We start from the raw sequence: 144179 nt of genomic DNA, 5'->3' as shown, positions 1-144179 counted from the left end.
GATTCTCTATACAGCAACAAGCTGTCTGTGCTGTTTTGGCTGAAAATCGCAAGAAGTGGCACCTGATGCCAAAAAACTCAGACGTGACAACCCTGGAAGCTATCAGAGAGGTCCTTGGCCCACTAAGCAGCTTCACAGATGCATTGAGTGGAGACAAGGACCCCACACTGTCTGTCCTCTTTGCTGCCCCTGAAATGCAGAATATTTTCCTGTCTGACGTTGAAGGATGGAGAGCGCATTCTTTCACATGATATGAAAGACAAAATAAGAACAGACTTCACAGCAAGATATGAAAGGAGACTGCTGGACAACACTGCGTCATTCCTTAACCCAAGATTTAAGGGCATTTCCGTTACCAATGAGGAAGAGGTGAAGGCAATACTGATGCAGAAATGTGATGAAGCTCCACAGCAGGTCGAAGTAGCAGAGCAGCAGCGACAGGAAGATCAAGGAGGGGCAAAAAAAAAAAGAAAAACAGATCTGAAAAGCCTGCTGTCAACCATCAAGTTTGAGAAAAGGGAGGAGGCAGGTGGGGCTGAGGGCAGTGTGGTTCACATCCCGTGCTGACCAACTTGCATGTGAATTTTTGTTGTACAAACAAATGAAAGAGATAAGTGCTTCTGAAGACCCTCTCACCTGGTGGAAGAACCATGCAACCATCCTGCCAATTCTTGCACATTTTGCCAGAAAGTACCTGTGCATTCCAGCCTCAAGCTGCACTTCAGAATGAGTGTTCAGCGCATCAGGATTCATCTGCAGTCCTAGACGCGTGAGGCTGACTAAGGAGAACAATGACAGGTTTGTTTAAGAGGCCAATAACCTTAAATTGGCCAAAGAATTGTCAAGATAATAACATGTTCTGGTTTTCATATGTCCATGTTCTGTGACTAATCTTTTTATTTTTTTAACAGCTGCATAATAATTTTGTTGTTGTTGTAACAAGTTAAGTAGCTATAAAGCTCTGCAGCTTTGACAAAAATCTATATATTTATTTGGACTTTTTAAATTTAAGTTTTTTAACGAATAAAAAGAAATCATTTCAAGGGGTAGAGATGGTCGCAGTCATCAGACGGGGCGGCCAGAGTTGGTTGCTATCGTCGGATGGGCACTCACTCATCACCCTCACCCGCTACAAAGCAGCTAACATTGAAAATTAGCAGCGCTGTGCCACCGTTCCATTGTCTGGGGAGAACCCTGCATATATACATTTTTACATACATAGGGCTGGACGATATTGGAAAAAACTTAGATTGCGATTTTTTTAACCCTGCGATATATATAGCGATGTGAAAAAAAACAGGAATTTTCATCAGATGACTTAATGGTACTTTGTTATGCTGCACTGCTGCTATCTTGTGGACAATTTCACCTGCACTGATCTTACCTCTTTTTGTCAATGTTATGAGTATGGCCTCTGTCTGTGTTTAAGAGATATTCTTATTGTTATCTTTCATTGCTTGCTTTTATTGTTTCATTCTATCATGTGCAAACATGAATTGAATGACAATAAACAAAACTTTTAACTGTTTGAGCTCTCCATCTTAAAATGGAACATTCTAGCTTCATAATTACATTAAGTAACTAACAATGAGTGATAAACGGGTTACTCAACGACTGAAATCTGTTTTTTGTTTTGGACGACAGTCAGATCTGGCTTTGCATTCGTCGTACTGAGGTGTGTGGCAGAGTTCTGCATGGGTTCGGGTACCCGCGGGTGACACGCACAGTTAGGATGAAACAGGTGAAAAATAATGTACTATGTTCGACAGGGGTGCGGATCGGGTCAGACACCTGGAGAGTGCGGATCAGGTTTTGTGATTGCCATTTTTAAGGCGTCAGGTGCAAAAGAAAATTAAAAATCATTATTAGCTACACATCTACAAAAATATGCCTGCATTTCAAAATGATAATCATATGAGCTCATTTATGCGTGGTTGCGCCCTCCCAAAACTCCCATTCCCCTTGCTGGCTTACTTTTATTTTTAAAACTTGCGTCCGTCAAAGTTTCCTTTGGGTGCGGGTCAGGCGTGGGTATCAATTTATAGCGTGTCAGCTCAGGTGCGGAATGTAATTTGTGCTACTGTTAAAAAAAACGGGTCGGATGCAGTTTTAAGTATGGCGGGTACTGGCGGGTGCGGGTTTGCAAAATAAGACCCGTGCAGGACTCTGCTGAGTGGTACTGACGTAAATGGTCAAACAAATTGGTTGTGTTACCTCTGGTTGTGGCACAGAACCCATGTTTGGTCAATATCATCCTTATTGTAGCCAAAATAATTCCAGATAACTGACGTTGCTTTTTTTTTTGGCACAAAGTCTTCATTTGCATGATTTTCTCTTTCTTTTTTTTTTGCTCATTTTTCAATGTTGTTACCCGCGACTCACTCCATGTGCAGGGGCGGTGTGCTTCGGCATGCTGAATTAGAACTAATGTGACTGGTGGATCGCTGCGCATGCAGAGTCTGCATGCACAGTGTGTGTCAGGTTCCTTTGAAATTAGATGAGTTCATTTGCCTCCTACATCGCAGGCCCTAATGACGATGCGCAAATGATAGATCATGCAGCTCTAATATATACATATATACACATATATGTATACATATACATACATATATACATACATATATAAATATACATATATATATATCAGTGTTTCCCTTATATTGACAAGACTGTGGCAGCCCGCCATAGTCTAATTATAATGTGTGAAAAATTATTTCCGCCTTTCCAATGCATACCGACGTTTCAGTCAGTCTCTTTTGTTTGCATTACTTTTAATGACTAATTCAGGACTGTATTAGTAAAAAAAATAATAATAATAATAATATGAAGCTGTTTTCGAACCTGGAGCAATGCACTTCACGCCTTCAGAGGCTCATCCACTCGTGCACACACACGGTGACAGATGGTGGGTCTGTGTGCCGCTCCGAAGCAGCTATGAATTAGTTAGAAAATGACAAAAATGTCACCTATGACTGACTGTTACGGTGAGTTGAACAGTATCAGAAACATCTAGTTTGTTATTGTATATTCACAAAAAATCGGACTGCATGTAAAATCGTTGGCATAGATAAATCCAGAGTTAGAGAAAGGAAAAATTTTACCATCATCTTCCACCGCAGTCCTTGATGTTAACTGATGGATATTTAGCTTGATAATTAGCTAGAGGATCCAACCCATTTTCCGAAAGTAGCACAAATTACATTCCACACCCAAGCCGACCCGCCATAAATTGTTACCAACGCCCGACCCGCACCCGAAGGAAAATTAAATGGACGCAATTTTTAAAAATGAAAGTAAGCCAGCGTGGGGAATGGGAGTTCTGGGAGGGTGCAAACACACATGAATGAGCTCATATGAATTTGAAATGCAGGCATATTTTTGTAGATGTGTCGCTAATAATGATTTTTGTGATGCCTGACAACGATTTATGTGACGCCTTGAAAATGGCAATCGCAATACCTGACCCACGCTCACCAGGTGTCCAACCTGATCTGCACCTGTGTCTGACACAGTACATTATTCCCATGTATACACATATATATATGGATATATGTATGTATATACAGTCGTCCTCAAAATTATTCATACCCTTGTTAATTTTGTGATTTTTTTATTTTTGCGATGAAACTAATGCATTTTTGTCACGTTTGTTTATGAATTATATGTGACCAACAAGTGAAAGAACGACAGCAATACACAATTCAAGAAACTCTTAAATTCATGGGTATTTTATTGTCGGATTACCAAAAAATGCCATGTTCAAAATTATTCATACCCCTGGCAATATCTCAACAAAAATGTCCCAAATGTGTTCATCTTTGTCCCAAAGTTATTTCATGATGTCTCATTGGAATGAATACCTTTTTTGTTGACCAAATGTTAAACAAGGTTAAAAAAATAGCATCTTTCCAGAAGAGTATAAATAGTGGGAAAGTGTTCAGGTCATTGTTAATCTCTGGTCATCATGGTAAAGAAGAAGGAGCTCAGTGAGGACCTGCGTCAGCATCTTGTGCAGGCCCACAGTGAAGGAAAGGGTTACAAGGCCATTTCCAAGCAGTATGGTGTCCCTGTCTCAACCGTCCAGAGCATCATCAACAAGCACAAGAGGTTCAACACTGTCAAAAACCTCAGTGGGCGTGGCCGAAAGTGTAAGGTGTCCCCCAAACTTGCCAGGAGAATCTGCCGAGAGGTCAACACCAACCCACGGACCACAACCAAGGCCCTAATTCAAACCCTTGAGCAGACAGGGACAAAGGTGTCACGGTCCACCATTGAGCGAGTTTTGCACAGAGGAGGTCTCCATGGACGTAAACCTCGGAAGACGCCGCTGCTCAGGAAAAAACATCTGGTAGCTCGCCTGGCCTTTTGTAGAGGTCATCTGAAGCAAGATCCCAGCTTTTGGTCAACCATCCTGTGGTCTGATGAGACAAAACTGGAGTTATTTGGCCATATGGATACCCAGTATGTCTGGAGGAAGAAAGGAGAAGCCTATAGACCAAAGAACACTGTGCCCACTGTCAAGTATGGTGGTGGAAGCATAATGCTGTGGGGATGTTTCTCTTCCAGTGGCACAGGCAATCTCGTCAAGGTCCAAGGTATCATGAAAAAGGAGGATTATATCAGGATACTTGATGAAAATGTCAAGGAATCTGCTGAAAAACTCAAGCTTGGCCAAAACTGGATGTACCAGCAAGACAATGATCCTAAACACACCGCCAAGGTAGTCAAGAAATGGTTCAAGGACAATGACATCAGTGTCCTGGAATGGCCAAGTCAAAGTCCTGACCTCAATCCAATTGAGAATTTGTGGCATCACTTGAAGACCAGAGTGATGGCGAGGAAACCAACCAACCTGACCCAGCTTGAGGCATTCGCCAAGGAAGAGTGGGCCAACATCCCACAGGAGACGTGCAAGAAGCTTGTGGACACGAACAAGAATCGTCTGGAAGCAGTCATAAAGAATAAAGGCTATGCCATTGACTATTAAATAAAGACGATGGACTAGGGTATGAATAATTTTGAACATGGCATTTTTTTTGGACTCCGTTAATAAAATACCCCAGAAATGATTTTTTAAAATTATTTTATATTGTTGTCATTCTTTCAATTGTTGGTCACATGAAGCTAAAACACAAATTTGAAAACAAGCATTTATTTCATCACTAAATGAAAAAATCACAAGAATCAGCAAGGGTATGAATAATTTTGAGGACGACTGTATATGTGTGTGTATTAGAGCTGTGTTGAAAAAATCGATTTTCAGATTCTGAATCGATTTGCATATTAATTCCTCATAATCGATTCGTGCGTCCGAAAATTGATTTTTAAAAATAAGTTTAAAACTTTTAAACTTAGCTAACAAGCGAGCTAATTACCTAGCCTTCTGGCGAGGTAGCTAGCAGACCAGGCTAGCCAGCTAAGCTAGTTTGACAGCTCTGGGGCTGAACAATCGGCGGAGAATGTTTTTCTCTTAAATTATTATACATCAACGTACCTATCGTCCCAACCTAGCTTGGCCACCACCGTGTTTACATCATTTTACAACTTCATTGAGTGTAGAAATGCTAAAGGTTACCCTCCGGTATGATTGTTATGACACTTGTAGCTAGGTTACACTTAACGTTAACGTTACAGTATCTCTACTGTAAAAGTCGGTTGTTAAACCTACGACCACACCACATGTCTCTGTCACCTCACAGACAAATTGTCATTTTTTTCTTGCGCTCCACACTGCTTGTCAAGTACAACTAGTTACTCAGACAACATAAACTCAGACTGAGGTATCAAAATGTCTGACTTTAAACGAGAGATACTAAGCAGCGATTTCAAACAGCCACAGCTGCGACTACGATTTGCATATTAATTCCTCATAATCGATTCGTGCGTCCGAAAATCGATTTTTAAAAATAAGTTCAAAAGTTTTAAACTTATTTTTAAAAATCAATTTTCAGACGCACGAATCGATTATGAGGAATTAATATGCAAATCGATTCAGAATCTGAAAATCGATTTTTTCAACACAGCTCTAGTGTGTATATATGTATTTATGTGTGTATATCCTCTTGACACCCACCCACCCGCCAATGGGCAATTTCAGATAAGTGACTGTATGTCTACACCATGCAGTGACGTATCCTGCTTCAACTTTCATCATTACGTAAGAATCGACTGAGGCCTAAAAAAAAAAATTTTGTTTGGGTCCGGTTTCCGACCGACCCTGTCAATTCATGTGCGACCCAAATTATTTTATGAGCTTGATACGGTTATGAGACAGTTCAACACCCACACTTTTTCTGCAGTTTTTCCGTGGTTTTGCACAAATGGCTCACTAGGGCGAGATGACAGCCCAAAACAATATACCGTTCTTTACAAACTGAAAATGGTTTCAATCAACAGGCTCTCTCCAGCAACAAAGCCACTGCACGTCAGTTTAGGCCACATCGGGCAGTGTGTCCCAGGCTAATTCGGTGGAAATGTCAGGAATCGCTCCTTCTTTTAAATGAAATTTTAGGTGACCGGAGAGCAGTCTCTGAGCGGAGCTGTCTGGTATAACTTTAAGCGATGGAGCCCACGTCAGCGGGGAGCGGAAATTCTCGCGGCTCAGCTCCGCTCACATGCTCTGGACACCGGCACAGATCCACAAAGACGCCTCACTGAGCGCCTCAGGCCCGCAGCTGCGATAAGTTGCCAGCAGCTCTGCCCCGTGAACTGATAAGAGTCAATGGAGTGAAATTTATAAAGCTCCTTCTACAAAGTTAATGTCTCATTTACACATTCACACTCATATGGATATATTCAGGGAACAGATAGGAAACAAAAACAACGTCTGTTTCTGTCGGCAGTGAAGTGATTAACTCCATGACAGAACATTATAAAATGATAATGTATATAACAACATTTAATGGTAAAATAAAAGTAAAGTTGCAGTACGCTTCTGTCATAAATATGCACCATATATATAGTTTATTATTATTATTATTAATAATAATAATAATAATAATAATAATAATACTGTTATTATTACTATTACTACTACTACTATTCTTCTGAATATTCTTGACTTTGAATGGGAGCAGCTGTACCACTACAATTTCTCACTGTGGATCAAGTATTTCTGTTTCTGATTCATATATTATGCAGTCAGTTGTCCATATTTAAAATTAAACTAAATAAACCAAGACAGATGTCCCATTTACATGTTAGGGTGTGGTTATTATAGACACAGATTCAATATTTAAGTGTTATTTATCATCACAGTAACAGCGTTACATACCCCCCACCCCCATTTAAAAAAAAAAACAAAAAAAAACACCACCACCACATCCATCTCCCGTACTTTTGAAAAGCTTGCTACACCCCTGCTGTAGATCTACCCTGGCTCTGAGTGCTTCGGAATTGCTACAACGCTAACCTATGGGGACAATCGTTTTAACCACTTTTTGAGAATCATTCCAAGACCTATCGAACGTGAGTTGGTTCCTAAACAAGACACCACAGTGCGTGTTTAACTCAAATAGCGTGGAAAAGCCGTATAAAGTTTATATTTCCGCAGGCAGCCACTCACCTCTGTTTATTTCTGGGGGTGGGGTAATGTACTGTGTCACACACGGATACCGGTCGGGTGGGACACCCGGAGAGCGTCAGGTTTTGCGATTGCCATTTTTGAGGCGTCACATGCAAAAAAATCATTATTAGCTACACATTTTTTTTTTTTTAAATCAAAATGATAAGCATTTATATTTCAGAGAGCTGAAACAATTACTTGTGTATTAATCGAGATGGGCCTATGTACTCATGGTGTTTTTTCCTGTTGTTCCCAATGAGAAACGAGCGCCTGCAGCAGCAGTCAGCTGCCTGAGAAAAGGTAGAGCTAGGGATGAGTACAGAAACCCAGTATTAAAGGGGCCCTGGGGTTAAATTTAGAAGGACCATAGTAACATTCTGTTCTGTTCTGTTCTGCTAATGGTACTGAAAAAGTTACAGCTTTCACCTTTGGTGGATTTAAACTATTCCTAATCCTGAATAGAGGTCTGTGTTGTCCGTCACTTCACAAACATGCCAGCACAGACGGAAACACACACAGCCTGCTCTGAGTGGAAATGGCAGAGAGCCAAACCTTCAAAAGTGTGGTTATACTTCACAAGAAGCCATACAGACAATGTTGTTGCCACAAGTGCAACATGTTAGCAGGATACAGTCTCACATAGTTCAAAGCCAAACTCTCCTTGAGAGACGCTCCAGTCCAAGTTACATCCAGCAATTAGGTTACTAATTTATCTATTTTCTGAAACAACAGCTTGGGCGATACTTTCACTATTTCAGACAGAATTCATGAACGCATAGCTAAATATTCAGCCAACTAAAAGTAATAGTCATTAACTAAGGATGTAACAGTTACCGGTGTCACGGTAAACCATGGTAAAATTGTCTAGATTGTCTAAAAGTGTCTAGATAGAGATAAGAGCCAAATTAGAGTATTCATAATTAATTTAACAATATTCATTTTTGTTTTGATCTAAAAAAAATATCCAACCTGTTTCTCATTAAAGTGATGTGATCCAAATTGTGAGTTTTGTGATCTCTTGGTTGCACCCTTAGTAATAAGTAACAACGACAGTAACAATTAATAATGACATTTTCTATTAATTTCTTTCACAGAGAGGGTCTGCTGGCCAATCAAGTGCTACTGCGCCATCACAAAAAGCCAATGACCTAAATGCAGCCATTTCTCTCTTCATTGCTAAGGATATGATGCCATTCCAAATTGTGGAAAGGCCTGGCTTTTTGAGGCTGATGAAGACTGCTGTGTCTCATTACAAAGTTCCGTCACAGATTTTGTTTTCCAAGACTGAAATCCCCAAACTCTACAAAGCTGATGTATGCAAGTTTACATTAAAATGTAATTTATTTTACATTTATTCTATTACAATATTATAGAGTCACTGACACTGGATTGATAGACATGGCTGTGAGGACATATTAAAAAAGGTTATTATTCTTTTTTTGTTGTTGTTGATTCAGTTCTTAATTGTGAAACTGTTTTGTCTTAAATATGTAACGAGCACCTGTCCGAGGTGATAACATTCACCATATCTTTGTCTCTTATGCATCTGGGCTCACACCCTCATCTGCATGTCCTGATGACAAATAAAACACAACCAGATAGTTAACCTGATGATCAGCGTCCACCATAACATATTACTGACACAGTGACAAGACGCGCGTGTGCTGTCATTTCTCTCAGCGCTGCTGAGCGCACAGCCATGTAGACACAAAGCTGATCGACAAATATTACATCAATTGATTGTTTGAGTTACATTATTTTTGAGGGAAGAAAATGTAACCACATTTTCTTCCCTCAAAAATAATGTAACTGTAACTCCAGCTTTGAGTTCGGAAATGGTTCACATTAAAAAGTTAAGGGGAACTTAGACATGATAATAAGCATTGAGCTGTTAAACCGAATTTTAAAAATTCAATTATGTTATGTAATTGTTTGATCATCAGTATTTGTACTTAACATGATAATTAACGCCGAGATAATAGAGCACCCTAGCGTTAACTTCACGTTGAGCTGTGTTTTTTGTCCAAAATACGACATGTCACTGTAAATGTTCATAGCTTTACGGCGCACAGAGCAACGGGCATTTTCAGTGAAATCCATTATTATAGCACTTAACAGGGACAGCGGAACTATACTCAGTTGTATAAAAATACAAGCAGGTGTCGTTTCATGTAACGCTCGGTGCAGTGAGCGAACAAGGGATCTGTTTTTGACTGTCTGCTCACAGTTAAATTAGCGTTAGCTTTAAGGCTAACAACCACAAAGCAAACGATTTGATCTGAAAATGTACATTCCTACCGGACAGTGCCCTATCCTCGCAGCTAATCAACTCCGGGTGTCTCTATCGATCAGTGTACTCTTGACAAGTTTCTATTACATGTTGTTATACTGACAGAAGTACGTCATAATCTGTGTTTTTCTTTTAGCCTACCCGAAACTCCTCATTGTCCGCCATCTTGTTGTTCCGATCATCCCGCCCAGTCTGACTACTTCCAGGTGACGCCACAGCTGGCTGGCCAGCGGCTTCTACTTCTTCTTCAGTGTATTTTACTAGCAGCATGCATCCTAAATGTTGCAGTACTGCCACCTTTTGGAGTAATCTAACCTCGTACACTATAGATGTATATTTACGCCTCAGTGAGTGGGTTGGCCTAAGGAGAGAGAGTGGCGACAACATAAGTTAAAAACGCTGGTGGATCACATGGTCCACGTGGCCTCCAAAAGTTCTCGGAAGTGCTTAACGGGCAATAAAAAACACTAGGAAAACCACGAGAATCGGTAATTAATGGTCGATAAATGCTTTGCTTTGCAACTTATATACTTGTGTTAATTGATTCGAACTCTGTTATGTTTACTAAACTTGTAAAGCAATAAATTCGTAATATTTTCTGTTGGTTTTTTTATTTACTTTATGACTTGAGTGAGGCAGACAGTCTAACAGACAAGTCTGGACTCACAGCAGCATAATGATAACTGTTCTAATTGGAAATCCATGGCAAATGAATTACATTTTTATTTGAATTCATTGCAAATAAATGGAATTCTATCACTATTTGTTAACTATTGTTACTTAGCAATATATATGAACTTGTGCTAATTACTTTGAACTCTTAACTTTGCTAAACCTGTACAGTTATTGACAGCAATAAAATCGTAATATTATCTTCTTTTTTTTTTAAACTTCAGACTTGAGTGTGGCAGACTAACAAGTGACTAAGTGATTTGCCAATTGACTGCAGAATAAGTCCTCCCTCATGGAGCTTCCAAACGCAGTGGGTGTGTTGGAGAAGGAAGCTCTGCCACTCTCCAGCAGGCTTCCATCATGCTGTGGAGTAAAAGAAAAGATCATCAGGAGATTTATTAGGTTGAAGTTGCGGATTGAAGCCAAAAAAAAAAGGAAAGGAAAAAAACAACACTTAAAAGATGGCCATCCTGGAGGCAAGAGCCAAACCAAAAAAGTGAAAAAGAACAGTGTCCTAAGTTTAACATCAAGCAACCCCAAAACAGCTGCCCCTCCACCTACCTGTATCAGACAAACATCGCTGTTCCACCAACTACCAGAACCCAGCTACCAAGTGTCTGCTGTGCTGCGGTGCATTATATTCATCAGTGTTACTGATATTTTGTCCTCTCCATTAAAATACTTGAAGGCAAAATATAAGCAACAATTGTTGAGATAATGCAGTCCAGCCCAGCACCACCGCCCACTCTGACCTCAACATATATATCATAAAGTAGTAGGTTCCCAAATATGTGCAAGATGATATCACCTGTTAGTGACATTTGTTTAGTATGACTGCTTGAAAAACATCAAATTCATTATGTGTTTTCAGTCTCGCTATTGTCTACTCAGCACTCCTGGCCTGCAGCATGCTAAATAAAGTTGTGAAATGGCATCACTGCACCTATATTCAAATATCAAAACAGAACTGACAGCCCTAATATAGTAGGCTATTGTATAATTGTATGGGCTGCAATATTTCACAAAATAGCTCTCTTAAGCTAGAAACATACTGACAATGGTACTGAGTCAGTGCAATGCGGTGGTGAGAGACATTATGAGTTCAGTTCATAATTAAAGTTCTCATATCATAAGCTTCACCCGTCAATCCGCAGCCTCAGTGATATTAAATTGATGTTTAACTACAATCACACTACCTACACAATAACCTTGCTACTAGTATAAATTGACAGTGCTTGATTAAGCTGTATTTAGAGAAGAGAATTTACAATTTAGCCTGTTGCATGTGTTGCTATCATTATACAGTATGCTAGTTTAAACTTTTATCTGTTAATATTCTCTGAATCTTCTAATCTAGACTGGGACAGTCCGCCAACATACTTAATTACTCATGCCAATTTAATTCTTATGCACTAATTATATGAAAATGTCATTCTTTAAACATTTTACCTTGATCAAGTGTTGCTCCAACCGTCTGCTCCATAAGAATTACATTGAGCGGAAGTTAGCGAAAGCTAACTCCCAGGAACCATGCTCCGCCATTGCTGTGAAAAAACTGAACCATTGCAGTAAACAAAGGTGGCGCCACTCTCTCTCTGAAGGACTCTAGGTTGGCCCATTGCTGCGATATGTTGACTTTGCCGCTATCATGGATGTGGCTGCTCTGCCCTGTGAACTAATACAAGTCAATGGACTGAACTTTATAAAGCCCCCTTCTACAACATGCCATAAATTATTGCCTCTCATTGAACATTCACACACGTACGGATATAGTCAGGAAACAGATAGGAGCCAAAAACAATGCCTGTAACATTCTCTGATGATTATTAACTTTAACTATTCCTTATATGTTTGGTATACAGGTAGGCACCAAACCCACGGTTGTATTTTTCTAATGTTTTTGAGTGTTTACAGCTGTCAATGTAGTGCAGATCTCTCTGCGCACATAAATTATTTCGTGTCACGTGCGCAAATTTCAACTGCCGCACACACTTGGCTTTTATAGACTTTACACCAAGGTTTACGATATTGGATTAGTTGACCATGAAACCTCCAGAATCAACTACTGCAACAGTATCCTCTATGGCACACCTTCCAAAACTCTAAATAAACTACAGTACATCCAAAACTCCGCTGCACGTCTGCTTACCCATACCCCCACCCATGATCACATCACTCCTGTCCTCCAGAACCTCCACTGGCTTCCAGTTCCACAGCGTATTCAGTTTAAAATCCTCTTCTTCACCCACAAAGCCCTCCATTAACCAGGCCTCTTACTACCTCACTGACTTGCTCCATTGCCACAATCCACCCCGCAGCCTCCGCTCATCTGATGCAAACCTCCTGACTCCACCTCCCAGGACCAAGCACCGAACCTGGGGACAGAGCCTTCTCTGCAGCTGCCCCCACCCTCTGGAACTCTCTCCCCAAACACATCCGTGACTGTACTGACCCTCAAACATTCAAATCACGGACAAAAACACACCTTTTTAAAATGGCTTTTAAAGTTTAGCTCAGTCTAATGTACTTTTAGTGTACTCTTTTCTATTGTTTTGCTGATTTGATGTTCGTCTTCTGTACAGTGTCTGAGTATTTAGAAAAGCTTTTAAATAAAATGTATTATTATTTATTATTATTAAACCATCCGCGTGCAAGTTAAGCCACCAACATACGTGATGCCACTCAGCCAGTCAAATAAAGTCAAATAATTCTGGCGCTTTCTAAGAGAAGTAAAGTAGACAGCAAAAACCAAGCATTCAATATGGAATGGACCAATGCATACGTGTTCATTCTTCCTGCAGATAACACAAAACCAGTGTGTCTCATATATTCAGAGACTGTGGCACTAATTAAAAGTGGCAATGTGAAACACCACTATGAGGCAAATCACAAAGCTTTTGAACAATCGTACCCACCCAAGTCTGAACTGAGGTCCCAGAAAATTTGCAGTCTCAGAGCCCAGTATGAAAAACCCACTAGGATTTTAACCCATTCTTTCACTGCCCAACAATGTGCTCATCAATGTTCCCTCAGAGTTACTTGGATTTTAGGTCAACACAAAAAGCCCTTTATAGATGGAGGAGTTGTCAAGGACTACATGAGTGCAATAGCAGAAACATTATTTGAGGGTAAACAAAAAGAAGAGCTTTGTGACAAAATAAAGCAAATACCTCTCTCTGCATCAACAGCCACAAAGAAAAGTGAAATATTAGCCCAGGATGTGTTAGCCCAGCTGGATGAAGCCATTCATAAGGCACCATGTGTAAGCTTGGCTGTAGATGAGTCCACTGATATGTCTGACAATGCCCTGTTGTTGGATTATGCAAGGCTCTTCAACAAAGACAAGAAAGAGTTCTGTGAAGACATATTAGGTGTAACTTCCCCTCAGACCAATACAAGAGGAGAGGACACCTACCTGGCCATTAAGGAGATGTTAACAAAGCGAGGAATAGAGCAAAACCAAGTGGTTTCAATAACCACAGATGGAGCCCCTGCCATGCTAGGGAGAAAGAAAGGAGCTGTGGCAAGAATGAAAGAGGACAATCTTGAGCTAATCTCTTACCATTGCATTATTCATCAATCTCTCCTATGCTCCACCCTGTCAGATGAGCATGCTGAGGTGATGAACACAATGATGAAAATGATAAAAAAAATTCCCAGGGCATCCTCTTCTTTTCAGCATCAAATGCTCAGGGAATTCCTCAAAGAAGTTGATGCAAGCGCTGATGATCTTTTGCTTCACAACAATGTAAGATGGCTCAGCAAAGGTAGGGTGTTGGAGCGATTTTGGTCCATCAGAAGGGAATTAGCAGCTTTCTTAGCAGAGCTGAGAAGTCAGAAAGCAACACACTTTTCTCTTTTTTTAAAGGATAAGAAAAAGATGGATAATATGGCCGTTTTGGTTGATGTCACTTCACACCTGAATGAGCTGAATACGAAGCTACAGGGCAAGGACAATTCAATTTGTGAACTGATGACAGCTGTCCATTCCTTTCAGAGGAAATTTGAGGTGTTCAAAGAAGACCTGCAGGGAGACTGTGTACATTTCCCAGCAGTACGGGAACAGGTTAACGGACAGAGAGATGTGTCTTCTTTTTTTGACTTTGTTGATTGAGAACTTCAGCAAACATTTTGACAGCATCAGCTCACCATGTTCATTCAGAACCCATTTCTAATCGCTGATGTCAGAGGATTCACAAAGGAAGTCACACAGCAATTCAAGCAGGCAAATGCTGGGCTTCTTCAGATGCAACTGGTTGATCTCCAAGCAGATGTGGTCCTGAAAGAGCAGTTTGGAAGAACTGACCCTGCCACTTTCTGGCTCCAAATGGTCTCTGAGACAGCTTTACCAGGTCTGCGGCAGCTTTCCCCACAATGAACTTGATCAAAACTAAATATTGTTCCAGGCTCACCAATGAGCACCTGCACATGTGTATGAGAATGGCCCTGACATCATTCCAGCCCGGATTTTAAAATCCTGGCAGAACATGCTAGAGCTCAATTCTCTCACTGAACAACAGAAAGTGGGGAAGACACGAGAAACTGTAAAACTAAAACTGTTAAGATGTTTTGAGATCTATATGTTGTAAAGTTGGTTGAGACTGTGAAGTTCAAATTTAGACGGAATGAGATGTAATGTGTGTGAAGTGCATGCATATGTAAGAGGGTGAGAGCTAGAGTGTGTGTGTGTGTGTGTGTGTGTGTGTGTGTGTGTGTGTGTGTGTCTGTCTGTCTGTCTGTCTGTCTGTCTGTCTGTCTGTCTGTCTGTGGTGTCATGAAGGATTCATTTGCACATTCATTTCACATGTAGGAAGACATGAAAAGCTGTTAAACTGAAACTGATAAGATGTTTTGAGATCTATATGTTGTCAAATTGGTTGAGACTATTACGTGAAAGATGTGAAAGTTACAGACGAATGGAGACTCAAGCTGCTGCTACACTTCATTTTATTTTATTACGAAATTAAGCACTTTATTTTAAGATGCACAATTTAAATATCATTTTAAAATGCAGCCCTTCTTTAACTTGATAATAAAAGATTGTTAATAGGTTACAGTGCTATATCTAAAGTAGTGTATTATAAATGTTTTAATTTTAAAAATACATTTTGTTAAAATATTTTTAACTTGTATTTGTGAGAGTTGATAGATAGATCGATAGATCGATAGATAGATAGATAGATAGATAGATAGATAGATAGATAGATAGATAGATAGATAGATAGATAGATATACTCTGTACATAACATAAATAGAAAGCAATATATACATAGTGTATATATACAGTGCAAAATATACTATAATAATATATACAACAAAACAGTGGAGAGATCAGAGTTTTCTGTCAGGCAGAGGTGAAAGACTTATTGTGTAAGGTAATGGCTTGTGGCAGGAAAGATTTTCTGTTTTTACGACAGCAAAGCTGAAGCAGCCTTTTGGAGAAGGTGCTCCACTGTCTGACCAGTGTGAGTTGGAGAGGGTGGAGAGGATTATCAATGATGGATAACACTTTTTTCAGTGTCCTCCTCTCCACCACAGCCCCCAGAGTGTCCTGTTGACAGCCAATCACAAAGCCAGATTGAGTTTGTTGGTGTCGCTTGCTACGATGCTGCTCCCCCAACAAACCACAGCAAAGAAAAGTACACTGGCCACCACAGACTGATAAAAGTTGATAAATGTTTGATTTGAACTTTGTATTTTTGCTTTGCTACTTTGTCTCGTCCTTGGTTGCTACTTTGTTTTTCGTCGCCATTTGTCTGGTCTTGATTTTTGTGAACAGCTTTTAAATAAAAGTTCTTCTTATGTTCCCCTGATCTTGCCTCCTGTGTAACTGCATTTGGGTCCACCTCCCCTTCCATAATCTTCCCTTTTTACCCCAACCTGACAATCTCTCTGGTCTTGCTGATGTTCAGCTGAAGGTGATTCTGTCCAGTCCACTCCACAAAGTTGTCCACCAGTGCCCTGTGCTCCTCCTGTGCCTCACTTAAACACCCAACAACAGCTGAGTCGTCAGAAAACTTCTGAAGGTGACACGACCCAGTGTTGTACTGAAAGTCAGTGGTACATAAGGTGAACAGTAAAGGAGACAGCACAGTCCCTTGTGGAGCTCCTGTATCACTAACCACCACATCAGACAGAACACTACCCATGCGGACAAACTGTGGCCTGCCTGTGAGGTAGTCCGTAATCCAGGAGATCATTGTGTCGTCGACACCCATCACCCACAGTTTCTCCCCCAGTAGCAGTGGCTGAATGGTGTTAAGTACCCCACACACAGCCCAGACTCAAACCAATAGCCAACTGCCTATATCCGACCACTCTGTTGCCTCTTGTCTGACCCGTTCGGCAGAAAAGTTGCATTGAACACACCGCTTCGACATGCTGCCAGCTCCACAGTAGCGTGTATGTTCTACACTTGCACAAGTTGCAATAAGTGGGTGGCGCTAGTGTATAAAAAAGACGGTGGACGAGAGGTTTATGCACGCAACTCTCTTTACTTTCTATTAAAATGAAACTGAACTATTTCAGCCAAAACAGCTGCATACTATACATGCAGCAAGGTATTATCAAACAAACACAGATTAATTTGTCCTGAACGGACATAACAGCTAGTCTCCTGCCAGGACTCCAAAACATGAAAAAAGCAAATGGAGTGCATAGAAAAACAAAGCACACTCAGTATTCCACCCCTCCCACACACCACGTTGATTCGCTCGCACACCGCCAATCAGAATGGCCATTCAGCTGGCACACAACCAATCAGAGAATCCAATGGCTGAGATGTCCGACGGCCCACCTCCTCAGACTTCGCATGTTGAATTGAAGCAGACAACGTCTGCGTGGCTCCGAAAGCTTCCAGCACAGCTGAACACACCAAACATATTTGTTCCCAACCTCGTCTGAGTGTTCAGCTCATTTGCCCTCTCCAGGCTGCCTGATGACTGACTGCCACTCACCTTACACCCAGTGATCTGCTTCATTCCAGTTCACACATACCTCACATTGTTCTGCAGGAGTTTGGCCTCCAGCTTCCTCCTGTAGGTGTCTTTACAGGTCCTCGGCATATCCCTGAGTTCATGTTGCACTCTTCTCAGTTCTTCCCTGTCTCTAGACCTAAACACCCTCTTCTTGTTGTTAAGAAGGGCTTTCAATAATCCACGGCTTATTGTTAGGGAAGCAGCATACAGTCTGGGTTGGCATGGTGGTGTGTTCACGGAACCTGATGTATTCCGTGTTCCAGTCAGTCATGTTGTCGAGACCCTCTCCATGTGGCTCAACGAGTGCATCCCAGTCTGTCGAATCAAAGCAGTCTTGTAGTGCGTCAGCAGCCTCCTGAGTCCACCTCCTCATGCTCCTAGTGTGGACAGGCTGCCGCTGAACATGAGGGACATACTTAGGGGTCAGCAGGACCAGGTTGTGGTCAGATTTGCAAGGGGGGCTGTGGGATTTGCATACAAAATGAATATAAATATATTTAATACAGGGGTCACCAACCTTTTTGAAACTGAGAGCTACTTCATGGGTACTGAGTCATACGAAGGGCTACCAGTTTGATTCACTCTTCTGAAATAACAAATTTGCTCACTTTGTCTTTAGTTATATATGATTAGTAATGATTCTCATCTATGTAAAGTCACTGATCACATTAATGATTTCTCACACTAATTATCAACAATGACTTAACAAGGTGGGAAACAGATAATATCAATATTCAATGTGTGTGTGTGTGTGCGTGTGTACAGTTTTTCTTAAAAAGTTTGTGTGTGTACACTCGTATAATAACCTTTTGAGTGTACATAATAAATAATAAAACATAATAATAAAACTGAAAATGCAAATAAAATAAGAACAAATTAAATTAAAAAACTATAATAACCCTGACAGACTAATTCACTACATTCTTAATGATTTCAGTTGCTCTGTGAATGTCAATAAATTGAGTTATTTTTTAAAGTAATTTGTGGACTTTATTTTTCCCTACTTTTTGTACTTCGTGTAGATCTTACATTTTGTTCAAAATGGTCTTAAAAAGGTATATTATTTCTGCTGGCTCACAGAGAGAATAAAAAAGAATGGGAATTCAGTCATTCAGAGTCAAAGTTGTGACATGTGTAGACATCAGCCCCAGGTGTGCAATCTTTATGTGCCCAGGACTTGCACATCCAGCACTGCAGCCACACTTCTCAGTTGCAACCATCCCTATGTTATCAGTCATGACAAAAAACCATGTGCTAGCTAGCCACATTGACACTGACACATTTAAACCATGTCATTTAAATAGTCAACAAAACAGTGTTTCAAACTAGGTAGATTTGGATTAATTCATACAAAGGATCAGGACAGTATGACAAAAATACAGCTCATGAGAAAAGCTACTTTCATACATACAATTTTGTCTTGATAGAAGCAGGACCAGATGCTCAATATGTCCTCTCTCTTCTTGGTGGGCAGAGGGTCTAACTGAGCATGGCAGTGTGAGTGTCACTCTAGCATGTTTCTGATTGGAGAAATAAGGCTTGCTGCAACCGTCCCTTGTTGCCGTCCCCAGTCTCCCCTACTTTCAAACATTAAGAGAAATATCCTCAAGACAGCGACATGGCCACAAATATTACAGAGAACCAGCTCATCTCCATGGTAGAGGGTCAGGGTGACCTGGAGTTTTTGAATCCCCGGTATGCCCTACCATCTCGGTATTACATTACATTTCTTCCACTTTCGAGTTGCCAGTATGCGCACTAGTTTCGTTGGTCTCATACAGCAGAGCATGTAAAACAGGCAATCGAGGAGATGATAAAAGTCTCTTTATATCTCTGTATATATGTGTGTGCGTGTGTGCGCGCGCGTGTGTGTATGTATGTGTGTGTATATATGTACATGTTTTATGAATGAAGAATACATCGCAGAGCAGTTGAACTGGATTGTCTTAGACTGCACAAGTGCGCCTTATGGCATGGGTGATGAGTCTATGTATATTAGTAACTGTAATGAGTATATAGTTAATGATGCTGTACATCAGGAGAACTGAAGAGTAAGGACCAAAGATCTTAAAGCTCAGGAGTGATGATGACAAGGATGTTACATGTCTCTTGTGAATGATGGTAGCTGGGGTCTGATAGTTGGTGGAATGGTGATGTTTGCCTGATACAGGTTGATGGAGGGGCAGTGATGCTGGCTATGTCCTAAAACACTTTCAGCTATTCTGGGGTTGCTTGATGTTGAACCTACGCCACTGTTCTGTGTTCTCTGTTTTTCATTAAAAAAAAAAAATCTTAAACTTCCCAGTGGTGTGGTATTTGAATGTGTGCGAAAGTGCAAATGCATTGTTTGAATATGATTACCTCCAATATTTTTTTTGTTATTAAATCTTTGTAGGTGGTTAAATTGCTCCTTCTGACTTTAGCCACCCATGCTTTTCTTCTATCTCTCTCTTTGGGGGAGCCATACATGTGCACGCATTACTCCAAGCAATTGGAGCATCTCCATGAAGCAAAGCACACCATGGTGAAGATTATATTCAAGGACAACATAGCAGAAAGGACACACAAACGGCTTGACCTGCTGATACTGTTTTTAAGGAATTCATTGTGGTATAAAGTGCACTGAGAAAAGCAAGACGGTATGTGATTTATTATGCATCTGTGAGTATGTTTGGGATAAGTAAGAATAGTTAACAAATAGTGATAGAATTCCATTTACTTGCAATGAATTCAAATCCAAATGTAATTTTTTTGCCCATCGATTCCTATTAGAACACATCATATCATCCTCTGATATCATCATCATGTTATCATCATCATAATGCTGTTGTGAGTCCAGACTCATTGTGCAGTCAATTGGAAAATCATTGTCAGTCACCTGTTAGTCTGCCTCCCTCAAGTCTGAAAGTTAAAGAAAAAAAAAGAAGAAAATTTTACCATTTTATTGCTGTCAGTGACTGTACAGGCTTGGTAAAGATAACAGTGTTCAAAGCACTTAACACAAGCTCATATATATTGATAAGAATAGTTAACAAATAGTGATAGAATTCCATTTATTTACAATGAATTCAAATCAGAATTTAATTTATTTCCAGCCTTGGTCTCCGCCTCCAAAGTGTCAAAAGTCCTTGCTTTGAGTGAGCAGAGCTTCACCGCGTGCAAGTACAGGGAAGAGAGAGAGTGAGAGCTCAGGAGTGAGCCAGCGCGCGTAAAGCAGCCACACCAGAGCCGGCCCTAGGCATGGGCAGTATAGGCAAATGCCAGGGGCGCCCTAATCCGCGGGGGGCGCCGAAAACGGGGGGAGGAAAAAAAAATTACCAGTGCCATTTCTACTATTATTTTGAAATATTCTATAAGCCCACAGCAACATAACGTCATAGCAAAGATTATTAAATAACGGAGAGGCCTTTTCTCTGGGTTCCTGACTGGTCAGGACTCAGAGTAATAGAGTAAACAGAGAGGCAACACTCCCATAGTCCTCCATTGTAAAAAATGGCAGCGCTTTTTACCGCCTACTTCCGGGTTATGGAGCTTGGATTAGTTCCAAACACTCATTTTGGCCTTAGACCTCATTCACTTACATTGCTGCGTGTTGATTAGTTGCTGAAATATCGACCTCTTTCGAGTTGTCAAAAGTCTATATCATATCAGAGGCACTTTGTGATGTTTGTACAGGTCTTCATTTGTATATGCACAGCGTAAATCTATATTTTATCTTGGTTGTTACACCCAATTTTCAAACATCGCCTGCTAGCTAGTTAGCTAGCATGACTTTGCCAGCTGTGAATGTACCGGTAATGTAAGAGTCCGGTAACGAATCGCTAGCAACTAATATTAATGATGTTGGGTAACTAACAAGCAGGATTTACATGTATTATCAAGAGGTTTCATTTATTTTGGCTTTTATGTGTTGAACCTCACCGTGTCAGCCATCGTTAGTCAGTTATGTGTGTGATACATGACTAGTTGTAGCTGCTAGCACTAGTAGAAATAAGGGGGCATTTGTGATAAATATCTCATTTAATATTAATTGAATTTTGGGACATAGTAACTTTTCATTATCTGAGGTGTTGTTGGCTGTACTTAATCTTTTTATACTGTTCCACGTTCAATTTAACATCGTCACTCTCTTTTGTGTAGGCTACTGCGCTTTATTTTAAGCGGGCGCTGTTTTTTTTTTATTTGGTTCTTCATGGATGCTTGCTTAAGTTACTTGGCTGTTACAGCTACCCTTGCTTTTATTCTGTGCACTAACCCAGAGCCACAGAGAAAAATCTTAAACGCTCTGCACTTACCGATAGACTCAAACATACAAGCATAAAAAAGTTTTTATTCTGTTATAGTTTTGATAACATGTGTATGGCTTAATCTTAAATATTATAGTATTATTCTTAGTCTGAACATTATCATGTTTCACGTTGTGGTCCTGGGAGTGGCCACTTTCATCAGAAGAAGTAAGCTACCTGCTAGGTGAATGCTGAACGGACCACAGCAGACCTCTTAGTGCTACCACAAAGGTAAGCTAATGGCTGAATCAGAATCAATAAGCCAAATTACGGGAATCAATAATATGGCCCAGCTGTGCTTAAGTGAAAATCATAAGATGAATGATATGGAAAAGAAAGTTTAAACATGAACACTAAGCTTTTCCCTCCAAAAATGTAAAACTTATTTAAGTAATACACAGCTTTTTGTTGTCACCCTACCTCTCAGAATGTAAAACTGATATTAACAAAAATGCAGTAATGCAATAACAGCTGAAAAAGTACTTGGGTGTGTGTTTTTTTTTTTAAATATTTACTGTTCAGTAATGCAATCGCTGCTGTCTGTCCCATAAAAGAACATGACAGCCAGCGTGTGTTTTGGAACTATTGGGACTTACATGAACCATGTGACTGCCCTGGCAGCGACATCAAAGAGTGTCACAACTCTTTCTCTCTATGGCACTGGTTATACTGTACCTGCCCTGTGTAAGCAGGCGGTTGAGAGACGAGCTGCCTAAAGCTGACCGGACCAAGACCCAAGAGAGATTTATTGATACTGTAGCGGAATCATGTCCCAAAGACTGAAGCCATACGGCGCCCAATGAAGGAAAAGAAGGAAAGAAGAGGAAGACGTGAAGAAGATACAGGTACAATAACTTCAATGTGATGAAGCGAATGGAAATTAATAGTTTAATGCATCATAGTTACCGTTGTTGGAGCAGAGTGTTAGCTTGCTAGCTTACTTTGGACGATAGCAGCATTGTTTAATAATCAATAAATAGCTGAGTCTACGTGTGTTAATGCTACTCCACCTTAAATTTATCAGGGACATTTGGAAAGTTAATGTTAGGCCCGTTCAGGTGATATTTTACACGTGTCTTTCCTGCTTGTATGTAAGTTAAAATGCTAGTAGTTTTCCATTCCCTTTGTAATAAGGTTGTTGTAAGCCTTTGGTTTATTGTGTCACAGTTTATGATTGTTAAAGTTTACATCAGTGTTAAAGTGCAGTTAAAGTGTATTCTACCTCAGCACAGCAGAGTGACACAGCATCAGGACTAAAGGCTGCACCAATAGACCCTGCTGACTGGCCATCTCTTGTAACTGAGATGAGAGTTAGTTTACAGAGGACCATTTCAAATTGAAGCTGCAAGTAGCACTGAATGGGCCCTCGCAGTCCACACACCTCAGGGCATGCTGCTGTCGGGGTATGTTCAAGCAACACCTTCCACTCAGGAAGTCGTTCATTTATAATTCGGTGGCCTGCTATTGCCGGTATGAAATAATGTACACTGAAGTCAGAAAAACTGTGAACTGCTGCATGATTCCCCGGACAAAGACTGAGTCGATGATCCGCTTCTGGAGCTGGCTGAAGAGAATGTCCACACAAGGCATGATGCCATAAAATAATTTCAGTAAGAAGCTGAAATTATCACCGTCCAGTAGCTTCACAAACCCTCCAGCTTCCCGTGGTAAGCTCAAACTACCCTGATGGTTTCAAAACACTGGATGATGTCACCTGTTCAGGATGTAGAAGTCTGACCTTACTGTGCTTGGTCTTGGGAGTCTGTGTACCACCACTCTATCAAGCACACTGGTTCTCTTGGGAGATGTTGAAAAAACTCCAGAGACTCCAGCCAGGTCAGAGAAAAACTGATTAAGTAATGGGATGTGAGATGTCACCTGTTGCATGATGAAAGCTGAAGAGGAAGAAAGATGAACATTAAAAAAGCTGAAAAGGCAGAAAAGCTGAGAAGTAAGATGGCTGAAAGAACTTAAAAAGGTGAACAGTTTCAATGGCTGGTCATATGCTGGAGCAGTAGCAGAGCCAAAGTGGAAATGTCTTCATAAGAAAGAATGGGAAAAATGCCTCCCAAACTCCTGCAATTTTTGAAAGAAATGTAATGGTTGTTGGCACAATATTCATATACTGAGTCACAGGAGACATTGCTGAACTTTGTGATGCTTTTTTTATTTGTGTAGAGTGAAAAATGAGGGTGGCAAAGTGACAGACAAAACAGGTACTGTCTGATCTCCTCCAGAAATTTAGGCTCAAAATTAACCTTGGGGCTTATGGGGAGCTGCTGGAGTGCTTGTCGCTCTAGGACTTCTACAGCCAAAAGTGTAAGTCCTACATCTGAAATAAAACCATCAGCTGAAAGCCAACAAGATGTCCTACCTTTCTATGTATATAGTGTCTATGTGAAGTAAAAGATGTGGGATCCAAATCAAGCTGAAGAGAATTTTTTTGTCCAGTTCTTCCAGCTGCTCTACACTCTAGTGATGATGTCACGCCCTCTAGCTCACGCACGACACAACCATTATAAAATCAGAAGACAGCCTGAAAATCCTTAAAACTAAAACTGTGGTGATTTGAAAACTGTAGAAGATTTGTAAAACCTGAATGCATGTCCAACAGTTCAAAGTCTTCTGATTCTTTAAAAGTTGGAATGGTGTCTTTAGCTCAAAGCATGAGGGACAAGGAGAGATTGAAAGTCGATGAGTTTTGAAGAGGATTTGAAGATTTTCCATTCACAATAATTAGACTGCGACCAGAGCGCCACCTATTGGCCAATTTACACCAAATTTACGGACTATCAAAACACATGCAATGTTTGGTGCAAATCGGTCAAATTTCCAAGGAGTAGTTCGAAAAGTACGTTTTTCATTTGTCGCGATTTTGCAAATGGAAAGTTCCACCAAAAATGGGCATGGCCTACACTACACAATTCAACTCAACTCAGGGAACATATAGATACAACGCTGAACAATGAACTAAATATTATGTGGGATTTATGAGCGAAAAAATGCTTTTGCATTGAAAATACTGCCACCTGCTGGTCATTTTTGGTATGTGAGTCACAGGGGCCATTCTATAGCACCTCTATGAATTTATGGTGCAGGCACAGTGCCAAATATTAAATTAGATGGCCACCAGAGCACCAGACCTAGTAAACCCTTCATCAGATGTTCTCAGGAGGGCACTGACAATAAATGTACTAGGTTTCGTGTTAATCTGATGAACCGTTGTGGAGATATAAAAGACATCAATTTAAAGAGTGCCACCTTGTTGTCATCACCTAAAATTTTGCACAGGGCCTCTGGGGCTCAAAATAGTAACCTGACTTTCATGTCATTAGACCTGACCAATGTGGAAATATGAAACACTTCCTGTTTTGAACCAAATCTGAAAGAAGTTGTTATTTAATAACTTTAAAATTAACTGTCCAATTAAAACTTTTTTGATAACTTTTTGTCAGAATCCGTCGATGCTGTGTGCCACGTTTTGTGCAAATCGGTGAAATCGCCTGGGCGGACTTTGAAAAAGATTTTTAGACATTTTGCAACGTAGCGAAAAAAAACAGTGACGAAATGGGCGTGGCCTATACCATGAGACTCTGCACAATTCACTGAATGGCTGTATATAAGGAATGTGCAGCAAAGTATATGGGAGTTAGTAGCCAAAATGCAATTTCCTTAATAACAGCGCCACCTAGTGGTGGAAATTCAGGACGACAATAGATTATACAATTTTTCACCAGGTGTGATTTATATTCCAAGTTTGGTGAGTTTTGGGGTACGTTCAGGCGGTGAAAAATGCGATCATTTCAGAAAAAGAAAAATAATCATTTGAAATACAATAGGGCCCTTGCAGGCGTTAAGTTCAAATAAGTGCGCAAAGCAGTGCATGTGACACGAGATAATTTAGCGCTCGCGCGACTCAAATATAAAGCCATATAAATCTGACATCTGTGGGAATCAAAGCACCAACGTTTACATGTAACTAATGATAACTATCATGGAGACAAAAAAATAACAAAGTCAAAGTCAAGATAAGAAACTGGCAGTGAACCTATTTTCTTTTCTTTTAGCACTAAAGTGATATACTACATGACAGAACATTATAAAATATGATACAATAACATTTAATGGTAAAAAAAAAAAAAGAAGAAAAAAAGTTGCAGTAGGCTGCTATTACAGTTGTCCATATTTAAAGTCTGTGTGTGAGTCTGTGTTATGAGTTTGTCACACCACAGAAACACGTGTCATTGACAACTGAGCCAAATTTGAAAGATTAAAAAAATCTCTAAGTATGTAAAATTAGGTCTCAAAATTATTGAAAAACAAGCACTTCTTTCTGCTGTGACACACCTGGGGGGTGTCGGTTAGAGGAGCTGGAACCATGCCCACGTGCAGGAGGGGAGCCCCCTCCGTGTACTTACTTTCCATACTTCTTTCATACAGTTACTAGTCTGATAGTTACTTTATCATCACAAGCTTCCCAATGACTCCGTCTGCCCAATTTTTATCAGTTGTGAGGGATAATATTAGCTGTGGAGTAGCATTAGTTATGAAATAACCGAATCATGTATGTTGCATATGCACAGAAAATGATAAGTCACATGTTGACTCCGTCTGAGCTAGTTGCTCCTGTCACTCTCCCGGTGGCGGGCACATAATGCCGGTGGACATGATGGTGGCACCCGCTGTCGGCGCAATGGAGAGGGTCGGTGGCAGGCACATATTGCCGGTGTCCGTGATGGAGGCACCCACTGTCGGCGCGATAGAGAGGGCCGGTGGCCGGCACATAATGCCAGTGGCCGTGATGGAGGGACCCGCTGTCGGCATGACGGAGAGGGCACATAATACCGGCTGTGGTGATGGTGGCTCCCGCTGTCTGCGGGACAGGAGGATGCTAGCCGGGGACGGAGAGGGTCAGTTCGGCCCCACTGACCAGCATCAACGGACTCTTAAGAAATCCAGACTTTACCCGGTGACAGTTGCTGCAACCATCGGGGTAAAGTGGACACTGCAGAGACGGGTATTGGTGGTGATTTTGAACTCTCCACAGTAGCTCCTCTTGACAAAATTGATCCACCGTTTCCTTATGTTGTAGTCCCTACGAAACTTAAATAAGCTAATAGCGCCATTACCCTGCACACTGTGGCATCCAGGGAAGATGCACGTGCGACGTGGAGGAGACACAACTAACCATGTCCACTGGTTGACCGGTTAGCTGCAAGCTATAGTAAGAGATGGTATCCGAGACTGTAGAGTGAGCAGAAAACCACCAATGCTAATGTGTGCTGAACTTATACCGCTTCCGCAGCAGGGTCGGGTTTATGCTAATCATAGCTGCATTACATAAGGCGGTTATGATTTCTGACCTGCCCATTAAATCCTGAACACAGAAATTTTGAAAGCCTAACTCCACAATTAAATTCTAAATAGTTGAAAGGCTTTTTACATGTTTTAAAGAAATACATTCATGAACTATTTCATGTGTTTAGAAGAAAATGGCTGAATTTGCTTTACACAGACTTGACACTGTCTTGAGTTGACAGTAGAGTAGGGTAGAGAGATCTACCACGATCTGGTTATAATAGACACAGATTCATTCTAGATTTCGTTCCTTCGTTCGTCACAGTCCAGTCGCTGTGTTGTTCACTGTTTAGTTATCAGAGCGGTGAGGAGAACCAAGAGCCAGTTAATCATATGCTGAATCTAGGACACTGTCGTCGAATTTTCCATCGTAACCGTTTCCATGAAAACAAGCCATTTTATTTCATTCGTAGCTCAACGTTCTCATTCCTTCACTGATTGCTCTCCTGGCGTTCTCGTTCAACTAGTCTCTCACTTGAGGTGCTCCTCTGTTTGACAAGAGTGATGTGGAGAGGGTGAGAGCCATGCTGCAGTATCGCACGCAACTTCATGTTATTTCAATTAGGTCACCCGGATAGACCCAAGTTGTGAACGTTTGAGCCATATATCATTGCGATTAGACGGCTCTCTCTCTCTCTCTCTCTCTCTCTCTCTCTCTCTTTCTCACACACACACACACACACACAAACACACACACACACACACAGCGCTTCTCAACACACAGATTCAAAATGATGCACATCTTGGAACCACGGCAAAAGTGACAAATTATAGTCCTAATAATTGCATGAATGCTTTAAGTATAGACGTCTGGCATTGCAAATAGCAGACGCATGGATTAAAGCAAAAAAAAAAAAATCTTTTTACTGAAATGTTTTTTCGAGCTGTAGCCAAGTCATATTCCCAATTTGTAATTTGTGAAACATGTTACAGGGCATGTTACTTGACAGGTTCCAAAAAAACGTAAGATTTACAGGCTCACCCCACACCATGTTCTCTAATGCAGACATCAAGTTTAAATATTTGACCAATAGTGTTTTACAGGGGTAGGAGCTGAACAGCTGTTCTGTCATGTCATGTCATTATCCGTAATCGCTTATCCCTTTCCATGGGGTCGCGGGGTGTTGCTGCTGGAGCCAATCCCAGCCTTGTCTCAGGGCGAGGGCAGGGTGCTCCCTGGATAAGTCGCCAGCTCATCGCAGGGCCACAGCTGTTCTGTTCATACTTAAAATGTTTTTGTCTTTTCAATGTAACTTTCAATCTATGAAATCAAACTGTGCCCCTTTTTTGCCAAGCCTCTCTCAAGTTTTACTCTTTCAAAAAATCAACCATCTACAGAACTTGTCAGTATGCTATGTTTCTTATTCTTCTCATCATCATTATCATTAATTATTATTATTATTAATAATATTGTTTAAAGTGAGCCTCTTATCGTTTAATGGAAAAATACATCAAACAAACAGCAACTTTTGCAGCCTTGTCCGTCTGATGGGGAATTATCACCTTTCTGTCATCACTAACATCCTGTTAATAATCAAAGTATGTAGAGTGTGACAATCTGTCAGTAAAATCAGCCAACACTTGTTCTCCTACGTTCTACATTGATCTCATAAGTTACCTCTGTGAAATTTGAATGACTGAAATCTGTCGTAGCGATGGTGAACTTTAATCCATACAGACACACACACACACACACACACACACACACACACACACACACACACACACACACACACACACACACACACACACAATTAGCAGACAGCGCTGCTTCTCTCTTCTCTTATAAAGGCACGTTTACATAAACTGAATTACTGGGTTAGTCCAACTATGATCGGATCTTTAAGATACATGTATACACCTTAGTCTGACTAAAATAGGACCAGATTAGATTTTCATAATCCCAGATTATTCGATTGATAGTCGCACTACTCCTGCATGTATATGTTCCAGCGGATCTGATTGGATTTTTGCATTCTGCGCAGGCGCGAGATTTGACCCAGTTGAAATGGGCACAGCGCCAACTAGCGTACCATTGTGTGACATGCTCCGGCCCAATAATCCGATTTTCTCACTGGCATGTATACTCGGATAATCGCAGTTGTCTGATTGAGTGGCATAGTCGAACTATGGCTGTAATCCACCTAAGCTGTGCATGTAAACACACTGAGTGGTGGCTGGAGACAGTCAACAGGAGAACCAGCAGGGGCCAGGGCTGCAGTGTCAAACCTATCGAAGAACAGATTTAACTCATTGGCCCTAGCCACACTACCATCAGCTCTAATGCTAGTTGGTCTGAAACCAGTGATGGTCCTCATACCACTCCAGGCCTCCCTCATGTTATTCTGCTGGACTTTCCTCTCCAGCTTCCTTCTGTAGCTGTCCTTAGCCTCTTTGATCTTTGCATTCAGGTCCCTCTGAATGTCCCCGAGCTCCTCCCTGTTGCCACCTCTGAAAGCCCTCTTCTTCTGGTTGAGAATGGCTTTGATGTCTTTAGTTACCCAAGGCTTTTTGTTTGGGTAACAACGCACAGTCCTTCCTGGGACAATGCCGTCCACACAGAAATTAATGTAGTCCATAATGCACTCAGTAAGCCCATCAGTGTCCTCTCCATGAGCCACACAGAGTCTATTCCAGTCAGTCACCTCAAAAAAGCCCTGCAGTGCCTCATAGCAGTGCTCTGACCATGTCCTCACTAGAGGCACATAGCAGGGGGTGAGGAGCACCAAGTTGTGATCTGATCGAGCACCAAGTTGTGATCTGATTGTCAATGTTGGACCGTCAATGTACGGTCCAACATTTAATGAGACCTCTATGTATAAATGTCATACATTACCTACACACTCTGATATGCTTTATACTCTGGTTCCATTTAAAATCAAACTCTCGCCAAAAAGCAACCTAGGCTTTATTTGTGAATGTATATGAGTCAGACCTTAGTGTAAAAGCATAATTACGATGAAAGAGGCACTTTTAAGATTTACTGTAGTTTTGTTTTCGGGCAAGCTCATTTTCAATGGAGTGCTGGGCCACTCTTATGCTAGCATCAAAATCTTTGAAACATGAAACTTTGCTCGTATTATCACCAGGGTTTCTACACATGAAGATAAGCATTGAGAACATTGTTTGTGTACACAGTTAAAATAACTAAAATAAGTTTTTTTTAACAACTCACATTAGCAGCTGTATCTTCGGTGTCAATCCCTGAGCGCGACCTAACAAGAAGGAGAGTAATGGTGGACCGCTCATCAAGCCTTCCTGTAAAGGTTGCACTCGGGGATCGACAATGGCACATTTATATGACAATGTGCCATTGTCATATAAACGACTTCTCTTTTCTTGGTTGATACAAAAGATTTCAAAGATCAAAAAGTCACCAGGAGTCTTCAAGGCTGAGTGCAGTAGGACTTTATTTGCCGGCAAAAAAGAACGGGATCAGTCACAGATAAAATCCATGAAAAAAAAAAAAAACTGACCCGAGGCTCAAAGCCCCAAAGCCTCTTTTAAATACAGAAAAGTGGGTGTGTCCGTTCGGACAACATGGCTTCAACCAATCACTATTCTGCTTAATTTCTGCTGACACCATATTTTCTTATGGAAAAACACCATATTTTCTTATGGAAAATCCCCATACCTCTAGTGGAATAACACAATATTACTTTATGCACTTGCGCGAAGATTGCCGTACATGCAGAACTGCATGTCGACCAGTTGCTCTTCGCCTTGCTTTGGTTTTTTTTAAGAAGGTGCTCTCCCTGTGTCCTTATCACTGGCTCTTAGAAACTCTGGCCTTCAGGCCTTCAGTTAACTCCCTTTCTTTATGCATCCCATTATATCTGATCACTCCTTGCACTGTATTTTTAAACTTAATGAAAATATTACATATCTGGTTATATGATGTTATTCTTAGATTTGTGGTTACATTTTCACACTTGACATTATCTGACTATAGCAGCTTTAATCAGCAGATGCACTTTTCAGTCAGCTGGTGCCCAGTAGTATGTTTCAGCAACCCTTTTACACTTGTTACCCTTTGTTTCTTACTTTTATCACTATAAAACTTACTATCAGTTACCATTAGTCACTCTTTACTAACTTTGGTTATTTTATACTGACCACTATCTACTTACTATGGTTATTTTACACTACATTTCCCCCCTTTGTGACTTGTAATCACATCAACACTCACAATGTGATGGCTCTGTAATTATGCATTATTGATATAGTGATCCATCCCATCAGTGCGCCGATGGCAGTACCAGTGGTTCTGGTAATGCCTGCTGTTGTGCCATCTTCCGTGGGTATGGTTCTCGTCATGCTCAATCTTGTATTCGGATCCATACTCCAGTAACGGGGGTGCTAGGCACTATTAGGTGTTTGTATTTTGCTAATTGGGAATAAGGTTTCCAGGAAAATAGTACCAACTTGTAGTTGGCCCTTAGCATTACAAGTTTAACATTACCAGTTAAGTTTCAGTGCTCATACATGTCTCATACTCCTAGTGCTCAATGCTTCAGTGTTTATTATAACGTACGTAATATAGCTGTACATTTGTTATTACTCTAGTGCTTGGCAGACAAGGTCACAAACAAGAACATCAGACAAGAAATACATAATATAGTAGTACTTCTTTTGGTGCTGTCAACAGTGACATAGTGCGCTCTTCAGTGTACGCTGTGACGTCCTCTTAAAGTCCATTGGTGTGGCAGCGTTTTGGTGGATTGAACCCTATCAGTTCTCTATGGCTGTAGGATATCATGGGCAGAAGTGGGAATGTCACCATGCATTATGAGTGGCACCTGCCACTCTGCATCAATAGTGGATGAGAATCAATGCAGGATGGGATTTCGCATTGTGATGTCAGTCATGACCCAGTCCACTGGGGCGTGGGTGTTGGTGCTACTATAGGGTCCGCTGATCTAGAGTCCCAAAGCCGGTGGTAGTATGGGTGGTAGTTGCCAGCTGTTTGCCATCCTTGTTGGTCCTGGTCCCAAAAGCCCGGACTCCTGGGGGTGGAATGCCCAGTCACAAACCCTGATCGGTCAGAGAGGCATGCTCAGTCGACATTGCGGTTCTGGTGTTGGTTGTGGTGGCAAGGCTGGCTTAGGAGATCCTGGCTTGGCCCTGAGTTTGGATATGAAGGGTTCTGCCACATGTTTTATCTGATTGGATGAAACGAGAGAGTGGTTTTACTTTAAAATGCCAATCATTGGTGTAACTGGAGTAGTCCTTTTGGCACCAATACACTACTGTACCTATCTGGATATAGGGTCTGTCTGCCTGTTGCCTGTACCTCTCTACACACTGGGCTGATAGTCTTTCTATCTCTGCCTTACAATGCTTCTGTAGGGCCATAGGGTGTACTAAATAATATGTCTGGCCCAAGATTTACAGAGTATACAACTACTTTCCCTTTTTTGTCTAGAGGCATGCACACATCATTGTCTTCTGACTCACTGCTGATACCCCTATGGCTAATGCACATTCTGTCCATTGGTTCTGCTTTGTTTTTAGCATTGGTTCCAGATTAATCAAGAAGGTACATATTAATATCCATCCTATCAATCTAAGTGCCCTTACTGTCCACTTCCTTATCCTTTTCCTCCTAATGCTTATTTCTCTCTCACTCATCTGTAGCTTATTAATAAATTGTGAGTGAGTCCACATTTGGGGATACTGTTCTGATGATTCTGCTCTTTTAATTTCTGGTCTGTGACTTGGTCCTTGCTTGACCCTTGCTCTCTCTCTTTTGTGTCCTGCTTTTCTGTCGTGTCATTATCTTGACTCTCTGGGCTGTTGCCTTGATTTAGCCTGGGTGCTAACAATGTACTACTTGCGGGGCTGCTTCAGTCCCTTTTTGTCTCTCAATCAGTCTCTGTGATAGCCTTGCTGCATGTGGGGAGGCGTCGCCTTCCCCGTGGCTTTCTTCCTGCGGTGTTGAAGACTGGCTATCTTCCAGTTGGGTGGCGTTGCCATCCCTTTCTGGTTCATGTTGTTTTCTTGTTGGCTTTCTGGCTTGACAACAGTGGTTTAAATGGAACCAAACGTTCTTACCTTCAACTTTGAGCGCAGTTGGGGCAGCTAGGGTAACTTTAAAAGGACCTTGTCATCGAGGCTGGTCCCACTTTCGTTTGAACACCTTAACGTAGACCCAGTCTCCTGGTATGATTCTTTGTTGTGTGTCTGGGATGTCTGCGTCTCTGTCCTTGGTAGCACTTTTCACCTGTTGAAATATAACTTTGTGTATTTGCGTTAGGTGTCGCAGGTAATTTGTTAGTTCTTTTTCACACTGCTCAAGTGGCAGTCCATTATAGGGACCTCTCAAATAGGGGACCAGCATCAGTCTCCCAGTCATCATTTCATGTGGTGTTAGGTGTGTTAGTCTGTTAGCTTGTGTTTGCATAGACATAAGCGCTAGTGGAAGAGCATTCATCCACTTAAACTTGTATTCGCTGTCTGCCATGATTTTGGCCAGCTTTGCTTTCAATGTTCCATTAGCACGTTCTACTGCACCTTGTGACTGTCGATGATATACACACCCAAACTTCTGTTTGATTCCCAACATTTTCATTGCCAGTCTCATCATATCTGCAACATAAGACGGCTCGTTATCAGAACTTATGCAATCTGGTAAACCAAACCGCAGGAACACTTCTTTGCATAAGAATTTTGCAGCTGATCTGCAATCTGGGCCCTTTGTTGGGACTGCTTCCACCCATCTGCTGAACCTGTCAACAACAACCAAAATGTATCTAAATCCTCTCACTCGCTCTGTCATGTCTATGTGGTCCACCATCAGGTGGCGAAATGGTCCATTTGGCAGTGGGATATGTGCAGCTGGTGCTGAAAAGGCTTTCCTCACATTATGGTGTGCACAAATATCACATTCTGCTAAAGTTTTATCTACTGTTTTTGCCAAAAATGGTGCCCACCAAACAGTTTGAAGCTGCCTGATCACCTCCCCCCTTGCGCAATGGTCAGAGCCATGCGCACCACAAATGGTGATTTTTAGCAGACTTGCAGGCAGCACAAAGTGTTCATGCCTGCTACGCCATAAACCTTTCTGGGGGCCTTCTTGATTGGTTTCAATAGCACCACTTTTCAACCACACTTATTGTTCGTATATGCCAGCCACGTTCTGGGATGCTATTAAGGATGATAAAGAGGTGAGTGGTTCACTGTCTTTGGCCACCAACAGTGGTCCGACACATAAGCTGGTTACGGCTTGTTTAGTTGCCTCATTGGCCAGGTTATTGCCTTTGGCTATTAGGGAACTGCTCTTTTGGTGTGCCGCACCCTTGATAATAGCTAATGCAGCTGGTAGATGAATGGCTTCGAGCAGTCTTAAGATGGCTTCCCCACGCATTACTGGTGTGCCATCTGCTCTGAGGAAACCTCTCTGTTTCCAGATATTTCCATGTATGTGGCACACTGCGTATGCATACTGTGAGTCCATGTATATATTTAACCATTTGCCTTCTGCCAACTTGCTTGCTGCAGCTGAAGTTTTCATTTCTGCAAGCTGTACTGAGCATGGTTGGGCAAGCTTGATCATTTGGACTGAAGTAAAAGTATCATCTGGCAGCAACTGTACGATTGCGTAACCTGCATTGTTGCTTGTCACATCTCTGAAGCAGGACCCATCTACAAACAAAGTAAGATCTGCTGTTATTGGTTGATTATGCATACCTTCACGCGGTTTCAGAAACACATTCGAGGCTTGAAGGCAGTCATGTGGCATTCCATCTATTGGTGTCGTCATCCGTGTTGCAGGATTAACTGTATTGCAACGCTGGGTGTTCAGTTTTGGTGCTGAGAGCACAACTTCATAACCTGTTTTCCTGGCTTGTGTTAGTACAAACCTAGAACTGGTGAGGAGGGCACGTATCTGGTGGGGCGTATACAGGATGGTTTGGTGTCCCACAGTCACTGTTGAGGCTAAAATCAAAAGCTGCAAGTCCCTGGCAATAGTGAGGCAGACCAGCCTCAAATGTTATAACTTGGAACTAACTTGGTGCTGTAGTATATTAAAGGTTGCTTACCAGTTGTCAAACCCCACCCTCTCTGCAACATATTTAATTATTTATTTATTAATCTAGGTTAAACGAGGCAGCATGCAGAACATGAACAGTTAGAGAGCACATAATTATATCAGCTATGGTGATAACTTTTTGGTAGCTGCTACAGCCCTTTGACAATTTCACTATAGCGCTCTCTGTGGTGGAAAGTTGTTTTAATTAATGATCTATTAAGAGCTATTCGCCACCATGGGGCTAAGTAAGGGTTTCTTAAATAAAGCACCCCACTTCGGAAATGGTGTCGTATTTTCAATTTTTTTCATCTTTAAGGGACATCTAAGGGATATGTCTGGAAGGCCTAAAAAAAAACATAAAATAAAAATAAAATAATAATAAGAAAATAAATAATTTTAAAAAATGCTTAATCCATGGACAACAATAACCTGCTAGATCCAATAAGGCAATCGTATGTTTTCATTCCTAGTTCTGGAACAAATGGATTGGAGAGGAAAACTCCATGGCATCCACATCCATGAACAAAGTTTACCATTGATAGTGAAAGCAGCCCTGAACCATGAGTCAGGGTAAACAGGAATGCTAGAATATGCATACCTTAAATCAATAACTAAAAACTCACAGTCTGATAGATTTTTTACACTAGTGTCACGACATCTGCTGGATGTTGAACAGCTTCTCTTATGATCCTAAAGTATTTTAATGATCTCCACCCCCCTTTTGGTTTCTCTTCAGGCAAGATGGGGAGGGTACATGGTGAGGGACAAAGTGAGGGAGTCAACAATGGCACCTTAATTTATGTTTGACTAAATGACAGAAGCAATGACTTCAACAGCCCCAGGACTGGGTGAATATTTTCTTTTACCTAGTCTAAAAGTTGATTTTGACTGGATGATAACAGAATTTGCATCTTTTATATTTCCAAAAATCAAACTTGCTTAGAGACCTAAAGCTATCAAATACTGACAAAAAGTAATGCTTAGTCTTTAACAGTCAATCAGTGTTTCTGTCTTTGTGTGTGTGTGCATGTGTGTGTGCGTTTGTGAGTGTGTCCGTGCATGTGTGTGTGTCTCATCATTATTCGTGTCTAATTGTGCTCTTGTTTATGTGCTGCTCAAAGCTCTGACCTCTGACCTCTGCTGTCTCCTTTGGCTGTGTCAAGGGGGAATCCTGGAGAATAATCAGACGCCTTTAGGTGGTGCACGTGGTCAGGATTCCTCTGGATCACTTCCTTCTTGCTGATTAAGCTCAGGGTTCCCATAACTTTCCCTCTGGAGCATCGGCCTTCTGGTCAGTGCTGTTGCACTTTCCTCGACAATTCGATGCGGACCCAGTGTCCTTTTCCTCTGGCTGGTCTGCTGAGACTGCCATCTTTGTCCAGGACTCTGTGGCCCACCTATCTCCAGTCTTTGTTTCAGGTGATTCCTCTGTAGCCTCCGTTCATTTGGCTGATATGGCCTGTGCACAAAACACCTCTGGACCTCGGAGACAGTCTGCTTCCATGTTTGCCTCAGCACTGGGTTAGGGAACATCGTGCCCCCTGTGATCTCGACTCCACACCCAGTAGTCAGTAGAAGCTGCTTGTGTAAAAGAGAAAGGGTTTTTTGGAGAAGCAAGGTTAATGTGTGACTCCTTTTAGAAGATGAAAAGAGGGCTGAAAAGTCAGGGTGTATTGGTTTCCCTCCCTTCTCCTCAGTCATCCTGGGATACCTGACCTCATGTGGAGAAGGGGTTGTCGAAGGTTGAAGGTGTGGAGACAGCATGGAGGAGGTCCATTCCTAATTCTGGCCCTACATTCTTGTTTCTCCGTATTTTTCTTACTCAAACTCACTTTTCCCATTACTGTTTCAGTCCCACTACTGATTTTTGAAAAACCTGTCAGTCTACCTATTTCTTCCCTACTTTCCTTTTACCTTTTCTTCCAACATACTCTACACCTTATTAAACATTCTGTGCTTAATGTGATGTTCACTTGAAACACCCCACAGGTGACACAGTGCCAAAGTTGAGCATCCTCAACCACATTATTTCCCATTTGTCTGCCATTGTTTCAGCAGAGCCTGTAAGAGGGTTAGATAGAGCTTCTAATTTCCCACTTTTGTTCCTCATGTTTTCAGTGACTCACTGGGACAGATGTGCTTAAACTTCCAATGGGCTTATCATTCACACAGACTTCACAATCACTCTGATCTTCCCATACAAGTGTATGGTTGGATCTCATCAAAGCACACAATAACTTTGGGTAACTTGTTCAGCCAGGTGGTTTGTGTGACACATTTGTTCTGAGCAACGCACCCCTGTAGTATACAGGCTGTATACTAGTCACTGAATGCCACCACAAAGTTTATTCTTTATATTTATTTCATATATATATTCACTCATACGCCCATTTTATTGTAGTGGGGCCTTATATAATACTATAATGTATCATATTGTTACAGTATCTCATATTGGATCATATTATTATCGCATTGGATTATATGCAATTATATTATTATATTACCTGTTATCAGGTTTCCACAAATCACTCCTATTCAATTTCTTACTCATCTTTAAGGGGTATCTAGAACTCTTTTGTGAGGTGGAGAGTTGCTAATTCTCCGAAGAATTTTAGACTCAGTGTGATGAATCAGATCCCTTTAACACATTCTGTATGGAGGGAAGGTCCAGAGCGTTCTCTCCGGTCTCCACTCCAGTCATGACCCCCTGATGTTTAATTAGGACAGTAAATGTCATCTTATCTACCTTCCTGTTGCCCCTCATGTAGAGACAAATGCCCCACATATGACTTTCTGACACACCAAAAGGGGAGTCTCTTCTCCTCCTCTCACATCCCAGTCATATTCTTTACAGTACATTGATTACTGAATTGAAAAGTATGTATTACCAACTTTGGTCAAATGCCACGACTTTTGACTAATATCTTGTTCCGTTTGCTAATGTCCAATCCTCTCCTCATCAAAATATGTTCGTTCAAGCCAAAAATGAGTTCTGACACCTTTGTTTCTTTGTCTTCCTCAGTGGCGTGATAATCGTTATTATTTCATTTTCATTTTTATGCTTGTATCTGTGTTATCACTCACCACCTTATCCTAAGCCACTTAACTTATTTTCATTTGTTATTCTATTTTGCCTATACTTATCAATTATTTGTATTACACTTATTACACTCACATCACATGATGATGATGATTGTTGTTGTTGTTGTTGTTGTTGTTGTTGTTGTTGTTGTTGTTGTTATCACAATAACAACTATCCTATTATTATAATGATTATTATATTGTTATTAATGTAGTTTATACATTTTCAGTTTTTGTTGATGTCAATAAGGTGATAATTCTACCTTGTTTATTACTGAGGTCATAGTGGGTGATTGCGGAGTATTAGAGTGCATTATATTAGCTGGTTTTCCTAATATTTTGTCCACTCCATTAACATACAAAAACTTTAAGTGGAATTATCACTTTTCCGACAATGTCAAAACTGAAAAAGTTTAAGCATTGTAAAAGCAAAAGTTATAGCAGCTGTTATATTGGATTGAATTTGATTGCACATGTGTATCTAATTAAGTGGCTGGTGACTATATATGCATAAAGTCAAGCTAGAATATTACTAATATTTTCTTCACATTATCTTCACTTTTCTAAATACTACCAGGCACTCATATTTTCATGTACTAACACTGCTGGTCTGCTTGCCCTCAGAGACACCTCTCAACAGCAGCAGGAAGTAGTGATAGGAACCACCAGACCAAGAAGGGCCATGGGAGAAAAGCAGAAGCAGAAGTTGTCGAGGGAGATCTGCAACACAATCCTGGCTCACGCCAAACAAAGGTTCTCCTTCAGCGACCATCTTTTGAGTGCCACACTGCTACAGGCAGAGATGTTTGAGCAGCACTGCCATACATTTCCTGTTGAGGCTCTGAATGCCACTGTAAGGGCATATCCCATGCTGAACAAGGGAAAGCTCAGGAGAGAACTGTCTCTCATCTTTGAGAATCCAGAATTCAAGGGCTGCTGTGGTGCTCTGGCACAGTACCAGGTTCTGCAGAGATACAACCCCTAGGAGACATTTTCTGAAACTGTTGCGCTTTTGAACGTTCTTATTACCATTCCCATTACAACGGCTGGAGCTGAGCAGTGTTTCTCAATGCTGAAGAGAATCAAGACGTTCCTGCGCAATGCACTGGCCATGCTCTTCATTTGAGAGGGAGATAGTAAGGAACATGGCTGATTTCAACGAAAGGGTTATTGATCACTTTGCTGCTTTGAAAGAGAGACAAGCAAAATTTCAATACAAGTAATGTAGAGTAGTTACTCTCATTCTTGGTCTCTGTCTTTCTCTCCGGCACACACACAAAATCTATTAACTGTTGATATTGGTTTTTAATAGTTATTTTTTCATTCAGATGCTGCTCTCAGGCAATATGTTTATCTGTTTTCTTTTTTGGTTCATGTTCACTTTTGCAAATCTACACAATTGGCCAGGGAGTATATTTGTATTTATAGTGCGCTGTTGAATGTGTGCACTTTCATTTACGCTTATATATTATAATAATTATGACAATTAAGCTGCACAAAATCTTTAAAATGTTGTTACTGATATAGCAATCTGTGCATTTACTGAATTTACTGTCTGTTTGTGCAATGTTGAGATATTTGAATGCACTACCCCTTGATTCTGATTTATATAATCTGTGTAATTTTAAAAAATACTTTAAAGAACTGTAAATAAATTGTTAATGTTTTGACTCATATGTATTCCCCTTTGTAATCAGTGGTAAAGCAAGTGTATCCATCCATGTTTAAAGATATTTGAAGGTAAACTGATTCACAGTTTATCTCTCTGTTGATCTTCATTTGTAGAGCCAAGATCGTTTTATTTGTTGAACACTCCTGGATGTAACGTTTCCCTGTAGCAGTTACGATTGGTATTGCTATGTAAGTTGACCAGAAAATAACAAGATGTGGCAATTGTCTTCCTTCCTAATAATTTTCCCATTGAATGGGTCACCTTAGTCATCAACAGAACAGTTGCCCCCCCCCCCCCCCCCCGATAAATTTGTCTGGAGCCGCCACTGCTCGAACTTCACATGAAAATGTTACGTTAATTAATTTAGTACAGCTAAACTTTCTTTACATTTCAGTGGGAGATTTAGTAGATTTTAATAATCCACTTAATATCGATCCCTTTTCTAGTTTCTGGTTACTTCACACTACTTGTTCTAAACAAATTGGTGAAACTCATTTGACATTACAGAATAAAATTTAATTCACGGCCACAAGATACCATTGTGAAATGCTTTTCACACATAAATGCATTAGGATTAATTATGGATATCTTTGCAGTTTAAAAAACTAAGCAGGGCATTTTACATTGTTACAATATTCTGGATTTAACAGACTTCCTGAAAATAATCACTGATGTGAAGCAATGTCACACGTACGCAAAAGATGGAATCCAAAAATGTGTCAATTTGCCCCAAAAAATACTGAACAGCTGATATAGAAAGTTAACTTTACTTTGAGAATCAAAGTCATAACTCACAGTCCTTTTAACTAAGTTGGAATGTTTAAGTCTTGCTCTGCAATGTCTGTTAAAAGCACCAGAAAAAAGAATAGTGTAAGTTGCTGTCAAACTATGAACCAACTGTATACTTATGACATGAAGTCATGTGGATTTGTAATATATTAGTAGAATTGCATTAATAAGTTCATATCCACTTGATTTGTGTCAAATTGTTTTTCAGAACATGCTGATAGTTGACACTGGTTTTGCTTAATAAGCCAGGTGCATTTAACATCCAATCGACTACCAGACAGTGAAGCCAAACGGTTAGCCATCTTTATTATGAAACAATATTGGGACCAGATCAAACAGTTGTTACATGGTGTTTTATTTGGCCACTGCAGTCCCTTTCCATGTCCTGACACATCCCTGGACAGCCAGCCCTCTCCCAGCTGCCTTCAGGGTGCATATTTGTAGGACTGCCTCAAGGAACTGAGCTTCATTCCATCTGAGTGCATCCTTCTCCAGATTCTCCCTCCTCTCCCCTGACAATTAAGTCCCTTTCAGTTGGGTAGCTGACAGTTGATCTGCTGCTGGGATATGTCTGCGGGATGATCCATTTCTAGTCTGACTGGTGGTTATACTGGGCTGCAGGAAACATGCCTGTAGGATTCAAATCAACCAAAGAAGTTCTTGCCTAATATTCTCAATCAGGTGTGAATCAAAACAATTTCAAGTGGAGAAATCAAAATACCATTCAGGAAAAGAAAATTAAAATAGCCGTATGTCATGTAGGAAACTGTTTTAACAGTGAGGTCTGAGACGACAACTCATCTGTCAAAGACCCAACAAAATAACAACTGAGAAAATGTGGGGCTGCTGTTCAATTTATTTTTGGGGGCCTGCTGATGATAACTACATGATGGAAACCAATCATTTTTATCTAAACACTCAAGAATGGTCTATAGCATTTGCAGCAATAACATTGTTTCACTGAGTCAGTTACAATCTGGTTACAAACTAGGGGTGGATTGGGGAAGGAGATATGAGAGGACAGTGTACAGTGCAAGTCTAGAAGCAGTGGAGGTGAGAGAGGAAGACATACCACTCAGCACAAACCTCCAGGTTCTACCTGTAGCTTCTCCTCTATCATATTTGTTTTAGCTAAAAAGATTGTTGATGATGGGGCAAAAGGAAAACAAAACCTAATAAACCAGTCTCCTTGCTCTGTAAAAAATACTCCAGAAAAAAAATAACTAAGTGAGATCTGTTTAACACAAGGGTTGTTTATATAGAGGAAAAGCCAGCAGAAAATTAAAACATCACTCTGAGTGTATCCTGTAGTTTCCATAGTATTTCCTTTTCCTTTTTTCACATTAAGAAAAGAGTAAAAAGTTATAAATGGTCTGGGGGAATCATGGCTGAGGGTAAAGAGGAAGAAGAGAGGGAGGAAGCTGTCTGATCCACAGAGAGTCCTGGAAGGGGAGGGAGACTAAGGCTGCTTGAGCCTCCTGCCTGGCTTCAGCTTGGTGGCTCCTGGGCTACAGGGTGTGTGTGTGTGTGTGTGTGTGTGTGTGTGTGTGTGTGTGTGTGGGGGGGGTGGGGGGGGGGGGGGGGGGGGGGGGGGGGGGAGTTCTGTATTTGATTGGGTATGTGAGATAGAAGGAGAGGAGGAAAAAGAGACAGAGAGAGGGCTATACGCTTGTTGAGTGATCAGTCCATTGGCCTTTTTTCGCCATGTTTCTTTGTAAACTCTTCAGCGTTCTTCAAGAATTTTTTACGGTCTTTTGAGTACTCTTCTGCTAGGTCAGCCCTCAGGGGATGCTCCGGCTGGGGGTCGTTCACCAATGCAATGAGGGACTGAATTACTGTAAGACACACAGCCAGAGAAATCAAGTTAAATATGGACAACACTGTTCCTGACAAAACTATGACCTCTAGTTATACAATGGTATGTGCTTGCAGAAAGAGCAGCAACTGGTGCAAAACTAGCACTAACACCTTTAACACATTTAACTTAACTTCAAGACCACGCTAGTGGTTTTGCACATAAGCCTAGTTAATCCCTAGAGCTTACAACTTCCGTTGTGGTCAACCATCCACCAATTAATGTGTGTGATTCTGTAATTTTTGCTGTCATCTTTCCTCCAGTATTTTCTGATAACATGCTGCATTCAACTTGCCATCAATTTTGACCAATTTCCCTGTGCTTTTGTGGCTCATCCCCAAAACATCAGAAATCCACCTTCGTGATTCACATTAGGAACGGTGTTCTTTTCATCATAGGCCTTGTTGACCCATTCACAATTGGTTCATGGCCAAAAAATTTTGGTCTCATCACTCCAAATAACTTTCAGAAATTTTGAGGCTTGTTTCTGTGCTGTTTGACGTGGCTTTCTTCTGGCGACTCTTCAAGTGCCTCTTTATTGTGCATCTTGAAACAGCCACACCACTTTTTTCAGAGAGCGCTGTATGTCAGCTGAAGTTATTTGTGGGTATTTCTTTGCATCCCAAACAATTTTCCTGGCAACTGCAGCAAAAATGTTTGTTGGTCTACTTGCCTGGTTTCAACAGAGTTTGAACACTGCTGACTGGCATTCTCAGTTCCTTGGATATCTTTTTATATCCTTCTCCTGCTTTATAAAGTTCAACTACCCTCTACCGCGGATCCTTATAATATTTTTTTTCCTCCCCCATGGCTTGGAGTCCAGCAAGGTCAGCACAACGCTGGATGAAACATGCAGGGGTCTGTCAGGAGCCCAGAAACTCACTGATTACAGGTCAACAGATCACAGTTGGCTTTAGTAGCCATTAAAACGTGTGTATCAACTGTATGTATACTTTTGATCCAGGTCATCAGAATCAGTATTCCTTTATTGTCCCACAATGGCGAAATTTGTTTACCACAGCAGCTTAAGGACAGAATATTACAAAGAACAATAACAGCAAAAAATAAACAATATAATTAAAAAGGTAACATGACATTGTACAAAATTAACAGCAGTGAATCTTAATTTACAAATAAATAATAATAAATAAATATGGGCATTAAGAAACTTGACCAGATCGTGCAAACCAGAATAATAATAAAATAATTACTACTATTACTATCATTATTTCTATTATTATTACTACTACTACTACTACTACTACTACTACTACTACTACTATCATAAATCATTATCATTATTATTGCCATTATTATTATAATATTATTAATGTTATATATTATTATATCTGTTATTGTTATTAATAATATGTATACTATAATTATAATAACTGTAATTATTATAATTAATAATAATTAAAGCTGCTAGCAGTGTACCAGCCCTCGCAGTTCACGCGCATTGAGGCATGCTGTTGTCATGGCATGCTGCCGTTGGACATGTTCACACAACACCTTCCGCTGAGGAAGCCATTCCTTTATAATTTGGTGTCCTGGTCCCACTGGTATCAAATAATGTACGCTGAAGTGCTAGCAAAGGGCAGCTAACTGCTACTGAGACACAGGCTACTGAGCTAACTCAAACTCACACAACATATTTCCATCTAAAATAACACAAACTACAATTGTGATCAAATTATCGATAACTACAAGCAGAAACAACTTACATTTCCTCAAGAATGCACACATCATTAGAGAAACACACAAAGTCCATGCAGCTTCACAGGGTGTGCTCACTGACTGGTCTTCTGCATTTCAGTGTCACTGAGCATGTCCTGACTTGTTCACTGCTAGTTGTCTTTGCACCAGTAGTGGGTGCTGTTGCACCTTTACCTGTAAGGGCTTTCTTACAATTTCTGTGGCTGCACACATGCTGGAGCAGTAGCAGAGGCAAAGTAGAAAATGTCCCCATAAGAATGAATGGGAAAACGCCTCCCAAACTCCTGCCATTTTTGCAAAAAATGTAATGGGTATCGCTACATTATTTATATGTTGAGTAACAGGAGACATTCCTGAACTCTGATGTCGTTTGTTTCTGTAGAGTGAAAAATGAGGGCACCAGAGCGAGAGACAAAACAGGTACCGTCTGCTCTCCTCCAGAAATTTAGGCACAAAATTAACATTGGGGCTTATGGGGGAGTTGCTTGAGTGCTTGTCGCTGCAGGGCTTCAACAGCCAAAGTGTGTAAGTACTACATCTGAAATAAGACCATCAGCTGAAAGCCAACAAGATTTGTTACATTTCTGTGTACATATTGTCTATGTGAAGTAAAAGATGTGGGATCCAAATTAAGCTGAAGAGAATTTTTTCTCAACTGTATGTATACTTTTGGTCCACAGATGCTTGGCACACAGCTGACAAAAAGCTATTAAAAGACTTGTATTACTCCAAAGAATGCTCAAGTTATTAAATAACAACTTCCTGTAGATTTCGTTATAAACAGGAAGTGTTGCATATCCCTACATTGGTGTGTCAGAATAACATGAAACTCAGGTTCCTACTTCCCTACTAAGGCTCTGTGCAAAATTTTGGGCAATGACGACCAGGTGGCACTCTTTAAATTGAAGTATTTTATATCTCCACAGTGGTACGTCAGATTAACACGAAACTTGGTAAAATTGTTGCCAATGCCCTCCTGAAGACAGCTGACAAAGGGTTTACCAATCTGCCACTAGGTGGCGTTCTGGTGGCAGTCTCATTTAATATTTGGCACTGTGCCTACACCACAACACTTATGGAAATGAAATTCATAAGGGTGGTCTAAAATGGCCCCTGTAACTCACACACCAAAAATGACCAGCAGGTGGCGCCATGTTCCACGCAAAAGCATTTTTGGCCCATAACTCCCACACAATGTGTCGCACATTGTTAAACCAGTCACTGCAAGCTCAGGATAGATTAAAGATGAAGCCAACACACCTGGAAGCACGTTTGAGACATAATAACATACGCATTTATGGCATCTCAGAGGGTGCTGAGGAAAATGACATCCAGCAATTTATTGACAATATTATCAAAAAAGAGCTGCAGCCACTCGCTGAAGTTGAACTTGGAATACAATGGTGTCACATCAAAGAGCGTTTGGCCCTAAACCCCTGGAAGAGGCAAAGCCCAGGTCGGTGATCGTATATATTTTCTGGAGTTTAAAACCAAAGAGCTGGTGCTGCATTCTGCATGGAAGAGGAGGGAGATCTACTATGGCGACAGGAGGATTTATTATGACCATGACTATCCAACAGAAATGCTGGGGGAAAAAAAACGTATGTGCAGATTATGAGACTTCTCCGGGAAAATAAAATGTGGTTTCAGACACCGCCACCAGCCAAGTTATGAGTCTTCCTCGACAGTGGACCGGTAACGTATGGGAGCACAGCGGAGGATTTGATGAAGAGGGGCTTCCCGCTTGAGCATGAGAGCACTACTGAATCTGGACTCTAGGAGACAGTATGGAAAAAGCCTGGCAGCATCCAGTGAAGACAGCCAGCACCCAGTCCCACCAAGAGAGGATTTAGGGAAAGGGAGAAACTGCATGTAACATTCTGGCAGGAGACATATCTCAACCGAACTGAATACGAAAAGTTAAAAAAAATATGGTTTCAGAAATACATTTTACTGAAGTAATAAGAATGTGAGAAAAAGAGGGGTAGCAATATTGATTCCTAATAAAGTGAATTTCCAAATGGTTTCTGAACTCTGTGACAAAGAAGGTTGGTATGTATTTGTTAAGGGGTTCCTTAAACAGAGAGACAGTTAATGTGTATATACCACCTGACCAGGATAATTCCTGTATCAGAGAAATTTTTTATTTGATTGCTTCTGAAGCCACTGGGCTTTTAATATGTGGAAACTGGAATACCCAGGTACATTCTAAGCTAGACTCCTGTAACATAATAAAGAGACCTGCTCCCAACACTAGAGTAATTAAGACTATGTTGACAGAGCTCGGGATGATTGATGTATGGAGGGAGCTCCACCCAACAGATAGACAGTACACATTTTATTCTGCAAGTCACAGGGTGCATTGAAGAATTGACTTTTTTTTTTTTTTTTTTTTTTTTACATATAACTCAAACAGGCACAGACTCAGGGAATGCACTTTAGGTATTCAAGATGTCTTTGACCATTTGCCTGTTTATCTAACCCTGCACCTAAACAATAAAAAGGAAAAAACATGTTTTGGCGACTTAATACAAGTATCTTAAATGATAACACATAACTATGTACAAAAGGAATTTAAGGACTACATAGATAATAACATTAATGTGGAAGTATCGGCAAGTGTTTTGTGGGACTCTGCTAAATCAGTGATCAGAGGAAAGCTTATTGTCTACACATCATATAAGAAAAAGGAAAGAGATAAAAAGCTAACTGATTTACAAAAAATCTCAAAGTATTAGAGAGGGAACATATTGAAGGGAAGGATCCCTATACTAAATAAAATCAACACCATCAAAATGGAATTTAATGGCCTCTATGAGGAGCAATTGGAGAAAAAAGCAGAGATACAATGAGAATGGCCTTAGGGCCCTAAAACTCCTGGAATGGACGCTAAGGAAGCAACAGGCAGAGCGCTCCATATTTGAAATTGGAGACCCTAGAACTAAAAAAGTGTGCCACAAATTTGAGGACATACAACATATTTTTGAAAGCTAGTACAGAGAACTATTTGGCCGAATGGTATAAGGCTTTTAAAGAGCAAATAGTACCTATACATTTGGACTGTTTTAACCACACCCTTAAAGAAGGTGACCCACCAAGAACATGGAGGGAAGCAATGATTTCAGTTATTCCTAAAGAGGGGAAGGATGTAAAAGAGTGTAGTGCCTATAGACCAATTTCTGTATTGACGATTGATTATACGCATCAATACTGGCTAAAAGATTAGAACATATACTGGCATGCTGCTGCAACTCAAATTATACAGCAAAATGAAAGGGTTTGGAAATTTCACAATTAGATATAGCGCTACAATCTATACTGGGTAGTAAAATACCATATGAGCAGTACTCTAGTGACCTGAATCAACGGTCTAAAATTTGTCTTCGAATTTGGTTTAAGGAATGCAAATCACCATTACTTGAAAGACAGTCTAAACTGCTGAGATGGGTTGCTTTTGACCCTGAATTCTAGCTTGCAAGGATTGATGGGATTAAACATTGGTATAGTAGGGTGATAACTTCTCACTGCTCAATTTCAACAAAGGAAGAATCTGATAGTTTTCCGAAAATTTTGGATATATATATGGGTTAGAAAAATTGGAATTGGATTGCGAAAAAGATTCTGGAACTGTCAGAGAAAAAGAATGGTTGAATATATGCTCTGTGCAGTCAGCTTCCACTAGTTCTGGTCTTTGGAGAGACTTCTGCTGGTTAGATATTTCATAACCCCTAAACTAAAATGTGTGCAGACAGAGGAGACAGTCAATGAACTATGTTGGAGGAACTGTGGTGAATAGCTGGCGGACCATTTTCATACATTTTGGAGCTGTCGAGCTATTCAGTCATACTGGCAGTCATACTAGAGATAATACGGGTAATACAGAATATCTTTGGTGATGAAATTTACTGCTCTTTCTCTACAATCTATTTGGGCAATATTGCACCCCATTTACTGGTGCAAGACAAATACCTTTTAAAAATATTATTGGCAGCCTGCAAGAAAGCTGTAACCCAGAAAGTGGTTGCAGGCCACACCTCCAGAGACGGACTGGATTGATATTGTGACTAATGTTCAAAATATGGAAAGGGTGACCTTTTCGCTAAGTCTAAGGATGTTTAAGTATTTGCAATACTGGGAAAAATGGATTGTGTTTGTGACCACAAGAGATGCTCACTGAGCCATTACTTAATGAACTGACTTGTATCTCTATCAGTATAATGTCTGTATGAATATGAATGTGCAGGTGACCAACTGTTCTACAGTGCTCAGCTCATAAATGAGTACACCCCCTTTGAAAAGTAGTATTTTAAACAATATCTCAATGCACATAAAAACAATTTCCAAAATGTTGACAAGACTAAGTTTTATATAACATCTGTTTAACTTGTACTATGCAAGTAAGGTTAATAATATAACTCAGAGAACAAAATTTTCAGTTTTACTCAGATTAGGGTGATGCAAAAATGAGTACACCCCACTTAAAGTCTCTGGAACAAGGCTAAATTTTAGACTACAAATGTCTAATTTAACAATAACAACCATAGGTGAGTCTAATTATTCATTAAACAGGTGTCCAGCAGACAGTTGACTATGAAAGGGTGTAAAAAAAAACCTTCCCATTTCATGTTGTTAGCAATGGCACCACATGTCTCAAGAGAAGACCTGAGAAAGAAAATAATTTCTTTACACTGCAAAGGTAAAGGCTACAAGAAGATCAGCAAAGCTTTACTTATAAGTCACAATACTCTAGCAAAAGTGGTACAAAAACTTAAAAAAGATAGAACTGCAACCATCTCACATAGACGTCCAGGTCATCTACGGAAGTTAACACCTTGACAGGAGCGTCTGATGAGAAGTGTCGAAGAAAATCGGCATGCAAGTTCACTGCAGTTATCCAAGGAAGTAGAAAGCCAAACTGGAGTGACTATTCCCATGACACAATACGGCGTACACTGCAGAGGAATGGCATGAATGAAAAAAACGCCTGCCTAGAGTTTGACAGGGCCCATGCTGACAAAGATGAAGACTACTGGGACTCTATACTTTGGAGTGATGAGACCAAGATAAATGTTTTCGGAACTGATGGCTTCAAAACTGTATGGCGTCACAATGGTGAGGAATACAAAGAAAAATGCATGGTGCCTACAGTGAAACATGGTGGTGGCAGTGTCCTTATGTGGGGTTGCATGAGTGTTGCTGGTGTCGGGGAGTTGTGTTTCATTGATGGCATCATGAATTTACAGATGTATTGCTCTATACTGAAAGAATAGATGCTACCATCACTCCTTGCCCTTGGTCGTCATACACTTTTCCAACAAAACAATAATCCTAAACACACATCTAAGGCCACTGTTGGATTTTTGAAGAAGAACAGGGTGAAAGTGATTCAGTGGCCAAGTATGTCTCCTGATCTGAATGCAACTGAACACCTATGGGGAATTCTGAAGAGACAAGTTGAGCATCACTCTCCATCCAGCATCCAGTCTCTAAAAGAGATAAATCTTGAAGAATGGAAAAAGATTGATGTAGCAAAATGTTTCCAGTTCGTTCATTCCATGCCTAGAAGACTTGGTGCTGTCATTAAATATTATGGAGGCCATACAAAGTACTAGATTTAGTAGTTTTTGTTGTGGGGTGTACTCATTTTTGCATCGCCCTTGCTTGAGTAAAACTGAAAAATGTGTAATCTAAGTTATGTTATTGGCCTTACTTTCATATTATAAGTTTAACAGATGTTATATTAAACATATATATTCAACATTTCGGAAATTGTTGTGTTCATTGAGATATTGTTTGAAATAGTACTTTTCAAAGGGGGTGTACTCATTTACGGTGAGCACTTATGTCTTTCTGTGTCTTGTATGTTGTTCATATTCTTTCTATAAAAATAAAGTACAAAAAAAAAAAACCTCTGTTTAAGAGTCTGTAGGGTAACACAGTGGTAGGCCCCTCATTATTTGTTCTTCATACAGATTACAGGGAGTTGTTCTGACTTCAGCATACATTATTTAATACCAGTGGGAGCAGGCCACCAAGTTATAAAGGAACGGCTTCCTCAACGGAAGGTGTTGCATGAACAAGCCTGACAGCAGCATGCCCCGACACACGTGGACTGAGGGCCCATTCATCGCTGCTTGCAGCTTTAATAATAATAACAATTATTATTATTATTATTGTTATTATTAATAATAATAATAATTCTGTGAGTTTTGTATAGATGTATTGCATAGTACAGAGCGCAGAGTGAGGTGTATTGGGAGCAGTGCCAGTACAGTGACAGCAGCAGGAAGGAAGGAACTGCGATACCTCTCCTTCACACACTTGGGGTTTATCAGTCTGTTGCTGAAGGAGCTGCACAGTGCTGTGAAATTGACCTGCAGGGGGTTTTACTCCTGCACCAGCAGCAATTACAGACTGTCCATCATCCTGCTCTCTCACACCACCTGCACTTTGTCAAGAGGGCATCACAAGTTGGAGCTGGCCTTCTTGATAAGTTTATCAAGTCTCCTCCTGTCTGCTGCTGAGATGCTGCTGCTTCAGTAGACTACTCCATAGAAAATGGCTGATGCCACCACAGAATCCTAGAAATCAGTCAGGAGTGCCCCCTGCCCTCAAAGGACCTGAGCTTCCTCAGCAGATGTAGTCTGTTCTGACTTTTCTTATATGTTGCTGCAGTGTGATCTGTCCAGTCCAGTTTATTGTTCATGTGAACTCCCAGGTACTTATAAGATGTCGTCATCTCAATGTCCGTTCCTTGGGTGTTCACCTGTGTGCAGGGTCTTCTGTGCCTGTGGAAATCCACCAGCATTTCTTTGGTCTTCCCAGCGTTGAGCTGGAGATGGATCTGCTGGCACCAGTTCACAAAGTCCTTCTCTGTAGGCTCTGTCGTCCTGACAATAGCAGAGTTGTCAGAGAACTTTTGTAGATGATTGGGTTGGTTGATGGTAGAAGTCTGTGGTGTACAACTGGTCCTAAAGAGAGACTGGTGTGGCAAGTCAGTTAGTGACATACTTGTCACTATCACTTGATCCAATGCTTGACAAAGCAGGATCTTCCGGCTCTGCAGGGTCAGAGTTTTTTTATTCTGACATTCTCTTGAATGCACAGGCATCTCACACATTCATCCAAGAAAGACACACACATTCAACTCCACTCCCTTCCTTCCTAGCTGTTTTTAGTTGTTCCATTATCTTGCCTCCATCTTTTCTCAATGACTTGTTCTTCATCTCTAGCCACTGTCCCTTGTTCTTCTTCCTATTTCTTACATCTTTCCACTAGATCAGAATCAGAATCAGAAAAAGCTTTATTGCCAAGTACGATTTTACACATACGAGGAATTTGTCGTGGTGATATTGGTGCGTGCATCAAATAACTATTAAGTGAAAATATAACAAATTAACAATATAACCTATTTAAAGAATAGAAAATATAACAAATTAACAATATAAACTATTTTAAAAAGTAGAAAATATAACTATACAATATAAATATATATACACAATCTATTTTTTGGGTAAAAGGATAAAAGGAGCAGACCAGCTGGCAGTGAACAATTACAAGAAAGATGGACTAGGACGGCACTATGGTGTACAAGATTATCTACTCAGACACACGGAAACCTCACCCTACTGCATCACTAAGAATAAAAGTTTTGCCCAAGGACATCCACGCCTCATCACCAGCTGGAAGAGGGAAGTCAACGAACAAGACTAAACTTAACATAAATAAAAATTGAAAAAACCTTGTGTGTGAACATTTGTGCCCGAGTCGTGTCTAATAGAGTCATTTTTTATGCCTTAAACCAATAAACTACTACTACCAATAAATAACTCTTCATTTTAATTACCGAATACACAAATAAACTTTCCAACTTCAAACAGTGTTCCAGGGACCTTATTTTTCTCTGAGAATAGCTTGTTTAGTCAGTTATTAGAAAATATTTCTGACTTTGTATTAGTACCTCAATAATGTTGTAAATATTAAGATTATAAAGTACTAACAGCAAGCCACAAGTGAGTTTGCCTGCTGGCTGATAAACAGGAGCGAAGATAAATTCACTTTTTAATCCCAAAAGTTGAAACATAATTTCAGAGCTGTCCTCCCATCACAAAATGGCTCCAGAACCTTCCTGACTGATTGTTCTCTAGTTTTGTGTCCTGCTAGTGTCCTTGTCAGTACTGGTAGCATGAGGCGGTACTTGCAGCCCAATCAGGATGCACAGGTAGTACAGTTCCTCCAGGATGGCACATCCATTAGTCCGGTCACAAGAAGGTTTACTGTGTCTCCCAGCACAGTCTCAAGAGCATGAAGCAGATACCTAACCCTAACCCAGAGACTGGCCTTTACACAAGGTGAGCTGGATAGCGAAGAAGGGCATCAACGCAGCAGCAGGACCGGTATGCTTCTTTGAGCGAGGAGTAACAGGAGAGGCACTGCCAGATCCCTACAAAATGACCTGCCGCTGGAGGTCACCAACTGGTGCATGTTTCAGAACAAACTGTCAGAAACAGACTCCATGGGGGTGGCATGGGGGCCTGACGTCCTCTGGTGGAACCTGTGCTAACAGCCTAGCTCCATGCAGCTCAATTAGCATTTGCAAGAGAACACCAGAATTGGCAGGTCCGCCACTGGCGCCCAATTCTCTTCACAGATGGGAGTAGGTTGAACAGCCATGAAAGAGAAACAGACAGACCAAGAGCTCACTGATCCCGGTCTGGGAAGAGTTCCCACAGGACACCACCTGTCAATTCATCATGAGCATGCCCAGACTTTGTCAGGAGTGCATACAGGCATGCAGGGGCCACACACACTACTGAGTCACATTATGAGTTGCCATTGCAAAATTCACGCAAGTTGGATCAGCCTGTGATTTAATTAATTTAATGTATTTTCGCAATGGGCGGGGCTTGGAAATGATTGGCCACAATTCCCACACCTTTTGCCCTATTATCACAAAACTTGGTGGGTAGGTTCACAACTGTACTGGGAATCTGCCTACAAAAGCATGTTGAGCTCAACCTATAGGGGGCACTATAAATGCACAATATGCATATCTCAAAGACCATTGGACGGAATTTCACCAAATTTGGTATGCATGCTCTAGGGGCGAGTATTAACTAATATCTTGAGTGCCAAGTTGATATGTGAAAGTGGGCCTGGCCAATGCGTCATTAACCATCATTGTTTGCGTTTTATTAATTTATGGTGAGCTGGAAGGACCCAGAGACACGAATCTTGGTAAGCTGAGTATAAATGATGTCCAAATGCTGCTCCAAAAATCTGATCCCAATCCGTCAGGGGCGCTTTAACATAGGGTGTAAACTTCAAAAGGCTTTCCAAGGAAAGTCATAAGTGCTACTGACTTGAAATTTTTCATACACGTCCTCCTGATAGTCCTCTACAAAAAAGCCTCTGCATCACAAAAGCCGCTAATTACAGATTTTTTGCTAATTTGCATAACGATGAAAACAGTAAAATGCTTATCATGGGTATGTTTTGCACAGATCTTTGAGGAACATGGTGGCTGATGTCAACTGCGGGGGATGAGGGTCAGGGTGGCTGGTTTGGGGCGAAAGAGGTTGGAACTCGCAGATTTCCGCATGCGGCTATATATTTATATTTATTATGATTTTCAGTGTGATTTTGAATCCTGCCTTCAGGATGTTCATCGGTAAAGATTTGCAATTCGTTCCTCAGGATCTGATGTGTGATTACAGTGTTTCCTTAATAGTTTTGAGCAGTGTACTTTTCCTAGAGCTATTCTTAGTGACTACAGGGGAAATGGATGACTCAAAACATTCCTATAATAAATTACCATATTTTTATGGGTAATCACATCAACAGCGGGTAGTATTGTATAATAAATTAACCACATCTGTAATTTCAAGAAGAATTGAAAGCTTTCTTCAGGAGTTAATAGGACCAGACAGGGTTTATAAAAGGATGAAAAAAGGACTTTTTGCTGATGATATTATAAACAACACATAATTTGTGCGCAACGGATCTAGGATGAGATGGATCTAGATTCGACCATGATTTTCGCTGCCACCGAGGAGACGCGGTGAAAAAAGTAAACATGACGTCTGGAAGCAACTACGACACTATTAGTGTCAGTGAAACAAAACGTTTTGTTTTCTCAAACTTTTATGCAAGTCATGTTACAGAATTGTGAATGACTGAGTACGGAATAATGCCCGATGAGGTGTCCATAATCAGGAATTAATGGACGACACGGAGGCCTAAGAACTGTGCAGATCCGTTGCGCGCTGTAATGACATCAGTTAAAAACCCCTCGTGGGGAGGCACTTATGTGATTAACTGTAAAGGAGATGTGACTGGCTGCAGACGACCCCCTTGTAGAAAAAACGAATTTGTGAATTGGAGTCGTGCATTTATCCCATTATGAGACTGTTCTGGCTCCATAAATCGGGACCTGTTCAGATATTTTTAATGATCTAGAAATTAAGAGAGGGATTCAGCAGATGGTAATAAGGTGCTTGAAATGTTTACTGCTCCATACACACACTAAGAATCTGTACTGTAGTTTACAAAAATGAAATAAGAGAAACTCCCCCAATGTAAAATTGAAATGGGAACAGGAAATTATTAAACCGTCAAGAGTGATTGAAATTCTATTTGTAGCACCCAACAGTCTTCCACTAGCTCGAAAAGACGGAAAGAATTCAGATGGAAGAATTTATTGTGATTCAGACACTTGAAGAGATTTTACTGAGTCTGATACCCAGAGACATAATTCCAAAGAATTAATCTGAACAATTCATGATGTATAATATAAATGACTATCAAAACATAGGGGTGGACATAACATTTTCGAACACCCTTCACATATGAAATTGAACTTGAAAACAGTATTTTCAAAACCCTTGACCTCAAAAGTGGATACTACATTGAACACTACAATGAAAAAAAAAATGCATGCTTTGCGAAGCAAGCACGATGACAGTAAATATAACAGAAAAACATCATGATATAAATTGGTTGGTGTGCTGCCCTCTCCTGGCACACAACACAAGTCCTCCACTAATGTTGGCTGTATTTTAATAACCATTGGTAAATTTAGAGTTTGACCCCTTGCAAATGCGGGTCATTTACATTTAGGCATTTAGCAGACCCCTCTGTCCAAAATAACTTACAGTAATTCATACAAACATAACGGTGGCTGCCATGCAAGGTGACGACCAGCAGTTTGGGGTTCTGTATCTTGCACAAGGACACTTAGACATGCAGACCAAGGCAAACGAACCAGCAACCTCCCGATAACAAGACACTGGCTCTGCCACCTGAGCCACAGCCACCCCAATGTGGTTGAGTATTGAAGCTGCAGAGTAGCTGATTGAGTTATGATGAAGTCAGCAGTTCTAAATTAATTTGAACTTTACATCTAAGACAGACTAAAAGGAGACCAGTTGAAAAGCCACTCAGCCTGACACTCTGCCCCCATCCCCAGGTGCAGGGGTGTCAGTGTAAAAGCTAATTGGTGTGATCATCTCCTAGATCTGCAAGCCTGACCTTCAGAAAAGATTGTCAGTTTTCTTTTAATTCGATGTTCCTTTTTCTAGTGTCTGTAAATAAATCTTTTGTATACATAGATGGATATATCGTATGTCCTAAACATGACTGCCTTTACCAGCATTCTTCATATTAATTTACAATGTATATCACTTACTCATTTCTTGGTAATATCCGTAACTGCTACAATTGCACTGTTAATAGTGTAAAACATTATTTTTATATACTATGTATATGAGAGTTCTATTTTGCATTTCTTACTTCTTTATTGCACGGTTTATTCTTTTAATATTATTATTGTCCATTACAATACCCTGTCCTTTGGCTGCTGTGATGAAAACATTTCCCAATTTGCTGGACAAATAAAGGAAATTCTGATTCTGATACAGTTCAACCTAAAAACAGACTTTTAATAGACCCCTTTTACAGCAGACAATTTGATTCATCAAAACAATAAAAGCACAGGTGAAATTTGTAACAGTAATGATGAATTCATAAAGCACTGATGCGTTGCCTCTTCCTCTGTCCCCACAACCCCCCTCAGGTTTAACAAAACACTCTTCCAGGGTTTATCAGATTGATGTATATTGATCATTAAGGGAAAAGTGCTAGATTCACAGGAATTCCTCTTAACATAATGATTAATAGAATTCACATTTTAACATTTTAAGCATCCCTCCACAAAGTAATCTATTGTGTTACTGAATATGCTTTAACATCTTTGCCTGTTTACACTGGTCGAAAACCCCACAACTCTTTGTTTAGCGTCTAATCTGTAATTTAGTTCACTGTGTTTTGTTGTGTCTGGTTTCCTCAGTAGTTTAGCTAAGAAATGTTGGTCCATGAGGTACTTGTTCAAGTTTTCTGTGATTTTAATGGCAGTCTCTGAAAGCATTCCAATTCTGCTTTTCTTAACCTAAATTATAGTTTGTTTCCCCAGTATTAATATGCACGCTGTCAACAAGAGGTTTTGTCGGTGTTATCTTGCAGACTGTAAAACACAATCACAGGTTGCATTATTCAAAGTCTGTCATAACCCGTATGAATGGCATATTTATATTCGAGCAAAAATTTGCCCTAAGACTGACTTTAACGTCCCAAAAAAAGTCACTACAAAAAAGTCCTGCAGGCATAGTTGTGTGCTGATTATGTTAGGGCTAGGTATTGTTAAGAACCTCACAATTCAATTTCGATTCTTTAGTTCACAATTCAATATCAATTCGATTCAATGTTGATTTAAATGCTTCGACATCGATTCAGTAATAAGTAGTAATAAACAAATAATTCATTAGAGTACCTTGATAATTTTCTAATTAAAAAGTAATCTTAAATTATAAATCTTTCCTCCAGGAAGTTCTAGTTCAAACAGAAATGTAAACAAAGGCACACAATATATTTAGATATAATATAGTGCAACCATAGTTAAGCTGAGAAAGTGCCATTGTTTCTGGGACTGCATGGTACATTTTTGTCTGACATAAACATAGACATGACTGCGGACCATCTGCCCTCTGGCTCTGCCCTCAGTGCTACCCACGGGTGCAGGGTGCAGCGGCCAGGGTGAGACCGGCTGCACTGGAAGTTTACAGTCTCCGAAAGAGCGGTGTGTCAGGCATCAAATACCCGCCTCGGCAGCTACGATGGTGTTTCCGCGGCGCATCACCCTCGAGCGAGGTTGCGAGCGAAATGCTTCCAGCGGCTGGAGGCGGGGGCCGAGAAGCATCCGGTGTGGAACAGCGGGTGGTTGGGGGCTGCTGCTTGCCGGAATCGATTCAGAGGATTTTGCGAAAACATACATTGCAATGCATTGATGAATCCATATTTTCACCCACCCCTAGATTATATCCATATAGAGATGATCTGATTTCCCTGAATTCAGTTAATTCATTTAAATTTCACTATTACAGATAAGGCTGGGTATGAAACATTCATACATTTAAATACAAGATATATTATATATCTAGTATAGATATAAATATTTCTGATATACAACAAACACTGAAATTCAGCAATGCATGGTTCAGAGATTTATTTTGAAAAAAGCAGCCTACGCCATTAAAAAAGGTATTAGTACTGTTTTGGTACTGCCATTAAAGCTTGCATCATCGTTTTAACTGAATAATCTAAACCAAAGCCATGTTCTTTGCATGGGCTTGTAATGTGAGATCAAACCATAATGTGATTATGTAGCATCAGTTTACCTGCAGAGGCAGGTATCACTAACACACCCACCTTGGTCAGTTTTGGTGGCAGGCTTCCAGTTCTCTGCACTGATCACAGGCAAGCACACCTGGCCCTTCTCATCAATGTTGGGGTGATAGATTTTTGTCTTGAATGTGATCTTGGGAGGCTTGAAAGGGTACTCAGTCGGGAAAATGATTTCAATCCTGAATGCACCTTTGTCATAAGGAGGATTGTCCTGGAAGTGGTCAAAAGAGGTTTGTCAAGGAAACTGTGAGGCAAAAAATATCACAGCAGTTAAACAAGGAACACTTACAGGAACAATGAGCCCTTGCCATGACAACAGGTTTGATTCCTCAACTTGAATGTTTCTGAAGTTTTTCATTCCAGACTTGCGAATCTCCTCAAGTTCCTGAGAGAAACAACATACAATGTATATTAGAGAAGTGAAAAATGTCATGAAAAGAGGTCATATCCTGAGTATGTGTTGTACAGGAGTGAAACAGAAAAAAAACAATACTGACTCAAGAACTCTTTTTCAGTACACGTGCTGCTGTTTTGCATTATTTCCATTTCAGAGTTTCAGAATCATTTGACTTGTTGAATGATGAATAGTAAATGTATAGAGTAGTGCTTATAATATGGCTAAAGGGGAGGTGGTAAAGCTCTTGCTTATTATGGAATGTCTTGCAATGTCATACTACCAAATTTTGAGCCAACAGTTAGACACAAGCATAGTCAAACATGCAGGTGCACATATATACACGAACGTTGCCAATGCACTGTACAATTATGTACAGTAATGACCAGAGTCACACAGATTATGAGTTATGTTTGAATGGAGTGATAAACCTCAACACAAATGAAGATATATACTTGGGCCCCTAAAGAGCTGCGACAAAAAACAACAAAAAAATATGATTGGTTCCAGGTCTAGAACCCGGCTCCAAACATCTCTCTAATAGCAGAAGGACATGAATCCCATCAGCTAGGACTAATGGTGAAATGCTCCCCTGGAAGTAAATTTTGAATATTTCATATTTAAAAGCATCAATCTGATGCCTTTTCAGAGAAAAATCAAGCAGAATTACAAGACAGTATGAATGTATAATAAAGTATCTATCTATCTATCTATACATGGTCACATTATGCTGTATGAGAAATGAGACTGACAACTTCTCTCATGAAATGCGCAACACATCTTTAATAGCGCAATCTGCCACAGAATGAAAAAAGCAAGAGTGTGTTTTGACAAGATGAATATGGGTTTTGAAGAAGTTGCTGTCTCTCTGCTTGTAAGAAAGGTGCTGGCTACAGTGTGTTGATGCTATGACCTGCACCTTCTTCCTGTGCACTTCTGTTTGACAGTGTGCCTGCAGTGCGTGACTGCCCTTGTTTGCATAGTTCTAACCTAAAGGATTAGCACCCTTCTAATATTGTGCCGGTTTTTAAAATAGTTTATATTGTTAATTTGTTATATTTTCTATTCTTTAAATAGTTTATATTGTTAATTTGTTATATTTTCACTTATTAGTTATTTGATGCATGCACCAATATCACCACAACAAATTCCTCGTATGTGTAACATCGTACTTGGCAATAAAGCTTTTCTGATTCTGATTTCTGATTCTGATTATTATTTTTTGTTGTCTGCCACTTGAGCTCAAATTCCTGTGAGCTGGAATGGGCCAGAAACATGAAACTTGGCTCAATGACTGGAAATGATGTGCATCAACTTTAATTAAAATGTAAGCCCAGTCAACCAGATGGTGGCGCTGTAATTAAGGATTGAAAATGCATTTTTGGGAAGGCCACGCCCCTCACACCGTAAGTCTGATTGACTTGAATTTTGACACACAAGTCCAGCTCAATGTGCTCTACAAAAAAGGCAATTGGACCAGAAAGCTCCGCCTACCAAGATTTTTTGCTAATGTGCATAATGTGAAAAACAGTAAAATGAATAGAACTTTTGAAAGATTGACTCTAGCAACACCAAATTTGCTATACAGCTTTGGGGGGTGAAAACACAAATTTCTCTTATAAATGAGCCAGATTGGTCAAAAAACATGGCCGCCACGGACCAATGTATTTTTGTAAGGGGTGGGGCTTAGAAATGACTGGCCATAACTCCCACACCCTTTGCCCTATTATCACAAATCTGCCTACCAAAGCATGTTGAGCTCAACCTATGGGGGGCTATAAATGCCATTAGCATGTAGCTGAAAAAACAATTTGGAGAAATCTGGGGCTTATCATGGGTATGTTTTGCACAGATCTTTAAGGAACATGGTGGCCGATGTCATCTGCTGCGGGGGATGAGGGGAGTTTTAAAACCAGGAAACAGCAGTCAGTCCATCACTTCATCGTCAATGTCAAGATGAGCAACTGGACAGCCACTGAGATCCGGGAGATGCTAGCATCTCCTTGGTCTCTTTGGCTGTCTTCAGTGTCTGCTTGTTGTTGTAGTGGCAACCTACGAACCGTCACTACTTTCAAATTAAAAGCCACCCGCTAAGAACCCAGTTCTACACTCCAATGGGGTACAATGTAAAGCTCTTATTTTGAAGACAAATTTTTTGTCTTTCTGACAGGGAATGCAATGTGTTTAATGATTTTCCTGAACACATCTGCTAGATGGAAACTGAAAATGAGTTGTAGGAGATTTTACAAAAGTTTTCATCGAATTCAAGGTTCCCCTCAGGCGCGCACATGTTCGCAGTTCATTCTCTGGTATTTCTCCATGCCCCCCCTCAAAATATTTTCTCATCAGATGTACACGATTCACGTAGGTCACGTACTTTGGTTCCAAAACAGCGAATTTCGCCGAAAGGTGAGTGATTTTCATGCCTAACTCCACTGTAGAGGCTGAATCCCCACTCGTCCCTAATCCACACACATTCCTCTCAAACATCCCTCCTGACACAAAGTGATATACAGTGATTTATGTTCTGCATTTTTCAGCGGGCCACTGCATCCAGTGTTAATTTTGACAGCAAATTCTGATTTAGTCTTTTGAATAACACACCATTTAGTTTTAGCCATATTTTAGTCCTCTGAAATCTTTCTTAGTCGACTAAATATCATAAGAGTTGTAGCTATCTGTCTGTCTCTCTCCCTCCTTTGGCTTATAACTCCCATAGAGTATATTGCACAGTCAAAAACCTTATATCCATGTGTTTCCTGAATTATGCTTAATCTAGTAGGCCACGCACATTTCCACCTACCGTTTTTTTCCACAAATTTGCGAAACCTACTTTTTCGAATTCCTCCCAGGTAATTTCACTGATTTGCACCAAAATTTGCACATGGCATCTGTGGACACTCATGACAAAAAGTTATCAAAACAATGTTGATATTACAAACAGTTCTCAAGTTAAATAACATTTCGATCAAAACAGGAAGTGTTGTCTATCTCCACATTGGTGTGTCAATTACATGAAACTCAGATTACTACTTCCTTATGATCCCCTGAGGCTCTGTGCAAAATTTGGGGTGATGACCACTAGGTGGCGCTCTTTAAATTTTACTATTTTACGTCTCCTCATCGGTTGGTTGGATTAACACAAAACTCATATGCTAAAAAATGAACAGCAGGTGGCACTATTACCAACACAAAAGCGTTTATGGCAAATATCTCCTACATAATATGTCGAACCCTTATAGCTACGTGTTACCTTAATTCAGCTGAGTTGTGTGGTGTAGGACTCGCCCACTTTTGTGGTTTATTTCCTTTCACAAAATCGTAAGATTTGACCTGTTTGCATTACGCTTTGCATGTAGCATCTAAAAATGTAATGGTTACAGGTGTGACGGTTGAGGAAGAAAATACACATTTGGAGTGACGGAGCCCTTTGACCTCCAGACCTCAAATGGTGATTCCTGTCTGTCTCCTATCCCTTAATCAAAAGATACCTAGGGCCAATTTGATCACTAAGTTAAATGCAATCAAACTAATGTAATCAGCTGTGACGAGCTAATCACACTCTCCATAGCCCCCCCACCCTTTGTATTCCCATTGACTGAACAAGCCATTTTGTCTCCTTTGCTCTTACTGTATAAAATGCTGTTGTTTCATTTGGTCTGGGTCCACTCACCGGCTCAGACCCCCTCTGTGCCTGTGGGTTCACCAGTTTACCGGTATTCTTTGAATAAACACATTACCACAGGAAACTGCTCTACAGGACCTGAATGATTTCTTCAACACAGTAAACCATGGTAAAATTCCCGACGGTAAAAGGTTACCATTAAGTTTTAATTACCATGGTTACCATACCATGACCGCTGCGGTCTATAACCACAGTGTGGAAAACTCGAGAGATACTTTATCCAAGTCTCACTACGCACGTGCAGCGTGCACCTCTTATGTAGTGAAGAAGACATGGCCGAGGGAGGACGTGATAGTAGCGGCCTTCAAGGCATTTTTCCACCTTCAAAGAAAGCAAATCTTAAGTCTTGGCGTATTTTGGTTATTATAAGAAGCTCAGGGACAGCTGGCCGAGGATGGCAGCCCTATCTGCTGGAGCTGTAAGAAGAAAGTTGTTATGAGCGGCGGCAACACATCCAATTTGCGCGACCATCACCCTCAGCTGTTCAGCGAATGCAATGTAAGCTAACCTCAAGCTCAGGTGCACGATGTCTGTGTATGTCGAGTTTTCTCTGTCTAATTTGCTGCTGTCACTAATGTAAACTGACCAGATGGTGGTATAACTGAACAAAGCTGATCCAAGATTTGGCACGTTATCTGAACCAGTTATTAACTGCAAGTTTCATTTTTTAAAGTCAACCTAATAATTCTCCAAATATTGATGCAGAGCTGCAGGGAGGGTGATTTGAGAAAAACATGTACTGGGTGGACTGAGTTAGTGAATGCAAACTGACTGAGGTTACTGACTCTCATCTGAGGTCCATTCACCGGAGCAGCGTCTACCTGTGGCTCAGCAGCCATTTGACTAATCGATTGACCAAGTCCATTGACAAAAGACGTGTAGGCAGACAGAGAGACAGACAGCCAATTTAAAAAAGTAGCAGAAATACATAAAATGGCGAATAAAAAAAAAAACAGGAACACACCGGCCCAACCCTTGGGACGTCTGAAGCCTTTGGGGTGACTCGGACGAGGTTGGGAACAAATATGTTCGGTGTGTTCAGCTTCATTGAAAGCTTTCAGAGCCATGCATGATTCAACACGCAAAGTCTGAAGAGGTTGGCTGTCGCGGTCTCAGCCATTGGATTCTCTGATTGGTGGTGTGCTAGCGAACTAGTGCGGTGTGGGAGGGGCAGAATACTGTGTGCGCTTCCGTCATTCCCTGTTCTCATGTTTTGGAGTACTGGCACGAGACTAGCTGTTATGTCAATTCAGGACGAATTAATCTGTGATTGTTTGGTAATGCCTTGCTGTATGTTTAGTCTGCAGCTGGTTTTGTCTGAAATAGTTAAGTTTTGTTTTGATCGAAAGTAAAGAGAGCTCCGTGTAAAAACCTCTCGTCCAACGTCTTTTTTTATACACTACCACCACTCGCTTATTGCATCTCGTGCAAGCTCAGAATGTACACTACTGTGGAGCTGGCAGCACGTCGAAGTGGTGTGTTCAATGCAACTTTTCAACAGGGTCAGACAAGAGGCAACAGAGTGGTCGGATAAAGGCAGTTGGCTGTTGGTTTGAGTCTGGGCGGTGTGTGGGGGCCTTAACAAGTGTCTAGATAGAAATTAGAGCCAAAATAGAGTATTCATAATCAATTTACCAGGATTCTCCCCAGAAATTTTTAGTATAGTGGTGCCGTTTTCAAATTTCACCATCAGCGATGTGGAGGTGGGGTGCCCGCCACATTCGGGGGAGGAAGCTCTAGCATGTTGACTGTTTTAAGTACCAATGGAGGTCATTTCCTGCAACTTCAACCTTCAGTCTTCTCTCAGTCTTACAGAGACATCTTATTCATCAAATGAAAATAGAAAATAAACACACTTATTTGAAAGTATAGCATACTTGCCAACATTGGGTTGTGAAAAATAGGGAGATTTTTTCATCTGTGTTTTGGCCCAAGTAACAAGGTTCCTTCGCCAGGTGTGTTTTGTCATAATTTCTTGCCTTGTAATTTAAACCACACATGTCCAAAATTCTTAGAACACAATGTTTCCCCTAAATTTTTTTATAGCAGCTGTGCTCTGAGTTGATAACCCAGCAACACTAGGGGGGTCTAGGGGCATGCCCCCCCCTGGGAGAAAATACCCTTTAAATCTCACCTACTGGTGAGATTTTTTTGGGGAAAAAAAAAAAAAATTCAGAATTTCAGAATCAGAATCTAAGACATGAGACAAAATAGTGTAGAAGCTGACATTGCTGCTTGAAAATATGTTAACCTCTTGAATGTTAGAGAATTTTTTTACCATTATTTTCATAAGTCAGTGGGCCACATGACATGGAAGCTAATGAGAAAAATAATCATAATTTCTGCATATTAATATTCATATAAACTAGATGAAGCACTAAAATACAGTATAAAGAGCTGTGTCTCATTCATCCAGTTTACTAATACAATCTGCTGCTGGTTTGGAGTCACTGGACCACATGACATGAAAGATATTGAAAAATACTGCAATTATTTTGTATTAATATATTTTTGCCAAGTCATTTAATGATGGTCCCTAAATCAGTCTCCAGCGATTCAGCGCGAGGCTCTGGAAGGTGAGCTAACCATCCTCCTGCTGCTCACACTGGATGAACCTCTATAAAGTCGCAGCTGGACCTGAGTGAATATCTGAGGGTGTAGTGCTTTCACTGTGTGCAGCTTAAATTTGCCATTCGCCCGTAATATTACACCTACAAAAATCATGTCATCATCAAAATCAAATGTCATTATGTTTACCAATACCTGACCCGTGCCTTGCGTAGTTATTCCACAGTCTGGGGAGAACCCTGCTTTAACAATAATCCTTTTTGTTTTGATTTAAAAAATTATCCAACCTGTTTCTCACAAAAGTTATATGACCTAAATTGTGAGTTTTGGAATCTGTTGGTTGCACCCTTAGTATTAATTAACAGTAATAATTAATAATGACATGACAATTTCCCTCAGGATAAGTAAAGTTTTCTTGAATCTTGAATCTATTAATTTTTTTGCTGGCCAATCGCTTGCTGCTGCCACTACATCTCATTCTACCTCTGTAACGCAGACATTAAAGGACATGTTTCAAAAAACAGGCTGTCTCATCACAAAAAGTCAATGACCTATTATGCACAGTTTTGATACATTCTTTTAACTTGGTTAATGTTGATTTTGCAGTGTTTTTTTAAGGTTTTGGATTTGGACTGTTTAATATTTAATAAATCTATTTAAATGTTATTCCTGGTGAAAATGTTTCAATTTATCACTGTATCAATGTTTTTTTCAAAACATGGAGGAGATGCCCCTCGCCGTCAGGCGGGGAACGGACGGACGCTCGCTCGTCACCCTCACCCGCTACAAAGCAGCTAACATTGTAAGTGAGTATAGAGGCACTGAGCTAGCAGTATAGCAGCGCAGCACCTCTGTTCCATCGTCTGGGGAGAACACTGATACTGTTAAATCCCTAGTAGCATCTGTGGAAACCCCTGAGAAAAAAGTTTTCCAAACAGTTGTGATAGTCCAATTAACAGCCAAAATACATTTCTTGCACATTATGGTCAATACAGACGGTCTTGCATATCTTCACCAAATACAGTCCGATTACCACAACACTTTTGCTAATTGTGTTCTATGGCCCAATGACAGTTTGTGCAAAATTTGGTGCAAATCGGCTAATAGGTAGCTAAATACAGGGAGTTACTCTGACTTACAGTGTATATTATTTAATACCAGCAGGAGCAGGCCACTTAAGTATAAAGGAAGAACTTCCTCATTTCGATCTGGACTAAACTTCACATGTTTTATAACAGTCCAGCCCTGAACACAAAGGCCAATACACAGTCGTAGTCAAAGCACCAAATGTTGGACACAGGAAATGACATTTAACCCCTTCCTGCGCTGTCCGAAACACGGACAGTTAAGAGACAATACATTATGAAATTTTTCGGCAGGTGTGACACATATTCCAAGTTTGGTGAGTTTTGGGGTATGTTCAGGCAGTGAAAAATGTGATCATTTGGGACAAAAAAGTCATCATTCGAAAAACAATAGGGACCTTGCAGGTGGAGACCTGCTCGGGCCCTAATAATCCCCATCAGTAGATAGCAGACCCCGTCTGACTCTCACACACAAGGAGGGATGCTGCTGACTTGAGAGTTCACTCAAGACTGTTGGGAACGCTGACAGTCACTGTGATTTTTTTCAATACTAGTTTCTAGAGACAGTAACTACAACAACACAATAATGGATGGTAACAAAGACATGGTGAGCGAAAGGGTTTTGCTCTGAATCACGTCACATCATCACCGCCATTCAACTGCAGGAGCTGCCTTGGTCTGCTGCTGGGGACAGACAACTTTTTTTGGGGCAGAAAAGTAAGACTGACAGGACGACAGTGATTTTTTCCATGTGTAATTGTGGTATTTTTATCCTTGTATAAGTTGCCAAAGACATTATCAGTCACCAAATTTCTCTGATGTGATGAGTGAAGGAGCCTTTTAGTTTTAGTTGTCAGACTGTGAACTTTCAGCTCAACAGAGCCTTGATCCGCGCCTCCGGCTTTCCTATTGACACAGACACCTTCTTGCCTCTGATACTATCTCCACGGTTAAACTGTCCCCTCTCTCTGCATTTGTAACTTTCACATACAGTGCGTTTACATGCACAGCTTAGTGAGATTACAGCCATAGTTCGACTATGCCACTCAATCAGACAAATGCAGTTATCCGAGTATTCATGCCGGTGAGAAAATCGGATTATTGAGCCAGAGCATGTCATACCCCGGTACGCTAGGTGGCGCTGCACCCATTTCAACTAGTGGTAACACAAACACCTCCGGCTGACCTCTTTACATCACCAGCCTTCTCGGCATTCAAGAAAGATGGCGTCCGAAGAGCGCGACGAAGTTACATCTTTGTACACTTCGTATATGGTGTACATGATAATTACACAAACTAGATGCACGACGACACTCTTTCTTGCAATGATTTCGGAGGAAAGACACCGCCGCCACCATCCATTTACTTCTGGCTCACGGCCCCGGGGAAAAATCTCGCGCCTGCACAGAACGCAAAAATCCGATCTGATCTGCTGGAACATATACATGCAGGAGTAATGCGACTATCAAACGAATAATCTGGGTGCTTTAATTCGACTACGAGAAATCTGATCAGGTCCGATTTTAGTTAGACTAAGGTGTATACATGCATCTTAAAGATCCAATCATAGTCAGACTGACTCAGTAATTCGGTTTTCTTAAGTGTCATGTAAACGCACTGACAGATAGCAATGCGGAGAATCAGCACATGATTCCCGCACTGAAAGGGCAGCGTGAATGCGGCTTATGATAATCTGGTCATGGGTCATCTCTCACCCACGACCAGTGACCATCTCACTCCCGCCTTCTCTCCATGCGGAAAGCGGGGCAGCATGGGTTGTGTGGGTAAAGTAACAAAGGCTTCTAATAATAAGCGTACATATTAAGGAAGTGAAGCCACTGATTGATAGAACATTTTGTTTGTTGCTTTAATTTGTTTTTGTTTTTCCGTGGTATTGATTGTGGCAGCCATGGCAAATGTTACAGGCAGAAATACTACTCCTGATGTTTTACACATGATATACTTTTAAGATGCACTGTCTCCGAAAATGTTTGCAAAATACAACTAAACTATTGTTATCTGGAGTCATGGATGAAAAAAAATATATCCTTGTTTGAGGCTATGTAACTGTCAAAGAGAATGTGTTTTTATTAAAACTTTGTTTTAGGAGACTCTGGCGAATGCTGGGAAGAAGTTTGACCTAAAGTTAATTCTTTACAACAAAAAACAAGATTGTCTCTTCACCCTCTTTAGTCCACTAGTACTGCAAGATTTTCATTTCAAAATTGCAATAACAAACAAGACTCAGTGACAAAACTGAGAGCGGAGAACATGCAGTACATTCAGAGGGACTAAATTATTAGCGTTGCTGTCTGAAAAAAGTCTTCCACTATTACATTTGGAGTGTAAAAATTACCTGCATATTCGAAATAAGGATGCAATTCCCCACTGACCTGTTAGCTGAATCACATTTAACATTTTCACTGAAAATATAAAACAGTTGAAACAGAAGGGAACAACCAAAAGCACATAACCTCGTGGATAATAGTATCTGATGACAATGTCCAGGCTAAATATGGCCCATGGCAACAACGACTCTCAAAAGGTTCCTTTTATTTAATATCTCTAGATTTGTCTTAACATGAATCGCTCGTGAAAGCAAGCTACATTCAAAAGGATATTAATGCTAGCAGTCAGTGGGGTTTATTGTCCACATCAGCGCTGTAGTTGATTGTAGAAAAATATTTTTTTTAAAATTGAATAACGTGATTTCAAAATGTACATGGTGCAAATGCCAGGCTCACATGGTTTAAGTTTGAACGGACGTGTTATTTCTATCTAAGTAAAATTAGCTATTCGTTTATTGAGATAAGTAAACAACTTCCTTTGCATCCACCGGCGCTTTTGATACCGTTAGTTATGTTAGATATCAACATCAGGTGGACCAATCCCCACAGAAACGGAAAGTAAACGCGGGGGGCTGTACGATATAGGCGTTTGGCTCCACATGAGGGGTGCCTCTCCGCTCGCTGGATAGATAACTAGCAAGCTATCTCAAGCAAGCAAGCGAGCTAGCTAGCTAGCTAGCTAGCAGAAACGCAGCTACGGTCTGCTCGTGAGTTGGCTAGCGATATAGCAAACGCCTTTAGCCGTGGAAATTCGCTTACGGTCGTATGTTGGCCACATCATAAACTTGCTCCATCGGCAATGTGACCCAAAGCTGCATGAAAACTAATGCTAACTGACACACGATCAGTTCATTGGTCCCCTTCGGAAGGCTGACTTTCAATTATCTGGCCTAATTTACCGGTGCTTAGCTGCCTAACGGTAATATTTGGTCGACTCGGTTAGGTGGCCAGCAGTGACCTCTCTCTTTTATTAAGTTTACAGCTAAAAACAGACGACATGTTATCTTCACACAACAGTGTAATCTTAAAGCATTAACGCGAAGGACGACTGAGCCAACTATGTTCCAATGTAGCTTAACAAGTGCACACATTACAAATTAAAAGAAAATAACGGAATCGGGAGATTTACCTTGGCCAGCCTCCTGCTCGCCGCCATCTTGAAACTACTGTGTATTCCCAGAATACACAGCGCGTCGAATATGGATCTGTGGCCGTACTCATAAAGCGTCCCAATCATAGATCCCAGTACTGTGAGCTGCTCCTAGTGAATAAATACAACAGTCTTTTAGGAATGATTTGTTCCTTAAAATGAAGTCAAGGTGTGAAGATACAATTTCACTAAGTGCGTTAGCCCTTAAGAGATATAGTGAGGAGTTGTAAGAAGTAGGGAGGAGTGAGGTCAAGACAAAAAGGAAGAACAAACACTGACCAAATGCTTGATGGCAGTGAGTTAATGAAACACTGAGGTTTAGATAGTCCAGGAGAAACGTTTGTTGTTGGTCTCATAAGAGATCCGTTCACATATCCAGCCCAACACAATAGCGCTGCATCTTCATCACATAGTGAATAAAAAAAATCTGCTTTTATAAAATACAGGTGCTGTCTTTTGGGTTTGCTTTGGACTTCACAGATGGACGAACCCTGCTGTGAAGAATGCAGGAAGACACTGTAATGTTGCATAAACCCCCCTTCATTTCACTTATTTGGCAGCAAATTACACACATCAGTTCAAAAAGTGTTACTATATACTCTGGATATTTAGCTTGCACTTGTAGCAACAAGTTGTTAGTATTATGGTATCGTTAAGCTTCTTACACCAGTACTCATCTCCCAACGGGGGTATACACTGCAGTATAAGCCTACTGTATGTCCTACTCATTTGTGCAGCAGAAACAATATCAGTATACAATCTATTATATATAGATCCAAGATGGTAACATGGATGGCTGCCTCACTCCGCAGTACTTAAAAGTGAAACTCTCGCCAAAAAGCAGCCTAGGCTTTAATTGTGAATGCATATGAGTCAAACCTTCGTGTAAAAGCATAATTACAATGAAAGAGGCACTTTTAAGATTTATTGTAGTTTCGTTTTCGGGCAAGTTCATTTTCAGTGGAGTGCTGGGATCGAGTGAATTTGATTGATTTCATCAAAATTGCTATTTTTAAAACACTAAGAAGGCTCGACACAACATGAAACTTTGCTCATAGTATCACCAGGGTCACACAAGCATTGAGAACATTGTTTGCATACACAGTTTACTAAAAAGGTTTTTGAACAGCTCATCTTAGCAGCTTTATCTTCGGCGTGCCGCTGTCATGGCAGACAAAAAGTGTCGATATATATATATATATATATATATATATATATATATATATGTATATGTATATATATGTATATATATATATATATACAGTCATGGAAAAAATTATTAGACCACCCTTGTTTTCTTCAATTTCTTGTTCATTTTAATACCTGGTACCACTAAAGGTATAATACAATGAACACGACAAAAAATTCAGCTGATCACATAATACTTTATGTCCTATTTGACATTCTTAAGCTTAATTGTATTCCCAGGGTATATAAGAGGCCATTTCATGTCATAAGCAGCACTGCACATGCAAAGGCTTAGAGTGGTTTCCTGCTTACATTCAAGCCATAGCACAACTCAGAAGTTGTCAGCTCTCACATAATGCCTAAAACAAAAGAATTATGTGAAGCCACAAAGGCAGCCATCTTGGCACTGCTGGAAATTGGCATGAATGAGAGACAGGTAGCAAAAAAACTAAAGATCTCCAAGACAGCTGTTCATTACAACAAGAAAAAACAAGCCGAACACGGCACTACCAAATTGCTACCTGGCCGCGGCAGGAAACGTCTCTCTACCCCACGAGATGACCGTGCACTCGTCCGTTCCTGTGTCAGGAATCGTCGTCAGACCTCCAGGGACCTTCAAAACGAGTGGGCACTGTCGAGAAATGTGACTTGTTCGGCAAGGACAGTTCGAAACCGACTTGTTGAAGCTGGTCTGAAGTCACACAGAGCACGGAAGAAGCCCTTCATCAACGAAAGGCACAGGAAGGCCCGGTTACTCTTTGCTAGGGATCACAAGGATTGGACTGTTGATGATTGGGCTAAGGTTCTCTTCAGTGATGAATCCAATTTTGAGTTGATGCCCACTCCAGCTAACTTACTGGTTAGGAGGAGGCCTGGAGAAGCCTACAAACCAGACTGTCTTGCCCCTACAGTAAAACATGGGGATGGATCAGTGATGATCTGGGGTTGTTTCAGTATGAGTGGAACAGGGCAAATGCAATTGTGTGAAGGGCGAATGAACCAGGTCATGTACAGGGCTACTCTTGAAAACAGTCTTCTTCCATCAGCTGGAAAACTCTTTCCTGCCTCGAATGACTGGATTTTCCAACAAGACAATGCCCCTTGCCACACAGCAAGGTCAGTTAAAGCCTGGATGGAGAACCACAACATTCGCACCATGCCTTGGCCTGCTCAGTCACCAGATCTGAATCCAGTTGAAAACCTATGGAAAATCAACAAACTCAAAATGGAGAACCACAAGCCCAAAAACAAAGCAAATTTGTTTGAATTTGTGCAACAGGAATGGGCTGCTGTGACAGCAGAACAATGTCAGAAGCTGGTGGAGAGCATGCCAAGACGCATGGCTTCAGTCATCAAAAACAATGGTTACGCAATCAAGTACTAACTCCTGTGTGTATCATGTGTTTAAAGCAAACAGAAAAGAAAACATGGAATGCTTAAAAGCAGTGTTTTTGGCAGTACAGTGCCATAGCTATTGATGTAAGAACTTAAGTGATTTTGGTTACTATCAAGAAAACCATGGAAAATGGCTAGATATCAGCTCTTAAATTAAACTCTTACGAGCTATTTTTGTTGTTATCATTATATTTGTCCAAACAAATGTACCTTTAGTTGAACCAGGCATTAAAATGAACAAGAAATTGAAGAAAACAAGGGTGGTCTAATAATTTTTTCCATGACTGTATATATATATATATATATATATATATATAAAATCACCTGTTGAACAGTGGCCACATGATATTTTCTTTTGGTTGCCATAATTTTTTGTGTCTTCCTGTTTGGATTGTCAGTTTGTGGTCACTGAGCCTGTACCTGGTCAGGATCTGTCTCTGCTTTCTATGTCTGACAGTAAAGAGATATACTGCTAATTCATAATCTCTATTTAGGGCCAGATAACATTCTAGTCTACTCTGGCTTTACTTTCTTCTTTCCAATGTTGTAGATAGGTTTCTTTACATTTTGTTATAATTTGCTTTACCCTGATTGGAGTTTGGAGAACAGTGTTGTTGTGAGGCTGGTCAGACTGTGTCTGAGAGGGGGCAGTTAGCCTCAGTACCAACTGACATAGGAGACTCTTTTCTGTGCTCAGCTCATGAGTTTCGAGGGCTTTGGAGTCGAAGGTGTCTCTGGGGCTGGATTTCTGCCTAATTCTGCTCTATATGCATTTGTTAGTGTGTTTCTGTGTATGTGTAAAATGTATCTGTTGGAGATTCTGTTGGATGTTTGTCTCAGCAGGTATAGCTCTGATGACCCCATACCACCACCAAAGACCGCAATGGGCTGGATGACACTATCAAATATTTTAAGCCAGATTTTGCCTGGAATTTGGAAATTTCAACATTTAACAGCATGTAAGGCTCTTCAAGCTTTTCCTTTGGTTGAAACTCCCTGATGCTATGATGGTTATACCAAGGTAGGTATAACTCATGTTATGTTCAATGATATGATTATTTATGGTAAATTGGTGTTTGTTCTCCTGACTTGGCGTTTTTGAAAGATCATGACATTAGTCTTCTTCATATTTACTGCCAGGGTTCAGTTCTGACAGTACCTCATCTCTCTATCTAGGAGGGAGAGGCCAGGTGCCATCTTTCCTCCGAAATAACCGCGAGCAGGAGTGCCATTATGCATCTAGTTTGTGTAATTATCATGTACACCATATACGAAATGTACAAAAATATAGCTTCATCTTGCTCCACGTACGCCATCTTTCTCGAATACCGAGGCAGGGTTTGTTGTTGCTGGTGACATGAAGAGGTCAGCCGCAGGTGGCTCTATTACCACTAGTTGAAATGCGTACAGCGCCATCTATCATACTGGGGTATGACATGCTTTGGCCAATAATAGGATTTTCTCACCAGCATGTATACTCAGACAATTGCAGTTGTCTGGTTGAGCAGCATAGTCAAACTATGGCTGTAATCTGACTAAGCTGTGCATGTAAATGCAGTGAATGACTGTGGAACAACAATGCGACACCCAAGTGTAATAAGTCGTTCACACACCGACAATGAGTCTTTCATTGCATAAAAGTATTTTACACTATGTGGAATGTTACAATCTCTTTCTGGCCATCCTTCTTTGATCAGCTGTCTCATGCACTGTAGTTGCTCATCTTTCTGTGTAGCTACCCTCATCAAGTCTAGCTTCTGCTGTGATACTGGCCAACAATGTATGACAGTATTAACATGACAGGCAATGACAGACTCTGTGGTGTTGTCACTGTCCTGGATTGGGCTGTGTGACAGTGTATCAGCTATGACCAGAGTCTTTCCGGGTGCATATTCTGCTTTGGTGTAAAACCGCATCAAGCGCACTAAAAGTCGCTGACATCGCACTGGAACCACATCTAAATCTTTACTATTAATCAGCATACTGACTGTTTTGCCTTTTAACAGGCATCCGTGTTTGTTTTATGAGGTCAGCTTTCATTTCCTTATGAAATATCATATTGATATCATCATTGGCCTTGTTTACACCATCTCTGGTAGAGACATATTGGTTTTGGTCATATATTAATCAGATCAGGTGAGTTCAGGGCCATGATGAATTTGTCTCCACTGTCTGGGGCCCATCTGTAAGTAGGATTAAATTTAAACATCTTACTGGGTTCCCTTTTTCTCACTCATTTGATCTGAGAGTTTAGAGAACATATTTATTTGGTTGTGGTCTGAAAGGGGGGATTGTTGTCTGGCAGTGAATGCACTGATAGGGCTTGACCAAATACATGGTTGTTGCCCTGTGGGTCCATGACATCAGGTTCAATTCCTGTTTGTCCATTCAGATCTCAAGTTAGAAGCAATTTCCCTGGGCCTGGAAGTAGGCAATTTCTGAATTGAGAGTGTTAAAAACATCTTCTTCAAAATAAGAAGAATCTACTGGGGGTATATAAATGCCTCTCAGTTATGCCTAGGGTTTGATTTAATCAACCAAATGTGTGATTTACCCTATTTAACTGGTGATATCTGATGGCAAAGATCTCCTTTATACCACACGACCTTGCGTATGTTTTTGTTATTTTACAGAGGGCACTATGTCTTCATTGTATCCTGGAGTACAGTGAGTGAGCAAATCATTTTCACACCATGTTTCTGTCAATACAATTATATCAACGTCTTTGATAGATTTCATGAATTCAGGGTTTCCACTCTTCAGTTCAAAGGCTGAGGAATGCAGACCCTGAATATGTTCTATTACTGATATGGGAAAATGTTCTGAATATGTATATATTAGCTGGACAGAAGCCGGTACACAGGGTGTGCAGCGTCTCCCTGATGTATCCCAGCTCAGAGGTAGCAGGGGGAGGGACTGTATGTAGGGCAGTAGGCTGGGCTACAGCTACAGCATAGTTCCACTGCTGTTTGTGGGGAGGTGGACCAGGGGTAGGATCACAATGTGGGTGTCAGGGAATTCCTTACTAGCCTGCTCCACCATCTTCCAGACTGCCTCAGCAGTGTCCTTTCAGAGGCTGTGCAGGTCATTTGTTCCTGTGTGGATCACCAGGTATTGAGGGCTCCGGAGGGTCTCCTTATTTAACAGCCTCATTACCTGGCCTGTAGTGCTGCAGCATTTCGTTAGCACTTTTTTTTTTTTTACCAGGAAAAAAAGTATTTGTGTCCAGGAAAGTCCCATATGAGTCAACCAGCATGGCCACTTGTGGAGCTCTTCTGGTTGAGTAGAGGTGTTATTGGGCTGGGTGCAGAGCAGAGATGGTAGGACAGAGACAAGGCACACTGGGACACTGGTAGGGTGAGTCTGTGTCTCTGTAGTTGTCATTGTGGGGACTGCTGCAAGTGTCAGGTGTTGGACTTTCCTGGTGAAGCTCCTTTCCTATTCTAAGCATCCTCTTTCACTTTGGCTAACTCAGCACACTGTTCTCCTGTTTTAGTGCTTCTACACTTCCTCTGAGGTCAGATACCAAAGCTTGGTTGTCTCTCTTGAGCTGCTGGAGCTCATCATGATGCTGCTGCACAGTGTTGTCTTGATGGTCAGACAGCCTGGCCTGGGTCAGCTCTTTGAATTCAGCAGAGTCCAACTCCAGCAGGGCCATACTCTCCTTTAGCTGGTTGGTGGAGCTGGCAGGTGTGGGAGGGGCAGAGATGGACAAGGTGGTGGGGTTCTCTGTTGGGCTGTCATCATCTTCTCTGACTACACCCAACACAAAAGAAGGATGGAAGAAGAACAATGTCATATTCTTCACTGACTCCATGTACATCTGGAAAGATTCTTTGTGCAACAATTATGCATACGTATCAAGTGAGGGCATCAGTTCAGGAGGCAGATTAGAGATCTGCAAAGATGAGCAGCTTGACAAGGATGACCCTCTGCTCCCCATCACATACTACACCAAGGAAAGATCATGGTCCAGGGGAATGATGCCAACCTGGAGTCCTCTGAAGAGGCATTCTCCTTGTTAAAAGGTGAGGTGAACACCAAGAAGATCAAAGTCCCCTCTCAGTGAAGAGGACCTCTGGATTTTCCTGTAGTGTCTTCTCCTTGTGTTTCTCCTTAACTGCGGCACTCTTTCATTTAGCAGGGTATCAAACCTCCTTGCTCTGTGCTGTTAGCTGCCTTCTGACTGGTTTCCATGGTGACAACAACTAACCCTAACCCACTCCACAGGGGGCTTGGCTAACTGTTAACTTTCTTTGCTTTTCTGGCCTTTAGTTGTATTTGGTTTGTTTGTTTTTATTCTTGTCTTCAAAGGATACCTCCTCTAATATCGTCTTTTGCGCAGTTTCTCCGTGTAAATGTTGGTAACAGTGGCAGGTAATAACCAAGTTAGTTGACATCTCTGGAGTCCTTTCAGGTTCTTTTGTAAAGTATCCCACTTTTAGGTCCAAGTTTGAGAAATATTCAGAAGCCCATTTTTGATGCGGCTTCTTCTGATGGAATCTCTCTATCTCTCATCTATCTCTCTAGATCTCTCTCTCTCTGTAGATCTCTGTATCTATCATCTATCTCTATAGATCTATCATCTCTATCAATCCATCTATCTCTACACACATACTGGAATGCATTTTTTAGTATGCAGAATAAGTATAATTAAATAGGGGTGTGAGGGTCAATTCATCACTGCTTACAATTTTAATTACTTTATTTCAACCCCCTCTCTTTTTGAGGTCTGTCCAAACATGACAGAGCACCCAAAACCTTGGACTGTCACACAGAGCCGAATACCTTACGGAGGAATCAAAACATACCAATTATTATGGCAGGCACTCGTTAGTTAGATAGGCTTGATGCAAACCTTGGTTTATGCTGCATACAATAGAAGAAAGAAAGTTACTCAGCAAAAATGATACTTCGATCTGGAAATGTATTTATTCTGCAAATGGAATTATAAAGCAGAATAAGGAGCACAGCACACATTCACAAAAGAGCCTACACTGAGGGACATTTATATTACTGTCCCTCCCATTCTCAGACATTTTTTTGTTGTTTTTTAAAAATTGTTATTTCCAGTATTGAACTTAACTGAGCACCGAACAAAGTTAAAAGGCCAGCAAGCAAATAAACGTCCTTATCAACAAGGAAAACAAAATTAAAAGCCAAAACAGATTGCAATGTGAACATGGCCATGTTTCAACAAACCAACGTTTTTTTCCTCTAAAGATTATACAAATAACTGTATAAAGCATATGAAAGTGACACTGACATTTAGGGCTAACAATTTCTCTAATAAAGATCTATCACAATTTATGAGTTTAAGTCTGAATCTTTGTGCAATGCCTCATAGGTCTTTTATCGGTAAGTGTAGCTGAGCGTTGAGACGTAACAAGACCACAGCATCAAACATCACCTGCGTTAAGCACAGTAATTCATATTGAAAAGCAAATCTTTGAACAGTGGCCAAATTAATGCTTCACAATAATAACAATAATAATAATAATAATAATAATAATAATAATAATAATAATAATAATAATAATAATAACAACAACATCATCAACAACAAGTGTTCAATCCACCTCTGAATGCAACTATACAGATGAATGAAGGCATTTACATTAATCCCCGCTTTCCGTCCTGATCCACAATACAGAAGTCTGGCCTTAGATCTGATCCTGTGATCTCCTCCTTCCCCTTCAACTTATACTCAAACTAAAACACAGTTCAGAGGGGAGCAGCAGCAGAAAATGAATAAGCCACTGGCTTCAACACTTCTATTTAAGAAGCACATTAGGTAAAAACTGTATTAACTAGTACAGAGAGGTCTTAACTTTAAGAAATCTACAACTAAAATGGTACATAAATTGAATGTTTTTCTTTGTGTAATAATACAGTGAAATGCTGCAATTACACGATACATGTTTAAAAGGGACAAGAACAAAACAGCAACGCTGGAGCTTACACTGGAGACAGCGCATACAACATGTTGATACATTTCAGTGTACAGATTACTTTAAATTAGTAATAGAGGCTTAGAAACTCTCATAATCCTTCTTGTCCTTTTTGCCTTCACCCTCAAAGCTGTCTGTCCCATCACTGTTGTCACGACGACGCTTGCGGCTGTTGCGGATGTTGAAGCGAGGGTTCATCTGCGGAAGAGGGTCCATACCCAAAACTTTATGGATCTGACGGAATGCCAGCAGCCTCAGAGCAAACTGGAGAAATTCAGAAAGACCATTGCAATAATTAGGAACCAGCAGAGGGCGACTCATCTTCATGAAAGAAAGGGAAACTCCACCATGATTTGAGCTGACAAGTCCCCCAAAAACATTTTCTGCAATTCCTGACCAAAAGATATTTACATTCTCATTAAGAGATTGTTTCCTTATGTCTAAATGTACAGCTTTATAGTTTGTTTAATTAAAGAGCACGTACTTGGGCACTTGAGGTAATGTCCTCTCTCTGTTGCTCGCCCATGGGTATCAGTGTATCCACTGCTTTCTTTTCACAGGGATCGACCAATCCGGGCCCACCTGTTAATAACAGGACAGTATAACAACATTAAGCGATGTTTCATTTCATAATGTTCTCAGTGTCCTCAGTCAAGATTAACACAGAGGGGCATGAAAACTATAAAGTTTGAATATTATTATCTACATATACAACTGACTATTTAATCAACACAGAAGCGTTGCTTGATATTTTCATTAAGTTTGATCACACATTTGGTAAGATAGCGCCATATGTACTGTACACAGATGACATCAAACATTTGTCACTGTGTCCTATGTCAAAACTTCACAACTTTTCTCCACAATCAAACAACTTTTAATTTCGGTAGTCTTCAACCTTATATTTCAGGCTTTGTCACTAATAGTCTGTTTACTTTAAGTTATGAAAGAGCAAATGCAAATACTACGAACAAGTTTTGAGTATGGTTAAATAATATTTTTGTGATAATAAATTCAAACACTTTTCAATGCTCAACAAAATTTCAGGATCTGACCTGGTCTCAGACAGGTACCTGAATATGTAAGTATTTTACATTGATATGGTGACGTATGTGGGGAAAAAAATAAATAAATAAAAAATCCAGCAACGCTAGTAACTGATGTATAAATGTTCATCTTGATTTTTATTTTTATAGTTGTGGTTACTGACTCTGTCCACCTCCAAACACACATTCTGAGAACAAATATTTTACCCGAAAATGGCAAAAGACAAAGTACACAATGTTAAATTTGATGAGCATATTTTTGGTGGATTGGGGGGATAGATTAGCATTTGTTTGACCAACATAATTGTGTAGTGAAAATCTGATATGGTCAAAGCCATAGTCTACATCCTATAAGATGTCCAGTGCATTTTCAGGTAAACTGTATAACTGTAAACTGTAAATAAAACACAGTTATCCACAATTATACAACTGTCAAACTCCCTCTTCTTCCGCCTCATCACAATTCCTTTTTTCTTGTTGCTCTCCAAAGATGTTTGTTTTCCACTCAATTCAGCCAGTTTGAGGGCTTATTATTTAGGCTTATTATTTTATTATTCATACCGCGACTGAAACAGGTACGTGTCAAGCTTGCCAAGAGGAACAGATGGATGTTGTTAAAAGAGAATCAGTTTTTCAAAATATAACAACTTTTCGAGTATGATCGTCAATATAATGGAAATAAAATAACGTATTTATTCTTTCTCTGCGCCATGCTACCAAACGACCCACGGACTGGTCCGCAGCCCGGTAGTTGGGGACCACTGAAGTAGAAAACACTAACCGACACTCGGAAAAATTAGGAAACAAAATCTTACCTGGAAGTAAAATCCCGGAGGAAATACATTCAAAGACACGTCTCAGTGCATCACCTGGGCTGAGGGGGGCAGAGGCGCTACTGATGGCCTTCTCAACTAGCAGCTCCATGGCCTGAACACATTGACAAGTGAAGATGGCTTAGATTCCTGGCACACACACACAGTATCTGCTTGTATTACAACAATCAATCAATTGTCACCCAGAACACAACATGATCATGATCAGTTATTGGTTAAAAATGAGCTCACGCAAATAGGTAGTAGCCCCATTCACACTGTCCTTTGAGTGCAGGCATCCTGCACCAATTTTCTGAATCCTCCTGTGTCAAACCTTCAAATGTGGTGAGGGGTGAATTTTCAAGGCTGAAAAAACAAAAACCCCATTTCTGCCCAAAAAACAGCATCTTGGGGGGGGGGGGGGGGGGTTTGGTGGGTCAGGATTTCAAATCACAAAATATCATGACGGCATCCAGTCAGCAGGTGCATGTTAGGTTTAACAGGTAGACACTGGGGAAAATGTGCTAGTCTGTGGGGACCTGAACGCTAGAACTGGAGAGAAAGCTGACACTATAAACATCCAGGGAGATCGACACTTAGGCCTACCTTGAGAAACCTGCTTTCCTCTCCCTGAACTCCCCCCAAGGCATAATTTTAATAAAATTCTATACAGTCAATGGTAGTTGACGAGGACATTCTCTGGGCCATTACACATCAGTTCAGCTTTTGGTAGCAGTACAGTAGACTATGCCATAACAGATCTGGACCCAACGTTCTCAGAGTTTTCACAGTCAACCCACTCACACACCTCTTGGACCACCGCAAGATCATGATCCATCTGAAGAGGGAACACAGTAATTATGATGTAACTATTTATTTCTCTCTGAAATATTTCCCCACAATAATGATGGTGTAAACACTGCTGTGGACAAAATTAACACAATTTTATGATAAATTGGCAAAGATTAACTTAAATTGGCAAACTTAAAAATCTCTGATCAAAAACCAAAACAAAAGCGCAATAACAAATAGTTTGACAATGATTGCAAAAATATAAGGAAAGCTTTAAGAATGTTTATAAAAGAAAATCAGAGACCCAAATAAGCAAAATATATGCCTTCATTGCTGCGACACCTTAAAAACAATACAAACACACACTGAGAGCAAAGAAAGACCAACACACCAGAATCCAGCTCTCTGAAACAGAATCTTTAGAGTCAAACTAGTTCTGGCAGAAGTGGAACACTCTAAACAAAACACAACAAGATCAGTTGGCAATACAAAATGGAATCTGGATGAATTATTTTACTGAATTATACAGCGATATTACAAAGAACAGTGAGAAAAACAAAATACACGCCAAGTGGAAAACTTTAGAATTAGTAATTAAAGACAACCAAAACCCTCTAGATGCTTCAATAACAGAGCAAGAACTGATGGAAAGCATGCAATTCCTGAAAGCTAAAAAGGCCTGTGGATTTAAATGAAACTAGACAATTCCCTGCTGGGAAATCATGACAGTGTGCTGTGCTCTTTGCCCCGTGGTGAAAAAACTCCGAAAGCTAAAGCAAAAATTGAATCCCACGTTGATAATTTGGACTTCTATCTACAGTTTAGAGTCTGAATGGTGTGTCTAGGTCCAAGTATGCCAGAGATGCCACTTTTTTTCCCAATCTTTTCACCTGGTCTCATTCATGTCTATGAAGAAAAGTAGAAGCACATCAACCGTGTGGCCGAGACGCACGTTTTAATGTATAATTTGTCTGGATGAGCTCAAAAGGTGAGATAGAAATTAAGTACCAAAAGTTTTATTATGGAAAAATAGAGATAGAGAGAGATAGAGAGAAATAGAGAGAGATAGAGATAGAGAGACACAGACAGAGAGACAGAGAGGTGTGTGTGTCTGTCTCTGTGTCTGTCACTCTCTCTGTTGGCCCAGCTGATCTTGGTTGCACAAGTTTTGTGGTCCTAGTGTCAGAAATGTGGTAATAGAGCAAGTTAAAAACAGGCGCAGTTTCGAAAATCCTCCTCCAAATTTACACTGCAGTGAATGGAGCAGCTGAGAGCTACTCTTGTCGGTTAGAGGCAGATAATTCAAAATCCGTAAATCCTACCGTTAAAGTAGTCACATTGAGAGAAAGAAGACAAATGTGGCTACAACTTTGGAAAACATTATTGTTTTTGAGCGTGATTTGTGGCCGGGATCCTCATGGAAAGAGAAAATTTGTGAAAATTAATATTCTGGAGAAAAAAAAATAGCATACCGAGTCAGATTGAGCCGAAAGTTTTTGTTTGTGTGCGCTCAACAGTGCGGGACAAGTTAGCGACAGAAAAAAAAAACGCAGGAGGGAGAATAAGAAGAAGAATATGCGTGAGCAATAACAATATTGGGCCGTGTGTCCATAGTGGGCCTGTGAGCACATATGACCCTAATAATTACCATGGAATCTGTGTAAATAGTAGAGTAGCATTATCAGTTTTATCAATGACCAAAATGTTTTGAATAAATGCCAAATTGGATTCTTACCACGACAGACCACATCTATACCCTCCACACCCTAATTGAGCCTGAATTAGACGAAAAGAAAGGATGACATCCGATGTAACCAATCACAGAGGTCCAGAAGCAGCTGTGGGTGGAGTGTCAGACACTCAGGATGCACACAACAGTGTCCTCAACAGGCCCCTGTCATGGTGACTAAATGAAATGGACGTTTTGAGCACAAATAAGTTGCGTTGGCCAGCGCTTATTTGACAGCTGTTGACTCTATTTGGCATGAAGGACTCTATTACAGGATGCTACACTGTGGTATAGGGGGCAAAATATATGATATAGTTAAATCAATGTATTTGGAAAATATGTGTGCTGTTAAAATTGGAGACAAAGAAACTGAATTATTCACCCAGAGGTGTACACCAGGGCTACAATTTAAATCTGATGTGTATATAAGTGAATTTGCTGTTGAGTTGGATCAATGTGCTGCTCCTGGCTTCTCCCTCCTAGATACAGAGTTGAAGATTTATGCTGATTACCTTGTTCTACTGTCTCCTACTGAACAAGGACTACAGCAACAGCTGGACATAGTAGAAAAGTACTGTCAGAACTGGGCGCTGGCGAAGGAAAGTTCAGCATTGTAATCTAATTTGAAAAAAGGTAGGAGGAGCTTCAATGGAGTAGGACGTGAGTTTGGTAGCTCCTGCTGATTTCGATAAAAATTGTTATTCATGTGCGCTTTTTGGTCACTTTTTTAGTCCTGTCTTACGCTGCAGTATTTTTTGTTGCAAAGTTTTACTTTGGACTGCGTAAAATGTCTCGCAATTCTCGCAATACTATTCAGACACAACTGAGGCCTGGTCCACAGGCTGCGACCTCACCCTCAACTAGGCCGCCGACTCCTACAGGCATCGCCTCGACGCAAGCTAATCCTGACATTGCTGCCCTCAAGCTCGAGTTGCTGGCTTCGCTGCGGAAAGATATTGCTGATATTTTTAAGAAGGAACTCCAGGATACCCTCGGCGATGTTTTGTCTACTATCAAACTCGACCTGCAAGCGGTGAAAACACAGCTGGCGAATGATAAAGCTGTTACCGATGCTACGGTATCCAAGCTAAAAGGTACAGTCGGGGAGATGGAGCACGCACTCACCGAGTGCTCCGATGACATCGCCGAGATGAAAACTACTATCAAATGCCTCACTGCCAACGTAGCCAAGCTGGAAAATAAATGTGAAGACTTGGAGTCCAGGTCACGGCGGAACAACGTTAGGATAGTGGGAATACCGGAGGGTCCTGACACCTGCACCACTGCCGCTGTAGCCGCCTTACTAAAGGAAGCATTTGACCTGGTAAAGGAGCCGCTTTTGGACCGGTCCCACCGGACCCTCCAACCCAAACCCAAGTGTCATCCAGCCCATTGCACTCTATGGTAGTGAAGTCTGGTCTACTTGCAGAATTCTGCAGATACATTTTACACGTACACTGAAACACACAAATGCATAATAAATGCATGTAGAGCAGAATTAGGCAGATACCCACTGATAATTGACATTCAAAAGAGAACGCTCAACTTTTTCAACCACCTGAAGTCCAGCCCCTAAGACACCCTCCACTCCAAAGCCCTGCAAACTCAAGAGCTGAGCCCAGAAAAGAGTCCCCTATGTCAATTGGTACTGAGGCAAACTGCCCCCTCTCAGACACAGTCTGACCAGCCTCACAACAACACTGCTCTCCAAACTCCAATCAGAGTAAAGCAAATTATAACACAATGTAAAGAAACCTATCTGGAACACTGTAAAAAAGAAACTAAAAGCCAAAGTAGATGAGAATGTTACCTGACCCTAAACAGGGATTATGAACTAGCAGATTATCTCTCTACTGTCAGAGATAGAAAGCAGAGACAAATCCTGACCAGGTACAGGCTCAGTGACCACAAACTGACAATCCAAAAAATCATGGTAACCAAAAGTAAACAGAACATGTGGTCACTGTTCAACAGGTGAGGTTGAGACAGAGATGCACTCCAACAATGTCAAAAATTCAATGACAGACTTCCGGATTGGTTTTGATATGGAGTAGACGTGTTAGGGGGAGCTCCACCTTGACTTCACCATTTGCCTCATGCATAAGACATTGAATCATGTTTTTGATTTGATTTCATGTTGCAGAAGTGAACTACAACATCATGGTCAAGATGAAGAAAGCTGGTAAAAGAAAGAAGCAAGACAAATGTCTCAAACAGGTCTACTCTGGCGACCATTGTGACATGCTAATAGATGTGTGAAGCTGGTACTAATGTAGCTAGTTCCCTGGCTCCCACCACCATGGAACATCCTGACAGCTATAAATACGCTGGGTAGCAGTGTCGACAAGAGGTCAATGGAGTTTTCTTGGACTTCAAAGCTGCCCTAACTGAAGTCAGTGAGCGGGTGTCACCTACTGAGGCCGCCACCAAATCACATGAGAGGCAACTGTGTACATTTTTCCCGATCTCACTTTGGTCATGATGAGGAAATGTCAGGCTTTTCAAGCCATTAGGGGAGAAGTGCAGGGCCAAGTCAATTCGGTGTGGATTCCGACACCCAGCACGGTTTGTGGTCACGGTCAACAACAACACAGGCACGTTCACCACCCCGGCTGAAGATGAGAAATTCCTGAGCCGCGAGGTTGAGGGATGGGACATAGCTGCCAGCGCTACAGTGAGCTGGGGGATGGACTGACATTACAGACATGTTATGTGATAAATGCTGCCACATGAATGGAGGGTGTAATTAACATTGTTGAACAAAGACTGCCAGTACATAAGGTATGCCCATGTTTAGTTTGGGTGAGGCCTAATAAGTTTTATTTTCTGGGCTCACTGTTTATTTGTGAAACGGGTTGTCTCGTCTCCCCTGTTCGGAGAGAGGTGGATAGTTATACCGCTAGTCTGGACCACTTGCTGGTTCCCAACTCTAGTTTTATCTTAAAGTTAGTGGTATGGAAGTACTGCTCCTATGTTAACAGGGAAGGTTTTTGTATTCGTAATGGGGTGTTTTTTCAGCACCTCTGTCACTTTGAACATATTAAGTATTCAAAGCCACAGACATGGCAAGTGTTTTCTTTTTTATATATATACACACACACAATAGATACTTTCTATGTAAGCTGATTTACACAGACACAGCAATGGTAACACATTAAAAAAACAGCAGCAAAAATACTATGTCCCTCGTGGGCTCCACAAGTCTATCAGTCAAACTTCAGTGCAAAATCAAGAGGTGTTGCAATTATGATAAGAAAAAATATACCATTTATCCACTCCCAAACAATTTCAGACCAGAGGGGTAGGTATTTGATCGTTAGTGGCACTCTGAACTCCATATCATTAACATTAGTGAATGTGTATGGGCCCAATTTTGATGACCCACTTTTTTTTTCCAGAATCTTTACAGTGCTTTACCAAATTTGTCGCATTCAAATGTAATCATGGCTGGTGACCTTAACTATGTTTTAGATCCTGTTCTTGATCGACAGACCAGTATATTTAGAAACAGTGGCACACTCAACAGTCTTACAATTTGGTAGATGTCTGGAGGCTTCTCCACCCCACCACAAAGGATTTTCCCCATTTTTCCACAGTACATAAATCCTACTCTAGGATTGACTTGTTGGATTCTAAGCTGCTGCTGTCATTTGTTGGTTGCACCTACCATAATATACTAATATCAGATCATGCCCCTGTCTCCTCAAGCCTTGACTTGAACCATAAGAGAGGTGAGCATAACTGGCGTTTAAATAATACACCTCTAAAAGATAAGGAATTTTCTGCCCATCTTTCTAACAAAACAGAACTATATGTAAGTACCAATGACACAGGCTATGTGGATTCCACTCTCCTCCTGTGGGAGGCCAGGAAGGCTGTCCTTAGAGGCCATAAAATATTGTATGAGGCGGCAGCAAAAAAAAAAAAAAAAGGCAAGACTAACTGAAATTAATGATCAACTGACTAAGCTAGAGGCTCCATACAAAACTGAACCTAAAACAGAAGTACTTAATAAAATAACTGCTGTGCTGTATGAATATAAATTTTATAATGTCAAAAAACACATCAAAAGTGTACAAGTCAGGCAAAGACATTTTGAGCTTGGCGACAAACTGCACAGGCTGCTAGCCCGTCATCTGAGACAAATACTGGCTTCCAGAGCCATACATTAACTCAAATCTGAGAGAGGTACCTTACATACGGACCCGGTGGAGATCAAAGAATGTTTTGCAGACTTGATCTCTGAGCGCCCCATTGGCAACCTTCCAGCCCAACCTGCCATTGCAAGAAATCCAGCTTCATCTCCTCTTACCAACCTTACTGGCCAGCACAGTAGAGGGACAACAAATTTCACAGAGCACCGTGGCCTAAGTGACATTAAACTACTATTAGACTATTTCGATAAAGCTATGTTAGAGCATGCTTGAGGAGCGGTCCACCATTACATATGATACACGAGTATTTAAGCTAAGGTAAGAGCTACATCCATGGCTGCCTCCACTGTGGTTCTACTTACCCCTCCACATGGGTGCGATGGCTGTCTCCAAAAATCTCAGCCCATTGCTGAACTGGAACACCGTGAAACACCTTGCTGTGCGTATCTCTCATTTTACTTTTCACTTTGTACATTTTTATTTATCTATTTCTTTTATCTGTATTTTTATCTCATTGTCATGATTGTCATGACTGTGGCTCCTACTGTTATTGTTATTATTACTATAGTATCTTATCTATGATGTGCTGATCATGTTCAAGTTTTGGGGTGGAGGTCATTTCTGTTTCTGTTTGTCCTCTCATTCTGAAAAACATATCTTTAAAAAAAAATTTTTTAAAAATCAGTGATGTAAGAAACATTAACAAATTCAAAGAGCTGAATGACAAATCTGTCACACCGCGGTGAGGTATGTCTCGTCTTGGGTTTTGTTTTGTCAGTTTCCTGTTTTATTTTGAAAAGTAACTCTCCTCTCGTTTCAGGTCACTTGCCCTTCCTTTTGTGACACCTGTTCGGCGTCATCCCTGATTCCTGTGATCCCCTCCCCCATGTGTATATAGTCTTTGTCTTCCCCTGACTTTGTCGCTAGAGTATTTCGTTCGTCTCGTCGTGTACCTTTCCACAGCCTTGACCCCTACCTTGTCTTGTCTTCAATTTAAAGTATTGTCATGATTTATTTTTTGTATATGGTTTTCCTCTGATGTAGAGTGATTTTGAGTTGTAACAGTTTTTGGTAAGCCAATTGTTTGTAGAGATAGTTTAAGTTTTATAGCCTTTTGCTTTTCCTCCTGACGGAGCAATTTTTGTTTAAAATTTTTTGGGATATTGCAGTGTAGATGATTTCATAGCCTGTGTGATTTCCTCAGTTGTGAGCAATTTTGAGTTTGATAAATTCTTATAGCTTCTAGTGTTTTCAGTTCAGTGTAGATATTTCTTTCCTGTCCTCTGGACTCTAGTGTTCCATAGCCCTGTGATTTATTGCTCTGTCTTCAGAGAAACTATATCAGAAAATAAAGCGTGTCATTACACCTGCCTTCTTGCATCCGAGTCCTCAATTTCTGTTCAAGCCTGACAAAACCAAAACTAAAAATACTCCTGGGGGAAGGAGACAGCGCATATCTTGCTGCCCAATGTATACAGTGCTCAGTGTAAATGATTCCCCCCTCTTCAAAAAGTAATATTTTAAACAATCTCAATGCACACAAACAACTTCCAAAATGATGATGAGACTAAGTTTTATATAACATCTGTTTAACTTATAACATGAAAGTAAGGTTAACAATATAACTTGGAGAACGAAATTTTCAGTTTTACTCAAATTAGTGTGATGCAAAAACGAGTACACCCCACTGAAAGTCTCTGGAGCAAGGCTAAATTTTAGACTACAAATGTCTAATCAACCACAGGTGAGTCTAATTATTCATTTAACAGATGTCCAGCAGACAGTTGACTATAAAAGGGTGTAGCAAACCCCTTCCCATTTCATGTTGTTAGCAATGGCACCACATGGAAGAGAAATGTCTCAAGACCTGAGAAAGAAAATAATTTCTTTACACCGCAGAGGTGAAGCCTACAAGAAGATCAGCAAAGCTTTACCTATCAGTCAAAATACTGTAGCAAAAATGGTACAAAAACTTAAAGATAGAAGTGCAACCATCTCACAGAGACGTCCAGGTCGTCTACGGAAGTTAACACCTCGACAGGAGCGTCTTCTGATGAGAAGGGTCAAAGAAAATTGGCATGCAAGTTCACTGCAGTTATCCAAGGAAGTAGAAAGCCAAACTGGGGTGACTATCTCCTGTGACACAATATGGCAGTGCAGAGAAATGGCAAGCATGGGTGCCATCCCCAACGGAAGCCTCTCCTAAAGCCCAGGCACAAAAAAAGCCCGCCTAGAGTTCGCCAGGGCCCATGCTGACAAAGATGAAGACTTCTGGGGTTCTATACTTTAGAGTGATGAGATCAAGATAAGTGTTTTTGAAACTGATGGCTTCAAATCTGTATGGCATCGCAACGTTGAGGAATACAAAGAAAAATGTGTGGTGCCTACAATGAAACATGGTGGTGGCAACGTCCTCATGTGGGGTTGCATGAGTGCTGCTGGTGTCGGGGAGGTGCGTTTCATTGATGGCATCATGAATTCACAGATGTATTGCTCTATACTGAAAGAAATGATGAAAGAAACATGACAATGATCCTGAACACACATCTAAGGCCACTGTTGGATTTTTGAAGAAGAACAGGGTGAAAGTGATTCAGTGGCCAAGTATGTCTCCTGATCTGAACCCAAGTGAACACCTATAGGGAATTCTGAAGAGACAAGTTGAGCATCACTCTCCATCCAGCATCCAGTCTCTAAGAGAGATAATTCTTGAAGAAGAGAAAAAGATTGATGTGGCAAAACTTTCCAACTTGTTCATTCCATGCCTAGAAGACTTAGTGTTTTCATTAAAAAACATTGAGGCCATACAAAGTACTAGATTTAGTAGTTTTTGTTGTGGGGTGTACTCAATTTTGCATTGCCCTTATTTGAGTAAAACTGAAAAATGTCTAATCTAAGTTATGTTATTGACCTTACTTTCATGTTGTAAGTTTAACAGATGTTTTATTAAACATAATACTTGAAAGACATGGGAAAGAGAGGCATCACACAATACTGATGCCCAATGGTTAGTGGACCTATGGGCTGACCACAACAACATCCCAGAACAAGAACCAGTAACCATCTCAATGGCAGACATCCAAGAAAGAGTGTCAAAGATGAAGAGCTGGACAGCACCAGGCCCCGATATGATCCATACATACTGGCTGAAGAAGCTAACTGCACTCCATGAACGTCTAGCAGCACAGATGAACCAGCTGACCCACCCAGAGTGGCTAGCCCAGGGCAGGACAGTCCTAATCATGGAGGACCCCCAGAAGGGGACCCATCCCATCCAACTACCGGCCAATTACCTGTCTCTACACAACATGGAAGGTCCCGTCAGGCATCATTGCGGCAAAGATGAATAACCATGTGGCTCAATACATGAGCAACGTACAGAAAGCAATTGGCAGTAACACCAGAGGAGCCAAGCACCAGCTACTGGTTGATAGAACAGTCGCCCGAGACTGTAAGAAGAGACAGACCAACCTGTGCACTGCCTGGATTGACTACAAGAAAGCCTATGACTCAATGCCGCACACATGGATACTGGAATGTCTGGAACTGTATAAGATCAACAGGAGCCTAAGGGCCTTCATTCAGAACTCGATGGAAATGTGGAAGACAAACCTAGAGGCCAATTCAAAGCTGATTGCCCAAGTCAACATCAAGTGCGGCATATACCAAGGAGATGCGCTATCACCACTGCTGTTCTGCATAGGCCTGAACCCCCTCAGTCAGATCATCGCAAAGACTGGCTACGGGTACCGATGCCGTAGTGGGGCAACAATCAGCCACCTGCTCTACATGGATGACATAAAGCTGTATGCCAGGAGTGAGCAAGAAATAGACTCACTGATCCACACCACCAAACAACACTCAAGTTTTTATCAAATAACAACTTCCTGCAGATTTTGTTCCTCACAGGAAGTGATGTATATCTCCACATAGGTGTGTCCTTTATGACATGAAACTCAGGTTTGAACTTCCCCATGAGCCACTGAGGCTCTGTGCAAAATATTAAGCAATGACCACGAGGTGGCATTCTTTAAATTGAAATATTTATGTCTCATCATTGTTTTGGCAGATTAAACATGAAACTTGGTATCATTATCATCAGTGCCCCCCCAAGCATAGGTGATGAAGGGTTTACTGATCCACCACTAGACGGTGCTATGGTGCCAGTTTAACTTTAGATTTGGCACTGTGCCCACACCATAACACTTATGTCTATGAAATAACCAACTCACACACCAAAAATTACCAGCAGGTGGCGCCATTTCCACACAAGAGCATTTTTGGACTGCAACTCCCACATCATGTGTCGCGCACTGTTAACCCTTATATCTGCATGTTCCCTCAATTCAGCTGAATTGTTTGGTGTAGGCCACGCCAACTTTCGATTTAACTTTCGATTCACAAAATCGGCACAAATGAAAATTGTACTTTTTCGAACTGCTCCTAGGCGATTTGACCAATTTGCACTAAACTTTGCATGAAGCATCTGTGGACCCTCCTTACAAAAAGTTATCAAAAGAGATAGTGGCCAAAACGCCCAAAATATAAAACAAATCCCTGCACACTGTGTTCAAAACAGACAGTCTTTCATATCTTCACCAAATACATTCCGATTACCACAACACTCATTGTGTTCCATGGCCCGATGAGGGTTTGTGCAAAAACTTCGTGCAAATTGGCCAATAGGTGGCACTCTGGTGGCAGTCTAATTACTGTGGATGGATTTAAATGGGAAAATCCTCAAATCCTCTTCAAAATCCACCACAGCACGACACACCACAGCCCAACACATGCGGCCTGTGAGGGCCCGTTCATCGTTGCTTGCAGCTTTAATTTCCGTACGTCTTTAAAAACATTCCTGAAGAAGTTCCATATTCAAAAAGGGCCAAAATGAGGCCAAGCACAGCAACAGCTGTTGTTGGCTGCGGGAAATGAAAACAAGTCTTCAGCTCTTCCTAGCTGAGTATGTAAAAACCCTTCAGATTTACTTTGTTTGGATTTTTACGCACCTTTTTCATCAAAAACAAATGAAAAATATTTGAATTGTGTGTATGTTTTACTCTGACTGCTCCATAAACTTTACAAGCTCAGGAATGTGTGTATTTTACTTTAGACCATTATCAGCAAAGGGCAGTGACAGTACAAGTTCAAGAATGGATTGATACTGGCTATTAATTTTTGTTCTGTTTGTAGGTCAGCCCGTTAAATCTGGCATTCGAATTTTGCTTGGTTTTTGTGGCTACTTCAAGTCTAGGGCAATGACACTGAGTTTGTTCATTCGTTAATCATCTGTAACTGCTTATCGTTTGCAAGGTTGCAGGGGGACTAGTCTACAAGTTGTCTGTTCATCACAGGGCTGATAAACAACCACTCACATTCACAGGGCAATTCAGAGAGACCAATTAACATCACTTGCATAGCACATCTTTGGAGTTTGTGACAGTCACGAAAATGTTTGCACATTAACACTCATTTAAGAAAAAAAGTTTTTTAAACATAATTTGCTTTACTCCAGGATTCTTGACATGCATTTGTGCAAGTTACAGCGCAGTGTTAATTATTTAGCATACCTGCCCTAAAGATAATATCTGAATAGAAATGGTCAATATTAATTTGCAACTGTATGTAACCCTTTTAACACAGAGATTCCACAAAATCACTGCAACATAGGCAGGGTTGGAAATATGGAAGGGTAATTTCGACAGTTTGATGTTGCCGTCTTAGAATCTCCTGAGTGATACAACTGACCATTGGGATCAGTAATACACCTGTGCTGCCCCTAGTCTGCTGCAAATGCCATTATCAGTAAAAGACATAGAAGAAAGCAGGAAAGCGTGTCTACAATGGCAGTCAGCTAGAACTACAATGTGGCGTTATATTGCCCATGCAAAGCAGCTGCCAGGTGTCAGCAAGCCTCCTCAAGAGGAGCACACTGATGACCCAAAATTTAAAAATGGCAGTTAAATTTACAACAGTAAATAGCGGAACCTGTCTGGCTCTCACTCACATAGAGGGATGTGTTCTTTCAAAAGAAAGTTCACTGAAGACTCTGTATGGAAGGCTGATTGTCACGGTGACTTCTCCTCAATAAATTGGGTGATTTTTGTCTAAGTTGCCAGAGACAGTAACTAGAACAACACAAAAGTGAAACACACGTGAACATGTTTTTGCTTGTAATCGTGTCACGTAATCATCACCAGTCAGACAGGAGAGACAAGATGACAAACACTTTGCCAAGTATAATTGTTGTATTTTTTTCCCCCGCTACATTAGTAGCCAAAGACAATTCCTACTTAAACATTACTGTTGTTGGTCTTTGCCTCCAACTTTGCCTTGTGGTTTTAAGCGTGGGATATTTCGCTTTGGTTTAATGAGCAATGGATCTGTTGAGTTGTCAGACTGAACGCCATCAGAACAAGACCATCCTGTTCCCGCGCTGCCAGCATTTACATTCATGCAGAGGTCATGTCATCTGTTGCAGCTCCGGTACTTCCTCCCCTTGTGGATCACAGGCAGAATGGGGGACAGTTTCGTTCCACTTTTTCATACAGACGCTGAGGCATAATATCAGATTCTAGCCTTGAAAACGTAGCGTGAATTTTGATTAGCGTCCAGCTTGGCTTCCACCAAAAAGCCACTCAGTCTTTTTTTTGCTGTTTTAATAATTCAGCTGGCCATGTGTGCATGTTGGTGTATGTGAGCAATGGAAAAGTAAAGTTGATTATTGAGTCTCATTCACAGGTTGTCAAATGCAGATATATCTCGTTTTGTTTCATTAGTATTTGACGACCTGTGAATGAGACAAAAGACATCTTTCTCTACAATTTCCTTCTTCACCTTTCAATGTCTCACAGCATGTTTGACATAACACTTACCCAGCCTGGGAAGGATGACCATGTGGGAACTCGCTGACAGAGGTCTCGCAGAATTCGGATGATGATCACACACGACTGAAGTCCATTGGCTCTAGCCTTTTGATGCAATAAAATTAGGTTTATGGAGTGACCAAAAGTGACAAGAGATGGACCAAACACGTGAATCAGTTCTGTCATAGAGGTCCAAACACTACTGTGCATAATGGAAGCTTGAATATGGTTTGAAGTGTGTAAGAGCCATAAAAGTTTGCAATCAGCTGCCATTCCCAGTAGTCTTGTGCCTCACAGTTAGTAAAGGAGTTCAAAGTTTGCAAGATGCACAAGAAATGAGGACTTTTCTTGCCATCTTCTAAACCCTGACCCAAGGTTCATCCAGGTATCTCACAAACAGGTACTTAAAAGTACAAGAGTACACCTGAGAGAAGAGTATAGGGACTGAAAGAGGCAAGGAAATCCACTTTATTTTGCCTGTGCTTTTGCTCAGGTGGCAGAATCACAGGAAACTACTCAGATATTCCTTTTTCTCTCAATCCCCATTCTACAAAATATATAGAATAAAAACAATACAAACATGAAAGCACCTCTTGATGGCACAACTGTATGTGGTTATTGTGCAGCCTTATGGAATCACATGTAGCTATAATTCAGTATTTGGAAAATTGAAAGGGGAATACAAGGATGCCAGTTCTTTTCTATAATATGTTTTTATGAGAGCTTCAAATGAACTTATAGTAATAATCAATACATGAGCATAAACCAGATCCTTGTTGTAATAAGTGGCATCCTTGAATATATATTCTTCAATGGTAAAAGGTTTTCCTCATCGTTATAAAATGAAAACTGTATGTGTAAAAAACAAATGAATAAACAAATAAATAATGCATCTCATAAGGCTACAATAAGAAAGTAAAATGATGTTCCGAACCTGGAACCACTTAGCGTGGCGCAGAGCAGCCAGAGCGTCAAGGCATTTTTGCCTGTCCAAGACGTCCGCTGGGTCTTTCACCATACCCGAAGTTACATCTAAAAATGGATTTGAAGTGTCAAAATGGTGATGAGGAATGGGTGTTTGACCAGGTAAGCAAGGCTGGCAAAGAACAAACACATTGCCACACATGCCAATGTTGTTTCTGAAACAGCCTACAGTTGGTTGCCTATTTAAAGATTTCAAAGTTCAAGTTATGGATATATAAAAGAAGAAAGAAAGAAAAAAGAAAATTCTACACAAACCATCACACTGACACCTAAGGATAGATGCAGATTGACGGTAATTAGTCTGATTATGTTTTATATGGGGATATGAATTAACCTACTCAACATGGCAGAAAAATAGCCCAATCTGTTCAAGCTAAATTACATGGGTTTAGGTCACATGTCTTGAAGCCAATATTTTATCAGGTAATTGTTGTAGCAAAGCTTATTACCTTGGCAAGAACCACAGCAATTTGTGCTTTAGCAGATTTTCTTTGCTCAAGCATTGGGACAGAAGAGGGTTTCCATGGATAATCATTAAAAGTATGCACTTGGTGCAATGAAAAAGAAAAGGCAAATGGCTAAGAGGGAGTGACCTGATAAAAACTGGCATGGTATGGCAATAGCAGGTGTGGCAAAGTTTTTGGGATGTGAGAAAACCTTGGTCAAAAATCCTTCCGAAGCTGTTGGGCCCCATTAAACCTCTAATAGGACACAATGTACTGGATAGCTTTTTTTATTCAAAGTAATAAAGGGCTCTATGTGCTGTACTTATCAATATTACTAGAATATAGAGAAGAAGGAAGCAATGAGTGCTGAAGAGGAGAAAAAAAACATGAGAACTACCAGCCAACAAAGGGGGTTAGGATATCACTGCATGCATACCTAACATCAGTTAAGACCCTAACAGTCATTGTAAACCAAAGGCTGTACTCAGGTCCAACCAAAGATTCCTCAGTCAGAGCCTTCTTACCCTCTTCACATTTAATAATACTCCCCTAAGAATAAATTGAAATAATTAGATTTCATAGCAATATTGTTCATGGTTTACTATAGCTTCATATTTTTCATTCGCATTTCAAAAGATAAAATGGTTCATCTTTAAGATTTGTCCTCATCTTTTCATTGTTGATAAGACCAACAAAACTTTCATTTTTGCTGAACCAGTCTAAAATCATCTCCTACTGGGCCCAATTTTGAGTCTTATGTGTGTAAAAGAAACATGTCAATCAACTCAGGGGAGCACTTCAGAACAGGGGACCTCGGCAAGGTGAACTGCTCACCAGTACACAAAAGGAAGATTTGTTTCCTGTGGGAAAACAATATCCTATGCCAAATATTGACTTGAGATCGGTTGGAAAATTTTAATGTCTTTGTACAATTCTTTCCAGATTAAATTTTAGGAGTAGTGATGCCTCCTGTTGAGTAACTGTTCATCTTCTGCAGGAACTTTGTTCTGTCTGCTCATCTCATAAAACAGAATTTGGAGAAAAAAAAAAAAGGTACTGTAAATGCTTTTTAAATGCTGTCTACCATCCAATATAGCTGACTGTAATATGGAAACAGAATCCGTTGAAACACAGGAAACAAAATTGAATCTCACCTGGGAAAAAGACTATTGACTTAACACAATGCAAACACTGATCATGCTTTGTTTGAAGGATAAAGATAGCCTTTGAGAGGCAGGAGTTACAGAGCAAGAGACCAAAGAGCATTACTGCTGGCACTTGCATCTTTCATCTTTTTGAAATTTACACTGAAAGTGATTTGCCACACATGTGGAAATTAATTATATTAATTGAGAAAAAAAAAAGTGGGGGGTCTCTGTTTGGCTCCTTCCTTAGACTATTGAAATCAAATTATCTAAGTCTGATTTGTCACTGGAAAAAGTCTGTTTAAACAGAAATGACATTTTTTTGCAGGTTACATACTGTGCACAACAAATCCTGATAGAGCCCACAACTAAAGTTACTAAATCCGATGAGCTTGCATTTCATTTGTTGCCCTGTCATTTCTGAAATTCAAATGTATCACAGATGAAGAGAAAGTTGCCACAATGACTGAATTTATAGCCAAAGTAAATCTTTGTGGAGTGCCAGCAGGACAGTGCTCTTAAAGGTATCAACCAACATACTGAAACTGATTTCTTAGAGAGACAGCAGAAAGACAAAAGAGGAGCAATGAAAAAGGCTGTGATGGGGTTCCAAACCTCCGTCCTGGCCATTTTCCTCTCTGATGACAGGTGAGGTCAGTGTGATTATGACTTGCATCTTTGGATCTGTGCAGGATGTCAGAATGATGGCAGCTTCCTGGATAGATCCCTTGACCTCATATTTTTCTGCTGTTACCATCTGGAAGAAATTGCGCACATGCAATTCCACAACATTATTTCAAAATCCACTGTATATACAATTAGTCCAAAGTCACTACTTAAAGTAATAGCTACGGAACATACCAAGCAGTTGTCATCTACACTCATGTTCACTTTCATAGGTACAGCTTTTAGCTCATGTGAACTTGGGGTTTCTTTAGGAGGCACATAAAATATTTGTCTGAACTTTACATACAGTCTGTTGTTGGTGTGATATATTAAATAACAGTGATATATTTTATTATAAACACATAGAAGCCCCCTTCGTTTGTATGCATCTGCTGAATTCTGTGGAGCCCTTCTAAACTGAACCTGCTGGGCAGACCAGGCATTTCAAGTGTTATCCAGCTGTCTTGAATAAACAAAAAGGGATGTAGCTTTAAGTAGTTAAAGGAGGTCAAACTTTTCTCTTGACAGCTGCCGTCAGGCTAACTGATTTAAAACAAGCCAACTTCCTATTAGAAGTTAAAGTAAATAATTGTGGTGTTATATATGTAAAGATAGTACTGTTAGTTGTTTGGGAAGGTGCTCCACAATGCGGGTGAGGAGGCCCTTGGTGGGCTTCTCAGAGCACAGCAAGACAAGGTTCACATTCTTGTCCCCACGAAGAAGCAAGCCTTTGGCCAGGACTCCAACCCTCATCACTCCCTTCAGGGCTCTGCGTAGTTAGACAAGGAAGATTGAAGGGGAGATATGGAAGAAAAGAAAAAAAAAAGCACTAATTAACTGGAACACACACACAAAGACAAAATACTATTTCTATGCAAAGGAAGAACAACCATTCTAGCTTTACAGTATTCAAGCAGTCCAACAGGTATTAACAGCCCAGATATCACACCTGTCTTTAGCAGGTTCTTTCTTCTCTTTGTCCTCTTCTTTGACATTGTCCTGGTCTGTAATGATGTCCGAGACCAGTTTGAGGGCACGTTCTGTGATTGAGACAATTTTCTGGATAGACTGGAGTTCATCTTCTGATGGGTAGATGGCTGCATGCTTGGTCATGACATAGCGGTCATCTGAAGAATCTGGCCTACGTGGGGGCTGAAAGAAGAAAAAAAGAGTGTGTTTAATAGTCATGTTAGCTTAAATGTGTTGTTTGGACATTTCTCAAAGAAGACTGCATCATTAACAACCAAAAGAGTCTTCAAAGATACACTACATCAAAAATAAAGCTTCCATTTTTTTTTCAAATTAGTAACTCTATAATTGTAAGACATAAGAACATTTAAAATCTACTTCTGTGTTTTGACAGAGACTGACATCAGACATTACAGGTGCCCTCTAAACGTCTTTGTATCCCTTTGATTGGCTTTCATTTGTTTTCTTTGTGAATATGAGTAAAAAGTTTTAATTTTAGCATAATACTAAACTTAAATTAAAACAAACCATAGGCAATGTTCAATCAGTGGCCTGTAATCACAATGGGCGTCACATGCATCAAGTTTCTGAAAATGCTGATTGTGATAAGGAAAATAACCCCTTGATGCAGGAATCTTGTCCTCTGTATTTTTTCTTACCCCATCTTCACATTTATTCCATTGAGTTGAGTTTTACTATATGCAAAGAGCCTTCCTTTAGCTAAAAACAAACAACGACAAAACCACCTAACCCCCTATTGTGAATGTACAGTCATGGTTTAACATTTACATACATTGAAAACTTATTTCATAGCCGTTTTCAAATCCAATGATTTCTACAGCTCTCATTTTTCTGTGATGAATGAGTGGAACCCAAACTACTCCGTCGCAAAAAAACATTCAATAACTTTGGTTCAAATCTGAGTTTATAAGTCTTCTGAGAGAGTGACCAAATCTGCTGGAACAACAATATACAGTTGAGGCCAAAATTATTAATCCCCCTCATGAAATTAGACAAAACTCTTGATTTCGTCATGGAAATGACCATTAAAAAGTGTTTATAGTGTATTTCTTTCCAAAATAACAAAAGACCCACTAAGGATATTTGATCATAGGTACAATCAAAAGCCCTACCACAGGACCCTGAGGCTGCAGGCCAGGCATGCCAGGGCGGACTCCAAGTAGACCAGGAGGCCCCTGTGGATACCCTCCGTCTGGCATACGACGTCGGTCGTCCCAGTGGTGCTGCTCCTCCTCCATACGTCTCCAGTACATGTCTTCTTCATAACGCCTGAAAAGATAACACCACAGCTAGTCTTTACTCAGAGTCTAAAACTGCACAAATGATTTTAAAATAGGGATGTCCCGTCGCTGAAATGGGCATTTTTCCAATGAACAGGATCAGCAATTTTGAACGTGTACCCCAGTCTGATTTTTTTTTTTTTTTTTTTTTACGTTGGAGCACATTTGTGGCAGAAAGCAGACATGCGCGCAACGTTACTCTTGCAAATCTGTGGATAAAATGTCTGCAGTGTTGAAATATTTTGAATTTGAGAGCAAAAGTAGTCCAACATCCAGTGACATGCAACATCTGCAGTACAACTGTTTTGTGAGGGGGTAACAAAAGAGCTGCATTTAATACGATAAAATATTACAGAGAAGGTAATTGCTCTGGATAACCAGCTCATCCCTGTGGCTTTCTTCGTCATCTGGACTTTTTGAATCCCTGGTACGCCCTACAATCTCAGGATAACATTAAACTGATTCCACTTTTGAGTTACAACGTGCCAGTATGTGCACTAGTTTTGTTGGTCTCATATGGCAGAGCATGTAAAACAGGCAACCGAGGAGATGCTGAACACATGTGAAATAGACAAGCAATGAGATGATGTCATTTAACATGACAATCCAAGGAATATGAAAAAAGCAATGGATGATATGGGGGTACCAAGCATGGGCTCCATCGTGCACACACACACAATTCAGCTGGCTGTACATGAGGGTGTGCTGTCACAGTGCAGCATCACAGACTCACCTGGTAAAGCAAGGAAAGTGGTAGGCCAATGTTGCAATGGCATGTGCAGAATAAGAACAAGCCATATGACAGTATATACTTTGTTTCAACAAAATAAAAAGAAACTTACTAAGGAACAGCTTGGATACAAGTAAGTTTTTCTTAATGCAGCTGTATTATCCAGGAAAATTAAGTTGAGGCCAAGTATCGGATCGGGACTCGGTATACTAAATATTAAAGGACTCTGATCGGGATAAAAAACATGATGGGGACATCCCTAATTTTAAATGTTTAGTTAGCAGGTGGTTGTCAAATGACAAAGGACAGACCAACATAGCAGTGTGGCTCCAAGTTTTTGTTTCACCATGAGAATGATAAATGCAGGGCTCTACAGTGACATTTTTCCCCAATGAGCACACGTGCGCCTAAAGTAAAATAACTGGGAGCGCAAAGACATACATGGGAGCACAAAAAAGACGTATCTATTTATCGAACACATCACACTTAAGTAGGCAGCACAAACAAAATGATTTAAAGGATTTGATTTCATTTTTTTAATTTCAGGCAGCACAAAACAATCTATTAAAATTTAGAGGGATTTCATTTTGTATCCAATGTGTACTAAACACAAAGGATGTTAGTTGTCCAAGTCCATATCATTCATATAAAATAGAGGAAGCAATCAAATAAGATAGAAAGAGGTGTGTCTTATTTGTCCAGTTTACAAATACAATTTGCTGCTGGTTTGGAGTCACTGGGTCACATGACATGGAAGATATTGAAAAAACCTGCAATCATTTTGTATTAATATATTTATGCCAAGTAATTTAATGACTTATACTTTTTTAATTGTCATTCGAATGACACTTTACAGTGCAATGGGAACGAAATTTAGTTTCAAGGGCTCAGGATAGTGCAGGATAAAAAAAAAACAAAAAAGAAAAAAACCACAACAGCATGTAAATTTCTGATGTTGGAAAGTAGGATGGAGGGAAGCGGGATTTGCCTCCAGCCCAGCTGCTAGCCCTGTTGGTCAGCTGCGCTTCCGTCCTCGGTAACAACACCTCCACTTGCTCCTCTGTCGGCTTGTAATGCTGGGAGCGTACACAACAACTGGGTCTTGTCGGTGTAGGTCCCTAAATCAGTTTCCAATGATTCAGTGCAAGGCTCTGGGAGGTGAGCTAACCGTCCTCCTGCTTCACCAGTCGTCACCTCTCACGTAACACTGGTTGCGTCATTACAGAAAACTCTTATTGGTGCGTTACAGCCAGGGGATTGTAGTTTTTGAATGATCACAGACAAAGCAGGTTGTGATGGTAACTCGCACACTGTGCGCCCAAATAATTTTCCCAGTTCGCACACACATTTTTTCATCCAAGTTCTGGTAAACAAGGAGTGCCTCGTCAAAAATTAATGACTGGACTTGCTTTAAATGGTGGGGAGTCCCAGGTGTTTAATCCCTTAAGGGTCATTTACACCTATGGGACTTTTGGCTGCTTTCTACAGTTTTGTTCTTTAATGTTTAATTGTCCATCAGTAATTTACCATTATCATCATCATCATCATCATCATCCCTCCTGCTTCCGTACATTTTTCGGCTCGCCTCAGCTCCTACAAATTGAGCTACAGAAACTATTCATACTTTTGGAAATATTCAGCTTTTTCTGCAAAATTTTTCACATTCATCCTTATGGGATTTTTTCAACTTTCATTCTGCTACTGCTTCAGCATACATTCAGCTATAGAAATCGTTCAACTATCAAAATGTTCAGCTTTTAAAGCTCCATCAGCCTTGTACTTTTCAGCTTTTTCAAAAAAAAAAAAAAAATATATATATATATATATATATATATATATATATATATATATATATATATATATATATATATATATATATATATATATATATATATATATATATATATATATATATATATATATATATTTATATTTTTTATTTATATATAAGTATTCGCTCACCCATTCAAATGATCAGAATCAGGTGTTCTAATCACTTGGCCTGGCCCCAGGTGTATAAATTCAAGCACTCAGGCATGCAGACTGTGAAACAAGACATTTGTGAAAGAATGGGCCGCTCTCAGGAGCTCAGTGAATTCCAGTATGGAACTGTCATAGGATGCCACTTGTGCAACAAATCCAGTCGTGAAATTTCCTCGCTCCTAAATATTCCACAGTCAACTGTCAGCTCTATTATAACAAAATGGAAGCGTTTGGGAACAACAGCAACTCAGCCACGAAGTGGTAGGCCACGTAAAGTGACGGAGAGGGGTCAGCGGATGCTGAAGCGCATAGTGCAAAGAGGTCGCCGACTTTCTGCACAGTCAATTGCTAGAGAGCTACAAACTTCATGTGACCTTCAGATTAGCCCAAGTACAGTACGCAGAGAGCTTCATGGAATGGGTTTCCATGGCCGAGCAGCTGCAGCCAAGCCACACATCACCAAGTGCAATGCAAGGCGTCGGATGCAATGGTGTAAAGCACGCCGTCACTGGCCTCTAGAGCAGTGGAGACGCATTCTCTGGAGTGATGAATCACGCTTTTCCATCTGGCAATCTGATGGACGAGTCTGGGTTTGGAGGTTGCCAGGAGAACGGTACATTTCAGATTGCATTGTGCCAACTGTGAAATTTGGTGGAGGAGGAATTATGGTATGGGGTTGTTTTTCAGGAGCTGGGCTTGGCCCCTTAGTTCCAGTGAAAGGAACATTGAATGCTTCAGGATACCAAAACATTTTGGACAATTCCATGCTCCCAACCTTGTGGGAACAGTTTGGAGCGGGCCCCTTCCTCTTCCAACATGACTGTGCACCAGTGCACAAAGCAAGGTCCATAAAGACGTGGATGACAGAGTCTGGTGTGGATGAACTTGACTGGCCTGCACAGAGTCCTGACCTGAACCCGATAGAACACCTTTGGGATGAATTAGAGCGGAGACTGAGAGCCAGGCCTTCTCGACCAACATCAGTGTGTGACCTCACCAATGCGCTTTTGGAAGAATGGTCAAAAATTCCTATAAACACTCTCCTCAACCTTGTGGACAGTCTTCCCAGAAGAGTTGAAGCTGTAATAGCTGCAAAAGGTGGACCGACATCATATTGAATTCTATGAGTTAGGAATGGGATGGCACTTCAGTTCATAGAATGAGTAAAGGCAGGTGAGCGAATACTTTTGGTAATATAGTGTGTATATCTCTATCTCTATATCTCTCTATCTCTCTCTCTCTAATATATATATATATATATATATATATATATATATATATATATATATATATATATATATATATATATATATATATATATATATATATATATATATATATATATATATATATATATATATAAATATAAATATAAATATATAAATATATAAGCTGCGAGCAGCGTTGGACGGGCCCTCGCAGTCCACGCACCTTGGGGCATGCTGCCGTCAGGGCTTCCGCATGCAACGCCCTGAAGAAGCTGTTTCTTTATAATTTGGTGGCCTGCTCCCGCTGGCATTAAGTAATGTACGCTGAAGTCAGAAAAAGTGTGTGTACTGCTGCATGATTCCCCAGAAAAAGACTGAGTTGATGGTCCGCTTCTGACGCTGGCTGACGAAAATGTCCACATGAGGCATAATGCATAATGCGATGAAATAGTTTCAGGAAGAAGCTGGAAGTATCATCGTCCAGTAGCTGAAGAGAATTTTTTCTCCAGTTCTTCCAGCTGCTCTACACTCATTCACGCATTTTAGCTGATGCAATACACACCCATTATAAAATCATAAGACAACCTAAAAATCCTTTAAACCAAAATTGTGATGGTTTGAAAACCGTTAAAGATTTTTAGAAACTGAATACATGCCCAACAGTTCAAGGTCTTCTGACTCTTTAAAAGGTGTAGTGGTATCTGTAGCTCAAAGCATGAAGCACAACAAGAGGTTGAAAGGCGATGAGTTTTGAAGAGGATTTTAAGATTTTCCCATTTACTTTCCATTCAAACCAATCAGACTGCGACCAAATCGTCATCTATTGGCTGATTTGCACCAAATTTTACACAAAGCCTCATCAGTCCATGGAACACAATTATACACATTTACTTGATAATCAGTCGGTATTTTGTTTAGATGTACAAGATTGTCTGCTTTCAACACAATATGCAGTAATTTGTTGTTTTAAATTTCGGGCGATTTATGGACTATCAAAATTCTTTTGATAACTTTTTGTCAAGGGGGTCCATAGATGCTTCACGCAAAATTTAGTGCAAATTGATCAAATTGCCAAGAAGGAGTTCGAAAAAGTAGGTTTTGCATTTGTCGCAATTTTGCAAACTGAAAGTTAGCTCGAAAGTGGGCGTGGCCTACACCAAATAATTCAGCTGAATTGAGCGAACATGTAGATATAAGGTTTTACAATGTGTGACACAATATGTGTGACTTATGGGTCAAAAATGCTTTCACGTGGAAAATAGCGCCACCTGCTGGTCATTTTTGGTGTGTAAGTTGCAGGGGCTAGTCTATACCACCCCTATGAATTTCATTCCCATAAGTGTTATGGTGTGGTCACAAGGCCAAAAACAAAATTAAACTGGCACCAGAGCGCCACCTAGTGGCCGATTGATAAGTCCTTTATTAGATATCCTCAAGAGGGCAGTGGCAATGCCTATACCAAGTTTTGTGTCATTCCGCCCAACCAATGTGGAGATATAAACTATTGGAATTTAAAGAGCGCCACCTTGTGGTCATCACCTAAACTTTTGGAAACATCCTCAGGAACTCATGTCAAAGTATTATCTCAAGTTTCATGTCATTGGGACTAACCATTGTGGAGATATCCAACACTTCCTGTTTAGCAGGAAATCTGCAGGAAGTTGTTATTTAATAACGTGAGTATTGTTTGGCCTATCAAAATTCTTTTAATAACTTTTTGTCAGGAGGGTCCACAGATGCTGTGTGCCAAGTTTTGTGCAAATCGGTGAAATCGCCTGGGAGGAGTTCGAAAAAGTAGGTTTTTGACATTTTGCGACGTAGCGAAAAAAAACGGTAGGCGGAAATGGGCGTGGCCTATACCACGAGACTCAGCCCACTTCACTGAACGCGTGGATATAAGGTTTTTGAATGTGCGACAAAGTATGTGGGAGTTATTAGCCAAAACGCACTTTCCTAAATAACAGCGCCACCTAGTGGTGGAAATTCAAGACGGCAATAGATTATACAATTTTTCGCCAGGTGTGACTTATATTCCAAGTTTGGTGAGTTTTGGGGTATGTTCAGGCAGTCAAAAATGGGATCATTTGTCCGAAGAAAAAAAAAAATAAAGAATTCCTTCAAAAACAATAGGGTCCTCGCAGGGGTTCCCTGCTCGGGCCCTAAAAATAAAGAATCCCTTCAGATACAATAGGGTCCTCACAGGGGTTCCCTGCTCGGGCCCTAAATATGTATTTTCACAGGAAATGCAATATTTCTGGTGTTATATAATCTAAATGTCTTGATGTTATTAGAGTCTTATCTATAACATATGGAGGAATGAAGCGGTATATAGATAATGATATGTGCATCTACACCATCTTGGGCTTTTGAAAAATACTGCCTCAGGAACATAAGGACCATTCATAAGAAAACACCATAACTACACCTCATTTCCATTCTCCAGCGCTCCTCCTCCTCTCTTCTTCTCCAGTACTCCTCTTTCTGCATCTGCTTCCTCATCTTCTCTTCCTGTATCTTTCTGGCTCGGATGCTAGGTTTGACCTCCACCTGCAGATCTGGGTTCACCTTTTTCTACAAAAAAAAAAAAAAAAACACAAACATGCAAAAACACAATTTCACAGGTGTAAAAGACAATATGGAAATATGAAAACTGTCCATAATAGGGTTTTCAACCTGCTGGCCCCCGTTTAAATCATCATCAGCAAAAAAGATTTTCACAGTTAAAAAGTGATGTCCATACACAATTCCGATGTGTAAAGTTGTGTCCAGCTACAGATACCTCGGTGTGCATCTGACAATAAGTTGGATTGGCAGATTCATGTGGAGACAGTGTGCAAAAAAGGGCAAAGTCAACTCTACTTCTTGAGGAGGTTGAGGTCATTCAACATCTGTCAAACCCTAATGCACACTGTCCACCACTCAGCAGTGGCCAGTGCTCTGTTCTTTGCTGTGGCATGTTGGAGAGAGGGGTCATGCACAGCAGATAGGAATAGAGTAAATAAAATCATTAAAAAGGGCAGCTCTGTGGTGAATTCCAAACTAGACACTGTCCAGCAGGTGGTAGAAGACAGGATGCTGTCTAAGATGAGGGCAATCTTGAGGAACCCCTCCAATCCACTCAATGCACTGGGGGTGATCAAACGGAGCATCTTCAGTGAAAGACTAATCATGTCAAGGAGCAAGTCAGAGCGCAGCAGGAGGTCTTTTCTCCCTGCTGCAATGAAACCTTTCAATGAGCACTTATGACCCTTGTAGGGACAGGTTGAATGTTCTGTTCTTAACTTTATTTATGCATGTATGCATGCATGTCTAATGATGGTTGCAGCAATGGATTCATTTCCTGTCAAGGATTAATGAAGTACTTAATCAATCAATCCAGATGTCTGCATTTCTTTTTGTTAACTATGAAGAAAACTATAAGTAATGCTGCCAGGTGTCTGACAAGATCTATTAAAAAAATGTATTTAATTTGTTAGTTCAGTGCAAGGTTTTAATAAGTAATCAAATAGTATGGGAAAAAAATCGAATCGAATCATAAAAATGCACAAACTTCTGTTTACATTTTGTACTATAATGTTACTAATAGCAATAAAATATCAAATTATCTGAAATGTTCCGCTTTCCTATAGTACCTGAACACTAAAGTGGCCCCCTTACAAGATGACAACACCAGCAGTGGCCTCAAGCCCATTTAGAGTTTGAGACCCTTGGTCTGATTTCTAAAGATGATTCACTACTCAAATGTGGTCTTTAAGAGCAAATATTAGTCACTCTCAGAACTCCAATTGCCTTCTCTGAGACACCTGATAAAACAAACTAACAAGTCAAGTGGTGCAAGTCAACTACAAACCTTGTATTGCAGGCGATGCCGCCGACCTTTCAGATGCATTTCCTTTGCATTTGGATCATTGAAGCTACATTCACATAGCTTGCAATGGAAGCGGATGACTTTTCCTTCATCGTTCCGGACCTACCAGAGAGTTCCACATATAAGACTCAAGATTTAAAAGTATTTCTGCCAAGTAATGTAGCTTGGCTCTAACCCATGCATATATGTCAAAACTTACTTCCTCGACGTAGTCATGCCCGACAGGCTGGACGTCACTCTGCAGTGCAGCCAGGGCTGATGTGGACAGAGAGTCAGAAATGTCAGTCTTGGGGTCTTGAGTACCTAAAGAGGGAATTGTAGGCTTAGAAGCCTCCGCTTTGGTGTCGGCTCTGGTCTCGTCCATCTTCACTGTGGTCTGTAATTTATTTCCCCCTGCAAATATTCATAAACAATATTCAGATGTTTTTGACAACACTACTTACATGTTTAGACAAAGTGAGATTAAAAAAAAAAACCAAAACATTCCTTACAGTTTATTTACTCTGACACACTAAAACAGTCACAAGGCTGAGTTTCAGATGAACAGAATCATCTTTCAATATTTCTTCTGATGAGGGATTTTTACCTTTGCAAAACTGGAAATTTCATGAAAAAGATGAGTGAGACAGTAGGTCCATCCTCACATGAAGCTAGACACTGCACCCACATAATACTCTTACTAACCAACAAAATTGATCTTGGGGGTGTTGACTTTCTTCCCAGCTGATGTAGAGTTGGCAGCAGAGAGGCTGCCAGCCAATGGGTTCTTGACACCTGTCACACCACTGCTGACTATGTTGACAGGTTTCAGGTAGGGGGGGCTGGAGCTGTTTGCAGGGGAGGAGGACGTGGCAGCCATACACAGAGAACTGGTGGCACTGGAACTATTCAGGTTAGCTGTGGTGGTCTTGCTTGGGGCAGCTGTGGTGGAGGATAATGTCTGAGTGACCATGCTGGGCTCAGTAGAGGGAATGGGCTTACCAAGTTTGGTATGAAGCTTCACAACCTGGAGAAGAGAATTCAGAGGATGGAAAGAATATTTTCAGCAGGTCTGACATTTCCATTTAAAGATGCCTACAACCTTTGGCAAGCCACACTGTACGACATGGATCTACTAAAGTTGGGCAAGACATCGAGTTTGTATATTGTACAGTGATAAAAACTACTGAATCATAGGCTGCAACACAAGTCAAGAATCAAACATCATCGGCATGCATGCATCATCCATTTGCTTTAGCATTAATCAATTAATTTAATGTTGCATTCCAATTGTTTGGCGGACGTAGGTCTTAGCACTAGTCAGGATCCTGTTTCCATGACATTACAGAAGAAAGAGTGTATTGATGGTGCATGGATAGATGAAAGCTATACACCTAAAATATTATGGCATAAACTACATCAAACAATAAAAAATAAAAAATTTGGGATATCAGTCAGCTGAAGACAAAATCAAGTCCATTTTGTCTTGTTACTATAAAAAGCGTTAAAATTATATTTTGCCACCAACTGAGGGTGTATAATGTACTGTCCCACTCTTATCCATACCTTCTGGTGCTTGGCTCCACGGATATGGGCAGCATAGGCATCAGCGCCAGTGCAGGAAACGTCGCAAAGTTCACAGCGGAGCTGGTTCTGAGCATTGCGGGCCAATACTCCTCCACCACTTCCACTGCTGCTATTGCTCTGGGAAACCTTCAGCGCTGCTTCTTTCTTCTTGTGCTTCTGGCCTTCAAGATGCTCCTTGTAAGTCTTGGGCATTAAATGTTTGGGGGGAGATGGAGCCATTAGAAACACTGGATGACATGTATTTGTTTGGGGCACTAAAAGTCATAGAGTGACAAAATCATTAGACTACACATCTAAAAACATCATTGACAAAATCTATATTTATCCAAGGGTTTCTCTTACATATGCTGAGCAAAATAAAAAAGGTAACCCTGTTATGATTAACCCATTTCTGATATATTCAATTCACCTGCGGGCCAGCACAGCTGATCTTACAGACATCACAATAGTGGATCTGAGGGGGTTTGGGTGGCTGCTTGGGTCGAAGCTGTTTACTCTGAAAGGGGGGTTTCTTGGTAAAAGTATTTCCGGTCCATGCTGCCGTCGCTGCTACAGCTGCCACTGCCTGCTTCTGTTGCTGTTGCTGCTGCTGTTGCTGCTGCTGCTGCTGCTGCTGGTAGTAGCTGGAGGCAGCTGAGTAAACTGCTGCCTCATAGCCAGAGTACGAGGTTCCTGGAAAAATATAACGCAAGGCTTACTTATAACCTACTCACTGCTCACTTATCTCATGTCCATTTGAAAAGGTTTTGTAAACAAGACACGACACACTGCAGATTATCTTAAACTGAATTTGGTTTTTCAGATGTACTTTTTCAAAGGTTTCTTTATGACCCAATTCCTAGTTGTACAGTAAAAAAAATAATCTTTCAAAATTATTTGACCAAAATTCCTATTTGGATTTTTTAATTTTAACTATGTAGCTGAAGAGAATTTTTTCTCCAGTTCTTCCAGCTGCTCTACACACCAGCGATGATGTCACGCCCTCTAGCTCACGCAATACACACCCATTACAAAATCAGAAGAAGGCCTAAAAATCCTTAAAACTAAAACTGTGATGATTTGGAAACCGTAAAAGATTTTTAGAAACTGAATACATGCCCAACAATTCAAGGTCTTCTGACTCTTTAAAAAGGTGGAGTTGTATCTGTAGCTCAAAGCATGAAGCACAACAAGAGGTTGAAAGGCGATGAGTTTTGAAGAGGATTTTAAGATTTTCCCATTTACTTTCCATTCAAACCAATTAGACTGCAACCACATCGCCACCTATTGGCTGATTTGCACCAAATTTTACACAAAGCCTCATCAGTCCATGGAACACAATTATGAACATTTACGTGATAATCAGACAGTATTTTGTCAAGATGTACACGATTGTCTGCGTTCAACACAATATGCAGGAATTTGTTGTTTTATAGTTCGGCCATTTTATGTACTATCAAAATTCTTTTGATAACTTTTTGTCAGGAGGGTCCACAGATGCTTCACACAAAGTTTAGTGCAAATCGGTTAAATTGCCTGGGACGAGTTCGAAAAAGTAGGTTTTGCATTTGTCGCAATTTTGCGAACTGAAAGTTAACTCGAAAGTGGGCGTGGCCTACACCAAATAATTCAGCTGAATTGAGCAAACATGTAGATATAAGGTTTAACAATGTGTGACACAATATGTGTGACTTATGGGTCAGAAATGCTTTCACGTGGAAAATGGCGCCACCTGCTGGTGATTTTTGATGTGTAAGTTGCAGGGGCTAGTCTATACCACCCCTATGAATTTCATTCCCATAAGTGTTATGGTGTGGTCACAAGGCCAAAAACAAAATTAAACTGGCACCAGAGCGCCACCTAGTGGCCGATTGATAAGTCCTTTGTTAGATATCCTCAAGGGGGCAGTGGCAATGCCTATACCAAGTTTCGTGTCAATCCGCCCAACCAATGTGGAGATATCAACTATTTGAATTTAAAGAGCGCCACCTTGTGGTCATCGCCTAAACTTTTGGACACATGCTCAGTTAGTCATGTCAAAGTATAATCTTAAGTTTCATGTCATTTGGACACACCGTTGTGGAGATATCCAACACTTCCTGTTTGGCAGGAAATCTGCAGGAAGTTGTTATTTAATAACTTGAGTATTGTTTGGCCTATCAAAATTCTTTTAATAACTTTTTGTCAGGAGCGTCCACAGATACTGTGTGCCAAGTTTCGTGCAAATCGGTAAAATCGCCTGGGAGGAGTTCGAAAAGTAGGTTTTCGACATTTTGCAATGTAGCAAAAAAAAAAAAACGGTAGGCGGAAATGGGCGTGGCCTATACCATGAGACACAGCCCAATTCAGTGAACGCGTGGATATAAGGTTTTTGAATGTGCGACAAAGTATATTGGAGTTATTAGCCAAAACGCGCTGTGCTTAATAACAGCGCCACCTAGTGGTGAAAATTCAGTACGACAATAGACTATAAAATTTTTCGCCCAGTGGGACTTATATTCCAAGTTTGGTGAGTATTCGGGTATGTTCAGGCAGTGAAAAATGCAATCATTTCGTCTGAAGAAAAAAAAAAAAAAAAAGAATCGCTTCAAACACAATAGGGTCCTTGCAGGTTCCCTGCTCGGGCCCTAACTACTAAACCAGGGTTCTCCCCAGACAGTGGAACAACAGCACTGCGCTGCTATACTGCTAGCGCAGCGCCACTATAGTCATTTTCAATGTTAACTGCTTTATAGCTGGTGTTTGTGGACTGCCGCGGTCTTCTCGTAAAAAAAGCGAGCAGATCTCTCTGCGCATGTGCAGATGCGTTATTGCTCGTGCGACTTTTGACTCAAATATAACTCCATAGGTGACAATTTACTTAATTGTTGGACACACCCTATTTATCTGGCAGCTCTGCTAGTTACTTTGCAAGATGGCCATTGAAAGAGAGGTTGGGTGGGACTTCCGGTCGCACGACGGTGGAGATGGCTGCGTGACAACTTTGCTCCCAACCACACTGCTGCAAACCCCCATATAATACAGGTGATTCACCTTATAGGAGCTCAGTAACATAAACTAATGTTGGGGGAAGACAAACGTGGCCTCAGAATGTCGCTAAGAAGCAGTAAAAAAAGAAGGAAGCTGATACGGAAAACACAGGCTGTAGCGACGAGGTGGCTATGCTAGGTGCAGTCTCGTTAACTTCCATCCGTAACGTCACAAATAAAGTCATGGCTAGTGTTACGTCTGAACTGGAGAACAATATTCCTAAACGGTTCACAGACTTCCACAGCAATATTCGAGAAGATAATCAAAAAACAACTTGGCAAAATGAGATTGATATTAATCTGAAGATGGAGGAGACCACGAAGAAAACTGAAGTGGTGTCACAGAGACTGGGGGAAGGAGAGCAACGGGTAGGACAGGCGGAGACGTTCCGTATTGAAGTGAAAGAAACTTTAAACCAGATGCAGAGGACGCAACTCGAATTGAAGTCAAAACTAACTGAACTTGAAGGGCACTCCCGTCTCAACATCATAAGGATTTACGGTATAAAAGAAGGAGCTGAGGACACCTCAATGATTTGCTTCGTGGAGAACCTTATCCAAACTGAACTGGGTGAGGGCAAACGAACTTGGTATTAAACGTGCACACAGAGCTCTAGGCCCCAAACCAGCGCTCAATTGAGTGTTTAACTATACACATTAAAGCGCACACCTGCAATATTTTAAAGTCATAATTAAGGGCAGAGTAAGTTAGTTAAGTACACTATTAGCACACTACTTCTCAATGTGTGTAGGTTTTCCATGCCACTGATTATGTCAGTAATATTGTTAATCTGGACCTACATCACCAATTTAGTGTTTATTTTACATGCAGTGTGCCTTAATAATACAGGATACTCTTTCAATTTTCATAAGCCAAGACATCTGTATCACTTTAGTTTAAGAATTAGGCAGTTGGTCTGTAGTGTTTGAATGACAGCCACCCACTCAACAATCTGAGGGGGCCCCGCAACTCAGTGGCTGAAACATCCCCCTATACAAGAGGTCCAGGGATTACCTCTTTCACGGAAGACCTTTTTTGTTTTTTGTAACGTTTTACTGTTACTACTGTTCATGGTTCATACTTGCTGTTCTCAGGGGACGTGAGTAAGTGTCAAGGAGAATACCAGTCTATAGCTGAGTAACAAAGAATTTAAGGTTATCACCCTAAATGTCAATGGTTTGTCAACTCCTGTCAAGAGAAGTAAAGCAATATCCGAAATAAAAAAGGGAAAAGGCACAAATTATATTTTGGCAAGAAACCCATTCAACAGATCAGGAGCATGAAAAAGAGCATGGGTTTTAAACATACTTACTATTCATCTTTTAAAGCAGGACGCAAGAGGGGCAATGCTATTTTGATACCAAACAAGGTTCATTTTGAATTCCAGTCAGAGATTAAAGATAAGGATTTATAATGGTAAAGGGCAAATTAGATGATAAGGACATGACCCTGTTTAATGTATGTGCGCCCCCAAGCAGCAACAAAACATTTTACAAGAGAATATTTGGTGTTATAGCGTTTCAATCTACTGGAGTCTTCCCACCGTCAAGATAGGCAGTTTACTTTCTATTCAAATTGTCACAATGCATATTCAAAAATTGACTGTCTAGTAAAGGAAGTAAAGTAAAGTAAAGGAATGTGAGATAAACCAGAGAGATATATCAGATCACTCTAGTGTCCACTTGAAATTACATCTACATACTAGACCCAAAGTGACAACATGGAGATTTAAGGTAAGCATGTTATACACCCTTGAGTTTAAAGGGAAAATAAAGAAAGAATTAAAAACATATTTGGAAGACAATGATGACAGTAATGTGAAACCAGTGATGTTGTGGGACACTGCTAAAGCAGTCCTGCAGGGGGAAAATTACATCAGAATCTGCACTCATAAAAAAAATGAAAACTCAAAACTGTTAAACCTGCAGAAACAACTAACAGAACTGGAACAACAACATAGTAAATATAAAGAGCCACAATTACTTCTACAGATGACACCGCTTAAACAAAACTAAACAAAACAGAGATACTACGAGGCAGGCTCGAAAGCATCCAAGCTGTTAGCCTGGAGCTTGCAAAAACAGCAATCACAAAATACAGTCTATAAGATTATGGATCCTGCCACTAAAAAAGTTACATATAAACTAGAGGGAATACAGAAAGCATACCAGACCCTGTATACCCAACCCACACTGTTCGAACATGCTAGAGTAGAAGAGTTCCTGTGCCAATTGGATCTGCCCTCCTTGGGGAAATTGCAAAATGTGAAATTAACAAAAGAAGTATCAGCTGAAAAAAAATCAACGAGGCGATCTCCTCCCTGAAGTCTTGTAAGTAACCAGGGACAGACAGATTCCAGGAGAATGGTATAAATCACTGAGGGAGCAATTAATACCAATACTACGTAAAAGCTTCAATTACACCCTGAGGGAGTGAGTCAACCCCCCGTCTTGGAGGGTGGCTACCATCGCGGTGATTCCAAAAGAAGGCAAGGACCCAAAAGAATGCTGCTCTTACAGACCTATCAGTGTTTTAAATCAAGATTATAAATTATATGCAACTTAAGAACTAAAAGAATTGGGGAAGTGATCCTTTTTTTGATTGACAAAGATCAAACTGGATTTTTTAAATGTAGACAAACACAGGACAACATAAGGAGATCCCTCCACACCACTGAATACATAAAGGGGAAAAAAAAAAAAAAAAAAAAAAAATTGGAGCTCTTCTACGTAGTATGGATGCGGAGAAGGCATCTGATTTGGTGGGGTGGGAATTTCTTTATACAGTCATGGAAAAATTTGGCTTCCATGAGAAGTTCATTAAAAGGCATCAAAACACTATATACATATAAAGGAAGATTTTGACAGATGGGCCTTTCTGCCCCTAGATCTTGGAAACAGAATTACTACAATATAAGCAAATATTTTACCCAGATTACTCTATCTGTTGCAGTCCCTACCCATTTGTGTCCCTGATAGTCAGTTTAGAGAATGGGATAAGATGATATCCCATTTCATTTGGAATGGAAAAATTTCCCAGGGTGAGATACAAAACTTTACAGTTGCCAAAGTATAGTGGGGGGATGGGCTTACTGAGGCTCAAAGATTACCATTTAGCGGCACAAATAAGACCACTGTTGCTCTGGTGCAATAAAGAATACTTCGCAAAATGGTAAGATGTGGAGTTATCACTGTCAGACAGGCCTATGCAGAGTTTTTTTAGGAAGCCCAATGAAGGCTAAACAACATGATATCTAGAGCCAGTGGGTCAGATTCTCTATAGAAAACTGGTTTGGCTTGGTGAAACTGCTTAACATTCAGAAAGTAATTTGAATGTTAATGTGGCCAACCCATGACAAGAAAAGGACTCTCACATTCTGTCTATTTGACGAAAACCAGGAATTTTTAGACTTATGTCTTATATCAGACCATATCTGATAAATACGGCCTTGCTCGGCAGCATTTCTACAGGTACCTCCAACTCCAGCACTACTTTGATAAGAGCATTAAAGGGCTTATACAGGGAAATATATCAGGTATTACCAAAATGTTTATCAAAGCCTATAATACAAAACTGTCCAGAAAGATCATTGGTGAACTATATAGACATATAGCTGAATTAAGAGGTCATTCAACAAACTATATTAAGGCGAAATGGGAAAAAGAGCTGGGAATCCTTATTACCTCTGAAGACTGGACAAATGTAATTAACAAACAAATCACTACTACAGCCTCACAACTGTGGAGAGATTTTTCTTGGAAAAACTATATCCGATTTTTCATGACGCAAAAGCAGAAGTACAGATAGGACTACAACCTACATGCTGGAGAGGGTGTGGACACAGTATGGTAGATCATGCACACATATTCTGGAGCTGTCCCACGCTTAAATCCTTCTGGGAAGGAGTTAAAGATAATGTCAGTGAAGTCTTGCAGTGCAATTTTAATTTCACTTGTGTATCATTCTACCTGGGCAATGGACACAGAATTACCAAAAAACAAAAGATACCTCCTAAAAATCTTTATGGCCAACAGCAAAAAAGCCATAACAAGAAGATGGCTCAACACAGAACCTCCCACTGTTAATCAGTGGGAAGCCATGATTAAGCCATAATTAAAGACATCTCTCCAACTGAATGGATGGCCGAATTTGTAGTGAAATCTTGACACACATCCAGCAGCTGGGAACCGACTTGGAACTGGCTAGCAGTTCAGCTTGGGAAAGATTTGCGTTTCCGCCCTTACATATTTATTGCACTTGTGGCAGTGCACTATATGCATCTTTTGACCAGATTTGGAGCTGAAAGTGTGCATGTAGGCAGAGAGCTGCCCTGCCCGTCACACAGCACACTGATGACTGCCGGAGAAAAGACAGGAGAAAGACAGACGCACCTCACATGGCTGGCATAGGCCACACAGAATGGACAGGATGAAGTGTAGGCCTTAACAGCTAACTTAAAAAAAATAAATAAATAAAAAAGTCCATCATTAAGGCAGCTTCCTATAGAATTTAGTTTACAGTATAGCAAAGTTTCCATCTTTGCTATACTGTAAATTGGAATAGAACATTTCAGAAAAAAATGACTGACTTACTTAGCACAACACAACGGTGAAGATGAAAATCAAAAATGTATTTCTCACACCAATGCTTTGCACCATTTTAGTAAGCAGTTAATTCTGTGTGAAAGCTTACCAGAGTAGGTGACAGCATTTGTGCTGTAGGTTGGGCTTTGGGAATATGAGGGGACCACAGATGCAGCAGCGGGCTGGACGGTGGAGGTCACAGGGTAGATGGAGAAAGTGGATGAGGCTGGGCTGGGAGCAGCTGGCTTTATCACAGTCACTTGTCGAGTCTGCTGGCTCTGGGTGTATGATGTTACCCCCTGGCTATATCCTGGTTTGGGGGCTAGAAAAAACAAAAGCGGAGGTACTCAACAAGTTAGTCCATAAACAAGGTTTTCATGTCTTTTGGATCAAATGTTTAGGGACTTATGATGGCATGTTTCTGTGGATGTACATATAATCCCAACAAATTTAGAGAATCAGATCCCATTTTGATACCATGTATGGTCTGCAACAGCCATCCAACATACATCAGTATTGGTGAGAGCAAGACTGCAGGAGGGTGAATACACATTTGTTGAGATAATGCAGCACCTCTGTGTGAAATTCAAAGGGGCAACTGAAAAAGTGGATTGTAAAGCTATGTACACCAGTTTAAAAACACGTCACTGTTCCCTGTAGGACCAGCACGCTTAACCTTCTGTGGCAGAGGCATGACCACAGATCATAAAACAGAGCAAAGCAGGTCAGTAGCTAAGCATGCTATTTAGTGTGCCTATATGCTACAGAGGGAACCCAACAGATTTCTGGATGTGTATCGTTGCTTCACTTCACATTTCGTTTGGTCTTTTGCCCCAGTTTAAAACAAGCAGCAGGAACTCACTGCAAGGACAAACTATCACAAGTAGGACACGCATGCCTATAGCGTAACAAAAAGTGATCAGTCACACACACACCCCCCCCAACTCAATTTCTCAGGCGTCCCATGTACAGAGGCTTTGTCCTGACTGCAGCGACCCGGGTTCGACTCCCGGCCCGGGTCCCTTTGCTGCGTGTCACCCCCCCTTACTCTCATCCTATTTCCTGTACCCTCTTCAACTGAACTTTCAATTAAAGCCATAAAAAGGCCAAAAAAAAAATCAAAAATCACTGTTATGTAGTTTGTATATTATGTCTGTTGTTTAAAAAAGGTAATTACAGAATGAAAATGCATTAAGTGTATATTTTGCATACCTGTCTGGTAATAGGAATCTGCCACACTGGGTTGTGGCTGTGCAGCAGCAACAGCCGCTGTAGCAGTGGGCTGCTGGTAGTACTGCTTACTATCATAAGCTACAGCAGGAGCTGTGGACCGCACATAGGAGTAGGAGTCCTGCAAAGAGAAACAGTGGGACAGAGTGACAGGGTTGGAGGTTTAATCCCTAGCTCTTTCTTTCAACATGTCCAACAGTGATTGGACAGCTTAACCAGCTAATAGTAGCTCTACTGAGACACCTGAACATCAGCATAGTGCTTTACATGCAATGCTTAGTTCAAATATCAAATCTTTGGATGTCAACATACAGATTTGTTAAGTGAGTTGGGAGAGAAAACACACATTTAAAAAAAAAAAAAAAAAAAAAAAAAAAACCATGATTAAAGAATACTTACAAATGCAAGACATGCATGCCAGTACACACACATGTTTAACAGTGAGGATTGATCTGCAAAGTGTCATGTTAAATGATAAATAAAGAAGCAAAAAAGGAATAGCAAAATGGAAAAGGTAAGGTCTTTCTACTGGCCAGATGGTCAATTCAATTAATTCATTACAAAATTGAAAGTGAAATTGATGAATAGCTAATAAAATAAAGGATATCAATTTAATCAATACATATATGTATGCATTTAACATTAATTGGTAAGGACCCAGACAGACCATTGTCATTAAAAGAATTAGTGATGACAAAAGCAGGCCGTTGGGTCGTCGGACATCGTCTCTGTGTCTGCACATTGCAAAGACTACAGCCAACGGCGAAATAGCTTGTTTGTTCTGCACCTGACTGTGGACATATAACTTTATGACCAATCAATGTCTTTTCTCAGCAGTTGAAAGTTGTGAATTGGACTGATGAAGATATTCTTAATATCCTTATCAAGATCAATATGACAAAACCAGTTTTTGTAATCTGTGGCAGACTTGAAAAGGGGAAAAATTGTAGTATACCTGGTAGTTCTGTGAGGTGACTGGTGGTGGTGGTGGCGGGACTTCAGGCTGGCGCTGAGGGTAGCCGTAGTCAGTGGCAGCATGGGTTGGCTGGTATCCTCCATAAGCTGCGGCAGTAGCGGCTGCCACAGCAACAGGTGCAGGCCTAGCAACTGCAACGGTGGCTGCAGTAGGAGCATAGGCCGCTGCCACAGTGTGTGCTGCCACAGGTGCCTGATGAACCGTGTAACTGGCCACTGTGGTGGGATGCGTGTATGCTACCCCACCAGCTGGCTGCTGACTAGTAGGGCAACACAAATGAGAAATGGAAATGAGTTACGTGGCCAGTTGCAACTTGGCTTCATTCCTTAAGTGGGATAAAGCGGTTACGGCAGTGGTTACGATTTACAGTTAAATCTCAGATTTCATACAATTACATTACCCCTACACTAGACAGAGGTATTGAACATGCAAAGAGCATATCTTCCAATCAAATCAATTTTTTAGTCACACATATACATACACTACTGTTCAAAACTTGAGTCACTTAGAAATGTCCTATTTTTAAAAGAAAGGCACTGTTTTTTTTAAATGAAGATAACATTAAATTAATCAGAAATACAATCTAGGGGGTGCTAGTGAGCTGGTAATGAGTAAGACCCCTTGTGTGGAGCTCCTGCCTAACTTTCTAAATTATTAAATCACGTGACCAATTTAAGAGTACATTGCAGCAAGACAGAGCATCAGTGAGTCTCTGTTCCGACTTACATGTTGGAGCAGCCTTCAAACTGTATCTCGGTTTTTAAAATTGAGTTTATAGGCCAAGTAAAATCGGAGGTAACATTTTACATTGTTATGGCTAGCTACAGAAATTTGTTAATAATTTGCGCATTTTTTGACCAAGCAAAATTATTTTCATAACTTTAAATCAGGTCCAGCTGAAAAGTGAACGTGCCGAGTTTCACGCAGATTGGACAAAATCCCAAGCTGGATTTTCAAAAAAGTAGGTTTTCTAGTTTTTGTGATTTTTTTGAATAAACTTTCTAGGCAGAAGTGGAGTGGCCATAACAAGTAATTTGGCTCCATTCAGGGAATCTGGGGCTACAAGTTTTTTGAATGTGCTACATACGGTGTGGGAGTTGTAGGCAAAAACATGTTGGCCTAGGTTATAACCCCCCCCCCTGCAGGTGGATATATGTAGTTCTTTTGTGTTTGGACCAACCCTCCAAATTGCACCGCCCTCCCTTGCACGGTGTAGCCTGCAGCAGCACTTTTAATGTTCCCTCGGCCCCTCAGGCTATTATTATGGAGGGGTGGGAGGGGGTTATTAGGTCCTGGCATAAGATATCGAGGGAAACGCAGACCCGTTTAATCATGTATAAAACTATTCATAGATTGTATTGGACTCCAAGTAAGATGGCAAGGCTAAAGCTCTGTGATTCGGAGCTAGATGTGAGAGGAGCAAGGGAACATTTGTACACATGTTGTATGAATGTGAAATGGCACAAAACCTTTGGAAAAAGATAATCTTATTTATCAACAAAGTACTTGATACAGATGTATCACAAAGCCCTGCCCTGTGTATACTAGGTCTGATTAATACACTTGAGCAAAGATGGATGAACAGAGTTGCATTGTAGATTCATTTCTATGTGAATGTCTCTGATTGTAATAGAGCCTTTGTTGGGATTTGCTGTGGGGTGGTGACTGGGGGAGCATAGGATTTAAAAAGGAGAAGGAAAGGGAAATAAATAGATAAATAAATAAATAAATAAATAAAGATTGACCCAGGACAGATGGATTTCTACGTATGTTTTTTTTAAAAATTATCATTAGTATTTATTAATTTATGTAGTTTATTTATTGTATTATTATTATTATTATTATTATTATTATTATTATTATTATTATTATTATTATTATTATTATTATTTCTTGGGGAGGGTTGTGTTGTTGTGGACATGTTCATGTTCTATTCACGTATGTGCTGTCCTTTTTGTTTCATTGTTCAAAAGGCAATAAAAAAGTGAATTACAAAAAAAAAAAAAACAAAAAACAAAAAAAACAGCCAATTATACCCCAGAGGGTTAAAAGTCACTTTCTGCAGATTTGTAGTATATTTCATTCATTTCTGTAACCGGAACACCCTGGAGCAAGTGTGATCTGTGGACGTAACTTCAATGGCGACCAAGCTCCATAAATATAAATATGGCGGCCCTACGAGCATTAGGCCCGAAGCCATCGTGGCTTGTGGTGACAAAGGGGCAGTCCGCCATGGAGGCAGAAGACTTTCTCCGTAAAATGAAAACATCTTCAGGAGCCTCCCCTTGACCTGAAAGCTGAAATGGATATATACACACACTGAACTTTTTTTTTTCCCCCTTGTCTTCTACACCTTCAAGTAAATATGACTAAAAGTTTAATAGATCATTAACTGAGAAAGATGCGCAAAATATGCCTCTCTGGTTTTTTTTTCCCTCTCTCATTAATTATACGGGCATCTTTAGTGTATTTTTCTTAAAAACTGACAATTAATGCAGGGTTTCCTTCAGGATTTCTTAAACCGTGGGGGAGGTCTGCCTGAGTGGAAAGGGGGGTGACGACAACCACGACATGAATTTTGAAATGTGAAATTATGACTATTTCAAACTGAATGTTTTTCTAAATACATTTACTTTAGGGTTTCCGGTACATGAATTGAAAATCATAATTGAAAATAGGATCTTGCAGTATCACTAGACCTCTCTCTCTCTCTCCCCCTCTCCTTTGCTGCTGCTCTCTGCTGCCTCACCATGCTCAACCTCCTTCTCCGCCTCTCCTCCACTCACCTCCTGCACTACTTCTGCCTTTGCTCTTTGGGAAGTGTTAAATTCGTTCACATCACCAATACCACACAGGTAATGTTAGGAATATTTAAATATTACACTTATCATGGTACACATCATTATCATTTCTATTGACTTGAGGGAATCACGACAATAAGTCAAGAACATTGAGCCTCTACTTTATGTAAGGTTACCTGACTCTAACATATTCATCTAAAAATGTAACCAGAAAAGCGTGTATCTGAAACATAATGGGTTTCCTCTATTGATAGAAAATTAAGTTTTACAGTTAAAAATTAATCTACAACAAAATAATCTCTCTCTCTACTGTATAACTGTGTAACCAAAGACTCGACATGCTTTATTAGGCCTAAAATAATCTCTCTTTAACAAGTGTCAATGGTACAAAATAAAATAAAAATAATAATCTCTCTGAAATAATGCGTATCATGTATTAACCAATCAATAACAATTTTTTTCCGAATCAGGATTTTTTCTGTAGCCTAATTCATCTATACATTAGGGTTAGGTCGTTTTCACTGGTTTGAACAAAACTGTATCAAATATACCCTCGCTTAGGTACCTGTCTTTCACCCTTTTCTCTTCCTCCACGTCGGACTGTTGTGTCTAATCTCTTCGTCTTTCAAGCGCCCCAGCTAGACAGGTAGGTGGTACTTCTGGTGTTGGTTTTTCAAAATAAAGGTAGGCTATTTGCAGTGTAGTGTCACGTTTCATACAATAATTTACATTAATATAGCCTAAACATAAAACAACAAGGTAAAAAAAAAAAAAAAACAATTATTCTGAAGGTGTGGCGGCTTTTATTTTTCTGTGGCGGTGCACCACAATCAATTACATGTAGAGGAAACCTTGTAATGTGACAATCTCAGGCTTGAACGGCACAAAGCTGGCCTTAGAAACATGCTCTCTGGTACTCCCCGAGAGAGAAGGAGGAGGGGGGTGGCTGGGGATTAACGATGTACCGTTAAAGTGGCCAGTGTGCTTCTTTTTTTCTTTTCTTACCATTTTCCAAACCTTAGATTTACTGAAGACCATCTCAGTCTATTTTATTTCAATGTTAGTTAGCCATACCATCCTTTACAAAACAAATGACACTAATGTGTCCAGTTCATCCTGTAATTAACAGGTCAGATTTAATAATCGCTAGCTGGAATCCAAGAGAGTTGAATAAATTGGTAAAACTGAGACAAGTATTGTGTAGGATTAAGCAAATGAAATCCAATATGATTTTTCCTCAGGAAACTCACTTGGTGCAAAACGATATTAGCAGAGTGGGGAAAGGTGGCCAGGGCAAATTTACTCAGCTTCCTTTACTTCTCATGCTAAGGGGGTCACGATATTAATTCATAAATCTATCCCCTTTCAATTAAAAAACAAATATATAGACCCATCAGGGAGATATGTCACTATGGTATCTACCCAGATCAACTTGATAAGTGTATATGCTCCTAATGGGGATGATCCATCCCCTTACCGAAACCTTTTTCTTTCTCCATCATCGTACCCTGGCAAATACATAATAGGTGGCGATTTCAATTGTGTATTAGACCCAGCACAGGATCGATCAACTGGCATTGATACTTTCCATCAACAAACAGGAGAGATTAAAAAAATCATGGTGGATTTAAATCTAACTGATATTTGGAGATACCTGAATCTAACACAAATGGCTATTCTTGTATTCTCTATGTATTCTCAAATACATTTAAAACATACTCCAGAATAGATTACTTACTAATCTCTAATGGTCTACTATCAATTGTTGAGAAATGCTGGTATGATAGCATACTGTTATCCGACCATGCTGTTATCCTTACTATTCAAAGTGCCTAGTACAATTTCCTCACCTCCCAGATTTTGCTTTCAATTAGTTGGCTCCAGTACCCTGACTTTGTTAAGTTTCTGGATTTGAAAATTGATGAATACTTCTCTTTAACCTGTTAAGAATTACCGTTCCAACACAGGAACACCTTTCACTAAGAGGGGGAGCTCCAAAACTTAAATAATTGTTAATAGTTTTAAAGCATTAGATCTTAACAGTATATACTCATGCCGCACACTGTTGGAAAGCTGAGACTGTCGTGATTATTTTAAGCCCTAACACAAAAGGAAAAAAAAAGTTATTTCCAGACCATGTAATAGCCTTCTGAACTCACCATGACACAACATTAGAAAGAGCCCTCTACTGCAAGAAGCAAGAATGTTCTGTTTGTATTAAGTTTTTCTACTATGTTTCTAATATCTATAGAAACATTTTTCAAGTTCACTTTGGCTTTTTCTTATCTAAATCCTGTAGGCGGAATGGTAAAAATGTTGTTTTCAATGGTTATGCCTCTGTCATTCTATCCCAGAATGAGCAGCATCAAATCAAGAAACAAGCAAGAAACCCCAGGGTCTTAGCTTTTATTTGAGACCAAGATTATGTTTCTGGGTAAAGGGGTTCTCAAGTTATAAGCCTTTGAATCTCAGTAGGTGTCTTAGAAACCAAATGTCCCAAGCAAAATGCACACAATGCCTTTAGGAAAAAAAAACAAAAAAAACAAGTGAAAAATCCATCTTTGAGTCTTTTGACTTAATGTGTCCATAGACATACCTGAAGCCTTATATCTTTCTTTTTATTTACATTGGACGGAAACTAGAGATAGACCAATATGTTTTTTTCCAGGGCCGATACCGATAATTAGTAGTCAAGGAGGCCGATAACCGATATTTGGAGCAGATATTCATTTGCAGTAAAAGGGAAAATATTGGCGACAACATTTTGAATAATACAAACTCCAAGACTTAACTTAAAGTGTTTTTACACATAGACTTAAGTCTATCCATCTGCAATAAGGGTTTGAAAAAAAGAGCGAGACCTAAAAGTGGGGCCATATGCTGACATATGCTCAACTCATCGTGCTTAGTTTGGGAAGCCTGTAGGTGATTTTATTATGTAAATGTTTTATGTTACCAACATGTGATAGCAGGGACACTGTCATTCAAAACTAGGCTGCTACATTATTAACGATGAATGTAACTATAGCTGAAAAATATAGTACAATAACGATAGAGACTATTCATCCCTGAACACCATGCAGTTCATGTAGGCTTTATGATGCAGTTGCATGATGTCTAAAGTCATGATGTGTTCTCTCTCTCTCGTAGTAGTAGTTGTGAGTTTTAGAAGACTGGGATGTTTATTACAATTTCAGGAGAGTCTGCTGCCTTAGCTTACCTTCAGAACCAAGCCCCTAGGAACAGCGCCGGGCTATGAATCCAGTTTTAAGTAGTGGCTAAACTTTTTCTCCTCTCCGCTATGTGTGAGCACTGTGCATGCACAGCTTTCACTACTGATTGGCTATTACCCACTCTGCCTGTAACCAACCAGATGGTGCTGTGGGTGGGACAATGCTGGAGACAGAGTAGTGGCAGCAGACAGAGAGGCTCGGCTGCATCACAGCCAAAATAACCCAGTTTTAAATTGATCTCTTATCGGCCATCAGATTAAAAAAAAGGCCGATGCTGATATGCATCAAAATGCCTGATAATCGGCCCGACCGATAATCGGGCAATCCCTAGTTGGTTTGCCAGCTTGTTTTATCATACTAGAGTTTGGTAATTCGTTTCGCTAAAGATCCAATCAGATGACAAAGGTGTATTCAAAACATAGCATACTTGACCTTAGTATCACCAAGTCAACTATCAATTTATTAAATCCAAAATGAATCCAAGCACCATTTACAAAAATGGAAAAGATATATCTTGCGAGTGCCTGCTGTCTACATCCAAAAGTTGCCGTGGGCTGCCGTAGGTGGATGCCCACCGTTTTTGTTCCGCTAATGTCATGCTGATGGAATCACTGTTTGACAGTTGTGAATTGATTTAAAATCAAGAGGATAAAAATCTAGCTTTCTAATGTCAAACAGGTGAAATCATAATCGCCTTGGCAGAGTTAACTTGCATGAAAAAAAAAAATCTGGAAAAAAAATAATAAAGCACGAACAAAACATCCTTCTGAACAGTCATCACAAAATATCATGCACATTGTGAATAATTAATCTTACCCAGAAAATTATTTATTCTGTGTATGTGTGTAGGTCAGGTCCTTAAGCCTCACCAACTGATTATCCCAACCACTCCAGTCATAGGCCCATATCGAATTTCTTTTTTTTCCCCAGTAGACATGTCTCTAAAAGTCATTTGGTGCCTCTGTACTGCCACTCATGTAAGCAGCAACCTGAAACCTGCCACAGGCTGCCACTGCAGTGCCACTACGAGGCTTGAGACCTCGTTGCATTTGTAGCGGTGGATTCCTTAGTAATATAAATGGGGTGCAACGATTGCTTACTCTCAACTACACGTTTCGGCCATGTAATATTATACCACTGTACAATGTGTTGGCGTTTGATTAAAGCCATAATGCATTACTCATCCAAATAAATCTTTTTACTTTGCACATAACATCAACGCAGCACCCTGCATTGAACGCAGTGCACTTTGCAGCCTGAACTCCTCGTCAAACTGCAGCATTAGCAGAAGGATAATCGCCCCCTCCCCCCAGCTTCGACAACAGTATGAACCATTACAGCGTGTACAGCACAGAATCTCAGTTTACGTTACGAGCTTAAAAAAAATAAAAAATAAAACATATTACGCAGCATGTTATAGCTGAATATCAGAGTTTTCGGTGTAGCCTTACCTGTACTGAGCGGCAGCGCCATGGGTAAATCCAAAGTAATTGCCGGTAGCCATTTTGGCATCTTCACCAAGCCGGCTGGGCACTGCGGAGGATAGACATACAGAGTGTTGCTAAGCTAACTGTTAGCAGCAGCGGTACAAGGACTAACCACTATCGTCCCAACCTTACTATTTCTGACACACACATAAACACACACACACACACACGCACACACACACGGTTACTTTAGTCTTTCAAGCTGATTGTGGAAGAATCTCGACCTTTATAAACGATACTTACCATAGGTGAAGGAAACAACTGGACATATGGGAATCATTGGTGTTGTGTATTCTTCAAACACCCGTACTGTAGACCAGCCTATTTATATTACGTGTCTTACCCGGAAAAGGCTTCTTCGCGCCTGCGCAGAGAGAAGGGTCGGTGGGGTTGTTTGTTTCGTGTCCAACAACTTTATTGAATCCCTGATAACACAACAAGACAAACAGTGCCGGGAGTAAACATAGCACAGGAATACAAGACATAAAAACACCTCATGGAAATGTATGAAGACTCTGAATGAACTGGCTAAATAAATGATTTTTTTCAGTTTATATTTTTGCAAATTATAAACATTTCAATCATTTAACAATTTCCAAATTCTTTGCAAGGGATGGGGATGTCTTTAAAGCCCTTTTTAATGATACCAGCACAATCACTTAAGTCTGAAGTTAATCACAAAACAAGATTATGTTGGAATTTGAAAATGTAATGTTTGCACAAGAGACAGCAATTTTATCAAATGATCAATTTGTTTTTGTTACATTCAAAAATAAGACCATTCTTTTCATATATGGGACTAAAACATTAAAACTCTCCCACAATAAGGAGTCCAAAAGTGAACTGAATGAGTACAAAATAAACAAGGAACTTTAAGGGGTAATGGCAAACCTAAAATTGAATTGGGATATGAATTAATTGCATCAATAGCATATACAATCAAGCCTGAAATTATTCATACCCCAGCAAATTTTGTCTTAAAGTTACTTTTATTCAACCAGCAAGTTTTGATTGGAAATGACACAGCCGTCTCCCAGAAGATAAAACGATGCACAAGATGCATCATTGTGGAAAAAATATTTCTCAGCTTTTATTTACATTTGAACAATAAGTGGCATGTCCAAAATTATTCATACCCTTTTCAATAATCAATAGAAAATGCCTCACAGCAATCAAACGCTTCCCATATAATTGCTGACCAGCTTTTTGCATGTGCCCACTGGTATTTTTGCCCATTCATCTTTAGCAATGAGCTCCAACTCTTTCAGGTTGGAGGGTCTCCTTGCCATCATCCTGATCTTTAGCTCCCTCCACAGATTCTCATTTGGATTCAAGTCAGGACCCAGCCACTGCAAAGCGTTAATGTTTATGTCCGCTAAGCATTTCTTAACCACCAAGCAGGCAGGACATTGAGACGTTGCCACCAGCAGAGCCCAGATTCACCAGGATGGCCTTGGTGGTGATCCTTGGATTCTTTTTCACCTCTCTCACTATCCTCCTGCCTAGCACGGGTGTCACTTTTGGCTTCAGAACGTCTGGTATTTTTTAATAATACTTTGCACTGTAGCCACTGGAAACATTTAGATACGGCCTTATGGCGCTTTCCTGACTTGTGAGCAGCCACAATGCACAGCTGCAGGTCCTCAGTGAACTCCTTTGTCTTAGCCAAGAATGTCCACAAACCAACTGTGCAGTGGGAGACTACCTTCCTTATCCGTCCACTTATTCCACTATTTGACCCTGGAAATCTGCTCAGAGTTAAAGTCCAAATCAGAGGAGAATCAGCTCTGAGTCTACGTCCAAATCAGAGGCAAAAACAGCTCAGAGACTAAGTCTAAATCAGAGACGAGGCAGCAAGTCCTCAGTCCAAAAAGGTGTTTATTCCAAGAGAAGAAGTTATAAATTCATGAGGTACCCTGGGGTAACTGAGAAATCTCCTCGGATCACCCCCTTTTATACCTTGGGTCAAGGTCACCAATGCTCTCTTGGACCACCCCCCTTCATCATGATCACGCAAGACTGTCATTTACTATTCTCATTTTTTAATGTGTTCCTTAGAGCCTACAAAATGTCTCACTCAGGCCCCTATCTGTGACCTTGGGTGAGCTGTGGCTGCACCTGTTTCTCACTCACTTCAGCCTTGTTATTATAAAGGGTAACTGAAACATTGGTTATCAGGCTCAAAACTCATTATTAGAGCACAGTTGGGACTGCACAGGATATTTCCCAAATCTATTTATATGCATGATCATGACCCAGATTTATTTGCCACTACAACTGCAGAGAGCTGCTGTTTTTCACCTGTTGAGTTGAAAAACTGCTGTTCCCAATGAATCAGGGTAATTAGGGGATGCTTTATAACAGCTTCGACTATTTAGAATTGTATAGAATGTTGGATTTTCCCATAGACTGTGACAGTTTGAAAGGGTATGAATAATTCAGGGCATGCTCTTTTTGTTCAAATGTAAATAAAAGCTGAGAAATATTTTTTTCCCACAACGATGCCTCTGTGGCATTTCTGGTCGAATAAAAATAACTTTAAGTCCAAATTTGACAGGGGTATGAATAATTTCTGGCTTGACTGTATGTATAGTTTAATATGAAGCTCTTGGATTGCATGGATATTAATATAAATGGATTAGTCTTCACATAATCTTAAATTCCATCCATCCCATCCATCCATTTTCATCCGCTTATCCAACCGGGTCACGGGGGCAGCTGCCTGTATCCAGGATCTTATTCTTTCAGTCAAGACCCAAAGTTCATGACCATAGGTGAGGGTAGGAACGTAGATTGACCGGTAAATCGAGAGCTTCGCCTTTCGACTCAGCTCTCACTTCACCATGACAAACCGATACAATGACCACATTACTGCGGCCGCCGCACCAATCCGCCTGTCAATCTCACACTCTATCCTTCCCTCACTCGTGAACAAGACCCCAAAATACTTAAACTCCTCCACCTGAGGCAGTAGCTCTCCCCCAACCTGGAGGGGACAAGCCACCTTTTTCCGGTCGAGAACCATGGCCTCGGACTTGGAGGTGCTGATTCTCATCCCAGCCACTTCATACTTGGCTGCAAACCGTCCCAGGACATGCTGGAGGTCCTGGCTCGAAGGAACCAACAAGACCACATCATCCGCGAAAAGCAGAGATGAAATCCTGTGGCTCCCGAACCAGATCCCCTCCAGCCTGTGGCTGCGCCTAGAAATTTTGTCCATAAAAATAATGAACAGAACCGGTGACAAAGGGCAGCTCTGCTGGAGTCCAACATGCACCGGGAACAGGTCTGACTTACTGCCGGCAATGCGAACCAAGCTCCTGCTCCGGTCGTACAGGGACTGTACGGCCCTTAACAGAGGGCCTCCGACCCCGTTCTCCCGGAGCACCTCCCACAGAATGCCACGAGGGACACGGTTGAATGCTTTCTCCAAGTCCACAAAACACATGTCCAAACTCCCATGAACCCTCGAGCACCCTGCGGAGGGTATGGAGCTGGTCCAGTGTTTCGCGGCCCGGACAAAAACCGCATTATTCCTCCTGAATCCGAGGTTCGACTATCGGCCGAATTCTCCTCTCCAGTACCCTGGAATAGACTTTGCCAGGGAGGATGAGGAGTGTGATCCCCCGATAGTTGGAACACACCATCCGGTGGATGGATCTCATCCACCCCCGGTGCCTTGCCACTGAGGAGCTTCCCGACTACCTCAGTGACTTCGGCTTGAGTGATGAATGAGTCAACTTCTGAGTTCTCAACCTCTGCTTCCTCTATGGAAGACATGTCAGTGGGATTGAGGAGATCCTCGAAGTATTCCTTCCACCGCCCGACACTGTCCCCAGTCGAGGTCAACTGCTCCCCACCTCCACTGTAAACAGTGTTGGTGGAGGACTGCTTCCCCCTCCTGAGGTGCCGGATGGTTTGCCAGAATTTCTTAGAGGCCGACTGAAAGTCCTCTTCCATGGCCTCCCCGAACTTTTCCCAGACCCGAGTTTTTGCTTCCGCGACTGCCTGTGCTGCCGCTCGCTTGGCCTGCCGGTACCCGTCAGGTGCTTCAGGAGTTCCCTGGGCCAACCAGGCTCAATAGGACTCCTTCTTCAGCTTGACAGCATCCCTTACTTCCGGAGTCCACCACCCGGTGCGAGGATTGCCGCCACGACAGGCACCGGAGACTTTATGGCCACAACTCCGGGCAGCTGCGTCAACAATAGAAGTGGAGAACATGGTCCATTCGGACCCCCAGCCTCCCTCGGGATCAGGGCCAAGCTCTCCTGGAGGTGGGAGTTGAAGACCTCCCTGACAGAGGGTTCTGCCAGACGTTCCCAGCAGACCCTCACAATACGTTTGGGTCTGCCAGGTCTGTCCAGCTTCCTCCCCTGCCAGCGGATCCGACTCACCACCAGGTGGTGATCAGTTGACAGCTCAGCCCCTCTCTTCACCCGAGTGTCCAAGACATACGGCCGGAGATCATATGACATGACCACAAAGTTGATCACTGACCTCTGGCCTAGTGTGTCCTGGTGCCACATGTACATATGGACACCCTTATGCTTGAACATGGTGTTTGTTATGGACAAACTGTGAATGGCACAGAAGTCCAATAACAAAACACCACTCTGGTTTAGATCGGGGACGCCGTTCCTCCCAATCACACCCCTCCAAGTAACACTGTCGCTGCCCACGTGAGCGTTGAAGTCTCCCCAGTAGAACGATGGAGTCCCTGGTTGGAGCACTCTCCAGTACCCCTCCCAGGGACTTCAAGAAGGCCGCGTATTCTACACTGCTGTTCAGCCCATAAGCCGAGACAACAGTGACAGACTTATCCCCGACCCGAAGGCGCAGGGAAACGACCCTCTTAATCTTAATCTCTTCATCTTAATCTTAAATTAGCACTTAAATTAGAGACTCCAATTCAGTGAATTTACATTAAAGGTCCTCTTCATAAACACAAAACAAAAAATAAAATTTGAGTCTCACTCCCCTGACACTTTTTGGGAGGGAGCCCATCCTGCAATCCCAAAGTGTCAGTTTTTGATGATGGGGGAAACTTGGAGTGTCACCGTTTGACCATTTCGGAATGATACTCAAAAATAACTTTTCTTACAAATAGATCCTTTCAAAGAGAAACAAGAGAAAACACCTTGTGGATGTCCTTTGCAGTAGCTGCTCCACAACACTGTCTAAGAGTACATGCTTGTATTTTATTTAGCTTGTTGAACAGAGATTTTGAGGCTGAACAAAACTACTCTACAGTAATTTGGTACAGACCAAATAATTGCTATTCAAACAGATTTTAATGAAGAGGTGTCGACTGGCTCCACCAGCAAGAAATCCCCTCTGCTCACTGCACTCTCAGGCTCCAGTCCTTAAGTTTACAGGGGCCCAGCCACACAAAGGGTTTCTGTGACTTTCCAGGGGGTCAGACAAATGTTTGTTAACTGCCCCTGCGTTGTTTAAGAACACTGACCTTGAACAACACATTTCTTTATTAGGTAGTGAAAAACTGGAGAACTAAGCGTGATAGATGATCGAGTGGGACTGTTAGGGTTGGGTCTATGTTTGGACTTCTTCTAACATAACGAGGACATACCAGGACATGCTTCACTTATAGTGTTGTTTGGAGAAAATAAATACTTGACTAATTATTTCAAGTCATGAAATAATCTGGAATTTGTGGCAGCCCCTCAGATTGATTGGTTTCTACCAATATTTAATTTGAATACATGGAGCAATCATTGGATTCACACAGAAAATTAACCAACATAAAAACAAAAACAATAGGGTTCCAACACTATTTGCACTTGGACCACCACCAATCACTAATTTATAATACTAGTGCATTGCCCGTAGGAAGTATGCATTCCTATAGAAAAGTGGGAGGTTAAGTAGCTTTTTCATGGATGGCCAAATGAGGCTGTGTTTGAAGGTGGGACGTCAGGGATATAATGGGCCGTTTTTGACTACTTTTGATTTTACGATTATATTTCACCGTAAAAACTATTTACCTTTCCTTGTTTGGTGTCATTATTTTCAGCACAACCTCACATGTGTGACTGTACAGTTATTATTTTTTATTTTGACAAACTGTATTAACACAATGGACCTAAAATCACAAAAAACGTAAAAACAGAGTGGGAAAGTTAGACTTTTTACTGTGAAAACCACAAATATGTTTAACAAACCAGTGATTGGCTATGGTGCACTCGTGATTACAGTGGCTAAGGTTGACAATACTAGCGGAATTTGTAAAGCATTTTTGAAATCATTTATCATTGGTGTCATTGTAGTCCAAACAAATCCAATGTTGCACACCCTTAAACCACGCAGCAGCCATGTTGAAACTCTCACATCAGTCTGATGCTGATCTGCAGAGATATTTAAGGCACACGAACACAGACAGACAAACTGACACACACACAGACAGACATATTCCTTGCTTTTATAGAGAGACGTCTACACACTCCGACACAGTAGGTGGCGGTACACATGTTTAATATCGGTTTTCAATCCGCCAATAACCACAAAGAAGAGGGTGTGCTGTTGTGGATAGACCACAGAAGAAGTATCCCAGCGTACACTGCTACTGAGTCCTACGTTACCAAACAACTACCAAAGCAGCCTGGGCCCTGAATGTGAGTTTATCGCCGTGAATCAGACTGTGTGGCCGTCACCCATTTAAGGATGAGCCTGCGGACCCTCCTGAGCTCCTCTGCCTTGATCGCCATGTTAGGGCTCGGCTATGGGATGTGGGCTTTGATATCTCCCGGAGAAGAGAGAAGGAGAGAGCTTGTCAAGGTGATTCATTCAGCTCGATGGTTTCATTCAGTTTACAGACAAACTAAGTGCTTGAAAACTCAATTATATAACGAGCTAGTAACTTAGGGAATGCTGTAGAGCCTGCCGTGGGTCCAACCGTAGTCGTGTTTGTGTCTCAAGTTTTTTTTGTTTGTTTGTTTGTTTTTGTTTTTTTGTTTTTTTTGCATTTGGCATTTGGCATACCGACACTTGTGTATATAATATTTTGTAATAATAATGAGATTATTCTCCAAGAACTCCGTTTTTTGTCTTTGAGGATTACTCCTATTTGAATATTTTGAAAGGACCAGAAGTCAATGTTTCTGGAGCCGGACGATATGAAGTCGTGGAGGGATTTACACAGATTGTGGACAGTCTGACATTCATAAAACAGGTGCTCTGTTGTTTCCAGATTCGTTTTACATATGTAACAGTTTTCTACCATAAATTTAAATCTGTTTTTCATAATTCATTTGAGGGGTAAATGTAGTTTATGGTTTTAAAATGAACTTCTTCACACTTTGGGGGAATTGGGAATTTTAAGTATTTTGTTTGAATAGTTGATATTTCAAATTTGTTATAATCTCTGAGAGAGAGTGAGCTTTATGTTCTACTTGCATATAAGGTGTTTACCAAGTACTGCCTTAAAACGTATTGTTACATTTTTCATTTAAGAGGTCTAAATCATCTATCTTCACTTTGTGTAAATTTGGAGTTGGTATGTTCCAAATATTATTCTTTATCGATTGAAGAAAGGCTTTTGCAACAACTCGTGTTTATATTTAGAATTACAATCATTCAGTTCAAGTATATTTCCATTTCCATCCATTATGTCTATAACTGACCAAATTTGTTTTGTCATCCAGGCCTCCATAAACTTCGACCTCCCTCGACTCAATATCACCCTATTGTTCCACAGTGGGACATAATGGGGGCTGAAATTATGTTTGAACATCATTTCCCAATTTAACAAAACCTGTTGGTGGAATCTGGACAGTTTTATGGGCAGTTTGGATATTTCAAAGTCACATACTAATTAAAACTAAATACCTCCAACTTTGCTGAAAACAAGAGAAGGTATTGAGAACCAAATCTCATCATCATTTCTTAAGAAGGATCAGAGCCATTTGATCTTTAATATTCCATTCATGATTTCAAAGTCAATTGCTTTCATACCACTGTCCTCATAGTCTTTTATCATGTCACTATTTCTGATGTAGTAGTGTTTATTTTTCCATATGAAGTTGAAATTTGTTCTATCAATTTCTTTTATAATTCTTGGTTGGATGGCTAGGGAATATGCTGGATAGATTAAACTGGATAATGATTCAACCTTGGTTAACATCGTCCCACTGAACAGTGTTAAATCCCTTTGCAGCCAGTTGTTTAAAGTTTTTTTTGCATTTGTCAATAGTATTTTGAATATTCTTTTTTTGCTATCTTCTGCACATTTAGTTATTCAAATTCCCAGATATTTGATGTCATTTTTAATAGGTATATTATACAGTGAAGAATCAGAACAGCTATGGATACCCAGTTCACATTTTTCCAGGTTCAGGTGCAGACCGGAGATTTGAGAAAATAGTTTAATTTTGTCTAGGGCCAGCAGAATTTGTTCTTTATTTTTAAGAAAGATTGTTGTATCATCAGCAAGATGACTTATAATCAGTTTATAATTGTTTATATCTAATCCTTTAATGTTTGAGTTTATAACAGTTATAGTTAGTAATTCAGTGGCTACAATGAATAAGAGAGGTGAAATGCTGCAACCCTGCCTGATGCCTCTTTCAACCCTGAACCTGGAGCATGTGCCTCCTGAGAGGGAAACACAACTGTTAATATCAGTGTGTAACATAGCAGTCATGTCAAGAAATGCATTACCAAAACGAAAGTGTTTAAATGTATTCATTAAAAAAGCATGTTCGATAGAATTGAATGGTTTGTGGAAGTCCAGAAACAACATGAACCCACCGTCCTTAATTAGGTGATTGTAATCAATAAAATCCAAAACCAAGCGGATATTATTATGGATCAACCTTTCTTTAAGAAATCCTGATAGCGTTGGGCTAATTATCTCAGAGATGCCTGTTTTAAGTTTTACTGCCAAGACTTTTGTCCTTTTTGACTTTTGTGTTTAAAAGTGTAATAGGTCTTAAGTTGCTTAGAATTTTTTTTTTTTTTTAAATCTTTTTCTGGTTCTTGAATCAATTTTATTACTCCTTATTTCATTGTTTCCATGAGCTCTTTTTGATTTATGCATTCAGTTAACTCGGAACAACAGGGGTTTTATGTCTTCCCAAAAATGTTTGTAGAAATTTGTTGTTATTCCATCTGGTCCAGGTGAGCGGTCAGATGCCATGTTTTTAATAGCACAATCAAATTCCTCCATTGTTAAGACTTCATCACAAATTTCTTTAAAGTTATCATCAATTACCAGAATCAAATTATTTATTTTGTCAAAGAAGGATATGACATTTTGTTTCGAGTATGACGATTTGTAGAGGTTACCGCAAAAAATTAAAGACTTCATTTGAAATACGTTTAGGAGCTGTGCATTCCTCCCCATTGTTTATTAGACTACAAACTGAATTATATTCTTGTCTGCATTTTTCAAAATTGCAAAAATACGCTTTATTTTTCTCTCCCTCTTCTATTCACTTGGCCCTGGACCCAACATAGGCACCTTTGGCTTTACACAAATACATCATATCTAGTTTGGATTGCAGGTTCTTAATTCTTTCTTTTTCTTCCTCAGTCCAATTCAACTTGCTGTAGAGATTCATACATTCATTGACCACATTTGTTTCTTCTTCACTCCTTTGCTTGTTTAGTTTTTTACCAAATGCAATTGAGGTTTTTCTAATGCTAAATTTTAGAAATTCCCATTTGGATATCAATGTGCTAAAGGCGTCATCATTTTTGATATCCAATATTAGTTTTTTAATAAAGTTACAGTATTCTGACTTCCTTTGCAACTGGGAATTACATTTCCAATAATCTTTAAATGTATTATTTTGGTCTCTGTTTTTTAGTTTCAGATAAATAGTGCAATGATCACTTAAAGGACAATTGGAGATTGTTGTGTCTAACATATTGTGAAATTGAATTTGACACCAACCAGTAATCAATACGTGACTATTGATCATTAGGTTTGTGCCATGTAAATTGTCTGACATCTGTGTTCAAGGTTCTCCAGATATCTATTAATTTGTTGTTGTTAGTGAAATTTTACATGATTGGGTTCCTATATTCCCTTGAAAGTTTTGGAGGCCATCGATCCATCCACTCATCAGGGGTAACATTGAAATCACCTCCAACTACCATATGATCAGTGGGGAATTTTGTATTAAGTTCCCTTGTAACAGTCAATATTTGATGCAACAAGTACTTATTTTTCTGAACATTGCTGTACCCATAAATGTTAACCAGAATAATTAGAATGTTATCAATGTTCAAAACACAGGCGGCCCAATGTCCATCTTTATCCACCCTGTTACACAGCATCTTACCAGGACATCTGTTGAAACAAATAACAACTCCAGTCGAATGGTTTGTACTGTGACTGAAGAGAATCTTCTGAATCTTGTGACCAAAACATCACATCAGATTCATCAGAATAAGTTTCCTGGAGAAAGATGCAATTTGCCTGTTGCCCCTTGCAGAACAGAAAAATAGCCCCTTTGTATTTAAAAGAAGAAAAAACAAATGTCAGTTCTCCACTGGAACACAGAACATATGAACAAAGTTAAAGAAGAGGTTTAGGGAGGTGGAGTGGAAAAGTCTTGAGCTAAAAGTCCCATTTTCTGAAATGTTCCACTGTGTGTCCATTTCACATTCAAATGTCAGCCCCTAGCTGGGGTCTCAGCCATGATGCGCTTACCTTCTATGAAACCAAATGACCCCCTGAAGCCTGCAGCCTTGCCCTCCTTTCTACCCTGGACAATTTTTGGCCACAATCAATGCTTGTTCTCCACCGCTTGCCCCACTCTGTGGACTACGTCAGGTCTGGAGCAGTTCTGCCCAGAGGCTCCACCACTTCTGCTCTGATATATTCATTTATTTTCTCTTTTTTCCCTTTCATGCGAATGCACCATCACCTTTTGTATATTTCTTGATTCAACAAGTGGCCTTTAATGTCGTCATTATCTTTTGTGAATGATTCAAGCCATTTTTCCAGGTGTTTATCTTTGTCTAGTTAAGCTGCATTGACTTAGCAATAGCAGCTGGCATGGTGCTGTGTTGTTGCATCTGTTTGCTAACGTCCTCCATGCGGTCGTCAGCACGTTTTCCAAGAGCATCAACAGCTTTCAGTAAGGTGTCAGTGGATGTGCTAGAATCATGTTCCTGAGGCGTACCTTTTGCTTTCTTCTCCATGTGAGATTTTTCTGGAGTATTTGCAGGGGTTGTCAACATTCTATCCCATTGGTTACTACTGTTAGCTGTCTCCATTGGCATTGAGTAGTCGTCCTTGCTGTTCATATGGGTTGTAAAAGGGAGATTTTTCACTGCTGAAGGTTTTGTGCTGTTGGTTTTCTTCATGTTCGGGCTGAATTTAACTTTTTGACTGTACAGGAAGTGGAATATGTGACTTCAAAAACTATTGCGTCGGGACTTTGAGGACCTCAGATGGATGTGACTACGTAGTACACCATCTTGCCGAGCTTTTTCCCCCAGCATTCACACTGCTGCTGTCTGCTGTCTGTCCTTCAGTGTGTCTCAAGTGTGAAAGGAAGTCTTCCACCAAGCTGTAACCTCCTGTCTGATGTCTTCACATGTGTCGTCAGTTATTGTCTTTCAGTGGCTTCTTTCTTGCTGAGTGGTCTTCCAGTGTCAGTTGGTACTGGACTAGCGTTACTGTAGTTATCTATACCTTTGGACCTTTTATTCCAACGGCCGACATTGGTAAAGTGTGGCCCGTCGCATATTTATCGGTAGCGGGATATAGGTGTGTGTTGTAGGAGTTACAATGCCAAACATTTAGGTATTTTTAAAAATGATTCACTTCGCAGTAAGTCTACTGCTTCTCTGATGTCACTCTGTGTGATACAGACAATTGTTAGTGTAAAATATTATGCTTCATTTATAACTTTATCACAGTTGTTAGATTACCACATTGGATGTATATCAGCAGACATATTGATATCCCTAATGACAGTAGTACCCATTGGGCTCTGGTTTATCTCCAGCATCTTGAAAATGTTCCCTGGTGTCTGGGTTCTGGGAGTGATTTGCATTTTTTGATAGTAAAAGGCTGTTCTTCTCTACAGACACAACCTGTCTCCTTCTTGAGCAGTGTGATGGCTGTGTGGTCCAATGGGTTTTCTACACATGTTCTGATTTTCATACAGATGAGCACCATACCCTCATCAGTCATTTGGAAATTGCTACCCAGTATAAACCAGACTTGTGGAAGTCCATACATTCTCTTTTTAAATGTTAGAGGGCTTAAAAATACATTCCCAGGTAAACATCGAATTAACTCAAACAAGGTCAGGTAGCACATTGAAAGTGTCTAAAGCCATGTACATTTCTGGAATTTCCCAAGCTGTTTTAAGTCAGTGAAATTATGACCCACTGGGATTGTGATACGGTGAATTAAAAGTGAAATGATCTGTCTGTAAACAACTACTGAAAAAATGGTAGATGACTTAACAGATACCACAAACTAAATTAAATCAAAACTGTGGAGTGGCTTGCTGATTGGTTTAGAAGAGATATTCATCTACTGCGTGTCTTGCTGTCCTGGGAGAGGGATCCCTCCTAACCCTGTGGGTTTTCTAGAGGTTTCTTCCATCTTTTTTTTTCCCACAGTAAAAGTTAAGGCCATTTAGGCCATGTGATTGTGATTTTGGGCTACATAAATAAAACTGATTTGATTTGATTTACCCGATGAACTGACAATGCAATTAAGTTATATGCTCATCATCAAACCCTTGTATTTAAATTATAAAAATGTCTGCATTTCCTTTTTCTGGTTTATTGTAGTAATGTATTGGATGCATCTGCCCATCAGAATCTGCCTGAATCAAATCCACTGAGAATGGACGAGACGAGGAAGAGGAACGCTCTGGTGATGCAGGCACTGAAGGATGCAGCTGAAACCGATGAAAATATTGCGAGCAGGATGGGACGCCACAGATAGACAGGCTCCGCCTTTGGACCTTTATCAAAATCTCCAAGTACTAATAGATTGACATGTAATGTTTTCATTGTATGTGACGACAATTTACCATTGGATGTAAGAAAAAGATATTAAAGGTTTATTGAAACAGTGATGATCAAGACAGACTATGTTCAGATTCATTAGCATATATGTTTGAGACAGAATGTTGCCTCTGGTCACCTTATGTTACCCACACTAACATGTGCATAAAAAATATAATTATTTCAGCTAGTGAGAAGCGATCAGACCAAGCGCTTACATGGTTATTAGGCACTGCTACTGTAAAATGCTTTGGATAAGTGTTATTTAAGTAAACAGTGTCCAGCTGGCATGTTTTTTTTGACTATGGACACACAGAAGTTTCATTTTGACTGATGCCCACATACAACATCCTGCTCCCCCAAAAAGTCACTAGAGCAACAATTGTGGATTAATCTGCCCTTCAAAATAGTCCCCAAAAGCTGTGTCCTCGTGTTTGATTGAAAATGCATTGTCCAATTGTCTTAGGAAATTACTGAGCATTTAAATTAAAAAAAAAATTAAAAAAAAAAATGGAACTACACATTTGTGAGCCACCATATATGCATGTCCCCTGAGAGCTTGGAGCTGAGAACCACTTAAAAGAGGGTAATCAGAATGTATTGAGAGATTAACAAAGTGTTGGTTTGGTTATTTTCACAATATATTCATGCTAATAATAATATCAAGACAAATCCATTAATTCACTGGTTAATGCTGTAAATATTGATGAACACAGTAAATTAAAAAGGCCCTGGTGTGTGAACACAAAAAACTTAAATCATTACTGATGGTATGACATAAGTGTGTCTCACTTATTGTTCATTTGAAAATGATCTAAGCCTGTTGTCAGAACAGTTGTGCATTATCCTGACTATTTGATGAGATTTCCAGCTCAAATACTTTGCAGCGCTCTAAATACTAGACTAAACTGATCTCATATTAAGGTTGCAAAGAGTCGGTGTGTGTGTTTGACTGCTTGCAGGGCAACTGACAGTCTGTTTTTCTTCTATTTCTCTCATTGACAAATGCAAAAAATACATTCCCACATGATCAAAACCACAATAGAAACTTACTGAAAAACAAGGCACATAACATAACAATACATATAGAATACTCTTCACTGAACTGGCATCACCTTTTAATTAAATAACTACACAGATGTTTGATGACACATGATAAAGATAATGATAATAAATATCTTGACATACAGGAAAAAAAACAATGCACCTAGATAGACAGAAAAGAGAAAACAAGATTGGAATATTGTCTACAAAACTTCAAGAGACAGTCTTTGTTGGTGCAGTTTTAACTCGAAGCATGATCATAGAGTGGTTTTAAATTCTACTGCTCATTGATAAGGGTTTCAAACAGCTATGAGAAATAAAAAGGAAATGTATGTAATACACAACAAAAAGAATCTCCCTAAATGTTATCTCTTCATGCAAATATTTCACCATCATGCTGCATGTAGAATGAGGACATTAGGTAATTAATGGATTCATGAATTGAATGATAGTGCTTTGTCTGAACCTTTTGGTTGTGTTGTCCACACCCAGATATATCGTACATTTATTGTGTACTAATGCATCTTCACAGATGAAACATGACAGACATGACAATATGTCATCAAATGGAACTGTGCACTTTTGGCTCTTTGATTTTTCTCCCTAGTAACACCATGGCAACTCGGATGCCAGAGGACACTGGCATGAATATCACCGCTTCTCAATATGTAGCAAATCTGCTTTTTCTATTGGAAACGTTGTTTCTACAAGGTCTGGGGCTGTGCTACTAACAGTGAAGGCTGCACACCTGAACAATTGGCTCCATGGAATCACCTTTGTCCGCTGATCAGCTGTTAGCCTAGCAAGGCTAACTTTCAAACCTAGGTACTCTACTCTGTGGTCTGTCCATCATTGCTCCGTTGGTCCTCCCTCCACCACAACCTCAGGGTTATTCATTGCCTGGCTCCTTTGTCGCTCTCCTCTGCTGCTGTGGTCTCCCCTAGCTCACGGCGATGTTGGACGGTGCTATTCCCTGCGGCGCTGACTGCTGTGCTGCTGTTCCCTCCATTCCATTAATTCTTAGTTTTGTTTGTTCCACTTTGTCAAGTGTCCTTGAGTACCCAGAAAGGGGCTTTATAAATTAAATGTATCATTATTAGTAGTATTAGTATGAGCAGGAGCTATGTTCAGAAAATACAAACCATAGCAGGGTGAGCAATATGTAGACCACAATGCTGCATAGATTTAACACACACACACACACAAAATACAAAAGTTAACTAAATTAGATTTACAGGTCATTCTGCACTGGTGTTGATTTTAAGGAGGGTAACCTGTCTCCAGGTGCTGGGAAGCACAAATCCAGCTTTAACAATGTGAAAGAAACTGTATCAGTTCCTTTGTATACCCCAAAGAAAGCCAAATAATTTATCAGACAGGTATTAATAAGGGTGCTCTTAAAGGGTCAATTGTATAAGTGTGTTTCCAGGTCGTGGGGAGTATTACATCTACATTCTACATCTCCTATTAATGACATCAGGGGAGGCAGTCCACATATCCACATATGCAGTACTACTCATAAGGACCTGTGTTGTGGAGATACTATTTAAATTCACAATGCATACATTTTCATTCTGCAGTGCAATGAAAATGCTGGTTTTCCATTTAATTTTAATGTCATTATGGTTGCAGCGGTACTGCAGCTAAAAAAACACAGCTGCTGTGGCGAAAAGTTTAAATACGAAAAAGCTTTTAAAGAAACGCAGCTGATTGGCCAGTCACATAAGTTGGTGATCAGACTATGACTGAAACCACATTGGATTGTGACATATTCACTTTGTTGTCTTTGTACATCAGTCTAAAACACATCCTTGAATGCCAGCAATCAGTAGCCATGTTTCCATAAAATGTCAAGTGAATTGTAAGCAAACTTTCGAAAGTTCGCAAAAACTGAAACAAATAAAAGATGCAAATCTGGGCTCGTATTCTTTAAGATTCTGAGAATTCTCTCAGAGAGGTCCCAACTTAACCTAAAAATTCCTAGCAAGGAGTCTTAGCTTAGGAGTCATTCCAGAACATTCTCAGAGAACTCTGAGCAAGGAATGGACAGAAACTCCTATCTTAGTGAGGAGGTGTGGTCGACCCCGTTGCTAGGTATGAGTCATCATTTCAAAAGCTGTGATTGCTTGATCCTAAAAGCTGGATAAAAAATATACTTTTGTTGATAATGGGCAAAGGATGGACCCTCAAATCGATAAACTTAATCATAGAATTTAATCTTATGAAGACTGTGTAATTGTAAATAATATTTCACATGCAAGAAAATATCTGTTGAATAAATAGTAAGCTACACTTTAAAATTGTCCTACAAAATGTGTAAAAACTTTAGCCCACTTGCACAGTATTCACATAGTGATAGTTATATTTATTTGCTTATATTAATTGCCATGTGACTGCTGACTGGCCTGTAAGAAGCAGTGTTGGTTGGCTTTCAAATCTACCACAAACCAGTGAACAGCAATGGAGAAGAAAAGAACAAGGAAACCCAGCTGGACAGAGGAACAATTTTTGCTTCTGTAGCGTTTCATTAATTCACTGTCATACAGTGTTTGGAGCGTATTTCTCCTGCCTCTTCTGTCCACCATTTTGTCCTCTGCTAAGGAAACTCCTAAGCTGCTTAAAAGTCCTCTTCCCTGCTCTTAACAGAGCTCACCTTAGGAGCTCTCTTAAGAGCTAGGATTCTTTAGGAATAGCTGTTATCTTTACTAGGATCTACTCTTCAATTTTAGGGGAAATTCTAAGAAAACATCATGATTCTAAGAATTTTCTTGGAATTTGGCCACTAGGAGCAACTCTTTGCACTACGAATCTTTAGGAATACGGCCCCTGGTGTGTTCCAATAAACTATTTTGAGCGAATGAACTAGGCTATGTAAAGTATAATTTCTTGAGAAGATGAAGCTGTGTAGGCTTCGTAAGTGGATGTGGAAGTAAACAATAATAGAGAAGGGTCTTCAGGAATTACTTTTGATAGGACAAGTTCTAGCTGTTCTTGCATAACAGCGAGCATTGGCCATGTTGTGTACTCTCCGGAGGCTTCAAAGAAGAATTGCATGTACTTGCATGTTCTCGCAGTCAGCTCACATGACTTTAATAAGTCATATGACCTTAATAAGTCATGTGAGCCACCCATAAGACAAAAAACATCTCAAACAAACTGAAAATTTTAAAAAAAAAATGAAAATGCAGTTACCATAAAATTTCTGTGGCAGGCAAATTGAATCTTATGGTGGGCCAACTTTAGGCCACACTTTGGGCAGCCCTGCTTTATACAATCATATGTTTGACAAAGTGGTGAACCTCGCCCCATCCTTGCTTGTGAACCATTGAGGCTTTAGAGGATGCCACTTTCATACCTATTCATAATACTATCACCTGTTACCAAGTAGCCCATTTACCTGTGGAATGTCCCAAACAAGTGTTCAGTTTTTTGTTGCCTCAGTACAAACTTTTGTTACTGCCATCAAATTCAGAACACATGTTTACAAAAATGTATGACACTAATGAGATCAAACATTAGATATATTTTTACTGTTTTTAAATTGCATATAGAGGGATTAGCAAAATATGCCACTTACTGTTTTACAATTGGTTTGCACGCCATCCCAACTTGGAATCAATGTAACAAAAGAAAAACCAGGGAGACTGTAGCATTTCCTGGCTTGCTACGGAAAGAAAATGTTAGTTGTGTACATAAAGAAAACTGTACAAATTAAATACATCTATTTCATTCCATCTACAATCATTATAGAGAATCTTAACACCCTGTTCTGGCGTCTTCACACCCCCTTAACAAAAACATGTAACCCTGACCATTATGACCCGAATCCCCTCTCTACTCCGTCAGATAATTTCTCTAGAGCAAAAGCTCCACCTGTCTGAACCAGTTTGATGGACATTTGGCAAACAGGCTATTAAGTGAATTCTTTCCGACAACTGCAACATAGCCAGAACGAGACAACTGCATGCACTGGCTGTAAGGCAAGAGCTCGTATGATGACAGCAGTTATATTCCAGGTTAGACAATTAAACAGCATTCATATTGGAACACTGTTCAATTTACGCAAACATTTGACTTAATATGCATGTGGATATTCAATTCAGAGCATGGTAGAGCAAGATGGAAAAACACAATCAAAAATCAAAAAGATGAAATAATCAAAGGCTTCTATGAACAGAAATGTGATGAAATTCAGTGCCACAGAAAATGTTTGACTTTGTTAATATGGGTCCTGGTGCTAAACATTTTATTTGGTGCACAACAGTGACAGACTTTGGACAAGCCTTGACATCCACTGAGAACTGTTAATAAATTGAGAAAGTAAATGAAGCCAAATAACCTGTGATGTCTCATAGAAATAACAGGGGAGGTGCAAAAAGGACTAGGACCGTTAATGTACATCTTACAGCATTATGTCTCATCAATCATACATTTACGAACAGCTAGTAAAAAAAATCATGTAAAGAAAAATGAAAAGTTGATGCAAGAGCATAACTTGGCTCATAAGGCGCTCATAAATTCATGGGAGCTCAATACAATTGTACTTGTGCAGCAAGAAGAACTCTAGAATGATCCACAGGTTGATTGGTTTTCATAGCAGCTACAGTCAGATTAATGCTGCACATTGGATGCAACAAGTGGCACATGTTGAACTACACAATAAACTTTAGTACTACAATGCCATAACAGGATGTCAGTAAACTACACACGGCATGATTGATTCTGACATTTTTGTTCATCTCTGCATCCTATGTACGATCAT

The 144179-nt window shown here is 40.4% G+C and overlaps 5 protein-coding genes across 12 annotated transcripts in view; 1 reads left to right on the top strand and 4 right to left on the bottom strand.

Annotated features, from left to right (window-relative positions):
• pias2 (protein inhibitor of activated STAT, 2) overlaps positions 1–10215 on the bottom strand; it is a 56480-nt gene extending 46265 nt beyond the window's left edge. For 2 of the 7 annotated variants that reach the window (XM_037097697.1, XM_037097698.1), the window contains exons 1-3: positions 9996–10215; positions 7565–7595; positions 695–779 (exon numbers count right to left, since the gene is read on the bottom strand). In XM_037097697.1, the coding sequence (XP_036953592.1) occupies positions 695–779; positions 7565–7595; positions 9996–10124 (245 nt within the window). In that variant the 5' untranslated portion in view covers positions 10125–10215. The other 5 variants (XM_037097700.1, XM_037097699.1, XM_037097701.1 and 2 more) reach the window with 5 other exon arrangements.
• Positions 10216–41010: 30795 nt separating this feature from the next.
• Positions 41011–76660, bottom strand: LOC119019571 (ubiquitin-conjugating enzyme E2 L3-like). Its single transcript, XM_037098310.1, has 7 exons — positions 76654–76660; positions 75369–75598; positions 69239–69370; positions 58319–58414; positions 58054–58240; positions 42307–42556; positions 41011–42274 (listed from the first exon to the last, which is right to left on the bottom strand). The coding sequence occupies exons 2-6, from the start codon at positions 75498–75500 to the stop codon at positions 42402–42404; spliced, it is 702 nt and encodes a 233-aa protein (XP_036954205.1). The 5' UTR covers positions 75501–75598; positions 76654–76660; the 3' UTR covers positions 41011–42274; positions 42307–42401.
• An 89-nt stretch (positions 76661–76749) lies between these two features.
• Positions 76750–125741, bottom strand: zfr (zinc finger RNA binding protein). Of its 2 annotated transcripts, XM_037098309.1 has the most exons (20): positions 125621–125741; positions 125342–125423; positions 117836–118115; positions 116863–117001; positions 115760–115972; positions 108468–108730; positions 108038–108241; positions 107177–107498; positions 106692–106885; positions 106475–106594; positions 105050–105195; positions 98536–98692; positions 97383–97585; positions 97052–97202; positions 96383–96524; positions 94127–94224; positions 93202–93297; positions 79655–79766; positions 78278–78375; positions 76750–78057 (listed from the first exon to the last, which is right to left on the bottom strand). In XM_037098309.1, the coding sequence occupies exons 1-20, from the start codon at positions 125655–125657 to the stop codon at positions 77875–77877; spliced, it is 3240 nt and encodes a 1079-aa protein (XP_036954204.1). In that variant the 5' UTR covers positions 125658–125741; the 3' UTR covers positions 76750–77874. The 2 variants fall into 2 exon arrangements, 1 of the variants encoding a protein (XP_036954204.1); XR_005075094.1 differs by lacking the exons at positions 76750–78057; positions 78278–78375; positions 94127–94224 and having other exon boundaries at positions 79720–79766.
• Positions 125742–131902: 6161 nt separating this feature from the next.
• Positions 131903–138455, top strand: LOC119019447 (ubiquinol-cytochrome-c reductase complex assembly factor 3). The gene is made up of 2 exons (XM_037098013.1): positions 131903–132169; positions 138183–138455. Exons 1-2 carry the CDS (start codon positions 132056–132058, stop codon positions 138309–138311), a joined length of 243 nt encoding a protein of 80 aa, XP_036953908.1. The 5' UTR covers positions 131903–132055; the 3' UTR covers positions 138312–138455.
• A 4470-nt stretch (positions 138456–142925) lies between these two features.
• Positions 142926–144179, bottom strand: part of LOC119019446 (VIP36-like protein) — a 5910-nt gene continuing 4656 nt past the window's right edge. The window contains exon 8 of the mRNA XM_037098012.1: positions 142926–144179. This exon is cut by the window's right edge and continues 446 nt beyond it. The gene's annotated coding sequence lies outside the window, so the exon portion shown is untranslated.

The sequence above is a fragment of the Acanthopagrus latus genome, chromosome 5 (genome assembly GCF_904848185.1).
Source record: "Acanthopagrus latus isolate v.2019 chromosome 5, fAcaLat1.1, whole genome shotgun sequence".
Classification (NCBI taxonomy): Eukaryota; Metazoa; Chordata; class Actinopteri; order Spariformes; family Sparidae; genus Acanthopagrus; species Acanthopagrus latus.
Note: the sequence above shows the minus strand (reverse complement) of the source record. Positions and strands in the feature narration are given on the sequence as shown.

What these genes read in the sequence shown, in the direction of transcription:
- LOC119019571 (XM_037098310.1), bottom strand. Translation starts at nt 75,500, where the DNA reads ATGGCCCTGCTGGAGTTGGACTCTGCTGAATTCAAAGAGCTGACCCAG. An exon ending in CGAGCAGGAGGCTGGCCAAG is followed by an intron (nt 58,415 to 69,238) that starts GTAAATCTCCCG and finishes TGTTTCTCTCAG; the next exon opens with GAACTTGAGGAGATTCGCAA. An exon ending in TGCCACCAAAACTGACCAAG is followed by an intron (nt 42,557 to 58,053) that starts GTGGGTGTGTTA and finishes TGTGTCTTACAG; the next exon opens with TAATTCAGTCCCTCATTGCA.
- zfr (XM_037098309.1), bottom strand. Translation starts at nt 125,657, where the DNA reads ATGATTCCCATATGTCCAGTTGTTTCCTTCACCTATG. An exon ending in TCACCTCACAGAACTACCAG is followed by an intron (nt 117,002 to 117,835) that starts GTATACTACAAT and finishes TTCTCTTTGCAG; the next exon opens with GACTCCTACTCCTATGTGCG. An exon ending in CTCCGGGATTTTACTTCCAG is followed by an intron (nt 78,376 to 79,654) that starts GTAAGATTTTGT and finishes TGTTATTAACAG; the next exon opens with GTGGGCCCGGATTGGTCGAT.
- LOC119019447 (XM_037098013.1), top strand. Translation starts at nt 132,056, where the DNA reads ATGAGCCTGCGGACCCTCCTGAGCTCCTCTGCCTTGATCGCCATGTTA. An exon ending in GAAGGAGAGAGCTTGTCAAG is followed by an intron (nt 132,170 to 138,182) that starts GTGATTCATTCA and finishes TCTGCCCATCAG; the next exon opens with AATCTGCCTGAATCAAATCC.